At 38.0% G+C, this 140,045-nt stretch overlaps 2 protein-coding genes across 5 annotated transcripts; both read left to right on the top strand.

The window, feature by feature from the left end:
- Window positions 1-761: 761 nt before the first annotated feature.
- On the top strand, window positions 762-16,080 carry UTP25 (UTP25 small subunit processome component). The gene is made up of 12 exons (XM_014887420.2): window positions 762-972; window positions 2,128-2,167; window positions 3,344-3,593; window positions 4,338-4,544; window positions 6,669-6,757; window positions 8,107-8,517; window positions 9,591-9,810; window positions 11,771-11,973; window positions 13,212-13,394; window positions 14,032-14,144; window positions 14,508-14,753; window positions 15,537-16,080. Exons 1-12 carry the CDS (start codon window positions 872-874, stop codon window positions 15,781-15,783), a joined length of 2,310 nt encoding a protein of 769 aa, XP_014742906.1. The 5' UTR covers window positions 762-871; the 3' UTR covers window positions 15,784-16,080.
- A 33,137-nt stretch (window positions 16,081-49,217) lies between these two features.
- On the top strand, window positions 49,218-137,934 carry SYT14 (synaptotagmin 14). 4 transcript variants are annotated; one of them, XM_088161209.1, is made up of 9 exons: window positions 49,218-49,304; window positions 61,233-61,280; window positions 75,925-76,089; window positions 82,422-82,640; window positions 107,839-108,107; window positions 109,956-110,405; window positions 123,843-124,032; window positions 127,075-127,131; window positions 128,281-137,934. In XM_088161209.1, exons 1-9 carry the CDS (start codon window positions 49,292-49,294, stop codon window positions 128,592-128,594), a joined length of 1,725 nt encoding a protein of 574 aa, XP_088017335.1. In that variant the 5' UTR covers window positions 49,218-49,291; the 3' UTR covers window positions 128,595-137,934. The 4 variants fall into 4 exon arrangements, with proteins under 4 accessions (XP_088017335.1, XP_088017336.1, XP_014742900.1 ...); XM_088161210.1 differs by lacking the exon at window positions 82,422-82,640; XM_014887414.2 differs by lacking the exon at window positions 127,075-127,131.
- Window positions 137,935-140,045: the final 2,111 nt, after the last annotated feature.

Genomic DNA, 140,045 nt, shown 5'->3' with positions numbered 1-140,045 from the left:
AAACTGACATCTATTGTGTGTGGTTTGCACATTTCAACAAAACGTATAGCCCCTCATTATTAAAGATTAAAGGAGTTTCAGCCTAGGCCATACAGAAACACGGGGATATAAGGAATATAAACAACTGCGAATGAATTTATTTGGCACAATTTATAGTTTCTGAAAAACTGTTTGTCTCCATTAGCAGTGAAGCACGCTTAAGCAGCACTCAGTAAAATTCAGCAGTGACATGTCAGAAAAGCCAGAATTTAGTAGGGTTTAATTTGGAGCTTTTGATGGCACCTTTTAGAATAAGGCAGTCTGAACATTAAGGACTTGTGTTGGGTCTCTTCCTCTAGCCTGATTGTAGAGGTTTTCCCAGAAAATGCGTAGCGTTTAGCACAGCACTGCAGGTCATGGGTCAGTGGAGAAGGCTCTGTAGCTCCAGTAGTGTCTGGACATCCGAAGCCTGGAGAGCAGCGCCAGCTGGCGCACACGCTGCCCGCCGGCCTCACCGCGGCTCCGGCAGCGGAAACACGTCACGGCCCGCACCAAGCCGGGACGGCGGGCCGCAGCTTCGGGACGGCGTTGGATTTGGACACAGCCTGGGGCAGGTGCTCCCTGCCGGCACTTTGTGTTCCCCAGCGAGGTTCGCAGGCACAAACACGCGTGCTCCCGGCACGGCACGCTGGCCGCCGCCGGCGGGGCGAGGCCCGGCCCCTGAGCTCACCCCCCGCTCCGCCGCTCCTTCCAGCCGCCCGCGGCCCCGCCTTCCCAGGCTGCGACGGCCGCCCCGGCATCCCCGGGCGGCGCCGGGCTGCGAGCACCGCCCCGCCGTGCGACAGCGCAGCGCGCCGGGCACACACGTGGAGCGGAGCGGAGCGGGGCCGGCATGGGCAAGCGGCGGGCCGGGCGGGAGCTGCTGCGCAGCCTGAGCAAGAAGCAGAAGAAGCACCTGCGGGAGTTCGGCGAGGAGCACCCGTTCTATGACAAGTGAGTGCCGAGCTGGGCCAGCCCGCGCGGGGCCGCCCTTGGCCGCCGTTCGGTGCCGGGGCTGCAGGCCGAGGAGCCCCGCTCTGCCCGGGCCCGGCGGCCGCTCCCTGTCACGCTGCCCCTGGGATCCGAGGGAAGGAGGGGAGCTGCGGCTGCATGGCTTGTGAGCAGGAAATCTCAGCTCGGGTTTACTTACAACAAATGTAAACTCCTGTGACGCAGCCCGGAGGCTGCCGCGAGGAGCGGGGAAGCGGAGCGGTGCGAGGTGGGCACTCGTTTTGATAGCAGGCCAGTCTCTTGGCTTGTCAGGGTCCCTCTTTCCCGCTGTTTACTGATCTCGGAAGGGGTATGAAAATAGAGCAGCGAAGATCTGTGTGACAAGAGCGATTCCCTCCTGAGTGGGATGCCTGCCCGTCTGTCAAAATGACCACCTTCCTTTTGTACCTACATATAAACTTCTGAGGAAAGAGCTGCTTAGTCCAGATGCTGTGTGATCTGTGGTGCTGCTGTAAAAAGCCTTTAGAAGCAGGCACACAGTGTTAAGGTCTGTTGTCTGTGTCCCCTCCTGGCCTATGTGGATTGGGATGAAGGCCTGCTGGAGGGAATGTCTGTGTGTCACCGTGTACACTGATGTTGAGTCCCACACAAAACTCTGCATCTTTTTGAAGGAACCGAGGTTAGTTTAAGCCCAGCTTGTGCAGTGGCTTCTTTGGAAAATTGCAGTCCAAACAATGGTTAATTAATGCTGGTGTTCCTTTAGTTTGTATCTTTTTCCCACTTCACAGACCAATATTTAGTGCTAGTAGTCTCAGTCTCTGATTCACTTTTTTGCAAACTACCTTTGTAACTAGATTCTTTTAATTCCTTTTGAGATCTCATCTTCTAATTAACACTGGATTTTACTTCAAAATTTTTACTGATCATTGTGTTGCCTGAGTACCTAGGCTTCATGTACAGAGGGTTTCATCACCTAAGAGGGTAAGGGTAAAATGCCCAGTCTGTTTTCTTAGGGACACGTGTGTGATGGTTTGGTTTCAAGCTTTCTTTTAACTTCTTTAAATTTGCATAACTGATCAATTCACTCTTCCCCTCGTTTCTTCCATCTTGTGTGTAACATCATTGGCAGAGTAAGGTATTTTACTGCTTTCTTTTCAGGGTTTCTGGAAGACCAGAAGCAACTCAAATATGTGAACTGGTAATGTATTTTTATTCCTTCCTTACTTCTATCTTTGTGTAGTTCAGTGAAGTGAAAAACTTAGCATTTCATGTTCCCAGCTTATTCAGGCTGATTAAGCTGTTCCACTTAGAAAACCAGTATTTAAGAGAAAAAAATGAATGTGATTTTTGCGTGGCTCTGAATTCTTCTCTGTAGTGTCTAACTCAAAACTGTAATACCATGAGAGGGCAGAAGCAGCAGGAAATAACAGCAGTTCTCAACTTTGTTGTGTATTACTTAGTCACAGTGAAATTAGATCATGCTTTAAGTTGTTTTAGTAATGTTGATAAACTCAGTGTTGCATGAGTTAGGAGACTTTGTTCTCTGTTGAACAAAGAAAAGTGTTAATATTCATACTTCTTCTTTAGATTGCCAGTGCTTTACGTTTCTTTCAGTCAGGATTTGGTAGCCTCCTTTATCATCAGATTAATAAAAGACTTCAAAGTTTTAACTTGGAAAAAATAATTACTCTGTTTCATTTGTTTCCTTTAGCAATTTTGTGCATTAATATAGTATTTACTGATTTCTTTTCCTTTTTGGGCTAAAATAAACTAAGAATGGAGTAAATAATGTTGTGTTGACACTCATGGTTTCATTCTAGTTTTGGCTATAATCTGGACATTGCTTTGTGCAAGCCCAGGATGGAACTGGCTCAAGTCTGGCTTGCTGGAAGTGTAGAGCTGTACAGCTGAGCCAAACCTGACCAGCTCCCTGGGGAGCCATTGTGCACTTACAGCTATTTCACTTACCTTCTTGAAAGCCAGAAGCATTTCCAGCATGCTCTGTGCCTTTTATCGGTGCCTTTCTACAATTTTCAATCTGTGTGTGGTTTTCCTAGAAGAATCTGGTGCTGGTTCAGTAAATGTCTTGTTTGTGGAAATGAAATTCCTCACTCATCTGAGACTGAAAGCACTGGGTTTTGTGATTCTCCAAGTCAAATTGGTGCAGAAAGAGGCACTTCAGTCTGTCTCCCAAGGTGCTTTCAAAATCTAAATGGAGGTTTCATTTTATTGGCATAAAATGGTGAGGTTTCAAAAATTCCATTGCATCTATGAGAGGGGAAATATATTAGTGCAAGTAGAGGTAAGGGTATTTGCCTTCTGCTTTATAGGCTGTTACTGTTGATGCTGTTCACACTTGTGTTTTCCTTTGCAGCCTGAGGATTCTGATGAATCGAGTGCAGAAAGTGATTCAGAGACTGAAGTGGAACAGGTCTCTGGGTATCACAAGCTCCTGGCTACCCTGAAGACCTCGCCTGAGTCTGAGAGTGAGGAAGAGGAAGATGAAAGTGAATCAGAAGAAGCTGAGGAAAGTGAGGCAGAAATGGACAGCGAAGGGTCGCAGGGGGCTGGAGAAGCAGAGGGAGGTGAAGAAGATGGGAATGATATTCCAGAGGAGGAAGAAGGTAGTTTGTCTTTTCCCATGCTTCTTTGGTGAATGTTGTTTGACTAATGTATGTTTTTAGCCAGGATCCTGGTGTAGACTGGCTTGTTGGCTGGGTGCTCTTCTGCCTTGGAGACTCTGTTGCTCCATTGGCTCTGTGTGGGTGGGAGCAGCAGCTGCTGAAGGATTTAGCAGGGGAAAGGGTAGCTGTGCTCATTTTCCGCCAGACAGCCTGCTGCCGCTTCCTCAGATGTTGTTTGTGCGGCAGCACAGAGGAAATCCACATGGAGCAGCAGACCAGGGGTTCTCACCCGCTCATGGGAGATGCAAGCTGTTCTCTGAGCAGCATCTGGCTTGGCTGTGCCACGCCAGAGAGGAAGGAAAGGTTTGCCTCACAGCATGGGAGAGAATATGGAAATTGGAAGGAAACCTCCGCCTTTACTGTGAGGTATCCTCATTCATGAAGTCTGCAAAGAAATGCTGGGAGAGAAGAATCAACCTTTAATCATTTCCAGTTATTTGGGGTCTCTGGAAACTAAAAGTTACATTCCCCAAACAGGTTGCTTCTTTAATTTTGTCTGGGTGGGATCACATTTTTGTGTTACGTAACATTTTTCATACTAGCCAAAAGTCATCCTTATTGTAGAATACAAGCCTGCTTTTATCTTTTTTGATAGAGTTTTGAGAGAAAAAAATCGATAACTCGAAGGAAACAGCAGTAACTTTTCGAGGAGAAAATAACCTGTTTCTTTCTGACAATTGACAGCCACAGACACAGCAGAGCAGATGCTCAGCCAGGAGCAGGCTGATGGCACAGATACCTCTTGTGACCCACGTCATGGAGTAATTGAGGAGTTTACTGATGTGAAACACGAATCTGAATTTAGCTTGGAAACCAATTTCATGGAAGAGGAGAGTGGAGATTGCAATGCAGATAGGAGAGACAGCAGTTCTTCACAAGCTCTTCCAGAAGGTAAAAGACTGTGTGTGTGTGTGAGTGTGTGTTTAGGGATCTGCCTTTAGAGGAGTATCTGTAAAATTGTTTAAATTGTCCAACACCCTAGCGATGGGCTGTAAAGCTTTTAAGTTCTTCCACTGCATTATTCATGCTGCCCACATGTCAGCTGGTTACATAAGGGACCCTTAGCACTAATGCAGATGTGTAATTGGACCATTTGTTCTCTGTAGCCCCTGGGGACTGGGATTCACGTGGGGTTTCTGCTGTGACTGGTAAAGCCTGAAGTATCAAGAACTAGAGAAAGTGTGTGGAGTGTGTTATCTTGTTCTGCTGCTTTAAAAGTAGTTTTAAAAGCCACCATAATACAGAGAGCTCTGCAAGCCTGCACTTGACTATGGAAGATATTCTTGGCACAAACAGCACAGGAGATAATCACAAAGCTGACCTGTGAGGGCATCCTTCACATCTCAGTGGAGTTAGAGGTCAGATTCTGAGAAGCTTGGAGCGGCCACAGTACTTTAGACAAATGCTCAGCGTTCTCAGAAATTTGAAGGTTATGCAGAGGAGTCTGACTGCACCAGGGTCAGGAGAGAACGAAGCATCAGCAGAGCACATGTAGTGTCTTTTGAGGGTGTATCCCAGAATCTCAGTGCACTGGTGGATGCATGTGAAGCTCCGGTGTTGGAGTTGTCCCACCATATGTAACAAAGTGACTGTGTTGCACGGGTGTGCGATCCTTCAGCGACATGGCACGCAGTGGCACTTGCAAGCTTCTGCTCATATTTAATGTTCTGTGCCTTTAATATCAGATGGCATAGTTTGAGAGAGAGAAATATGTTTGTAGCATCCCTAGTGATGCTGGCTTGTCATCTTGGAGCAGCAGCTGACATTAGATCTGCGAGGCAGCCTGGGTGATACATGAAATGTGTGGAAGCATCAAAGGGCCATGTGATAGAAAAAACAGCTCGTTCTTGTTACCATGAGAATATGACTTAGGCTGCTGGCATTGCATTTTAATGAGAACAGTAGCTCTCCAACTGCATGCTAAGTATCCTAACATCTTTGTTCCACCTATAAATGATGCACTACTTCTCAGTGGGTTCTTGTATCTTGGAAGTGTCTTTATAATCTATTGCAGAAAATGAATCACCTAAGATAGCAGAAAGGGGATGAATTTCTACTCTGGTCCTGGGTCACTAAAATTCCTGAAAATGCATCCCATTACTCCCTCTACTTTATTGGGAAAATGCTGGAATCGGTAAAACTCAACTGAGGAGAGACCCTTCAGTACAATTAAATGATATCCAATTCATTTGCATTTCTGGAAAGATTTTCTCAGGTTTTTTTCAGTGTCATAATCAGTAAATGCCTTGATTTTCGCCTGGGTAACTTGTGTGTGGGCTGGATATTTGTTGGCAAGCACCAGTGTTCCCTAATTAGTTTTCTTTATGCAGCGAATGCTGCTGTGCTGCAAGCAGGATACAGGGCTTGGCTTTCAAAATTAACTTTGCATGTGACTTTGTACGTGCCAGTGTCTTTGAGTATAATGTGATTTAACAGTTCTTTGTCTCTCCTTTCCTTTCCAAAAAGAAATGCTGATTAGATAAATCAGACTTTTTCTCACTCCAGGCAATTTTCACCCCCCTTCTCCAAAACTCGTCTACTGTTTTTCTGCTTTATTACAAACTGTGTTCATATTACTGGCCAAAGCCCTGGGCAGAACTGTTTGTAAATTTGGAAGGTTAGCAAGTTCACTTGGGACGTTACTATTGACAGCCTTTTTCATATGCAAGCAATGGACATGTCAGAGCTTAAGGCAAAAAATTGCCACTATTTTCCACTACATATTGTTTTCCTGTCTAACATTTGATTAGTGCTTGAAAATTCTAGTAGTTCCATAAGTGCTTCTTTTTCTTTTTCAAAACCAATCTGTCAAATCTGTTCTCTCTGTTCTTTGCAGAGAGAATTTGACATCCTTTCTCTCATCTCCAAGTGCTTTGAAATAACTAGTTTTAATTGTGGTGTTGGCCAGCATGGAAACTGTTCATCTCATTTGCAAATCCATTCTGTAATTTGATTCTACTATTGGCTTCAATAGTTCTCAGGCTATTTTTTTGTTGTTGTTGTTACTGTAAATAGATCCATTTAAGCAGCACATGGACAAAGAACTTGAAGGAAAGGAAATAGAGAAAATGTCAACACTTCCTAAAACTTCAAGTCAAAGCCAGGTAATAATGTTCTGTAGCCATCCAGCATACCTAAAGATGCCTGGATTAAAATAATCCTTTTTTTTAATACGGGTGAAATAGATCACTATTGTTATTATTAGCTGCTGGCACTAGAATTATTGAGAGTTTGCCACTGTGTTGTTGTTGAACTTCACCTGCTGTTCGCCTGCTTCACCTCCTGTTGTTGTTTTCTTCACCTACTGCTGAGCAAGGGTTGAAATGTGAAGTCTGCTGCTCTGGAGGCATATGGTGACACATCTGAAACACGTAGCTTTAGAGTTTGAGCTGTAGTCCCAAAACCTTGACAAGGGGGGGAAACAGGGTTTGTTTCTGAGTGGTGACAGCACAATGCCAGGGATGTGCTCTGCAGCTGAACTTCTGAGGTGACCATGTACACTTTTAAAAGTACTTGTGATGCACAGAGCGCAGGATGGCTCTGTCCCTGTACACATTTACAAGCAAGTGAAGGGGAATTTATTATTTATACTACTTAATTCTGGCAATAATATGTGAATTACAGTACCACCTCGTTGCTTAACAGAGAATATTGGTTTTCAAAATACTCATTTTTAGACAAACCTTTGCTTCATAACTTTTCCACGTCTGATTTTGTTTTGGAGAATTGCCTCCCATTCTGGTCAGCCATATGCTGGGTGACATTCATTGGAAGATATCCAATGGTTAGTTAGTCAGAGAGAAAGCTGTGATTTTTTTTTTTGAAATTTTTTTCAAATTTAATTTACTTTTTTGGCACATGGTAGCCAAAATTACCAGTGCCACCTGAAGCAACACATGATGTATCTTTGCTTAAATTGGTGTAGCTACTTTATGGGGACAGTAGGGGATAACTTGCATGGCAGAAGGCCTAAAGTTTAGAGTTTTCCTCTACTACACTGATAGCTGTTCAAAATCAGACAGACACACAACAAGACTGCATTTAACAACTGAATCACAGCTTCTGGGATTAGCCCTTAATGGTTTTTCTCTTCTTTGATCAAAGTACATACCTCAGTGGGGCCAGTTGGTAAGCATAATTGGACTCCAAGGTTCTCATCTTGTCCCTGGTTTGAACCATTAATTTGCTGGGTTAGGCAGAAAATTCCTGTTTCCTCTGGCACGGGAACAGTTACAGACACATGCTGAAATTTACTGTTATTTATATTGGCAGACTCTAAACAGGATTGCATATTGAAGAAAAGGCTTCCACTTGTATTATGAAAAGATGATTTCCTTAATATTGTGAACTTGATTAAAGTTAGTATCACCAGCTGTGGTGATATGCTTTCAAATGTGCAAGGTTTGGTACATATGACTTCTCAGTGTTGTTGGTTTATTTTTTTTTTTTTCAGTGGCCAAGGCTGGGTCAAGTAATTTTTTCTTCCACTTTGGAGAAACAAAAACCTTTGAAAGCAGACAAAGAAGTTGATGTGAAACAGCTTCATCTCCACAAGCCTTTGGAATCCACTTGGCCAAAAGTGAATAAACAATTTCTGTCTGCAGTGGACAAACCAACTGATTCCTCTTTTACCCCTTTACAAAGAGAGCTCTTCTGTATCATGAATTCCTACCGGGACTTGTTCTATCCAGAAAGGAATGCTTTAACGAACGGAGAGGAGATCCGGCACGCTTACTGCCTGCATGCCCTGAACCATGTCCTCAAGGCCAATGCCCAGGTGCTCAGCAACAATGCCAAACGGAGGGATCGAAAGCCAGGGACTGACACCGATGATCACAGGGATCAGGGGCTCACCAGGCCTAAGGTAAGAGAGCTCTGATGCCTTGATCCCCACCCTGGCCACCTGCTCAGGCTGTACAAACATCCTGGTAGTTTATCCACAAGTATTTCTGTTGCTGCTCTCTCAGGTGATGTTCCTGGGCATATGCTTTTCTACATCCCTTTATCATGCCTGGAAGTTGTCCTCCATGGCCAGGGAAAATGCCATGTGAGAAGCAGTGAGCTCAGGGTTGTTAGTCAGCCTGGTTCTGTGCCAAGCCATGAGTTTGATTTACCTCTTTTTTTTGTCCCCCATCACATCAGACTGACAAGTTTTCCTGCTTCCATATTTAAATCTGCCAGTTCAGACAGGTGCCTCCACATCAATCTTCAGTATCAGTGCAGGTAGTGTAGGCTGTTGCTCAATGTGGCATGTGCCAGAAATTCTTTTGTCCTTAGGCAATTGCAGGGACTTGCCTGCATGGAAGGATCCCTTTTGTACCTGGGAGTACCTCAGGGAATCCCAGCCCCACTGTCAAGGCCACCTGTCATCGTTGGGGGAGTGGGCCCCAAACCAATCCTTCCTGGATTCACAGCATCCTGTAGTTGATAACCAGGTGGATTCAGCTATGGCAGCCTGTCACTAGTGTGCCAGCTGCCTATTGAACAGTTCCAGAGATGGCTTTCAGTGTTTGCTGCATGCCTGGCAAATCTTTGGTTTCTGTGTTGACTCTCCCATCAGCCATTTATATTTTGGAGTTCTGTGCAGAAATTATTGCCACCCATCCACGAGCCAGCCCTTGACCCTGTCTCTGTGTCACAGGAGCTCTTCCTTGCCTGGGGGTTAGGGAGAACAGGAGAGCGTGCTTAAGTTTTCACTTCCCCTATACTGGTACCCTGAGTGAGCTGGGGAACCAGGCTGAGCTGCTGGCCGCAACCAGTTCAAGAGCACTGCATCCCAGTGCATCTTCCCTCCCTGCTGCTTGTCAGAATGGCTTTGTTTTGGTTGTTGGGATGCTCCACCGGGGCAGATCCAAGCCAGAAGTTTAATTAACGTACCCTTAATGGTGAGTGTTCTTATCATATGGGTTATTCTCTTGTAACTGTTGATCTGCACAGGTACTGATGATAGTGCCCTTCAGGGAATGCGCTCTACGGATTGTGCATATTTTCATCAGTCTGCTTGAAGTGAATGACAAGAAAAAAATAGATGTAAGCAATAAAAAGCGCTTCAAAGGAGAGTTTGGCTCTGATCCAGAAGAGAAGCCCCCCAACCTGAAAAGACCTGAAGATTATGAAGCTGTCTTTGCTGGCAACATTGATGACCACTTCAGGATTGGTAATAACCTACTGAACAGATGATTTTTAGCTTGTACAGAACTGCTAAGTAACAAATTTTTCCAAATGTCTGCGAGCTGTCAGGGCTGAAAATTCTGGTGATACTCTAGGCTGTGTGGTATTCCTGCTGGTTTTGCCCTGGCAACCTGGATTTTTCTGAAAATCTTTCTTGCCTTGTCAGAACTTAAAAGGAAGAGAAAATAGAGAAGTAATTATTTTCACATCGAGTTCAGAATCATTTAAAATGCAATGACAGCTTCATTCTAGCAGGACTGCCCACACCTCATTTTGAAGATAGCCTTGATTATGCACCAAAATCTTTTCATGTTATAAAAAAAAAATCTTTTGGGTTTAATTAGCATCTTCACAATGTCTCGTGTAATGATTGGAACAAAATTAAAGCTTAATACTGAGCAACTGTAGAGTTTTCTGCTGTGCTTCCCATGGTTTTCATGGAAGCAAATGGGTAGCCAGCAAGTAGGAGTGTTGGACAAGCAGAAAATGTGAGACTGTTTCATATCATACTGTAAACTTACACTGTTTAGTAACTCAGTATGCAGAGAACTAGCTAGTGGCTTGGTTCCTGGAGCTGCTAAGATGAGAAGGCAGTTTTTCTAACTTGACTTGACAGATCAGAGGCTTTTGAAATATTGCACCTTGAAAGATAAATTGGCACCCCAAGAAATGTAATGATACAGTGGAAGATGTGAGCAGGTCACACTCAGTCTTTCTTCCTTCCCCAGTGAATATCTCTCAGGCAGAGAGCATTTTACTTTCAGTAGCATAATAATTTTCCTTTTAGTCCTCTCCCATACCACACTCTGCTTGTTCCACTTACCAAGTGTTAAGAAATGATTGAAGAAACTTTCAGTACTGTTAACTTGCAGAAGCAAATTATAGAAGCAGAATAATTTCTCTTTCTTACTGTGCTGCACACCCTGTTACTTCTGCACAAAGATCTAATTTAAAGCACATTTGTAATGCTTTACTGAAACCTTCACTCTTTCACATTTTTAAACAGAGAAAAGACTTGATGTTTTTAAACTGTATATATGCTGTGACAAGTGATATCTTCTTCTTGGAAATTCAACCAATTGAACCTTTCTTTTTTTCTTTCTTTTTCCATTTTTATCCTTGGGTTGAAATAGACAGCAGGAGGGGTCCCTACTGCTGTCTCTGAAATTTTTGGAAGGGCCTTCAGCTGTACTCGTGCTATCTGTCTTCACATGGACAGGGAGAGAAGTTGGAGAGACTTTGTTGGGCAGATTGAAGGGGGTGGCAGAAAAGTGTGGGTTCTAGAAATACTGCCAGGTAGTTATGACACAAACTCCTTTGATTCCTTCCCTTTCGTGTCTATAACATGAGAGGTGATGCATAAGCTAGTTCAGAATGTACCAAGCAACACGTGGTGTGAGAGGCAATGTAGGTGCAAGACTTCTGTCACTGTAACATGGAGAACCTTGTCCTTTGTGGTTTAGTAGCAAATCTTTCAGCCCTGTGAATAAAGGCAGTTCATAGTCAGATCCACCCCAAATCTTTCACAACAGATTAAAGTAACAGTTACTATAATACCCAAAGGCAGAGACCAAAGTTCAGGATTCAGGGAGAAAGGAGTAGTTAATCATTTCTTCATTTCTGCTTTTTTTTTTCCTTAAGTTACTCAGAAAATCAGAAACAATATGTTTCAGTTAAAAATTTTCGTTCAGATTATGAAAAATCTTTTAAAAAATAATACAGAAATGCTTTGCCAAACTACACGAAAATTTTCCAAATGTTTGTCAAATGGGGATAGGGTGGGTAAACACTTTCTGGTGAGAGTTTCGGATGGATTAGTTGTGTCCAGCTATATTCAGCAGTGTGGGGGAAGGAAATGGGGGAAATTACTTTTTCCAGAGCCTCCTGGAAGAATGTGTTTGATAATTGATGTTAACTGAAAAGTTGCTGTTGGTGTTGTTGGACAGGGGTTGCGATCCTGCAGAAGAGCATGAGACTCTATGCACCCTTCTACTCCTCAGACATCATCATTGCCTCTCCCCTGGGCATCAGGACTGTCATTGGTGCAGAGGGGGAGAAGAAGAGAGATTTTGATTTTCTGTCATCAATAGAAATTCTCATAATTGATCAAGCAGACATTTACCTGATGCAGAACTGGGAGCATGTTCTGGTGCGTTTTCCATATATGTCGTATATATCACTTTTGTGCTGTGCTGTGTCTTGCTGGTCTAATCTTACTCAGTTTTGGCAGTGAGCAGTATTGCTGTTTTTTACTGACTTGATTCTAGACATGGATGTTCATTTCTTTTTCCTCCCTCTACCCTGCTATTTTCCTTATACTAAGAATATTCTTTCTACAGATTTTGAGTAGTATTCAGGACATGTTCTCTCTAAAACTTAGTTTGGTGCTTCAGTAGTATATTTCATCAGAGGTGTTTTTTGGACAGTTTAATTATCTTGCAGCATGAGAATGATGATTCCTTTAATCACATCTGGGAGAAATTATGCTGGCTGTCTGACTGCCCACTGTCTCAGTCAGATTGCAGCCATGTGAGGAATCTGTGCAGCCTAATTCAGGTCCCCCAAAAAGCAAGAAGAACTGGTGCAAATCTTCACTGACTGCAGAGATACCAAGTCATGTCCGTGATTGTTTGGAACAATCACGTTCCAAACAGTATGAAGGGTTTCCTGTACATTTAGTGCAAATAGAGCTCTTGGATTGTGGCTGGTCTGCAGCAGTACCCCTACATTTTGCTTTAGGTTAATAGAAGTTTTCAGTATTGAAATGGTAGGGTTTTCTTTTCCATGTAAAAACACCTCCAAGGTACCTGGACTGGAAATTTTGACTGCTTGATGTCCCTATGCATTTTGGATGAGTCCAGGTCTTCTTTCCTCAGGAGTCTCAGACAGGACACGTGAGTCTACACAATATCCAAGGAATGAGTCTTGGAGCCTGCTTTCTGTTTTTCCCTTTAGGTGCAACTGCCTGCCAAGTGGTGGCAGGGATGCCAGTCCTAGGCATTGTTCCCCGAGGGCAAAATGCATTGAATTTCTTCGAGCACTCCCTGAATGTGATGAGAGCTGAGCTGTGCTTGGGCTTCTTTTAGCTCAGAAACCTTGGGCCTATTGACTTTAATACAAATAAATCCATTATACTTGTCCCAGGAGAAGATTAGAAGGTTACTGTTCCTGGTGACTAAAGAGATGGTAACTTTCAGTTCTGTGGCAGGAAATCAAGTAAATTGCTCTTGCTGTGGTCAATAAATTCCAGACAGTGGCGTCTTGGGAGATGCTGCTTGTTTATATTCTGTGCTGCCTTGCTGGTCCCTCTCCTCTTTCCCACTGCAGTCAAGGCTTTTGCAGGCAGTCAGGATGTCAGCAGTGACGTGTCTCCATCTGTCTGTGCAGCACCTGATGAAGCACATTAACCTGCTGCCTCTGGATTCCCACGGGGTGGACTTTTCCCGGGTGCGGATGCTGAATCTCAACAACTGGTCCAAGTACTACCGGCAGACGCTGCTGTTCAGTGCTCTCCAGGACCCCCAGATTAACTCTGTCTTCAACAAACACTGCTTCAATTACACTGGGCAGGTGAGTTCACACAGGAGCTGAAGTGCTGGTGTGGAAGGGAGGGGGAGAGGAAGAGAAAACCCAACATGCTAAAAAATTCTGTAACTCAGTTGCTGAAAGACTGTGTGTGCCTGTAATTTCCCTCACCCAAATGTTTCAGTCTGAATCTCCATGACATTACATACTGTGCCAGAGGCATGAGGAGCTGCTCCTCATGCAGTGATGCTTATTTGATACTTTTCTTTCATAGTAGCTGCTGTTTCATGTCAGAAATCGGATTTTGGTTCTTTTAATTTGACAGACTCAAGTTATTTTGTTTTACTTACTTTGTTGTTAAATAGAGAGTTCATCTGCTTTCCTTTTTTTTTTATCTCCTACTATGTAAAATGCACGAATTGTTCGTATTTTGAAAGAATCAGGAAAAGCAAAAACTTGAGGAGATCATCTCAAACATCTGGGATTCAGGGCCTAAGCAGTCACAGACCTGGTTTGTCTATCATGACTGTAATTTTGTATTGGAGCTTTCTTAAAAACAGCCTTGTGCATTGTTTTTCTTAAAAGCAGCCTTGTGCTGTCAGATGTGAGCTGCAGAAAGCTGGCTGCAGTGTGCTTGCCTTTGGAATGCTGCTTCCCTAACCACCCTACTTCCTTGTCTCAGGTGGCCATCCGCAACGTGCCGCTCACTGGCTCCATCAGCCACGTCGTGGTCCAGCTTCCTCATGTATTTCGGAGATTAGAAGCTGACAGTGTAACTTCTATGATAGATGCAAGGTACTGTGCGTCTCAGACTGTTTTGCTGTGCCCTGTGGGTTCACCACAGAAGTCCATCTTCATTAGTCCTCAGGTGTAGGCTGGGCTCTGCACAGGTGGAGGGGAATACTGACCTTCTCCTTGCCAAAGGCACTGGAGAGCACACTCTGGGGAAGGAATACCAATCTCCATCACCATTGTGTAGTGCTTGGCAAAGCCTTTTAACTTCTACACATGTAGGAATCCCGCAAAGTTAAGAGAAGGAAAAATGTAGTGAAAATCTTTGGCAGTCTGTTTTTTGATGATATTCCTGTCTGAGCTCATATCAGTATTAGAAAGGTGAAGTTTAACTCTGGTTAAAACGCATTTGTTCTTTTAATTGAGGTTTCAGTTTTTCATCGACAAAGTTCTGCCCGAGTACCGCGACGCCATCATGTCCCACACGCTCATTTACGTCCCGTCCTACTTCGACTACGTGCGCCTTCGAAACTACTTCAAGAAAGAGGACCTGAATTTCACTCACATCTGTGAATACACGAAAAAGGCTGCTGTGTGCAGAGCAAGGCGCTTCTTTCTCAAGGGAGAGAAGCAGTTTTTATTGTTCACTGAGCGTTTCCACTTCTACAAAAGGTGAATTGGGGACCGAGTTTGCCCTCTGAGTTGCGTCTGTGCTGAGTCTGACCTTAGTCATAGATGGGCTGTGCTGCTTTTTGAATCTGTTGGATCCTTCTTAAAACTTCTTTGACTGAAGTGAGAGTTGTTACGTTTATTTTCAAGTTTTTGCCTGTTGTCAGCAGTCCCTTTTAATATTTAGTTACGAGCAAAGCTTTATTCAGGAAGGTAAGTGCTACCAAGTTCCAGTGATGTCAGGACAGGATGATATAGCCTGCAAATGGAATTCATTGGGCCTTTCGTTTGTGTTCATCTGTGCCACAGTAATTTATAAAATTTTGGATGGGTATATAATTGGTTCAATAATGCAATACAGCATGCTGAGGCCACTTGGAAAATTTGCTATGTCCTGACTGGAACTGTTTACAAGTTCCTAATGGAGCAGGATTTTTTTTCTATTAGCAGATGTTTTGGCCAATATGTGAAGTTTCATAAGGCTTGGTCTGATCAGGCTTCACTGTATTAAAATCCAAGCTGAAGAGGCTGACTACTTCATTAATTGGTGGTGGTTGGTACTTCTGAGGAAGTCGTTGTGCCTGGCAGTGTGAGATTTTCCCCCTAATTTCCACTTCTCTGTTTAGTCTTCAGCCCGTGACACAGGGTTTGTAAAGTTGAGCTACAGCTGCTGTGCATTGAGGTTGATGGAAATTGGAAGACTTCATAGAAGATTGATGTTTTAACGTGCATATTTTGTAAAATTTGCCTAATTTTTTAATTTTTTTTTTGTTTTTTTTTCTACAGGTATACGATAAAAGGCATTAGGAACCTCATTTTCTATGAGTTACCAACATACTCCCACTTCTACAGTGAGATTTGTAACATGCTGAAGGCCACAGACAGTGGGGTGGATGCTACTTGGACTTGTACTGTGCTCTACTCCAAGTACGATGCTCAGAAATTGGCTGCAGTGGTTGGCATAGATCGCACAGCTCAAATGCTACAGTCCAAGAAAAATGTGCACCTCTTTGTTACAGGAGAAAATGATTAAGTGATTCTACAGACTGGATGATTGGATGGACCTGCATTTTACTCCTAATGCAGATTTTTATATTGCTTTTTAAAAAAGTGTTAAACTTTTTACTCCCTTTTGTTAAATATTTTGTTGAAATTGTTCGTATAGTACTAAATTTTGTATTTCAGTACTCTGCCCAACAAGAAAAAGAGGATGTCATTCAAAAAAGCTGGGCTTAGGAGGTGTTTTCTGTGAAACAAAATCAATCCAGAACTATTTTTCTTGTATATTAAAAAACTCATGGATCAGCAAAGATTCATGCAGTGATAAATAGCTTTTGATTGGACTGTTTCATTTCATTTTCAGGTGTAGCAAACTCACCTTCTTTTCTCAAAGGAAAGGGTTTTTTTTTCTGTCTAGGATAAGAAAAATGCCCAAGCATTTAATGAGTCACTATTCTGTAAGCTTACACAAGGGAGGTGCAGACAAGGCCTCTATAGCACAAGTGTATTGGTGAATGAGAGTTGGACTTGCTTCAAGTTGACACTTGTGAGAATCGTTAAATGTGCTTGGGTAGGAGCTATGAGTTTGTGTTTTTCCTGGAGTGACCTAAATATCTCTGCCTCCTATTTCCAACAGACCCTCTGGCTGGTCAGTTTTACCAGGGATAAGTACAAAACCAGGGGATGCAGTTGCAAATGCCCGTGGAATGGTATCTGGCACCACAGGTGGAGCTGAGGTGGTTGCTTTGTCTGGTTTTTCTCCTGATGATGACATATGGACAACATGGAAGCATTTTCTTTTCCTTTTCTTCTTCCAGGAAGCTAAGTCTAATTTAAAAGGAGCTAAAAGTAGAAGGATTAGTTTTTGTAAGCACGTGCTAGGACTGCAGGAAGGTTGTTCTCCAGAGGGGCAGGTGAGCCCTGCATCAGCCCAAATGCAATAAGGGAACATCCTGTAATAAGCTTTGAGGGAGTTCTTGTCTGGGAGGCTTAAATAAATACACCAAAGTGAAATATACTCCTTGAGTAAATGGGGCACATACTTTCTGCTAATTGTTACCATTGTTACCAACACTGATTCCTGTGTTCCTCAAAGGCTGTGAACTCGAGTAGTTATCATTTAGTAAATATGAAAATCCATGCAGTTTCTTGCTTTGCATTTTAAGTAATGTCTGTTAATTTTACATACCTTTGCTGTAGCACACAAGAATTAAGAGCCAAGCCTCAGCAAGTTTTTCCTTGTGGACATGTGTCTCCTGTACAGCACAGAGTAGTAGTGGCAATCAAGGATTTTTATTGTATGGCCCAGGCTGGATGTGGGAGAATTATGGCTATGCATAAATGCACAAAATAGGATTAAGGAATTTCCTTTCTACACCGGATGTACTTAGCAGAGATAATAGCTGACCTCTGAGGAAGCTAAAGTGGGATAGCTGCTTAGGGAGATAACATGATGTGGTGCAGCTCCTGTTTAAAGAAGCAGCAAGACTTTTGTGCCAGAGCCTTAACTCTGCAAGGATTTTTCTGCCCACAGTGAAATTACAAGCAAAGTGCCTTGATGGGAGTAGGGCCAGACTATAGACTGAGGCCCTCATGATTTTTTTATCAGCTACCTGGGTTTGTTCCTAAGACAAGCATACTTGGAAATTTGACATGTATATACCAGTGTCACATTTCTGATGTTGATTACTCATTATAACTCACTGATTGCCAAAGCAGTGTGTAAATGCCTCTTCACTGCCTTCAGTAGGTGCTTGGAGCTGCCAGCAGAGCCTTGGAGAGCTTGTGCATGAGGATTTTGTGCCCTGACAAATTCTTACTTGCCTTAGTTGGGAGCCTCCTCAGCCAGCACAGATCCTAGGCAGGAATTCTGTGTAGCAGCCTGTGGTAGTGGGTCAGACAGGCTTGTTGCTAAGGGGAGCTCTTCTCTGCACTGGTGTGAAGATCCCTTTTTTGTCATCTTCAGTCATTCCCTGGTGCAGGGTTTTGTTCAAGACTGGTTCCAGAGGCAGTGAGTTACTGGGAGATGGTGAGCACCAAGGTCAGAGTTTGGCCCATCCTGAGTTACTTTAGACCCCATCCTCCTTGTAGAAAATGTGGCTTTCAGAGAGGTGGCTGAAACTAATGCATTTGTGTGGGGACACTAAGTTTTAATAGAATTTAAAGGGTTAGGGGTTTTTAAACTGTTCAACCCTTGTTCAAATTCTGACACAAATGGAATAATAAAGGTGTTAGCAAATACGACATTTTACCCATTTTTACTTGACAGCATGCAGTCTATGCAGGGTGAGTATTTTGCCATTTTTTCACAAGAATCTGGACTCACTCATCTGGAATCACACTCATCTGGACAAAACAAATGTAAAACAATTTCTTGTTCATTTTGACCTCAGTACCATACATTTGTGAGGGTGGTGGTATTCTTAAGAATCCACTTTTTGGTTATTGTTTTAGGAGGATCTCAGAGTACTGACAGCTAATCCTGTATTCTCTGGGAAATGTGCTGTACCATGGTGTGAGAGCTGACTGCCTGTTCCAGGCCCTGGCTGCTAACACACAGTGGTGCCAGAGCATTAGCACCTAGCTTTAGGAAATTCAAACCCAAGGGTAAAAATAACTGGTGTTAACATGTTAAACAAGAATTTCTCGTTAGTATCTCCTGCCTCAGGAAATTCCTAAGGAAATCCTACTAATAGATGACCAAGAGAAAGACATACCTGTCTGTAGGAAAATTGTTCTTGCAGCTAATGAGTCCATGTTCTAATGGATATAATTTTTTCACTAGCAAAACCTAATCAGGATAAGAGGTCTATTACATTTTGTTGCTCCTTTCAAAGATGACAAAGAGGCAATTTTTTTTTCTCTGAAAATGTGTTTGCAGGATAGGAGCCAGCCTTCTGCTGCTGCCTGTATTAATGTGGAAGAGGGAGGGAAAGGTGACTTCGGGACAGTCTGTCTCCACACTGGAGAGCTGCCTCCTGGGAAGAGGCAGGTTGTTGGTTTTGCAGCAGTTATTGGGAAACATGGGACGAATCACGAGAGAGAAATTGGAGCATTCCTGTTAACAACAGCAGAATTAACAATTACTTTACAGCTGTGCTGTCACAGGCTGCCAGGATTTCTCAGCTCTGCATTAGTCATGCTCCATGGCCTCAGCCCCTGCAGTTACTCTCCAGGGTTTGGGGTTTTTTGGGGCTTGGTAACCAAGCGTGTCTGATGAAACAATTTGTGGCGGGGGCAGTTGAGAAACAATCATGGGGGGATGTAGGAGCACCCCGTGCAGAGAGGGAGAGGGGTGTGAGCAAGGACAGGATGCACTCCCTGCTCTCCCCCAGCTGGCTGGGCTGCCCCAACCAGCCTGGAGACAGCAGAGAGGGCTCCTCCCTTCACCACAGGGATCTGGTCAGAGAGCTCCCCCAGTTCTGCACTGGGAAAGGAGCAGGTGCCCTGGGGGAGGTCACTGGGCTGAGCCTGCATCTTCCCCTCCACAGAAGCCAGCTGACCCTTAATCCCATAGGGAAGGTGAAGGGCTGCTGGTGTGCTGGCTGAGCTTGGAGGGAGGCACAAAGCCAGAAGCCTGACTGGAAAACACCACAGAGGATTTAAGATACACGTGTATTACTGAAGCCAGAGCTCTTCCTGGCCAACAGGGTGCTTTTGCCCACACTTGATCCAACACATGAAACCCTGTGGTTTTAAATCTCATCTTCTGAGCTGAACTTGACAGTAAAGGGTAATTAAAAAGCCCAGGGCAGGCTGTATTTTAATTAACCATTAACTTCAGTGGTGCTTGAGGGTTGCTTGTTTTATCAGGTGGACTGGGAGTTGGGCTGAGACCACCAGCTCTGGGATGGATAAACAGCTAACAGGTGTGAGCTGGTAATGGGAATTGGTTCCCTGAAATGGAGATGAGGGAATGGCCATAACATTGGTGGTACTTAAGGAATAAATATTTGATTATTAGAGAGGTGCAGGAATTTCAGTAGAGGATATGAGAGAGATGAAGGTAAGGTACAGAAAAACAATGCATAGGGCAAAACCAGGATTGTAAACATGGAGCAGTTGACAATATAATTATGTAGCTGCAACTAAAAACAGAAATTTGGCCTTGTTCGTTCAGACAAAACAGGAAAATCATACTGAAGTCCTACATGCTGTACATGACATTACATTTTCAGGGTCAACCCCTTACCACTGACAGCAGCATAAATCTAAAGAGATGTTGCCAGAATTGCTAAAACAGAGGTTTATCAGGTTGCTGTAAGGTCTCTTCTTAGCCCCTCCTTTATGCTCTTACAGAAGGGGGACTTGGTAGCTGGGACCATAACTGAAAAACCATTACCAGTACCTTGTTATTACTAATAAAGAAGCAGAAATTTCCATTTTATTTACTTGCCCTGGGTGTCAGGTGTCAAAAACCCTCACTGACATTTAATTAATATGCCAGTAAACAATATTTAGTTTTTAAAATGTGTATTTTTAAAATCAAAGTAGGAAAAGCAGAACCAGTTTTGTACAAAGTTATGAGTCTAGATCTGACATGGATAAATGGGAACCAGTTAGGATAATTCATTTGTATTTTTACAAAGTTTTTGAGAAGTTCCTTGATAAGGAGGACTTCTAAATTAATTGGTGAGGCTGGAAGGGTCATAGCAGCTCATTGCAACCAAAACCTCTGAGTTACTCTGTGCTATGTTCTCTGCTGACTATCTCTGTAGCATGAGCTATCACATTTCCCTCTCCAACATTATTCTGTGTGCTGGTCTGCCCCCACTCATTAGCTTAATCACAGAATTAATGCTCCTTTAGCCTGGGGAAGAATTTGAAAGGAGGGCAGCATACCTGGCCTTGCAGCTGTTTGGAGCTGGGCTTAACAGGTAAGAGCTGTCCAGAAAAGCTCATTGGAGCATCAAGAAATGGATGATAAGTCAGGAGGTGTCTTTGTGAAATGAAGCCTTGTGGGTTCCTCTGGTGCAGCCAGTGCTGAGTAACTGGAGAATAAGCCAGATTTTCTGACAGCTCATGTTTCTTAGACATCACTGAACACAGCACTATGACTTAAATATTAAAATTACCTGCCCCTAAGCATGGTCTCACCCTTTCCCTGTTAAATTAAAGGGCATGTTTAACTTCAAAAATGACATTTGAGGTTGCAGGTCTGTAGCTTGGCTTACTTCTGCTCTGTTACTCTCTCCCAGAGCAGGGGAAGAACCAAGGGTAATTTGCATCACCTCTTCTGCCATTCCAGATCCTTCAGGCTGCTTTGTGCTTAATTTCTCCCTCCCCTTCTCCCACATGGGTATTGTCAGCAGAGTTGGGTGGAATGCAGTTAAATGCTGGTAAAATGCAGCTATCCCAGGAAAAGAGCCCCAAAGGAATAAATTAGTGTCTGAATTAATTCCTGCTACAAGCTGGAAGTTCTCCAGTAACTTCAGAAGCTGCTTGTTTGAGTCCAAAGGAAGATCATTCAGAGATGGAGGTGCAGAAGCTCTTGAAGTGCTTTGTGAAACTGCTCACCCAAACTGCAGACATGGGAATGTTTGGTGGAATTAGCTGTGGGCATAAAGAAGGCCACCTTGTCCACAGGAATGAGAACTGAAGCAGAAGTCAGAATCCCAGTAAGGTCCCGTTTCCAAAGAAGGAAGACCAAATGATAGTGCTCCAAATCTGAGCACCTAAATACACAACATGAGGTACTTTTGGGAGGTAAACCAGCAGGGCAAGTCTCTTTTACTGGGAGGAGTCACAGTGTGGGCAGGCTGCTTCTGGCAGTGCACAAGGAACTGTCAGCACCACCAAGACAAAGTGACAGAAGCAGCAAAGTGCAGAGCACCAGGTGCAAAGCTTCCTCCTGGGAGAAGACTGGACTCCAGGAATTTTGCTGCACTTCTTTCAGAGCTACAGAACAGACAGAGTATGAAAGACACTCAGATCCAGGGGTTTTCCCCCAAAGCTTTGCAAGAGGGAAGAAAATTAATGCAATAAGGAACTTTTTTTTTTTCCCATCAGTCAGATGTAATTAGGTATCCTTTCCCTACTGCTGACTTCTGCTTAAGGGAGGAAAACAGTGAAGAGCCTCTCTCCTCTGGAAACCTGTGAGGTCTGAGGCCAGCACAGAACAAGCAGTGAAGAAAGGTGCAGAGTCTCCACCAAGAGTCACCCTTCAGGTGTCACCTATTTACAACAAACAGCTCTGCTGCCAATTTAGGGAGGGTTACACCACAATAGGGCACTGTAGGTCTGGGTTTGCACATGTGTTGCTTTTTTTTTAATTTCCCCCTAGTCTTTCCATGTTTTTTTTTTCTTGGAGGAGGGGTTCCAGCAGAGCTAGCAATGCACATGGGTATGGTATAAATGTTTTGCCTGGGGTAGGGAAACAGTGGTTTTGCCCTTCTAAAGCAGAGAAAAGGAAAGAGCAGGATTTGCCTGGATGTTTTGTAGCAGAAACCTCAACAGACTCTTGGAGAGTAAGGTTAGTCTTTTCCTGGTCTTCTATTTTACTGAAGTTGTGGAAATAAAGAAAATATATTCAGTGGGTAACAGAGAAGCATCAGTGAGCCTAATCTGGGAACCTGTATCCTTAAACTTCTGGTCTTAAGTGGCAATTTGTAAATTTTTTTCCCTTGGTCAAAAAAAAAGTCTTCAGCAGCCAAAATGCTAACACATTTCACTTGCAAGTGGTGAGGAAGGGGCCAGGACTTTTCAGCAGCTTATAGAGCATTTAATAAATCATTTATTGGCAAGGTTTAGAGCAATTGAACCTAAAGAGGAGCTTTTTGCCGAGACTCACCTTCTGTATGAAATTTTTCAGGTGCTTCTGCTCATGTGTATTAGTAATTTAAACAGATACAAGGCTCCTAGCTTATAGAAACAAACAAAAGATATATTTGGAATAACTTGTTTCTGGCTTCATGTGTTTTTTCAGTTCGTGGATGCAGGGGCCATTCTCATGTTGTTAAGAAATGACACTTCAGCAAGTGGCATTTTGCTGAGGAACCCATTCCAAAGCCAAGTCAAAGGCTGTATCAGCCCTTGGGCATCTTCTGTTACCTGCAGAGTAACTCGGGCGTTTTCTTGTGCCGTGCTCCCTCTATTCCCACCTTTCCCAGTATGCAGATGAGTTCCTGACTGACCTGGCACATGGGGATGGTGATGAGGAGTCCCAGTCATTCACAGCGAGGACATGCAGAGTGCTGCATTCCCTGCTCGTACTGTGAGGCAATTAATGCAATTTGTGCTGTTTGGCTGAATGAACAGTTTGAAATGAACCATTGAGCCATCTGTTCCTCCAGCTGACATCAGGCGTGGCAGGAGTAGCAGTCAGCTTTTACTGGGAGAGAAACATCTCGCTGCCATTAAGGAAAGTTCAAGAAAGGGGGGCGTGGGTTTGCTTTTTTTCTTCCTCTTCTCCTGTCTTTAAAACAAACTCTTTCTTTCGTATTTTCTTGTGGCTCAGACTGTGTACCCCAGAGGCTTTTCTGACCTCTGGTCAGTGCCTTGGCAGCAGGGAGAGGCTACTGAGCACCTTCTTTTCTGACTTCTGGCATGCATTTTATGAGAGGGAGGTGCTCGGCAGCATCTGAGTTTTACAGGATTGTTTTGCTCTTCCCTTGTTCTGTCCACCCCCATATGCTGCTTTCTTGAGCTGAGGTGTTCTAGAAACAGCATCCCGTGAAACCAGGTCTCATGAAGGTTTTCAAAAGGTCTTCTGGAGGTCACATTTAATCCCCTGAAATTATTGAAGGCTACCTGATATAAGAAAAAAATCATTATCCTATTAGTTTTAGGAAGACCAGGAAAAATTTGACCTGTTCCTCATGGAAAAGAAGTGCTGTGTACAGATGACCCTCAGGAATTGGGTGTTCGATGTTTATTCTGTGTTCATGCTCACTGAAAGAGAGCTGCAGGGAACAGATGCTCATGGAGTTAATGCTGGTGGTAAAGGGATAAGATGAGCTTAGGGCAGGGAAAGTGTAAGCAGAGACTTAAGCAGAATATTTTAAGATTAAGTAGGCCTGATGGACTGCATGTCTGAATAATACACAGAGATGTGATGCAGGATTTCTCTTAACAGTTGTGGACAGGCAAGATACCAGCAAACTGGGGAAAAGCCAGGACAGTGCCTGTCTTTAAGAAGAGCATCTGTGGGGAGTAGAGCAAAATTAGGGAATTTGAAGCCATCTCAAAACTTTTGGGATGAATGCCCAAAATAGCCTGAAAGCAATTATCAGAAAACTGACAGATCTAAAAATGACAACAAAGGGGAAAAAAAAAAAAAGAAGAAGAAACTACATCGCACCAAGCTCATTTCGTTCTAGAAAAGAGTGGCCAGAGAAAAAGAAGCCAGGGATGTGCTTTATTTTGATTTTCAAGGCTCTGGCAGTGTGGTACAATATTCTGGTTAAGAAAGCTAGGAAAACACTAAAAGGCCTGGGGAGGGGCCTGAGCTGATGCCCAGCTGGATGAGAAGCATCTCTGGAAGGCAGCAGTGGCAGCAGACATTACATCACAAGCTTTCCATCACTGTCTGCTCTGAAGCATGTCTTTAAATGGGTTTGTTAATAGCCACTGCTGGGCAAAGGCCTGTGCTTATTACATCTGCAAATGATAAGAAGGTTCAGGATCTGTAAAAGGCAGGGTTTGGATGCCAGATGTTATCAACAAATAGGAAAAAATGGCCTGGGAAAGAAAAGCAAAAAAAAAAAAAATTCAACTAGGACAAGATCATGGTCTTGGTCTGGAATAAACAAATGCACAACACGAGGTAATAAAATATGATGCTTAACAAAAAGATCTGCAAAAATATAAGGTGGTATTTTCACATGCTAAGCAGGAGTCTGCACTCTAAGGATATGGATAAGAAAAAAATATTTTAGAATTCTTTGCCTTTATAGGAGTGTATTCGAAAACACCAGACACTGGAGTATCCATCTAATCTGGGACACTGCCTTCAGAGCAGGTATGGGCCAATTAGTCCAGGGAAGACTGAAAAACAAAAGAAACTGAGAAGTGAAATGCTTTGGTCCTCAAATGCACAAAAGCTTGTTCAAAAGCATCTGCTCTTTCTGGTGAATTGGGTAAAAAACAGGGAAAACTAGGGTTCAAAATTAGGAGAAACATTTTAATGGAGATGGTATAAAGGTATAGGAATTCATTGCTCAAGAAGGTGTTTTTTGTGTGACCTTTGCTGCCTTCTTGGCATAAACAGAAGCAAAAGTGCTGCTGCCATTGCTGCAGGAGGAAAAACTGCACATCATTGCCAGGGAGGGGGACAAATAGCGTTTTTCTGTGTGAAATGGGAATGTCAGGGCTCTGAGGGCAGCAGCAGGCTCTGCCTCCTCTGCCCCAGCCCAGCTCCCCATCCTGCTGCTCTCCCCCGTGGGACGGCACAGCCTGGCTGAGCTGTGGATGGCAAAGGGACCTGCAAGGCTTGGGAATTCAGGCAGGGAAAGTCCCAGGGAAGGCTGTGCTTTAAGGTAACCCTGCCACAATTCCCTCAGCTGTGCTTTCCCAGTTGATGCCATCTCATGTTGCTGGACCTCTCTGTTTCTAGGAAAGAAAAGACATTTTTAGCACAACAGTGTTTTCTTGGAAAATGAACCAGGATTCTTCCTTTACTGAAGAAAATGTTTGTGCTAAATGGACAAGAGTTTTGCCAATTTTATGGTCCATTATCCCTTATAGCAGAAGAAAGCAGAGAACTATCTTAAGCAAACAGATAACAAAATAATTTATTTTTTACTGCAGACTGAATGTTCACCAAGCCCTGTGCAGTCATTTTTTTTTTCATACAGCAGGAACTACAGCCAAACCAAGTTATGTGGCTCATCTCTGTTTTGTGATCATTTCATTTGTTCGTAATTAATGTCCTACATCCTGCAAAGCCAAGCAATAGCATCTGAGAGCTTCTTTTCTCTCTCAGTAGTCAGTAAACAGGCATCTGGCTGAGACATGCTTGGCATTGTTTAGCCAATAGACAGTTGTGTTTTATGGGAGTGTGGCACACTGGGCCAAATTCCAGTCCCACTGGAAATCCTTGGGCCTGCTCCAAGGAATTCAGGGTAAGGACAACAGAGACGTCTGGGCCCATTTTTTTTTTTTTATTCTGGTAGGTGGATCCATCCATGCTTATCAATGGCTCTTCACTGGAATAGGGAACATGGCTCTAAAGCTGTTGGCTGCCCTGGCAGGTGAGGTGTGGACTTAGGTGCTCCATGCCACTGTGAGACAGAAGGGGTGAGGAGTGACTCAGCATCAGCCTGCTAAGTCACCCATTAACTAAAGATGGTGGGATTGTTTCCAAAAACTGCATCTAAACAGCACCCAGAGACATTTTGGCTGCCTATGTGCTTGGTATTTGTCACAGCACGTGAAATCCTTGTACCTGTTTGTCTGGGATTCTTTAATAGGCAATGCTAGATTGGAAAAGAATGAAGAGGCCGACTGTGCTGCACTTCCAGCTGGAACAATTTAGGATGAAATGTCATGATTGTGTATCTATTTTAGTAGTTAAAAATTAAAATGCAAGTAATGCTGTCCTCCTTTGGAATAGATTTTATGTTATTCAATGCACTTTGCAATGTTTCACACTTAATTTTATCTGTTCAAGGTAAACATCCCTTTAGAATTCACACTTACTAAACAACCTTTCCAAAATCCTTTCCCTGTAGTATTTTACCAGGCTCTAATGGATAAAGCCTGTTGTTTCCCTGGTTGAGACAGGAGTTCTCTCTTTACCTTATAAAATGCACACCCTGATAGGATTTGCTGTCCAGGTGAAGGGTGAGGATTAGTAAAGTGAGAGGGTCCTTTTCCCAGAGTTAAGAAGCAGATCCCCAAAGAGTTCCTGATGAGGTCTGGGGGGGAGAGCACCGGGTTCCAGCCTGAGTCCATCCAGGGCTGAGTCCAGCCCAGTGTCCAGGCAGGAGACCCCAGAGGGAAACGCTGCTGGAGCAGAGAGGATGAGAGGAGCCAGAGCTGCCTCCCCTCCTTCTCTTTTCCTCTCTCTCTCCTCACTGTTGCTTCCCACGCTTCTCCAAGTGACAGAAATTCTTCATCAAAAGGAATGCTGGATTCCAATGTTTGGCTTCCTATCCATTAATGAAACTATTTTATTATTTGAAATTCAAATGGAAATCATCCATTTCTCCATAAGAAGGCTAAGAGGGAGCAGGAAATTTTTTGAATACCCAAAGTTCCTCAAGCTTTCTCAGGTTCAAGACATTCTAGTGTGAACATGGTGATAGTTTCTTGCCAGCTAAATATTCTTTATGTTGCAGGAACATTTTTCTGTGAGGGCAGATGGTGTTCGATTGGTAGTCAGAATAATACATGAACAGCAGAGGAGATGTGGGTTGATTAAATAATTAGCATACTGTGACATTCTATTGCTTCACTGTAACTTAAAGCTAGGTCAAAACGTTGGTCTATATTGCACCTCCTTCCCCCCTTTCTTTCTTCTGGTTGTTTTTATGCTTACTCCAAAGCAAAGTTTAACAGAAATCAAATAATTTCCTGGTCACACAGTGTTTGAATTTGTTACTCAGCCCCGTATGTTACAGAGTAAAAGTAATATATAGGAAATTAAATTTCGCTAAATGAATTTCAGTTGCCCAGCAACGTATCATACCCAATGTGGGATCCAGTCAAGCATCACTGTGGCTTAATATGTGGCACAGATCAGTGTTCAGGCCAACACGTGTGATCTTGGAAGCCAGGACTAGTGGGAGGGCTGAAGCCTGGTTTTCAGTCACCACGTCTGCCTGATCATCTCTTTGCCTTCAGAGTTTGTTTGCATGGCCACTAGAAGTCTAATTAGTTAATCTTATCAGCCCTACTGCTTCCTGTCCCCCTGCTCTCCAGTGGTACAATAACAATAATTACAGGCAGTTTGCCATCAGATGAGGAACAAACATAAGAAACACACTTCTAAGCAAGGATATCATTATTCACTTACTAAACACAACCCACTGAATTACTCATCCTCCTCTCTAAGTCCTGCTATCTATTCTGGGGTTTTGGAGATTTTCTGTGAATAAAATTGCCAGAAGTTGTCCCACTAAGAAATCACTCTCCTCTAAAATGTTAGTGCTGACTAAAAAGAGAGCAGTATCTTTGGCTGCTGTGTAACCACTAGCCAGGGTGTAGGGGAGAAGTTGCTGTAGTACCTTGCAGGTCTGGGGGTCTGAGGCTTTGGATGGTGGGGTACCTCCACTAGGAATAACAAGACAAGAAGTGAAAGAAGTTATCTGCTGTCTTCTAGGTGTTACTGCTGTCTCTAGAGTAGTCTTCTGGATGTCCCTTGTGCTGCAGGCCCTAGTGTCTTCAAACATCCAGGAAAAATCCCACAAAATGGGTAAATCTCCTTTTCCTGTCCTGCCATGAAATCAGTTTTAAGGTAAGGATAAAAATTTCATGTTTGAGAACCATTATGGTAAAATTGACCAGTTCATTACCTCTGCTCAGGTGGGCTGTGAAGGAAGAGCAGTCGTGCTCCTGGAGCAGCTGGAGGGGATGTACACTCTCACTCCATCTGAAGGAAAGAGTTGCATTATGTCTGTGTCAAAGGGCTGCAAACCCAAACTATGCAAGAAATGCTAATGTGAATATGTCCCCTCAGAGATTACACTTGGAAATCAAATTTCTTGATGTTCTTTTTCTTCTTTAGAGAACAAATGTTCAAGAGTGATGGTAAAACAATCCAGTCTATTTATATTAAGTTCTCTGGGAGACATTTTAATACAAATGCTATAATTGACTACTCTTATTTCTATGACCAAACACAAAAATATTTGTGTAGTGTAGAAGTAGACAACTGTGTCAACCAGAAGTAAAAAAAAAAAAAAGAGAGAAATCACATGCTTACAAATATTTATTGGGGAGGAGGAAACCACTGCCCTTAATGCAAAAGGATTGATGGCAATGGCACCTTCCACTCTGCAACTCAGCTTGAGGCTCCTTTGCCTCCTCCTAAAGTCTGCAAAGCCATTTGATGCTCAGGACTGAGGTGTAAAGATTGGGTGCTATTCCTGAAGACACTTTCTGCCTCCCAGATTTCTGGGTGAATGTTTCTTTGGAAGTTATGTTCATCGATTTCTGTCCTAAATGATTATATTCCACTGCTGTGAGAAATTATTCTAGTATACTCCTGTTCATCTTATGAAATACTACATAGCCTAATAAGTGCATGATTTTAGGATCTTTGATTAATTACTGCTATTATTATTTTTTAAGTAGCTTTTTAATACAACCAGGCCAGGAGGTTGGAGTCATTGATAATTTTTGCCCTCCTTGTGTTTGAACTTGAAGGAATGACATGATGAAGACACTGCCTTATTAAAGTGTTGAGACCCGCAGCTATATTTCAAGATGCAAGATAAATTGATTTAGATCACATTCATTTACTCTTTTAATTTATAAAATGCATCTTGACAAACATATTTGCTTAATGTAGAAGCTCAAAGTCAAATAAAGAAGACAGGACTGGACAAGAACAAACATTTCAAAGCTGGCATCCCTTTAGCTCAGCCACAAGCAGCAAACTCACAGTGTTCCTTAAGTTCTTTTTCCCCAGATGAATTATGGGGTTAATTTTCTCCCTAGCCTAATGGAAGGAAGAAATCCAATTATATTAGAACCCTCAACAAGAACAGGTATAGCTCTTCACCTAGTTATTAATATTTACAACTGTCATCACAGGGATTGTTTAGAAACACAGCAAATTCTCTTTCCTTCTTGACCTCTGAAAGGTTTGAAAATTTGCTGTCCCTAAAATGTGAACAGAAATGATCAGCTTTATACCAGGGTGCTTAGATGCAGATAGTGAAAAGGACAGGCTGTGAGGATGAAGCAGATGATTTTTGAATAAGACTACTTTTGGGAAAATATGTTTATGGTATTAAAGCTGTGATTTTGAAGGTCTGGGAGGGCACTGGATATGCAAATCTAGTTGAAAGTCAGAGGGAGTGCAGGATTAACACACTCAAAGTTGGCTGGTGATGCTCACCTCAATTTTTTAACTAAACCCCAACCAACCAGACAGAATCACACAGCAAAACATTCTTACCAAGCCCTAGATGTAAGTATCTCTGTATTCTCTTAATTTTGCTCTATCTAATAACCATGATCTTGTAATAAGAGAGGGACCATCATACTAGTGGGATGTGAAGGTGGTTCAGGGCTGAGCGTCATCACTTGGCTTGGAGGGTCCCAAAGACAAGCAATAACTGTTATTAAACATTATTGATAGGTGTGGATCATACTCCACACGGGTAAAATGGCAGCAGCAGGCCTAAAAACCATAAAAATTTGCTGTTTGAGTGTACAGAATAAAGAAGCATGATCATGCACCATATGACATTTAGCAAACTGTGTCAGCTATGCTCCTTTAATCTGAAGAATTTATCTAAAGAAAAGTTCAAAGGATGAGGTCGATAAAAAAGCTCACAAAGACACCAGTTACTGTGTACATTCATAATGATCCCTGGCTGCTTTCCTTTAGCTAAGTAAATCTGTTTTATTGGAAGCTTGGATTGGAGCTTTATTGGATGCTGAGATTATTTCTCAGTGGCAAAAATCCCCAACCAAACAAAATATTTACCCAGCCCCACACATTTGCCTTAAAACAAAGGCATCATCTTGAGGTTCCTGTGAGACTGGGACCCATGTGATGCTTTTATTCCTCTCCCATATTTCATACAAATTATAGTGAAGTTTTTTCTCCTTTATTGTTTCTGCATTTATTTTTTCCACATTACTTTAGAATATTACTGTAACTGCTGCAAGAGTTCCTTGTGTGATAACCTCTTTCTTATTTCCAGTTGCTTGTTTCTCTGAATTATAAGGGAGAAGTTGCATCTGCCATTACAAAATATGCTCAGCCATCAGTATCAGCAAAACCTGCTAAAAAACCAGGGGAATTTTAAAGGTTGCTTTGTGGATTTTAGCATCCATCTTCTGATTTACTGAGAAGGTAAATGATGTGCATGAAGCATATGGATGATGTACTGTTCTGAGAGATGCTGTGACTAGAAGTGCTGAAACACGAGATGCTGACTCAAAGGTGAATTTATATAAACCATTATATTTCTTTGGGTTTGTTCCAAATAACATTGGAATGGATTTTAAAAGCTGCTCTTTCTATCTGGAGGAAAGAACAAAAACATTCAAAACCATCTTCAACTTGTTGCCTTTCTTTGGCGTTGGCAAGTACTACTTTTTTTTTACAGTTAGAAATATGAAAGTTCATTGTAGTTTAGTTTGTGCTGTACAAAACTAATTCTGAAACTATTTCTATGCAGGAAAGAAGTATCCAGCTTCCACTCTGGATTGGCCCATGGACTGCACAAGAAGAGAAGCAGGTCCTGGTGATCCAGCCCTGCCAGCCTGCTGGAGAGCTATGGAAAGCCTCCAAAGGTAAACTTAATGCTCCCTGGCTGTTTGTCAGCTGCATGAAGGCCTAATCTCCCTGAATAATTTAGAGATGTTTTAAGTTACTCTCATTACAAATGGCCTTGAAAAGGAAAATAAGTAGCGATCTGGTGGGGCCCAAAAATATCCTGCCCGTGTCCTTTACGTGTCTCCATGCATTCCCTCTCTGCTAGGAGGGGAACAGAAGGCTCCCTTTGCATATTCATGCTCAACTTGTGCTCAGTAGCAAAGAGAGGTCCGGTTTAGTACATCAGAGTAGAAACACTGATGTCCAGAGAAGGATAGACTCTTTTCAGGCATTCATTGTATCAATCCTGTTTCCTTCTGGAAAATTTGTTTGATGAAAAGGTGGCAGGTCAGGTCCTACATCGTGGTGGTGCTTTGTGTTTGTTTTGCTCAGTACCGTTTTTACCCCTTCCATTTTCTGTTGTGCTTTAGTTATTCCTGTGGTCTTTATCCCTTTTTGGACATATAAGTTGAATCAAGATAACTAAAGACTAGATGTTAAGGTTTTTTTGTGGCTGTGGAAAATGAAGCAAGAAGTGTTTCATAATGATAAATAATACCAAAACTGATATTATATAGTTACTTTTTCAAGGTGTAATTATAGTTTATTGCAAATATCTTCAATGCTGTCTCAATCGATTGTATAAGTTGTGCCACAAACATGAAACCATTTTCTAATGTGAGTTTAAAGGAATTTTTTTTGGATCTGTGTATGAGACTCGATATGAATGCAGTGCCAGTGCCAAATGGATGGTTGAACTTGTAGAGTGTGATTGAAGGAGACAGGCTGAGGTTTGGGGGATTGGCACTATCTAAAATGAAATTTTAATTCAGTCATACATAGTACTTATAACATTACATGTCAGTAGCTTTAAAATTAAACATGTAACAATGAAAGCTTTCCATTAATGAAACTCCATCAATCAAAAAAGTTGCTTTTTCTGCATTTCTCATCAACATAATCAGTTTTAAAAATGATTAAAGACCTAACCTGCTGATTTTTAAAAAGCCACCAGGATAGCAAACATATTTATTGCATGAATAAATTGCCTGCAGCTTTTTGTGTTCTGCATGTTTGAAACAAATCAAGGCAGACTTTCTGTGTCAGGGTAAATTGATTTCCAGAGCATGTATTTCAGCCATTAGTACCTAAAGATGGCTGAAATGTAGAGACTAGTGCAATACAAGTCTCCAGGTGACTTTTGCAGGGTAAACTGGGATATTGAAAACTAATACAGATTTTTAAGACATCCCCCAAAATCAATACTGGAATATTATTTTAAGACTTATTTCCTTCTCTCTGTAAAGCATTTACTAGAGATCTGGTAATCCTGGGACAGTTCTATCATTAATATTACCATCCATGGTATGCTGTTGCAATGTAGTGATGTCAGCAGAGCAAAAGACAAAACAGCAAAGAGCCCATGGCCTATGCTGGAAAGCAGCCATCCATTAATGAATGCACACACACACACACACACACATATATATATATATATGTATATATGTGTACATACCTTCAATAACACTGGGAGAAGAAGCTCTGTTGGCTACCCAGGCAATGGGAGCTCAGGCACAAAAGCATATGTAACACAGATAATGCAGCTGTAAAGAAATAGGAAACTAAAAATCTCTCTCAGAAATTCTTTTATAGGGTCATTATCAGTTTACTGGAGCCAGCATCTCTGCAGGATCTTACTCCACTGATTCTTTAGTGGATTCATTGTTCCTGTGTTTTTAGCACGTAATTCGGATTAGAAAATGTAGGATAAGAGCAAAAGGGAGAAAGTTGCATGGAAAGAGAGGAATTAACCTGAAAATCTTTTATCTTGTAAAATAATATCTTTTAAATGGTATGATGCAGCTCTGGAGGAACACATTCTCTATTTTTCTGGTTTGTATTTTAGGCTTCGTGAACTGTATTGTGCTTGTAAGCAATGCATAATTGATAGGGTATAATACCGACCTGATAAATTCCTGGCAGTGTTTGTATACAGTTGGTGAGTGAGATGAATTGTTTAACCAAGAGCTGGGAGGTGACAAGAGAATTGGTGCCTGCCCCAGTCACCCTGAATCCCACAAAAGCTGGGAATTATATTTCCAAGTATTATTTCTGCATGTATAGGAATGATTCAGTCACTCACTCTGGCCAGCACACTAATGGAAGAGGTTTCTAAAGAAACCTGTACATGAATACATAAAACAATACTGTCAGGTCAAGTGGAAGATCGATTTCTAATTCAATACAAAGCTTTTATCTTAAATAAATACTTTAATTGCAATATTAGGTGGCCTGTGGGGCTCAGGTTGACAAATACGTTCCCCGTGTTACAAAGTGGCTTAAATCTGGGACAGTGCTTGCAACAAGTTAGGCACGTAAAAGAAAGCTTTTTGTAACAAAGTAAATGAAAGCAGGGTCAGATTGAGTTCTGAATAACTATATGATACCAGGAGAACTGAAATTATTCTTTTGGTTACTTGGTGTCCCTTAACTACAATAGGAACTGTATGGGGTAACATTGCCGGGCATAACTTTTGTTTTAATTTAAAAAAAGATTGAGTTCAGATATTTTCCATGGGCATAGTAATGCAAAGCCTTTACAAGAGACTTCAGCTTAAGCTAAGAGGGCCATATGTCTCCTGGAAGACAGAAGATAATGCTGTTTCTTCAGAGATTGTCCTTTAATTGCTAGAACAGTGATTTGGTGGTGGCATTCTTTCCCACCTAAGCTGCATCTTCTTCCTATGTTTTCCAGGGTGCAGGAGCTCCTTTCTGAGTTATGAAAATGCTGTAGTTAAAAATGTTACAGAAAATGTGAAGAGTGGAATACAGAGAAATGAGCAGGAGCAGGGCTGGAAGTGGACACCCAGGGGTTATAAGCAGAAAAAAGATTGCACGTGAAGGACAAGAAGTTGAGGGAAGGATTTTTTCCTGTCCCCAAAATAGTTTTCACCGGCCATAGGGATAGGGACAGGTTAACATTTCTGTCTGGGAGCTAGAGAGAGATTATTGAAAATTATTTCTGCTATATCTGGTGAACTGAATCATAATAGCATCAATTTAAGTGTGGTACAGCTTACTTGTGATGTATGGGTGTGTTTCTAACATCAACATTGCAAACACTATTACCTTGTGTAGCAGAGTTAGCAATCAGAATCTCATTATGGATGGCATTTTACAAACGCTTCATGTTTCTTGGGTTTGTAGCCTTTGAGCACATTAGTGTTTTACTGGAAGTTTTCCATTAGGAAAATATTTACCCTTCTAATTCTAATATAATTAAGTGCTTTGCTTGGGAATTTTCATGGTCACTAATTAGGTTAATACTGATCATTATAACAAAAACATAATTAATTTCCCATAGTAGTAAAATTAATTACACATTTAAAGCTAAATTGAATCAGTCAACAGTGAGAATGAACAATGGCTGTGCTTCTGATTTCACTGTCTCAAGGTTTCAGAAATAAAACCTTCACTTACATAATAGAGATAGACTATGTGTGTGTTTCCATAGCCATACAATAGCAATAAACTAATTAGAGGGTAAAGAAGAACAAGAGCTGACATTCCAGAAAATGTGAGGGAATCACTTAATCTTTTGGGTGGGTGAAGGGAGAATTTGAGGTTACTTAGATGCTTTTGTTTCTTCTTTGTTGAACAAAAATAAGCAAAGGGAGTCTGAAGAGTAAATCCCCCTGACCTGTGCTCAGCAAGGGAGATTCTCTGGGTTTGTTGGCTTCCTCATATTATCTAGGATATAACCTTCCTTGAGGTGTCTTCTGCACGTGTGGGTGTGGTATTGCCCTCTGCCTTTTTCCAGAGAAAAGAGATAGTGGTGTGCCCTCTCCTGCAGCCTTGCTAATTGCCTGCATCCAGTTTCTGTGGCAGAGTTTGGGCTGTTTTTATTGGCTGTGTCAGGTGGATACATCCAGTGGGTTCTCAGGCCAAAGAGGGTCAGCAAATCTAAATATTATTGCTCCAGGACAGTTCCTATCCTGATGTTTCTGATTCTTCAGCTTTTTTTCTCTCGAGATAAATAGGCAAGAACTCAAGGGCCAGAGCTTCCTTCACCAGGTCTTCCCCACCAGGAACTGGCATGAGAAAGCTTGAGAGACCCTTCTTTGCATGTAAGCCTCATCATGTTGTTCTTCCCACTGGAGGTGGGGAAATCACTGCCTGGATTTAATAGGAAATGTAATTAGGGTTAACCTCAATTTAAATAATTGTTAAGCTATTAAAATAGCTATTAGTATGCCCTATCATTTGCTATCAGAGAAATGCAAATATGTGTCACCGCATCAATTCACGAGAACACAGATTAGAAGCTGATAATTGTTACTATAGTTCCCACCCCAGAGATCCAGGAGGTTTTTGTTATTAGATGTCAAACCTCAGCATTTGCAATAGCCTCTCTATCAGCAGCAGTAAGCTTAGGTGGGTGTAAGCAGAAATATAAAGGTATTTTCATCCTCCTGCATTTGCAAAAAAGACTTGCCTTCAGTGATGCAAAATGGAATACATCCAGAATCAAACCTCTGTACAGTTTTACATAGTTTTATAGCAATGATCCCATCCTGTTTCTACTAAAGATTCAATGTTTTAATGAGCAATGGATGAACAAGATCTTTTGGCCTAGGCCCTAGAAGTGCACTACTGTCTATAAAATATGTGTTGTTAAGAGCCACTGCAGTCAAACAGAGCATTATGTAATTCCTTGGCAAATGGGCTCCCTGTGTAAGTACTTGGAAGTTATAAGTTTGTTAACTTTGTCTTTCCAAGCTGTAAAAGGGTCCCATAAGAGCAATTTCTCTTGGCTTGCCAGGCACAGAAATTAACTCTAGAAAACTATGTAACAGAAAATAAAAAAGAAAGCAGTACGTAAAGATGCATTATCCTGTCATGTTTGTTATTTACCTCCAAAAGAACTGAGTATCAGGTAAACAAAAACCAGAATATTTTTTTCCATTTTTAGATGAAAATAATATAAGTTATAGTAGCTCTAAAGAATATTGATCTTAAGATAAAATTCAGGAGGTAGGTAGGTAGGTAGGTCTAATCCATGACTATTTTTACATGAAGCAGTCCTTGTTTTTGAGAACACTGTCACCATGTATTGAGAATATGGTTTGATCTGTCTTTTTAAAAAATCATTTATTTGAAAGTAGATTAAATTTCTTTTCCTGGCATTTATTCTTGTCCCACCAATGTCAAAACAGCAATGGCAAGCATTGTGATAAAAGAAAAATTATTCCATTTCCCTGCAGTCTCTGTAATTGCCTTTGTGTCCTTTTTTGAACCACTGTTCTGCAAGTCCTCAGTCCCCTCCTTGAGCAGCAGCTCATTGTTCAGAACTTCTATGCCTACTATGGCAACAAGACCTTAAAACACAGTGGAAAAATATATTTTTCAGTGGAAAAAGATATCTCCAAATCGTGTGGTAGAAAAGAAACTGATTATTTCTCAGCTCATATTAATAGATTCAGTTCTCAGAGCTTAATTCTGATCACTGCCCCGAGCACAAATGAGAGTGTTCTGCAGAGTTATTCCGTGCCGGTGATGAAGCCACCCCCGATCTTTTCCCAGGTTGGGCAAAATTAGCATAAATACTCCATGTACACAGCTGCAGCCTCCAGCATGCAGGAGCTTCTGCAACAGCTTCCCTTCCCTAGGAGGTGGTTTTGCCAGTGGAATGGCACTGGCATGGATTCATAAACCATACGCCTCCTCTTGCTTCCCACGCACTCTTTTGTACTGGCACCACGGATCAGTGTAGAAGCACAGCTTCACAGGTCAGAGCCTGCTTAGACTCTGCTGAACATGCTTCCTGAGTGCTGCTCTCTCCCTGTCCCCAGAGAGCAGAATCTCTTTCTCTGGGCAAAATGTAAGCCAGATGGGATAATGCATCTGAAAGCTTGAAAGTCAGATCCTTCGAATTTTTTGCTTTATGATCTTAATTTATGCACATATAAAAGCGAAGCATTGCTTCTTTTCTCTCCCTGCATGTCTCTTTAGTACCAAAACATAAAAAAAAAATCTTTTCCAATAACATAAAAACATTGGTTTTAGAATAGAGAAAATTTGGAAAGATACCTCATGAAAAACTGTTCCAGCAAACAATTATAAAACAAACCATGAGCTTTATTTTTAATTTTCCCTTATCAGCTGCATAAGGAACACCTAAAAAAAGTGTTTTGCTGCGGCATCCAGGGGACCACAAAAGTGGGTTGGATTTATACTTTGTTACAAATCCCAGTACTGACTCAAGGAAATAATACAGCCAGTAGACATCAGAAATGTAAGCATTAATAAGTAAACTTAATTGAAATTATCTTTTACCCTAAGCATGGTCTCACAAACAGCAAAAGTTTTGTCTAAACTTTCCAAGCTGAGGCTAGAAATGGAAAACGTTGAGCAAATGTTTTAAATTTAACAACTGTATAGTCAATTGAAAACTAGAGGATAAAATTTGGCAACTGAAATAATGCCATGCTGAAAGGCTCACCCCATTAGATTTATTAGTAAAAAGGCTGTATGGTCATTCACAGGCAGCAATGGCAAATGTTTGTTTCCTTTTCAGAAGCACAAAGTTTTAGAGGGTTAGCAGTTAGCACTGAGTTACAGCTCAGTGTGTTTTTTAATACAAAGAGGCATTTATCACTGGAGTCACTCAGGACTATTCTCTGCCTACTGAACATCAGCATGTAATTGCATACTCTCTGTTTCAATCACACATTGCTGCTCATTTGGGACACAGAGCAGTATATTATCTTTAAATATAAATGTCTGATCATTAACTTGGAAGATAAATTATATCTATTTTTCTGATCTGACTCGACTGATACAGCTGTAATATGCTGGCTTGGAACAAATGCAGACTTTTAGAAGACCAGTATAGTTTGTGGCAAAGCCTGTGAGTGGGACATGGACAGCATGGATCTTATTCTGCATAAAGCTGGTTTATTTCAACTGTGACCATCATATCATGTGGGCATATATTTCTGCTAAAATTCCCCAGCATAAATACCTGCAGACAAGGTATAATGCAGTTAAAGACTTTCAGCTGTTGAAAGTGGAAACCTATCCTCATAATTCTGGAATCTTTTTCTATATAAACAGGATGTTTTATTCGCAGATCATAGTTGAAGCCTTGATCTCTAAGGTGTGCCCACGGATAGCTAATTACCAGCTCAAAGAAGGTGAGATAGAGACATCCAATGTCTTGCTCATGGTCAGACAGCAGATTAGTGGCAGCAGTGGGAACACCAATCTTATGACTCCAACCTTGTGCTCAGTGCACTAGTTCACAGATGACTTGTTTATATCACCATATTTCTGAAAGGATTTTAGGTGGTTTTTTTCCTTCTAATCAGATGCTTGCAAATTAAGTTGCTGACTGTAATCAGAATTGTATTTATCACTGGCTCACAACCAAGCACACTGTTATTTTTGAGGACAGCATGTTCCTCTCATTCCAAGGAAAAGTTAATTAAGAGTCGCAGGAGGCTATGTCGTGATTTTGTTGTGGCCATTTGTCCTCTATTGTGTCACTATTGCAAAAGACAATTAGTTTCCTAATTCTCATTTGGTGCAACAGCATTGCCTCCAGTGAGCTGAAGTTTTAGTATGCTGACAAAATGAAGCAGGTTAATTTTATAAAGCTGGTGACAATGGGAGGAAATAATCCTAATGGGCATGTTTTATAAGTGAGGGAGGATGAGAAAACAAAAATCTCTCACTGCTTTTATTTTATCAATAATCATCAGGTACCCTAGCTACATACTATTCTTTTCATCAACCGAGAATATTTTGTGGTTTGTTGCTCATCACGTTGTCAGAATGTAAGCTCCAAACTCTGTTGCCTGTGCTGTCATGGAAGCAAAAAACTTCCATGTAAATGCTGGCTGTCTAACCTTGAGCAGGTTTGCCTCACCTGAGAGAACTGTGCTCTGTGCCAAAGAAAAGGTCCAGCAGGAGTAGCCTTTTAGATGGATTAAATGATGGCACTGGTCTGCTAGATCAAATATGCTGGATTTCTGTTTGTCAGTGCCTGAGAGCAACGTTAGAGTTTAGTGGCAAAGGCTTTCCATGCAATGTCAGGCCCCATGTGCCATCACCTCTTACAGTCTGCATAGTAATTAATTTAATGTAAGTCTGTGAATTTAAGTTCATTAATTCACTTTGTTTATTAAGTGACAGCTCATGAATTGTGAATCTTACTGACTTTACCAGCTAAATGAGTAAGTACTTGCTTCAAACCATACTTTAGGCTAGAGATATGTAACAGAAATACCAGCATACTTTTAATAAAAAAATATTAACCCAAGGGAACTCAGCCACCAGAAACACATTGCTGATTATGACATCTGTTTGAAAATAAATTCCCTAATGGCTTATGGAAGCAACTTTTCCACAGAGAGAATGAGCAAAGGCAAATTGTTTTACAATGGTGTCAACTTCCATATTTTGAATTGCTTGGTATCAATGTCATTGTGTTATCTATACCTTGAAATATAACTTGAAATGTTATATAGTACATAGTACACCTAGCCCACCCAATAAGCACAGGGCCCTGCTTCAGGGAACACTGATCCTCAGCCTCATAAAATGCTTGTAAGACATTTGTCACACTCAAATTGCCACCAGGTGGTACAGGAAAACCCATACTGTGTCCCTGTAACCTGTATAGTTCTCCAACATGTTCCCAGTAGACTTGTCACCCTTAACTACCTCTTGTACCATCATAACCTGCCCAATGGCATGCAACACCTACCCATATATCAATAAATGCCATGAATACACACTCTGGTGGACTGCATGTAGCTCTTACCTTATTTGAGACATCTGAGTAGGAAAAAAATCGTGGCTACAGTGATGATGTCATAGGACCACAGAAGCAGTTCATGAGATAGAAGAAGAACCCAGGACCATACACAGTGTGGAGACATCCAGGCTGTGCCAACAGACCCCAGAGACGTGTCCCTGGTCCTGTTTTATCGAGCAATGTGGTTACAGCTTCTACATCACTGTAATTTGTCTTTAAAATAAGGGAAACTTTATTTTATTACCTTGCAATAGTATTGAGTGGGTTGATACAATGAAGATGTAATCAAGGGACTTGACTTCTCTTTGACTAAAATGTTCTATTATGCAACAAGTGATTAATCTCATTAAATAACTTAAAGGAGGGCCAGATCCTGTGCTAAACTGTAGTGATATAATTCCAGGGGAGTACTTTTCTCTTTTGGAGAGTCACATAGGCTGGAGTTGAAAGAATACTGGGAGCAGGTTCAAAAGAAACACAGAGCCAAAGAATGACCTACCAAGGGCAAAAATGTGTGTAGAGGAGAGGAAAAGGAGCACACAGATGATAACCAGCAAAAAGGAACCAATGACTTTGGGAGAACTGGCAAAGAAAATGGTGGTAGAGGATACTGCTTTCACTTGGACTGAAAACGTTTTTGGGAGCCAGCAAGAACTGCCAAGGCAAAGTAATTGTGTAGATTGGGATCAGCAGTGGAGGGGATCCAGACGCAGAGCTCCAGCTCTCCATGTAACTGGAAATAATGAAAAATAAGTTTAATATTGGAAAGGGACAAAGAAGGCAGAAAGTTAGACAGCTGCTGCCTCACAGTTTAAAAAAATATTATAGTGATAAATCCAGCTCAGTAATCTGGGATGTAAGATAAATATTTTTGAAGTTTCATGGTGGGTTTGTGAATATTTTTCACATATCCTTTGCATTTTCCATTACATTTTTTCCAAAGGTACTTGTGTATCTACCTCTCTTAGAAAAGCCGTGAATACTAGAAGGTCATTTAACACATGTGAAATGAAACAGTTTTATTTTAAGATGTCTGCATCAAGCTTTTTGAAAAGCAGAGAAGTTAACATAAATCTTTCTGGGAAAAACATTTAGATAGCTGAAGTAAGTTTATGACTAAGTCAAACTCACACCAAACAGAAATAGAGGTTTTAAAGCCATATGACTAATATCCTACTGCCCCTTCATATGGTTCCCTACTCTACAAACACAACTCATCCTTCCCCTACCAAACTAATCTTGCTCTAGTGCCATCATGCCCTGGAGGAATCGTGTTTACTTATCTACTCTTCTAGGATAGAAGATATTTCTCCATGGACAACCTCCCCATCTAAATGTAAGTTTTCAGTATTCAAATCCTTTATTACCATGGAGTATCAGTAGGATAATTAAGGAGGTCAGACTGGAATATACATCACTTTATTTTTTCTAATGGAAGAAGCTGGGTCTTAGAGAAGGAGAAAGCAGGTTGATCAGATTTAAAACACCTTGTTTTACGTACTTGAGTAGGAAATTAACTTCAGTTTAGTTTGTTACCAAGTCGGGTTTTTAAAAATAATTTCCGCCTCTGTGAAATTCTCCATTTATAAGTATTTGTATTTCAGAAATCTTTGTGAAAGTTTCTGCTAAATTAAAGCTAAATTCCAGACTGGAACTCGGGCAGTTTTTGAAAGCACGTGCTTAAGCTAACGAATACAAAATGGTTTTAATGAACTAATTCAGTAGCTTTTTATTAATTACCTTTAAAATGTAGATTAAGCCTGAGTCCTTCATATACATAATACTTTGTGATTCTACAGCTCTTCTGCAGAATTCTTAATCTTGATGTGGTTGTATAGAAGAGCAACCTTTAAAAAAATCAGCACTATACTTCCAGTTTACGTATAATTTGATTTTTTTCATGGAAGGAAGCCTTTTAATAAGGCAATAGAAATGTAAATCAAAAAATGCATTTAAATAGGTTCCTGCATTTAACAGTGACTTTAACAATTCTGCAAGTCTCATACATTTTTAGTAAAAAAATTTCCTTAGATTCAGAAATGTCATTAATGCATCAATAGAATATTTGTGGTGCCATCAGAATGAATGACATATTCTGGTAGTTATTTTAAATGTAAGAACAGAATGTATGTTCGGAAACAGCATTAAGAACAGCTCTACTAAGTCCAAAAATCAGAGATGATCATATGTTGCTGTATGACTTTGAAATATTTTAAATAATTAAAAGGCAGACTAAAGCTTTTGTCCGTAAAAAGAAACATTAAATTAGATGGATGCAGCCTTTTGAACCCTTATTTCTTTCAAAAATATTTTTACAATGCTGCTACTGGGGAGTAAGTTCAGTGGGAAAGGAAGTAACAAGTACTCCACAGGCTTGAGCTCTCAGCTGTGCAGGAACACATACAAAACAAGTTTCTGCAATTAGAGAGAAATGAAATGCGGATTATATACTTAGCACAAGCCACCCAGCAGGAATGGTTAAGGATACAATTTCGTTCCAGAGAGACCCTAAGAGGTCTGGCTGCAGCTACAGCTTTATCGTTGCTAAGGGGACAATGTTTGTCAAGCACTTTCTTTTGTTGCTAGACACTGTCGCCCTCCTCTACAGGGATCAGCTTCGCCTCCTTTACATGCAGAGCAGCTACACAAAAGTACTCGGTGCAATCCAGGAGCGGCGGCTTGAGCGAGCCAGGTTACAGGTGGGAGGGCAGAGAAGCAAAGCACGGAAGCAGAGAGAGCACTAAAGGCAATTAGAGGGAGATGAAGAGGGAGAGCGAAGGAAGCTGTTTCATGGCAACAGGAGTGACTTTGTCAAGGTTAGCCAAGTACAGCAACTGCGGGTAGGTTTGGCCAGGGCTAGTCAATAAACCGGGACTGGCATCCATGCTGTGGGTAACTAACACTGTAAACCACCTTGTGAATCTCTTATCACTTCCCCTTCCTTGGGAGCGTGATTAACTCCCTGTGCTGACACCACCACCTATGCATGCACCACTTTTCCGAGCTGCCTGGGCCACAAGGAAGAGAATCTCTCCCACTCTTGGATTCGCAGTGCCAGTTGGTGAGCAACCAGCTTGAAGAACACCCTGACAGGAAAACTTCTGTACTGTTCAAGAAATCTGAGATTTAAATGTTTTAATAACCAACACTGTGACAGCTTTAACTCTGCCTCTATGTATGCTGTGGTTTTACAGCTTGTCACAGCTGAGTCTCTGTTCACACCATTTGCAGCCTCTCCTCTCTATCAGATGAGGTTGTGACAGCAAGGTCATTCATTTTATGCTGGCATGAACCAGGCCAATAGGCTGTTAGCATCCAGGACCTTGTTCTTTCTAAAAATAGCCCTTCAGGAGAACTAGATCATATCTTTCAATTCCTTTTTAATATTTTAAGTATGAATAACGGAGATTGAATTTGATTTTGTTCCATGGTATTACCTTTGATGGCTTTTTGATGAAGAAGACCTTCTCCATCAAAAACCTAGGTGTGGCTTTCTGAATGGCTGGCAGTTCATACTATATATGTGACTGTTTGCATATGACCGTTTTATACTATGGCTTCCCTAATTAGATATTCATGTAACTCTTCTGTAGGAAAGTACAGTAATCCCCATCCGTTTGTGTGTTGGGATATTTGTATGCAATACCTGTCTTGGCAAAAATACAGGGTTTTTTTGTCGGAAATTTGCATTAAAATGTATGCTTTGTTTTTTAAGTGTAGCTCAATGGTTCATTTTTCATATTTTGCTGGAGTTACGGATGCCATTTGCTTGGCTTTGAGATTTCTAATGTTATTTCCCAAGCAGATTAGGCTTATGTGAACATGTTCTCTTTGTCAAATGCTTCTACCTGGGAAAGCTAAGGGAAGCCTCAGCTTAGGAGCAGTTGGTCAAGTTCATCAAGACCCCAGAAATATTTAGGTTCCTTCCAGTTTTGGGGAAACTAACTTCTGTGTAGAGGGAAGAGAATGAAACTAATGCCCTCATTGAAGAAAAAGTCAGGAGAATTGAGCAATTATGACAATTCATCATTTGTACCTTTCATTTGACAGCTTCTCAGCCATTCAAACAGCCTGTGCCAAGCTCTGGAATAATTGCAACATATCCTGTTAACACTGGGAACGTAGCAAAGGACAACATGGGGATAACCTAGAGGTGTCCCACCGGGAAGGGATGGAGACAAGTAGTACAGAACTACAACTGCAGGACACCCACTTCATTAGTTCAGCTTCTCATGGAAAAGTTGGCATGTCTGAATGGATTGTGCATGAATTTGGCACATGACTTTATTTTGCACACTTTTGGTTTACCACTGCTGTAGTTTGTGTGAGCACATGTGGTCAGTGATTGGCACATTTCTTTGGAATTGCATTTAATAGTCCTAGCTGTATCTTCATGAGGTTTTTGTTTTGGAGCAGTGCAAGGCAACACAGTGGAACAATATTAACTTTGGTTGCTTGAGCCAGTTAAGATTTTTACAAGAAGACCAGTAGGAGTCATTATGTTATTCATCCAGCTCTGAAGTTTGCATGTGACTTATGGCAAACTGGGCATCCACTATAATTGTTGTTTATGTTTTCAATTTTTATTTCTGTAGCAGATGCATTACCCATGGATTAACAACGTGAATCTGAACAAAAGTCTTTCCATTTTGATTTAGCTCATAGGATATTTTCCAACTGTATCCCAGTTGGAAATCTGACCCTGTGGAGTCCCAAATTTGGCAGAAGGAAGGTGCTGCTGGAAACACTATTTTCCAATTTCTCAATCATTTATTCTTGAATATGTAGTTACACATTGAGTATTATTTGGCCAAATTATTTGCTTCAAGAGTCAGGTTTATGTTTCTTTTCCAGTAAGTGGAGACTTGATGTATCTGGTGTCACTCTTACCACATGTAGCTCTGCAATTTCCAGAGGGTTGTCTTTCCTATCTTTCAAAAACTATGAGAAGCTAAATAAGAGTCACAGGTTATTTACTTAGTGCCAAAAAACTTGATAATGCAAACCTTAATATTGAAAGGTCAAGTATTTAATGTCCTAATAAAGAACATTGTGCATGCAAAACTAATCTGATTGCAAATCTGATTGGCAGCGTTCACAAAATTGCTGCCAAAAATCCTTACGGGAAGTTGTAAACTGATATTCCAAATCAATTAGGACATAGCACTGTATTATCATTTTTAGCCATCTTTTCATCTGCTGGAGTAATAATTTCTTTGGAGATCTTCCATGAAGATGTTTCAGAGGTCGTGTTTTAACTTCAACATTATGGGTTAGAGATTTTGTCTATTTCACTCTTCACTTCAACATTGCTGCACGAGGGTTTTTTGCATTCTATAAATAATCTGCAAGGAGAGAACACCCTGGAGCTGTGTATCATTGTGCTTCTTGCTGGGATTTTTTTAAGGCTCCTGGTCAAAAAACCAGAATTTCAGTTTTGTGGGAGTTTTGATCCCTTCTTTAAAAATCTATTTTCTTCCCAGATTGAAATAGAACCAGAGAGAAATACACAGGCAGGTGTGGCTGCATGTGCACAGTCTTGGAACCCCCTATTAAGGGAAATTTCAACACAAGACTGAGTTTTCTAACTGAAAGATTTTATATAGATAAGATCAAGATATTTCATTTTAATGTCATTATTATGTAAATATATAATATGAAGCTATTAAAAGTCTTGAGATTAAAAGGTTATGTCTGAAATGCAACACCTTGGATATTTTGCCCTCTTTCTCAATGGCATTTCAGTGAAATCACTGTATCTACAGCTGAATGAAATTGCAACATTCCACTGGAAAATTTACATCCAGCTCTTGGAAATTTTCTTCCACTGTTTGTTCAATCGTGAACTCATTTTGTTCTCATCGTGACAATTATAGATACCTTATCTGTCTGGCATCTTAATTAGCAGATTACTAATCTAGGGCTTCAACCTTTCTGGTTACTGATAGTCTGTGTTTTCTAACACTTCAGTTAGTCTTTCCATTCATACATGCCATGGTTTACATATATTCTATCTAAGTTTTCATGAAGCACAGACTCTTAAATGATATCTGGTTTAATACTATGATTATGGGTAAAATAGAAGAGAAAATCCAAAAAGGTCTGGCAAAGATCAGGCCTTAAATGGATCGTTAACGTATTTCTCCTCCTAGGGCACTCAGGACAAAGTTTCCAGTAGCTTTTGGCTTTAATTGCCAAAGTGGCTTCACATCAGCGCAGTGAGAGAAGTTTCTCCTGTGTAGGTAGTTTGTTGAAAAGTTTAGGGTTTATGGGATTGAATTTATCCTGTATCTGTCAGACAGTTGCATTGCTGTCAGCAAATCTGTTGTCACAATAGGTTCTTCCCTTTGACAGGGAACTCTCGATAACCTGTAAATCGCTTGTACATTAAGGATTTATCACCATTACTTAAGGTCTGGAGTTGAGCTGTAGCATGTTTGTGTGCAGCTGTGCTATTCTGCAAAGGGCATACTTGGGGGATCACATGTAAATGCTTCCAGCAGAATGAATTGCCCACTGGATTCAGTAGAAAACATCCAAACTGGCCAGCTGTGCTTCTTTTGTGCAGGGAATGGATGAAGCTATGGCTTACACAGTCTCAATTACACCATAGGAACAAAACTAAAATAGTTGAATTTTGGAAGTTTGTTCAAGATTTTTCCCTCCTGGTAACATTGAAAAAAAAAATGAGACTGTTATGGTGGTGGGCAGGAGTATCTGCTGTTTGAATAAAGCTTAGAAATTTTAAACATGTACTTGTGAAACTTAAGCACAAATAGAACAGATTTGATTCAGCATAGCTCCAAAAAGTCGTGTTTTGGTTCCTTACACATACATTTCACACCATCTCTTTGTTGATGTGGAATCATGTTTGTCCTGAAACTGTTTTTCCAAACTGAGCTCTTGTTGCTTTTGTGGAAATTATGTGTTTCTTTTATGTTTTGAAAACCAACCCCCTGAACCAAGAATTGCAGTCATTACTGTCATTAATTCACAAACACAGGTTCATTTCTCGTCCTCAAAAAGAGTTTGTCCAATGACATGAACTTCTGCCTCCTATTATGGTAATTGCATACATGAATCATGGAATCATGTAAGGCTCTCCAAAAATTTTGGATGACTTTTTAAACATCTCAAAAACTATATGCTGGATTCTGTATGAGTGGATGTCTGTGCTCTGGAAAGATTTGATGACATCTAACTGGTAGTTCCTTCATACCGGGGATGCTGCCAAAAGCACGGGCAGAAATAAAATCAGTGCAGAGAAGAACAATAACTCTATGTACTTGATCCCACAGGAATCTTCATTCCCTTACTCAGTACAGTAATATCATCAGAAAGATGGCCATCAACACAAATTGTACAGAAAGCTTAGGGGCTGGAACACTTTCTAGGAGCAGGAGAGCCGAGGAAAAGGCATGGAAGGAAGAGGAAGAACAGCAAATCATCAGGGTATTTGAGGTAAATGTCAGTGTTGGTACAGAGAAATATATTTGCCATTAAGCTCTGCTGACATTTTCTCTTTGAAGATCTTTTTTACAGTTGGTTCTGGTCTGGACATATGTCTGTCATTTGGGACTTGTGTTGTTCAAGACAGCCATTTTGCTCAGGCTGGCTGTGCTTTTAAATGCCTAGCTTTTAAGTTTCCTTTTTCTTGAGGTGAAAAACAAATTTGAGAAAACACATTGATTTTTCTATATGACAAAAGAATTCTGAAGGCTGTGAGGCTGAAGCGGATTAATGCTTCCAGGATTTGAACAGTGACTAAACATTTGGCAGAAAGATGACACTGGTACAAAAGGTATTCCTTCCTACCATCTTGTGAAACTTCTCCTATTTTTGGCCAGTTTACCCATGTATGAAAAACCTGTTTGCATGTAGTAACGTGTTTCTTTATAGCTCCAAATGCTACCAAGACTCTCTGTCACAGTAACAGAATTTTACGTACATCCTACATCCTGTAAAATATTACAATATAAAATCCATAATACAGGTCATTTGCTCTGCTGTTTTCTCTCTTAGTTGCAGGAGCCATGCACGGTTTGCCTCAGATGTCCTTCTGGCTCCTTGTGGTAAATGCTGTAGGGCCTTGCAAAACCCTGTCCTCCTTCTGCCATTTCTGGGAGGTGAGGAAGAGAGTTTAGAAGAAGGATGTCCTGGCTGGGACAACAGCTGCAGAACTCCAGGGAAAGAGAGGCTGGTACAAGTGCAAGAGAGCTGAGGAAAAGGCACGGAAGGGAGAGGAAGAAGCTGTGGCGGGTGGGGCAGAGGAAGGAGCGGCGACAGAGGCTCCAACACCTCTTGACCTGCTCCAACAGCTCCACAGCCTTCTTGGTATTCTTATGTGGTGTTCTAGGTGTGTTCTCATGACAGTGGAATAGAGGGGGAGAATCCACTCCCTTTAAGCTTACCTCCAAAAGACAGTTTCAGCATGCTATTTCAAAAGAAAGGGGAAAAAATCCTGGAAAAGACAATCTGTAGAGTCAGTACTTGAGCTGCCACAAGCAGTTTTGTGCAGTTATGGATGTGATTAGTTAATTCAATGAACCAAGCTGCTTTTATCACAACCTATGCGTGTTTGAGGTCACTTGGTCTGTTCAGCCCTGGAGGAGACTGACGGGAGATCTCATTGCAGTCTCCAGCTTCCTTACGATGGGAAGAGGAGGGGCAGGCACTGATCTCTGCTCTGTGGTGACAGTGACAGGACCCGAGGGAATGGCCTGAAGCTGTGTCAGGGCAGGTGGAATTAGGTTGGAAACCCAGAGGTTTCCAATTGGGCACTGGAACAGCTCCCCAGGGCAGTGGTCACAGCACCAGCCTGGCAGAACTCAGAAAGCTTTTGGACAATGCTTCAGGCACACGGTGTGACTCTTGGCGTGTCTTGTGCAGAGCCAGGACTTGGACTCGATGATCCTTTTGGGCCCCTTCCAACTCAGGGCATTCTGTGATTCTGTGAAGCACGGCTTTGCTGTCGCTTTGTTCCATCAGAGCATTGGGTCTTATTTCAGCCACTCGCTTTGGGAAGGAAACCCAGGGAGCAGCACGCTGGGAAGCGGCGGAGCATCCCTCGGCGTGCAGCCTCGGCCGCCGGGCCCGTGAGGGGCTGAGGGCGGGGCCGGGCGGGGCCGGGCGGCGGCGGAGGGAGGGGCGCGCCCCGGCCCCGCCCCGCTCACCTCGCGCCCCGCCCCGCCCCTCCCGCCGCTCCCGCCTGGCAGCCGCGGCGCCCGGCAGCGCCTCTGCTGCGTGCGCTCCCTCCGCTTGGTACGGCCCACCCCGCCGGGGATCATGGCGATTGATGGTAAGTAGGCCAATAACGGGCTCCTCTCTCTCGCCCCGAACCGCTCCCCTCCCCCAGCCCCCTCCTCTCCCTCTCCTCCCCCGGGCACGGGGAGAGGGGCGGCTCCGGGGGGAGGGAGGGCTCCCACCGCGGCGGGAGGTGGGGGCGCACCGAAGCCGAGCGGGACCCCAGCCGAGCAGGGCGGCGGGGGAGCGCCTCCTCTGCTCCCCGTCCCCCTCGGCCCGGCTGCGGGGGGTTACGGGTCAAGGGCTCTTTGGTGATGGGGGAGAGGTGAGTGTGGTGCTCCCTCTTCCCATCCCCGTGCCCAGGCGCCGGGCGGGGTAAATAAATCCCTGGCACGGTGGCCGGCATCCTTCCTTCTCCTCCTCCTCCTCCTCCGCCGCCGCCTGCCCCGGGGATGCCGGGCGTGCGCCCGTGGGCGTCGCGGAGGGGACCCGAGGAGGACGGAGCCATCCCTCCCCCGGTGCCGTGAGCCGCCCTGGCTCCGGCGGGGAGGCGGGGGCGGGCGGCGCAGCCCCCAGGGCCGGGCTCTGCCGCCCCCCGGGCCCGGCTCTGCCGCCCCTGCCCGCCGCCGGGTCCGGACCGCCGGGCCCCCGCACCCGGGCCGCGAAGGTCGGTGCCCGAGGTGCGCAGCCCTGTCCACCCTCCCCGCAGGGACTTTGCCAACTGCTCTAAAACTCGTTGTCACTCTCCTGGCCCCGGAGTCTCTGAAAACTGAGTCCCCAGGCGAGGGATGCTCCCTGCTCTCCGCTGGTTGCTGGGCGCTAACAGGCTGCACAGGAGCTGCTGTCCGCAGATCTTTCTAGTCATCACTTAGAAACAACAACAACAACAAAGGAGCGAGATGTACTAGACACTTGTTGGGTTTGTTTGGAGATGCTCATCTTCAAAGGCAGGGCTTCTGGGCTTTGCTTTGAAACCTCTCCTCTCGACTTGGACAGTAATTTTTATACCTCGTTAAAAATCCTTTAAAAAAACCAAAAACCAGAACTTTATTTCTAGCCAGACAAGGACCTAAGGTATACAGTTTCCTCTGCCGAGGTGTTTCTTTTTGAAAGCATCTGTTGTTATAACTTGAAGGGTTTAGGAAAACAGTGTGTATGTGGGGGAAACAAACTGTTCTGGTTTGTTTCGCATGTGGGATGCTTCTCTGCTGTCAGTTTCCCTGGATTAGTAATTCAGGCCTCTGTAGGGAGAAGTTGCACTGATCAAGCAAAGCTGCGTGTTCACCCTGTCTTGGAAGCTGCACACACCAGGAGTCTGAGCTGGCCAGCTTTGTGTTGGCTGGGTTCTTTCATGCTGAAAAGTCCTCTTAATATTATCAAGAAGATAGCAAAAAATTCTGCTGGATCTGGACGTTTTACATAACTTGAGCTCAGAAAAAAAAATTATCCTTCAAAATCTCTCTCTGTTTTCATTTTAGGCAGCATTATCCCAGAAATCTGTGAGGATCTGTTAGATCTGAAAATATTCACAATATGTGAAATTCGCGTGTAATATTTTTAGAGGATTTAGGGTATTATTTCTTTAAAGTTAAAGCAAATAGTCATGGATGAATAAAGCAATCTAGCCTTTGAAAAGAATGCAACACTTCTTATTATGGCCAGACTTCAGAAATAGCTCAACTATTTTGTAGATGCTTATTTGAAATATCCAAAATGAGACTTAAGCTCTTGAGAAAATTGGGTGCATAGTTTACATTTAAATGTGAAATGGGATTAAAAAAACATTCCAGTCATGAAAGTGGTCTGCTAGGTTTTGATTTAGGACTCTTCCCGAAGTCAGCAAATACAATATATTTTTCTACTGTAGCCTGTAACAGGCATGCCTCCTCCTCCTCTTTGTTTTCGACTGACTGGCTGACTGCTGTAGAGTTGTTGGTAGGTGTTACAATTTTTATTCCTTACCTTGGTAATCTCTCCCTCCTGTTTGTGCAACAGTACCTTGCCTTGACTGTACTTTTTTAGCAGTACTGTGTTCTGGCCAGCAGTGTTTAAAAATATGAGTTTGATTGGGTTGAATATTAGCTCTTGAAGGCAGCATCAAACTGTGGGATTTCTAGTCTGAACTGTCAAAATACAGAATTTGCATTGTGTTAAAGTAAATTTGTAAATGTATTTAAGTATACAGAGAAAATACTTTGCTCAGTTTTAAGGGCACTGAATTTAGCCAGATTTTTAATTTTTTTTTTTATTTTATTTTGGTAGAGACAAAGAAAATAAGCAAGACTGAAAACTTCTATTTGAAGAATAAATATAAAATAGTTCAAAACTCCTTCAAAGCAGGACATAGATGTGAAGAGTGCACAAAATTAAAAGAGCTCAAATTAATAAAGAATTTGTTGGCTGCTTTTGCCTGTTCTTAAAAATCTTTTTAAGTACCATTTCCAGTGTCACTTTTTCAGCAAGCCAGCTTCCAGTGGTTCTAACACTAAACCCTGAAGTTTTTTGTAAAAATGTGGCATTTTGAGTGAAGTGTTACAGAGAACTAGGGTGCCATTGGTCATGGCCAGTGACCCTTTTGGTCAATGTCGGTGCTTTGTTGCACTCACTGACAGACGTTTAAAACATGGGTGTTCTTCATGTGATTGAGTTCAAAGCCTTAATCTAGCGACTGCAGGAACTGTTACATCTTTTTCTTTAGGAAGTTCCTGTCATGTTAAAACACATTCCATTTGTATATCTTTATAAAGACATCCAGTTAGAGTTTGCATAGGTCAGGCAATCTCAGATTTTTGAGGAAACAACAGAGAGCAACTCTATTGGAAAAATTCCGGGTCAAATGAGTTTAAAGAATTGTATTTTCAGTTCTTATTTTCTGTATAGTTATCTTCCAAAACACAATTAGTATTTGTAGGAACTCTGTTTTATGATGCAGGTTATTGCTTAGTGTTTCCACTTTTTCATAGGGCAGGATTAGTATGGAGAGTATCAGAATGGGGAGCTGTTAAATATGGTAGAGAATAAGGCCAAAGTGAAAGCAGTATAAAACCAGACTGGTGGGCAGTCTGAGATTGAAATCCTCCCATCTACTGCTGCCCAAGCCTTGGGGTCTTGTGGCAGTTTGCTGGGAGTGGGGAAGAAAGTTGAGGAGTGACTTCAGCACCACTGTGGCAGTGATCCTCATGGCAGCATTAGCTTGATTGCTCTATGCTGCTTCTCCTCTTTTGAGCAGTAGCAAAACTTTGGTGCCCACCTTTAGAGAAGTCTGTTGAATTGAGGTCTGGGTGAGGAGCCAGCAATGGAAACCACTTTGTGTTGCATGTAGGTGAGGGGGGCAAAGAAATGTTAGAGGTCACGGGTGGCATGTTTTATAACCTAAGGAAGACTTGTGTGTCTTATATATCCTCATGAATCTACTTTTACCAGACTTCTGGGCTGCACTTGAATGTGCTGTAATTTAGCACAGGCTATACAAGTTTACATTTCTTAAGGAGCAGAATACATCTGGACATGAGCCTCCTCAGACTGAGCTAAACCTTTTTGATTTTAAACTCTTTCATATGGTCTCCATTGTGAGGAATTTAGTGCTAAGAAATGAGAAGTAATATTAAAGAGAATAATGAGCTGTACAGATAAAAGGAGTCTATTAGAGGAGAAAGAATTACAGTGTGGTGTTGATGTTGTCTTCTAATAAGTTATTGATAGAGTAATGAGACTAGTGAACATGGCTTACCATATTTTCCCTCCTGTGCTTCTATCAGTTTAGCACTTCTCCTCCTTGATACAGAGGTCAAGGTATTTACCAAGTACATACCTTTTTGATCATTTTGTTCCTGAATGTCTGTGAAGTGTCCTAATCTCTTTGAGGTTTCTGTGAAGATTGTCTCCTTTTCCCCTTCTTCCAGCTGCTTGGTTTGGAGCAGGCAGCTGCACCTGTGTGTGCTGTGCAGGGGTTTATTAGCTGGTAGGCTGTCCTTGTGTTGTATTTGACTGCTGATTTTTATGAGACATTAAATAAGGTTCTTAAAACTTTCTGACAATTTTGTCTTAAATTAGCCAGAGAATTTGTAAACAATACAAGGATGAGGCAGGAAGTGAACTGTTTAATTATGTAACCCTCATTTCCTTGGGAAACAAAGACAAAAAGTTTTAAATGAATCTACTTTTTGTTTATGGATACAAAAAGAGAGAGCATTTAGAGCACTACTTCATACAGGTCACATGAAAACTATGCCTAGTTGCAAATTTCCAGAATCTAGAAAAGGAAACAACAGAGCAATGAACTGCTTACAGAGCTTAAGTAGGAGTATCATGTGTAGCTTGTGGGTTGAATCTGGCCTGGGGAACAGTTTTATCTCGATTTCCCAGTTACCTGGGCTATGCAGGTGTCACTGCAGGTTCACTAGAAGGGTCTAAGGTGACATGGAGATCCTCAAGTTAGTGCTGATCTGAAATAACAATATTGCTTCTGAATCCAACTTGATGTGGCCAGGGCAGGGGTTGAGCAGCAACATCAGTATTTAATGAAACCTAAATATAAGAAGACGTATTTTATACTTAGGCCCACTTTTAAACACATTTGTTAACTTGTGTGGTGGATCACATGTCAAGGTATCATATTGGATCAGCCACACAGAATTGGTTTAATGCTGCCTTCTGCCTATTCACTGACTGTGGTGGAAACTATTCAGTGAGTGTTACCTGGTATTGTCATTGTAAGGATGATTTCCTGCATTATTTGCTGATGACAGTGAAACTTTGTGCCATAGGCAAAATCACCAGTTTCTTGGTTGGATTGTATTGAATCTATTGAAATAAAGAAAACTGGTAGGTCTCTTATCTTTTAGATAACAAAGGGGGATGCTTTTTAAAAAACCCCACCTAATCTCTAATGTTTTACAGACTTCTTTTTGACAAGTTCCCCGTGGGCTGAGATGAAGCTATCATATTTAATATAGGAACAGTTGATGTGTTCAGAGTGAAATTTTTCTTGAATTCTCTTAATTTTTAATGCCTAGCACTCTGCAGATTGGAATTCTTGGCTTTCAAGATGGGCATGCAGGAAAGTAAACATACGGTCACTGCCTGATTAAAAATATTTGCCTATGTTGCCATCCAAACACAGGGAACCTCTTAGAAAGTGAAGAGTTTTGCTGTCTTCCAGAGAACTTTCAACTGTTTTAACCATTAGGTCCTATTTTCTCTTCATCCTAATTCAGTTATACCTCTTCCAGCTTTTGTAGTGAATGATGCAAGGGATTCACAGCTGATACTCTCAAACTTTTCCTGAATATTGTCAGGTTTTGAACTGCATAAGGTTCTGTGTTGCATGTAAAAGTTGAAGTGAATTTCAAGTCAGCAATTAATCACTGAACCTCCTAATTTTTGTGCATTTTGCTCTTGGAGATGAGAGATGTTTCCTGATTTCTGTAGATTTCTTGTAGAATAAGAAGGGGAAATTCTGGGAGTATTTTGAAAGTTAATTCTAAGACAACAAATGAGTGTTGAGTTTGTGAACTAATAGATCCCATTCTGCAGAGGAGAATAATCTTGGATGTGAAAAGGGGTAAATTCAATATGACTGACACATCTTACAGGTCCTTTTGTTCTGTAGGCTAAAATAAGCAGTTTTCCTACCAAGTGGAATCTTTTGCAATACAAATTATTCGTAGTAATTTCCCTTTGTATCACAAACTTACTGCATTATCTGAAATATTTGAAACTATTTCTATATTTTTCTTCATAGATCATAGAGTCATTTTAAAAGAAGAAATGTTTCTCAATTTACTTTCTTTTGCGAGACTTTGCTCTAGAGTAGTGATTAGTGGTGTTAATTAAAAATTGTAGGAATTTGCTAAAAGTCATACTAATTATTCATCCTTTTTTTTTATGTCAGCTTTTGTTGTTGACATATTTTTTTTTATTTCCTGAACATTTGATAGCATTGTACATTGCTTGGCAATGTATGTTTAATCTTTTTGTCATTTTCAGTGAAGTTGTTTTCTTTCTATTTTTTAGTAAAAAAAATTATAGGTTTTAGGTCAGACTTGAACCATTTATACTGGATGTGTCTATTGCTAGTTATATTTACTGTATTTCTTCATTTCCACCAGTAAGACTTATTTGAAGAAGTACTTGACTGAGAACAAGGTGAAATAAAGAACTTACTAATATTTTTTTAGTGCTAATTATATTTCAGTTGTCAGAAGAGTAGGGAAAGAGAAGTTTGTGGTTATTCTGGATAGAAAGAAAGCAGAGATAATATTATTTTCATGATGAGGAGAGAAGTTCCCAAATAACCTCTCTACTTTATGACTTAGCTTAGCAAATCCATCTCTTTTTAGCTACTTTCAGTCCATATAGATGCTTCCATTTATTTCAGGGTAGATAAGATTGGATGCAAAATTTGTTTGAGAAATAAAAATGGCTGTGCTGTTATTGATCAGTTGTCACTGATTGTTAATTCATTGATCAGTGTATAATTAAAAAGGAAGTGTTTCTCATAAAAAAAAAATGTTTGTCGTTACTTTTATAGTTGGATAATAAAACCCAAAATATTCTTAGGACAGGTAGATAACCTATCCTTAGGCTAAGAAATTACTAGATAAGGATCTTTTTAAATGGTGCAAGCAAAGGAGACAGTCTTTACAGCAGGGGTTTGTATCATAAAATCAGAACATATATTTTTATTCTTCTGGTCTTGAGCATGTCTGCTGCTAATTTAGTCTGATAGTTATTTCTCTTATTAGTGGGTTAGACAGTGAGAAATTGTTCTGTATTCACCTGTTTATGTCCACCATCTGTTGTGTGTTTTTTTCAGGTCCAAGAGTCTTTGTTTATTAAGTCACTCCTCATATGGAAACCATATTTGTGTTTTAACCATTTTTGTTGACTTTTTCTTTGGTCTTTCTCTGTGTCGTCTGTGGTTCTATTTTATTCTTTGAGGTTGTGGGACCAAGAGGAGATCAAAACTGTACAAAATGTAAAAGATGTAAACGTATAAATAAGTATATAAAATAGAAAATTTTTTACTTTACCTTGCTGTCTCTCTCCTTATAAATTCAGATGTCGTTTGCTTTTAGACTAGTTCTCAGCATTGAACTTTAAACATTTCAATTTTTATGTATGCAGTATTATTTGTAGACTAAACTTGTGAAAAAGGATGCTAAAGGAATGCAGAGGTGATTTTACACCATGAGTGAGGATGGGCTAATGATTGTATGCAACCTTTTCAGGAAAAACACTGATAGCGGCTGTAGGATTGCTGTTGTGCAGGAGTCTTCAGCTTTGTTTATTTTCCATTACTGTTGGCTGTCTGTTCATCCAAACTCAGAGTCTTCCTTAAATTCAGTTCAAGGCGTGAGGCAGTTTTTCAAGTAGGTTTGTTGGTAATGGAGCCCAGAAGTCTTTCATTATAGTTGTCTTTTAAAATAAATTTGTACCATGTTGTATGAAAACTCTTAACATAAGAATGGTTTTCCTGGGTCTCCTGCATTCCTAGCAAAGCATTAGCGTTTCCACTTGCTTAGACGTGGCAACATTAACATTGTGTTAGGCTTTATCTCTTTTATCATGTTTTATGTTTCTACACCGTAGCACCCTGTTCCTGCTACTCCACCTGTTGTCGTTCTGTGCTGGAATGTCGTGGGCTTGCCAAGGGAAAAAATAGTTGTCTATTGTTGAATAAAATGTTAAGTAAACGTTTGTTGAATGTGATCCAAACTTATGAAAATGCTAATTAAAAAACAATTCTCAGCAGGAAAGTAATTTATCATGTAAAAAGTGCATCCGAAAAATTACACCTGCTGACAAATGGCTTTTGTGATACAGTGTAATGTTCTACTGCAGCTACCAACATGGATTTTTTTGCTGAACTGAAGAATAATGAATTTTATACGCAGCAGCCTAAGTTGCATCACAGTTTTGGTGCTGGAACTGGAACTGTGCGCTGTGTTTGTTGGTGGGATGGAATGTACCCTGGCTGAGTTTATGGATGATGCCAGGGAAGGAGTAGTTAATAAGCTGGAGGGCAGGGCTGCTACCTGACAAGCGCTCAGCAAGCTCAGAGTGGGCTGAAGGATCCTCAGAAAGTTCCAGAAAGACAGGTGAGGTCCAAGGCCCGCACTGCAGGCAGGCAGGCTGGGAGGAGCACCTCGGAACAAAAGACCCTGAGGATGCTGGCGAGCAGCGAGCTGAGCATGGACCAGCCACGTGGCCTGGATCCAACTGTGTTAATCCAGGCTGACAAAGCAGAGAGACCTCAGCAGAGGGCCACTAAGCTGGGAGGGAACTTAGAGTACCTGGCACGTGAGGAGAGGCTTAGGAAATAGATTTGTGCGGTCTGGGGAAATGTGACAGCCTTACAGTCTCTCACTGTGCAAGGGATGGAGATGGGTTCTTAAGCTGCCCGGTAAAAGCGTGTGGGGCAGTGGGTATGACTCAAGGAGAGTCCTGGCTGGCTGTAAGGGACAAGTGCTCTCAGTGACAGAGGTGACACCTTCTCCCTGAGAACCGCTGGTGCCTGGAGAGGTCTTGGAATTGTGGTCGTTGCAGAATGTGCTTGGTTCAGGCTCAGAGGAACTTTCTGTAACACTGCTCCTGGTCCTGCTCTGAAGTGTTTGAGAACACCAGATGTCATTCATTCCCAACCTAAATCAGTCTATGGTAATGCCCGTGCTAAATTTCCTTGACAATTATCAGCATCTAATGGTAAAGTTCCAGCTAAACTCTCAATGTAGAACTTCGAATTTTGAATTATGCTAGTTTGGAAAGACATAAAATTTTCAATTAATACAAAATTCAGTATTCATCTTCTTTGATGTACATCTTTTCATCTTGTTGCTGTCATAATCATCTTGGCAAATAGAAATTTGGTATACAAAAACCTTTGTCTTAAATTGAGAGAATTAAACTTCATCATGTATTTCAGCTGCCTCTGGAAAACATCTGGCCATTCTTTTTGTATTGAATGGTTGAATGATTTAGATTTTTAGGACCACTGGGTGGTTCTTCTTGCTCATGGAAATGAAAATGTTTTGTTGAATGTGCAGTTCTGAAATTATTTGATCTTTCATTATTTTTAATTTTACTTCCATTGTCTGACATTATAAAAGCTCTGTGTACCCAAGTGGGTTTGTTTCTATTCTCAGATTACATTTTGGACAGTGTATTATGTTTTATATGCAAAGTCACTTAGAACATCAAAATCTTAAATAGGAAATCATCTTCATAGTCAAGATGGAATGGAACTAATAATAATTTGTGTCTAAATCAAGCTTAAATTTTAACTAACCATAACATTATGGTGAACTAACACTATACTGTGATAAATTATCTAAAAATAATATTTAAAGGATAAAATTTAAGTGTGTCATGCCACTGAACCTTTGGGATTTGTGGGCTAACCGACACAAACCCACTATTTTCAAACTGAAAGGTAAATTAATGGTTGGCATCTTGCTGTCATGCAAAATGTTTCCATATTTTCAGTTTGGTTTCTTTCTGTAACTATTTTTTTAAAAGCTGAGAGAATTCTTGGGAGCTGTAAAGATGGAAAAACTTGGGTTTATTTGTTAATCCACAAATAAAAGCAAGGTGTGAATGATGTATTAGTTCCACAGTTTTGAGGACCATAGGAAAAAGAATCTGTCCAGGTCACTTGAGGATAAAATTTTCACGTCTTTAATACATTGGTTAATTTAAAATATAAAAGATACTTTTTAAAACTTTTATATCACTTGATGTATTTTTATTTAACAGTTGATTTCTATCCAAAAGCAGTTTGAAAAAAAATGTAATAAATGAATCACCCATTAAAAAAAAGAAATAACATTCTAGAATTTTCTAGGAAAATGTAAAGGAATAAAATCCTGACTGTATGCCCGTTAAGTAGTATAAATTTATTTTGTAGCCTCGTGGTCAATAAAAAGTAACATATTGATTAATATAAAGGCGTTTTTTGGTGGAACACCATCTTACATTAGAAGTTAAATGTTTGAGTAAAAATCTCTTGCTTTATAAAACAATAGGTAGCAATGCAGAATCCAAATCTAGAATTAGTATTTTGTGCTATGGTTTCAAACTGGTTGATTTCACTGAGAGCAGTGAATATAATTAAAATCTATTGCTCCTCTCTTCCCTCAGTCAGTTCTAGGTGAATCTTTATTTTTAACTGTCTGGCATCTGTGTAATGACAAATCCTTTTATTTTTTTGCCGTAATTTTTATTTTTTCTTCACTGCTGAATTTAAAACTAGCAGGGGAAAAATTTTAGGGAGAAGACTTTGGGTCACTCTTCTGGTTTATCTTTTGTACCATGGAGATGATTGGAATGACTTTAAAGAAGATGGTAATCTTCTCCCTCTGTCTGGTTTTGGGTTTTGTTTTATTCCTTAATGCCTTGTTATTATAAAAGCAGATTATATTTTTAATTTAGTTTTCCTTACGTTTTCCTTCCAAAATCCTTTCTGAATGAAAATTATGTTGCCCAGCTTCTAGAATGCACTGAAAAGAGGGAATTATATTGTTGTCACAACTGTCTTTTGTAAGGGTAATGACTCTACAAAACTCCTGGGGTCCTCAAACTCACTGATACTTGATTTCCCATTCAAGAGTATATTTGAAGCTTGTATTTCATATTTTTGAGTATGTTGAAATAAAATGAGGATTCTTTTTACTTTCACAAATATATAATTTTAGAAGAGTTATGTTTTATTCCATTTATTTGATCTCTTTTATCCTTTCTCACTCCAATATATGGATTTCCTACTGTTATTTCTTTAAAGTGTAAATTTAAGTCGAAATACAGGTATTTACTTAAAGCTTTACAATACCATGTGCTAGTGTTGCCAATTAAGACTTTGAAGTATTGGTTGATATCATCACATGCTGTATTATATGTCATAATTAATTTATTATGGAATGGAGGAGAGTAGTAACTGCTATATAATATATTTCCGTATTATTGAGATGGGGAGAATTTTGTTACCTAAAGCTTATTTTAGTACATTTTGCAATGTCTGGAGCCAGGGAGTCATTAATGCATATGAAATAGATGTTTTGTGAGGTTTTGGAACTCTGTTTTGTATTTTCATGAGATTGTAGAGAACTGGGTATGAAGACCCAAGTGCTGTACGAAATCCCCAGTTCTGTATTCATATCCATGCACTCTTTTGTTGTCGGTGAAAAAAGGCTGTGTGGGTTAGGGTGTATTTAAGAGAAGCCAAAGCTTGATGTAGTTTGGAATTTTAAGGTTTGATCGTGGGGCATATCACTCCAAAATATTTTTAGTTTAGATATTTAGTTGAGATATTTAGATATTTATTTCGATATTAGTGTTGGTGTTTTGTTTATGAGATGTAATTCCAATTAAAATGATTTTTATTAAAATGTAAAAAAAAAGCATAGTATTTCTAGCAATAATTTTATTATTCTCGAATAAATATCTCAAGTTTTATGCAGCTGTTTCTTAATTTGAAAAATATCTAAAGGAAAAATTCTAGGCAAACCAATTCTTTGTTAATAGGATTGGGTTTTGGTGGGGTTTTTTTACGATTGGATTTTTACCATGGAAGGTAATCATAATGTTATTTTGACATTCTGTTATATTGGATTTTTAAAAAATATTTTCACAATTCTTCTGTAAATGCCATTCTGTAGGGTAGTTTTCTCCAAACAGGAAATTTATGTTTATACTTGAGAAACATTAGTGTGGCTTCAGTTAAGGTGCTTGCTTTTGTAGTTGTATCTGTATAAATTCAGTGTAAAAGTCTTCAAACCGTGCCACCATTAGCAATATTAACCCAGAGGTACATTTATTGTTTTCTCCAAAACATTTAATGTATAATTTGAAAATTTCTTAAGTCAATTTTCTGCATTTTTATTAATTGACGGAGTCGTGAGCTTTCTTTTTCACTGTTGATAAGCATTATTAAGAAATGAAATACATTTTATTTGTTACTGTTTTCTAATAGTGTATTTCCACACAGGTGGAGAACGAACTTGTGGTGTACATGAACTGATCTGCATTAGAAAAGGTAAGCAATGATTTGTGAAAGTGAACTCCTAAGCTTGTGAATATTCCTGGTGAGAAATCTGCTGCCCAATGTTATGGTCTGACTTTTTGTGGATCTTACTGTTACATCTTTGTGTTGCAGAATATTGATGCTGACAGTATCAATAGGAAAAATAGTGAAATTGTAAAATTACATTTGAGTTTTTACAAGAGGGGAAAAAATTTAGTTACATGGAATTTATTAATGTTTAGCTGTGATGGGTAACCATGAAAACTTTGATCTTTGCTTTATCCAGTTATTTGTAGGACGATATGATTTTTAGTAGTAATAGAAAGTTGTGAAGATGTTTTTAAAGAAAACTGTTGTAATGAACTGGAAATCTCTGCCTGTGATTTCAGGTGAGATCCTAATGACTCAAACTTCTTTGAAAAGAGCTGCAAGAATAGTGAGACAGAGCAGAGCTGTGCTGCAGGGAGGGCTGTTACAGCTTAAAGCTGAGCTACAGTGACTGAAGTTGGAGCTCAGCAGAACAGCCCAGCTGATGTAAAGGCCAGATACTGTTCTGTTTTCTGTCCATTTTGGCAGCCCTATGCTCCTTCCTGTAGCATTGCTGTTGAATTTCTGTCTTCTCATCTGAAAGCTAATCCAAAAGGAAAAAAAAGAAGTTTCTTCAAGGCTTAGTTCCTTGAATTGTGTCTCGGTTAGGTCAGAAGAGTCTCAGTGCTTTCAAAAGGAAGGAGTAAGAAAACGTGGTGGGAGAGGAGTAAAGCTGCAAGAATCTTTGGACAACAACTTAGTGTTAGACTGGCTCAATAGAATTCTCAAACCACATCATACTCTGTGGGAAGAAATTTTGTTTGTTGTCTTAGTTTCCATTGCGTTCACTGAGACATTTTGGTAAAATTGTTTGGGTTTATTGAAACATTTATTTAACAATGCCTAACCTCAGAATTAGTTCTACCAGTTAAAGTCAAAACAGCTTTATGATCACAAATCATCTTTTCCAAGTATCTGTTGAAAGAATTTTTGAGTATGTATGTGTTATTAAAAACATTCCTCTGCTTCTCTAAACCGTGGATCTCACTTTTTTAAAGTTCTTTCTCGTTTTGGAAGGGAGGTGAATTTTCTCTTTTTATTGCTCTCTGTTTTTCCATTGATGGATAAGTTGGTACACACAGTGCTCTATATTCTTGCTGTAATAGTTCCTGTTTATCTTTCTGAATTGTGAAACTCATTGGAATTTCAGAAAGCCCTCTGATAAACTTTCAAGATCTGTAAATCTTGCTAATCCTTATTTATTTTAGGATGCTGTACTGGTTTTAAGAAAAACAAATTTTCCACATTCTTGGAGACAGTGCTGTACTGATTTTAATGTTGATTGCTGGGAAGTTAAATTGCAAAGATGTGGGGTTTTGTTTTTTAGGATTCTGTGTTATATTTGAACATTGAATTCTAAGCTCTGTTAGCCATTGATAGAATAAATTAAATAACAATAGCATGGAACTTGTATTTTAGCGTTGTTGGTTATAAATTAGCCTAGGGGAAAGTGTGATTAGAAGAGAAATATCTTCTTAGTGCCATTATACTTGCATTATGTTGGGTTCCTTTTTAGTTCATACGAGTTTCCATGTATATTTTAACCTCGTGTATCCCTATGTTACTGAGAAATTTCTCCTTGTGGTGCACGGATTTCGTGCATTCTTGTCTATCTTCACTCTCTACTGGACGTTTACCTTTAAAGCAGAAGGTCCTTGCCATTGTTCTGCAAATCTTCCAGTCACGTGGAGTTTTGGTTACTTTACCTAAGACTTTACATCTTCTGATGCACATTCAGATGCTTTTATTGCCTGACCAAGGCCAGGCTCCTAAGGATTACTTTATTTGCCAGTTGTCCAGCCCTGCTTGCTTGCCAGGATAAGAGTTCAGACTCAAGATCTCTACTGACATCCTCAGAATAGGAAGGCATTTTCAAGCTGGGAAATCCTGGCTGCCAGCAGTCTCAAGCTGGTCAAATCAGCTTTGTTCTTAATGTCACTGAGTGCTCATGTCAAGCTTATACAGGATGGAGTTTCCCATCTCTTGGCTGTGCCTGAAAGCCAAGGCATTTTTTCATCTGTAAGCTCACAGTGGAAGTTGAATGGACAGATTAAATGTTCACGTTGACACGTGGGTAATTCCCTGAAGTCTCGTCTGGTGCTGGGTAAGTTTGCAGTGTGCCCTTCTCCTTTTTCTCTGCTATCTCTGTGACTGTGGCACCAGGAGAGTACATTCCCATTCCAGCACTCCTGGCATTCATCCACTCCCTCATTTTCATCGAATACTATCTGTGAGGCTTTGAAAGCTGGTGGTGTTTGACAAAATGGTTCTCCCTTTGCTGTTTACCTGAAAGCCTCTCTTGCTTTCTGCCAGGGAATGGTGGGTAACTGTGACTGCCCTGTGTCTGGAGTTGGAATGCCCATGTGGAACCTCTGAAGGAAACATTAGTAGTAAATAGCCTGCATTAAATAACTGGGGTTCTTCCAGTGTACATTTGTGCTTTGCTTGTCTGTCCATCTTTCTTACAGTCCTTCCGAGCACATGGTTGTTGAGAAGCAACTAATTGGATAAATAGTGATGTTCCATCTTATTTTTCCTGCACTGAATAGGGAAAAGGGAAAAGTAAGCATGCAAGCAAGCATGTGTTTTCTATGAATAATGCATGGGAAAACTTTCCGGTTTCAAGTGATGGAATGTAATTACAATTTATATGGGGATTATGTGACTTGAAGAACACCTATTGCTGCTGGTTAATTTTTCTTTCTAGTCAGCAAAGTAACGCATTCCTAAATAGTATTTTTCTTGCCTGCCCTTTCATTTTTTGCTAGGAAAATAGGAACCTTGGTGAATCAGATGATGAAATGTGGAAGGGGACCAGAAAGCTCTTCAAAGCTATATGTGACTACACCATTTACTTCAAATAGCATAATGAAAACTTCTTAGGTGTAGTTGAAGGCATAGCTGTAAAAGGAAAGCCTAAGCCTTAAAAAGGAAAAGTCTGCTCTAAGATTATTCAGCTGTAAAAATGAAAATTACTTGAAACCTTACTTTTGCTGTTTTTTAGGTTTTGTATTTCTCAGACTAGTCAAAATGATAGACTCAAAGGTTTGCAAGTACCAGTTATAATGTTCATTGAATATCTGAGATTATGTCAGTTCTAGTGTAAATATGATCCCAATATGGTATTGATACAGGACTCAGATTTGCTACCCAAAGATGCAGCAGTCTTCTGGCACGGGCCTCCTCCTGAGTCATTAATATTGTTACAGTTTTGTAGCTGCCCAAGAGACTGTGGTGGGTCCCCTCTAAGCTGCACAAGAAGGATTGCAGTACTTTTATAGGGTTTTTTTTACATGGTTTCCTTTTAGCAGATTCATACATTTTTGAGAAGAATCTGCTAAGAGCTGATCAGGAGTAAGGATTCTAATAGGCTTTTCTGGAAAGCCTTAAAAACTAATTCTTATGTATTTTTAAAGAGGCTTCTTCTAAATGCATAAATATAGTGTGTGTCCTGAAAATGGGAGTAGTTTGTGGCTCTTATATAACATCTAATAGCTACAAAATACTGAACAAGTTACTTCCCAGCTTGTAAAAAGAACTTGAAAGATGTAGGATCAGCTATTAGGGAATCACTGAAATATGTGTCTCCTATGTTTAACACAGTTAAGTAGTTGGAGGGTTTGTGCTGTTTTGTATTTACACATTGTTGAAATCTGGCAATTGGAAAAAAGGAAAAATAGATTCTTGCTTTTATTATAAATTAATTTCTTGTTTACTTCTATTATTTAATGCAAGTTTGTGTTCACACATTTATATAGTGTCTGACAATACAAATTGAAGACTTGGCTGTGGAAAGAAGAGTCCTGCTTAGTTTCTGACAGCAGAAGGTGACAGTTTCTCTGAAACTACTCAGATAATAGTTTGTCTTTTTGCTGGATATTCCTACTATCCAACTGTTTTTGAGAGAGTCAGGGTATTTGTGTTAAGTTGTTCATTTGGTTATTTGCTATGGACATAAAGGAATTCAGGGAACCTGAGATTCAGACTTGGGAAAAAAAATATCTTTTTTAGCGGTATAGTGCAGTTGCAAGTCTAATTTGGAATTAGCTGTTGTTAGATTTAGTAATATTTTAATTAAGGCTGTTTCAGGTTCTGTTTGTACAAACAGGACAGATTTGTGATGAGTGTTTACGATATTGAGCTATAACTGAAGAAACTCCTCTTTAATATATTCTGCTATGTATTCACTGTGTGACATGGAAGTGACTGAAAAGGAGAAAATATATGGCCATATTATTTTTAGATTTATTTCACCCAACATTTTTTACTTGTTTATTTTTGAAGTAGTGCAAAGTGATACATTTAACTCAGCAGTGTGTTTTGTATTTAATTCATTGAGATGTAGATTGAGTATCCAAGTAAGGGCTGAGTTGCACAGAGGTTTAAAAATTATTTTTAAGCCCTTTTTTTCCTTTTGCAAGATGTTCTTTCTTTTCTATTGTTGTGGCAGTCTTGCAAACAAAGGAAATTATTCAGCAAACTGACTTTGTGACTAAGAATGGAACAGAAGTGCTCTCTTTAATATGCAAAAGAGAAGCTGCAAAAAGACAATGTCTTTGTCTGACAATGAAAAATGTCACTTGTAATAATAATTTTGAAAAGATAAGAAGATGTGAATTTTTGCTTTGTCAGAAGTATATTTTAAGTAGAACTATTCCTCTTTAAGGTTCTGGTCAACTATCCTTATCCATTTGCATGTGTCTGAATGTTAAGGTGCCAACTGCATTTAATCTAAATGGAAAAAAGCAACAGTTATTCATTAGTTTCATTTAACAGTAGAAATATTATTATGTTGAGAGTCAACTGCATCTGATACTGAGGTTATCTTACACTATTCGTGATAGTCTACACTAAGTGCCTCTGAAAAAGAAATAAAATAATTTTCCCCTTTTTTCCTGCTGTCATCAAGTTGATAGAACTACTTGTTCTTCATCAAGAGAAGGGTGATGCCACAGATGATGGCAAATTTCTTTAAATTAGATAACCTCACATCAATGTAAGATGTAAATATGTGTTGTTTCTATACTCATGTAGAGGTTCAGATTTTGACAGTACAAAGTACACTTTCTCTTTTTACAAAGAGGAATAAAAACTCTTCATTTAGAAAGTATAAAGCTACTTTTATAATATATGAAGAAAATAGTAATTAATACTTTCTTTCAAGGCTTGAAATAAATTTTTATCCCATGGATACTAAACTTCATAGACTTGGGAGATATTTAGACATATTGCTACATGTTAAAAAAAAGTCATAATGTTAAAATTAACACCACCAGAATATATATTCTGAATTTGCACTCTATTGGAAAAGTTATCTGTATGTACATATTTTGGATTAGAGAAAATTCAATACAAAGTAAATACTTTGAGCTTACTGATGCCCATACAGGAAGCAGAATATTATTTCTGTTTGTTCTCCTGTGTTTGGAGGCTTCTGGAAAACAGCAGCTACTGGGGTCACTTAATTGCAGCTATGGCAGTATCTTTTTTTCTGTGGCAAGTTTTATGTACAAATACTTTGCTATATCCAAACCCTGGCATTTCTTCACTCAAGTTCTCATGCTCATATAATAATTTTTACCATGCAGTACTTTTCTGTATATCCTGGTTAATTACTGTAGGATTACATGGATTGTCTCATGCTTTGTTGTTAATTATAGGGTCTGATAGGGAAAACTGAGGTTTTAAAATATTTTTATTACAGAGATTATTTTTCTTTCCCCGTCATGGAGAGCTACTTTGTGATGGGTATGAACTTTTAAACTGCAAGTCTCTAGACCCCTGTGGGTCTTTAATACTTTTGCTTTGGGAGGATTATTTGAGAATACCATTAAAAAATTGTAATCACTGCTGTTCTCTTACCCACTGCGTGGATAATAGTCATGTAATACTCTATGTAATTGCAACAGATTATTGGGATTTGGAGGTAATCAAGATGATTCCATGATCAGTGTCTATCCCAAGTGGCAAATGTGATGCTTCCTTCACTGTTCCTTTTCAGAGATTTCTGTTGTGAGATACTACTTAATCAGAGATGAATTCCATGTAAGAGAGAAAAGGCATTGAGGGAGTGATAAATCAGCAGGGATGGCAGGCTGACAACATTTTCAGCACATAAAGATTTAGGAATTAAAAGCTTTCTGTCAAAAGTTTAAATCTCCATCTCAGAGTATGGCTTCAGTTATTCCTAAATTCTTTCTTAGATCAGTGGTGTTTTGGAGCCAAGGGTCCTCTTTTTCCTGTAATTAAATTTATCAGCAAAAGACAGTTTCAGCATGATATTTGAAAAGAAAGGGGAAAGAAATGTGGAAAAGACAATCTGTAGAGGCAGTACTGGAGCTGCCACAAGCAGTTTTGTGCAGTTATGGATGTAGTTAATGTAATGAACCGAGCTGGTTTTATCACAACCTGTGAGTTGGAAGTGGCTGAGGTCACTTGGTCTGTTCAGCCCTGGAGGAGACTGAGGGGAGACCTCACTGCAGTTACAAATTCCTTGTGAGGGGAAGAGGAGGGGCAGGCACTGATCTCTGCTCTGTGGTGACAGTGACAGGACCCCAGGAATGGCCTGAAGCTGTGTCAGGGCAGGTTTAGGGTGGATATCAGGAAGAGACTCTTCACCCAGAGGATGGTTGGACACGGGCTCAGGGTCCCCAGAGCAGTGGTCACAGCACCAGCCTGGCAGAGCTCAAGGGGTGTAATGGGTTGGCACCACTCAATTAGTGGCTTATCTTCACTTTCTTCTGCCTTCACTCAGAGTCAGGATTAAAACACAAAGGAGGTGGATTTTTCGTTCGGACTTGGTTGTTTATGATATCTTATCTAAAGTACAGAGAGTTCTTCAGCACTTCTAGCTGCCAGCTAAGAGTGAGCAAAATGGAGGTGAATCTAGCTAGTTACAAGGTCTTTTAAAGCTAAACACTCCAATTAAAAGCTAACACCTATATTATTTATACTTTTAACCCAATAACCCTGTGACCCACAGTGTAGCAGTAACCTTCCAACCAAAAACTACTGCCTGAAAGCATGAAGAAGAAGGAACAAGAAGGAACAGAAAGGATAAAGAGACAATGCCCAAAAATCTCCATCTTGCCCCCTACCTGTTACTATATTCTAAAACCCCAAATTCCAAACCCTTCATCATGTGACATTACACACTTCTATTCTAACTACACACCAGTGATTCTAACTCCATCACTCAAATGTGGAAGCCTTACCCAAGCTCTCAAGTCAAAAGCAGTGTTCTCCTGGGGGTCAGTGTCAGAAAGCACAGAAAGTTCAAAACTCCCAGGCTTCTGGGTTCCAACATCGGAGCATTTGGACAATGCACTTCTTTGGGATGGTGCTGTGTGGGGCTGAGAATTAGACTTGGGTCCTTTTGAGTCCCTTCCAACTCAGGATATGCTATGGCTCTAGAATTGTATTTTATGAAGTAAATGAACTCCATTTGATGTAATTATTTAGTCAAGTAATTTAATTGATTGTAATAAAATCAAATAAACTGAGCTTAGTAATTAAAATACATTCCAGAATTTCTTCCTGTGTGTAAGAATTCCTGGAATCTAGGAATGTACTAGGAATGTTAAAATGTAATTTTCATATTAGTCCTTTTAATTAGATATTAAGGAAACAAAGGGGGAAGAAAGTTCTGCTTTGTCTCTGTAGCAGTGCATAATATCCCTCAGCCAGGGTGAAGTGACATAAACTGAATGTTTAAAAAATTGTTATTATTTCTGATAAATTTCCAGTAGAATAGGAGTGACAGTGGAGTTAAAACAGTGTAGCTTTCGTGGTACACTAATTCCAGTAGACTTTTCATGTAAACAGACGAATTTAGTTTTTTGCTGTTTTAGAAATTGACTGAAAAGTGGCATCATGTATCATTTCAGATAATGTAAGTTTTGTGTGTTGCTCAGTATTTCTTTGAAAGGTCTATTTAAAGGGCATTGTTAATCCAAATAGAACCGCTTTCATCCTCGTTTCATTCTTGCCAGACTTAAAAAACTTCTGTGAGGTTCCCGTTGCTAAAATTGTCCTAGTTTTCTTGTTTAGGAAATGCAGCATTCTTTTCAGTTTTATATTGAGATTGAATTGAATTGTCATTTCAAGTTCATGCTCGTTTGAACTCGTTGTCGCTCAGGGTTGTATCCTGGATGTTGCTACTTAAAGTGTTGAAGCACAGGTTGCTCATGTTGCAGGGGCTTGTAATTTGTCCTGGAGAGTGTGTAAACTTCCTGTACAACCAAGTGCAAGATGCAGGAGCAACAAACCCAAAGGAAGGAACATCATAAGACTGGCAGAATAAAATGTGTTTAGCATAGTGTGCTGAGAGATGTAGCCATCAGTAGTGGGCCAAGGTAAGAAGTCTGTGCTGCATAAGGAAAGGCAAAATATGAGTTTGAATGGAAGGGAGCAGCATCTTTATACAGAAAAGCTTCAGTTTTAACCTTACCTAAATGTAACTACAAAATTAAAAGCATTTATATATGAGATGTGATTGTGTGTTTTGAGCTAAAAGGCTTCCTGATGTTTGTTTTGGCAAAATATAGAAGAAATAGGTGAATTTTTAGAAGGAAATTACATAGTTCAGTGTTTTATATGGGAGATAGAGGGAAGAATAAAACAGTAATCAGAGAATATGTTTGGAATTTTGTCTTTTGATGTGTTCAATAAATTGTTTAGAGTTGATTGTCTATCACTGATTTTCAGCATCAGCTAGTCAATTTTTGTTGTCCACTTGCTTTTGTTTTTTCTTTGGTGGGAAAGCGTTCTAATAGTGATGCTGCCATATATAGTTAATGTTTGTGAAACAGTGCAGGTAGTCAGAAATTTAATGTTTTAAGTCAGAATTCTAAGGCAGTATTGGATGAATTATTACTCCCTGTCGGTGTAGTATTTTGTTTAGATAAAAAGGGTTCTATTCACTTCTTGCTTCTCCAACTACTCCAGCAAACAGAAAGATACTAATTATGTACTAATTCACAAATTGCTGTGAAACGTTGTGTATTGAGTTTCCATTGTCAAAGTAAAGCTGTTTAGAAAGAGCATGAAATCTTAGGTAGCCTTCAAGTTCAGTTACTTTTAAAGAAGAGACAATCCCATGTAGTCAGTAAATTAGTAAAAAGAAATTTACATGTAAATGGATGCATAGGAACATACAGTCCCTACTCCTGTTGAGTAATCAGATCAAAGTATTTCACTTGTGAGCAGACTCAGGAGTAGAGGGATTTGTTTGGTGTTTTCTGTTATAACATGGGTTGTCTGTGAGAAATAAATACATCCTGTTTGGAGATAAATAATTCAAGCATGGAGAAGAGGCAATGAATGCATAAATCTTGTTTTGTTCAGTAACCTGCTCAGCTTTATGTTGATTAACATAACAGAACTTAATATGTTAATTTTTTGTGCAAGTGGCAAAGTTAGAAAAAAGTGACAAGCAGCAGTGAATGGTATTTGGATGAAAATGTTTTGAACTGGACAGCACAGATTATTTTCGTGTCAAGATCAATGTCAAGATGTAACAGTGTAAAAAATGAATAACAGTAAATCATTCTTCTTCAGGACTAAATGCAAAACAATACAGTCCTGTATATTTAAAATAATTTAAAGGGCTAAAATATCTTAGATGGAGTTGTAAAAAAACTCCTCAAACCCAAGTTATAATTAAAAACAAGGTTGCATATTAAATTTCAATTTTTTTTGGTGCTAGGATACTAAAGGTAATTTGCATTTTTCAGATCATACCCCCTGGTTACTTGCTTTGTGTATAGAAGGGATAATATTGCATTTGTAAATGAATAATTGAAACATCACTAAGATAACTGTGTGGCTTTGTACATTACTAGCTAAGTGAGCAGTATGATGTAGAGTGTGAAAGCTCCAAAAATAATTAACTAGATATTAGATAAACTTTGGGGCTAGTTACATCTTAAAATATTAAATGCTTTTAAATTTCATAAAAAAATGTTTCATCTTTTTGAAATGTCTGAGGATTTTTGTTGTTTTGGTCGTATATATTTGAAGATATCATTGTTTTCTGAAGAGTTTGAAACATCTTTTGGCAAGGAAAAATTATGTTATAATGAGGAAGTTATTATTTGAGAAAGAGCTGCTAATTTGATATTTAAGATGAAGAGATGGTAAGTTTCTGTGTTCTAATACTTCTGATTCTAGTGATGATAACAAAAAAATGGGATTAAAGTGTTGTTAAGGTAATACTTCTGTAATGACTGACTTTCTATGCCACTTCCATAGCCAGCAATTTAATTAGTCTTGATAACTTTGTAGAAACACTTTTGATCTTTTGGTATTTCTAAAACTGCCTTATATTATAATGAATTTCAAACATAAATTCAGAATTCTGTTGTTTTTCTTAAGAACCAAAAATAATTATGAAGTGTATACAAGTAGGACCTTTGAATTTAAAGTATGACTTTGAGAAAATATTGCTTTTCTACTGGTTTCTGATAGTAGAAGGAAGCACTGGGAACCTCTGAGAGTTTTTAAAATGCTTTTCATGGTACAATTAATTCCCAGACAACTCAGAATTTATTACAATATGTTTTGAATCAAAATAATTCTGCTGTTGAATGCAGCATAGATGTATTTTTTAATGCAAAAAAGAACTTTACGTTTTTTTCTGTCTATGAAGTGTACCTGGTTGACACTTAAGCTAAGAAACTACCTGAAGGATTAATGTGGTGTACAAAACCTGTATTCATAGATGGGAATCTGTATACATGCATGTGGAAAATTGAAGTACATTCTTTTTTCCCTGGCTTTTTAATGGTAATACTTCGAAGGATTTCAGCTTGATAATTTACCTAATCTGTGAACAAGTATTCTAAGACTCTTTACATGAGTGCAAATTGATACAGAAATATAATTTTCAATCCTATGTTCACACTGAATTACATAAATAATTAATTAGTTTTTCTGCAGCTTAAGTTTCATTCTTTTTGTAAGGTATCAGCCAATGTTTCTTTTTTCACTCCAGAAAAATGTCATCAGATACTGTGTTTCCATAGAGAACTATAAGGCTTTCAGACTTTTTTAACTGCTTAGTATCCAGGAAGTACTGGAGAAAAAAACCCCAAAGTATTCAGCTTTCAGTTCTTTTTAGGTTGTGGTTGACTTCCTTAAGCACATATTTTGATGGATCAAAGCAGTTTGCTGAACAATGTAAGCACAAATAAAAATTTTAAAATTGCGCTTTAAACCTACAGTTTTAAAAGATCAAATGTGACATATGTGAGAGTGTTTTTCTTCCCTGAAGATGTTATGCAATTAATGTATCCTATTAAAAGAAGACTGTCACTGCCCTTTGTTGAGAATCATTTCATGACTGGAATTCAGTTAAATCTCCTCCTCAAAGCAGTGTGGACACTGAATTCAGGCAAGGTTGCTTAGAGCAGCCTTCTCCAATAATAAAGCAGTCATTCTCATAGTTCATCCAAAGCTCCCATGATCTTTATCTGCCTTCTGATCTGTCTTCTTTTTTGCTTTCTCATCACTTTCTGGCTTGTTCTGTGTACCCCAAATTGGTGTCACACCTTCTTTATATTTCACAGTGACTTCCTCCCTGAGCATCATTAACCTGTGCCACCTTCTACTGCTCTTTCACTTTTGCTGGTCCCTGTGTTCTGGTGAATTGCAGTTCCCTCCTGCTGCCTTTTCTGCCACTGCCTCTGTGTTTGATGGGTGTAATAGCTGGAAGTTATTGAAAATGAAGATTTTCTGTTCTGGGCCCAGTCTCTAGTCTCATTTAGGTCAGGATCAATAATTCAGAGAAAACTAGGTGTTGTTCCAGTAGCCTCAGATATTCTCAGTTATCCATATGCAGCCTTGGAAGGGGTGGGAGCATGCCTAGTGCCAGCAGAACTTTGGGAGATTTCATCTGTTAAGCTTTGAGGTCAAAAATTAATATATATGAACTGAGGCTGTTGTGAAATCTCAGAGTATTCCCATATGTGTCAAGTGTCTGTTTACTCATGAAAATGGTAAAATAGACACCTGATAAACAATAAATGAATGCCTGATACATGCCAAATTTCATGATAATTAGAAAAAAAATAGCTGCCTTTCCTCTCTGTTGCAGAATACAAATGCACTTTTCTCGCCTTGTTACCCCTCTTGATGCAGCAGGATATCTCATTTGAAGTTGCTGTCAAGTTCCTTTTCATGGGAAAAATTTCAGGGGTGGTTTAGGCAAAATGTTACATGATCTCTTCTGGTCAGAGGTAAGAAGTAAAGCAATTGTCAGTTTTAGATAGGTCTGGATGTCCAGCTCAAAACACAGGTGCAAGTCTGTCCAATTTGTTGTTCATGGCGGAAGGCACATTTCTTTGGATTTTTCTTTCTTTGTCAGATTTAAAAGACACCTGTATAATAATTTAGGAACAGCATCACAGTCACAAATGTTCCCTGTCATCCTGCAAAACGAACTGAGGAGTTTGTGGAACTGCATGTGTTTCTCAGTCAGTACTTTTACATAGATGTATGAGCCCAGATTTACAAAGGGCATATGTCGAATCTGAGAATGATTTCATTTGGAAGGCTCCTGGGAAAGTAATTTGCAGTTCAGTCCCCTGCACAAAGCAGGGATAACATTGAAATTGGATTCTATAACTGATCTAGGCAATCTGTTCCAGTGATAAATTTCTCTCATTCTGGATTTTTCCCGCCTCATCTCCAATTGGAACTTTTCTTGTAGTTATTTTGGATTCTTGGGTCTTGTCCTTTTGTATTGCAGCTCTGAGGATGCTGAGTCTGTTGCCAACTTTTCTTTAATCCCACTCCTTTTTAAATAGTGAAAGATGTACCATGCAGCATTATAGTCCTAAAGTGAAGTACCAAGATCTTGGCAAACAGGATTTGTAAATCTGATAAAGCTTTGTAAATCTTCATTAAATAGAAAAAAAAAATCAACCCCAAGAACAGAATTTATGGAGTTGAGTGCAGAGTCTTGCAAAGTCAGGAGGAAGAAAAGAGATATGTGATATCCCAGCTTTCATCCAGATTAATGCAGTTGTGTTCAGCTCTGAAAGATGTGCTGTCTGTGTGTAGTGGCCACAAAATCCACTCTCAAGAATTACTCTTCCTGTTTAGAATGCAGGTTTAAGACATAACTGAACCTATAATGTTTCTTAATTATCAGTACGCTACTGACAAACCAGTTAACAGATTAATTAATCTGTTACATATCACTAGGAATCACAGTTCTGTGATGCTTTATATGGTTGTTAATTGAATGCAGTTATTGAGTTCTACACATTTTTCCTATAAATTGCACCCAAATATTATTGAATTGCAGAGTTATAAAACTGCAAACTTTAACCTCTCACCCTACTTCATAATAAATTCGCAATCCTGTCACCATTTTAACTTCTTGCTTCAAGTGTTTTGGATTTAGACCTTGTGGAAAATCCACTGGATTTTCTAAGGGAACCTTAGGAATCCTTTCCTCTAACATCCTGGTAGCCTTTATTAATGAAGCAGCTCAGTTTCATTATAGTCTGTGGGCATCTTCACTCCTTCCAAAAGATCTGCCCACTCTTGGTCTTGAACTGCCTTTATAAGTTTTACTTATTTCTCACATTTCTAGACTTTTATTTTTGCCGCTGTTCTATGTCCCTTTCTCTGCCCACTCTCCTTTCAAATAAACAAGCTGCCCTTTAAATACTATTTCCCCATTGCTTCAATTTGCCACATCCATTTGCAGATTTCATATTTCTAAAACTTGCTGCTTGATAATCTTGGTCTTAAATGGTGTAATTGATGTTGTTAGATGCTCGTGGATGTCAAAGATGCTACACCTTTCAAAGATCCGCAATACTGCTTTGCAGTTATCTGTTTAATAGCAATTGCATATTCTTTATTTTACATCTTCTCTAAGACATGTCAGTCCACTTTGGACTTTTTCCCCCTCTACCTGGTTTTAAGTGTGCTGTATCTCTATTCCACTTTCTATTAGCTCTTTCTTGGTCCATATGCAAGTGGACATACATGTTTTTTCTCACTCTGTTTTTTGCTCATTAAATATCCTGCCTACCAGGGAGCAGGGTGGGCCAGCTGGTCCCTGAAGGAAGAGGAGCCAGGTGCTGAATATAGCAAGGTGGACAGGGCAAGGGCTCAGTCCCTCCTCAGCAGCACTGTCCCAGAGCTGGCCCTGAGCAGAGGCAGCCAGGCCTCCAGAAGATGGGGTGCTCTTAGCTCCTTTCCTGTGCTGTCTCTCAGGTGTTCCATCAGAAATCATTGATTTTGGCAACTTCTGATGATCTCCCCATTCTCCTGCAGAGATTGTCTCCATTCTCTCTGCAGAGAACCTCTTGCTTGAAGTGTCAATCCCTCTCAGATTAGGACCAGATACTTTTCTGTTCTTTGAAAAGATGATTAAATATTAACTCAGATTTAAATGGTGGGGGTTTAGTTATTTAAATGGTGAAGGTTTAATTACATTTTGCAAATATGTTTGCATCTTTCAAGGTGTTTTTAAGTGATCATTTCTGATAATATTACAACTCTGCAAACTTTACAAGGTATTTGAAAATGTGTTTCTTTCTGTTTCTTTTAGTATCTCCAGAAGCAATTGGATTCCTGTCTGCAGTTGGGGTGTTCATTATTCTCATGTTGCTACTTTTCCTATATATTAATAAGAAGATGTGTATTGAAAATGTTAGTGGTTTCCCAGATCTCGATTCAGGATACACTACAAGAAGGAATTCACAAGATAAACTTTGTAAGTATCCAACATACAGTGTACTAAATTTAATTATAAGAATGCACATTTTTACAAGGATGTGGCAACACAACGACGTTGACTTTTCCTGTGACTGCAGTACTTGAAAGGAGCAAACCTTTGTATGCACAAGCCACAGAAATTCAACAGCTGTATAACCAAAGAGTTTGCATTTACTTATGGGGAAATACGTCTCTTGCACTCTGACAATACTTTAAAACGTATTTTAAACATTCCATAATTTTGTATAATTAAATCTTTTCAGGTAAATTTGTGAATGGGATTATTGGATTTTCACTCAGCCTGTTAAAACCCTTTGCCATACTTTCGGACAAAGTCTTGCTTTTAATCACCTGGAAAATAATTTTAAAGAATAATTTTAGTTATATCTGAGTAACACATTAATGAATATCTTTTAATACAACAAGATCTTTAAGGATCATGTGTAATGAAAGAAATTGTCTTGAAAAAGATCTTGAGGGTTGGTAAAACAATCTCTTTCTAGTTTTGTACTGTGAAAATTGAACAGGCTTTGTCAGCTGACTTGAAAGAGACAGGCACCAGAGAACAGAATGTGAAATCGAAGAGGCCTTCTTCCCCTCTACCTCTCTAAAAGATGGAGCTAAATTTTTATTTTCAGTTTCCAGGAAACAAAAAAAAAAATTCTCCCCAGAAATTGTCTGTCATACTATCTTTCAATTTTGCTACAAAACCAGTCTTGATATTCCAAAAAATCTTATCTTATGTAAAAGACAACAAATATTTTGGGGTGAAGAAGTCTCCACGATGTGTGTTGTGTTATGTTAAAGCTTGTTTTAGTCTGACATTGGTAAAAATTTAAATGTCTCACAACTTCTTCTTCACAGGTTAGAATAAAAAAAAAATCACCTCACACAGTTGTCTTGTTTTTGAAAATAATGAATTTTGTTATAGCTAGTTGATGCTACAGTTCATGAAAGACTATGGTTTTGCTGGTTGATTGTGGCTTCATTTCAAGATATTTATTTAGCTGTTTTCTTGTTATTTTCAATGATTATCGAATGAAAAGAGAAAAGCTGCAACTTCCCCTGGTAAATATATTGATTTTTGAGGTAGCAGGCAAATAGCTCTGAAATTGAAGCTGGAGAAACAGATGCTCAGTTTGTGAAACACAGGACCTCTCAGTGTTAAGAGCTGTTGCTGAATAGGCTGGACAAATGGCGTTTTTTAGAAACCTTCACCAAAATCTGAGCCTTCCCTCTGTGTCTTCCCTGGTGGACACGCTCAGCAGTGCTGTGGATGACCTGGCCAGTGTTGTTGGCGAGGTTGGCTACTCTGTGGCTGACTCAGTGACAGAGCAAGTAACGAGCATGATCAATGGCCTGCGGGCAGAAGATGAGAGCTCCAAAACACAGAGTGATAAACCTGTGGAGGGCAGAGAGGAGCACACACCATCATTAGCTCATTCTCAGGAAATGAATATGAAAACAAAGAGAGGTGCTGCAGAACATAAAGAGACTCACAATTCTGATTCGTTAGATTTTGTAAAAAAAGGTACAAGTGAAGCTGGAGTATCTGACCATGTCTTGAACAAAAACCAGTTGAGAGGCACAGATCATAATAATCCTCTCAGTGATACAGAAGTACCTCAGGATTTGAAGATTGTAGGAGGACCTTTTAAAAGGGAAGTGGTAGGGGGAAATGAATGTTTTGTAAATGATAAGTTCTTAAAGGATAGTAACCTGAAAAATAAAAAACTTACAGTGGAGCAATCCATTGAGGAGCAAGATAATTGTCTATATGCAGTATCAGGTAATTTGAAGAATCATGAGCATAAAAAAATCAAACCACAGTCACCTGGAGTTGATTTTAAAGATTCTGATAAAGTGCACAGTATGAATGTTCCCCAAGACTTGGAAACAAAACAGAAGGAGAAATTATCAGACTCCAGCATGAAGAAGATGCACAATGACCATCCCAATTGCCTTAATGAAATCAAAGAAAAGAAATCTGAAGCCTTCTTAGAGAGAAAAAGAAGACCCATCTCAAAAGATGAAGACAGTGTGTCAGCTGCAATTGCAAATGAAGGTAAAAGAAAAAATTCCAAGAAATTAGAAAGAGAGCTATGTAATAAGAAGACAGCAGGAAAAGGTGAGGAGTCTGTCAGCAAACTGCATTCTTCAGCCTTTCCTGAAACTTACGATATTTCCTACTTTTTTCACCTAATTTACACATTTAATAATAGGGTTTCCTGTGAGTGAAAGTAGGTTTGTTTCAGTGCTTCATTTTCTAATTATGTTGATATTTCTTGGAAGTTAATTACTTTCCAAAGTATTACTTAAAGGAACTGATTAATAAATGCCTTTTCTATGTTCTAACTTTATTCTTTCTCTATACAGTTTTTCTTGCCTTCTAAGCCTTGTGTGGTTTCTGCTGAAAACTATGAATTAATTAATACTGGAAATGAATACTTGTTCTGTGAAAATGATTTTTTAATTTTCTTTTTAAAGCAATGCATAAGATGTGCTATGATGATAAAAATAACTTCTTTTGCATTTACATTACAGTAGATCTTCAGAATATTTCTGGGATACTTGAGATAGTGATTTCAAGACACAATGAGAAATGAGAAACTCAATAAGAAATGGCAATTAAGTCATTTTAAGTATAGAAAGAAGTGAATGAGGCTTGTCTTAAAGTTGAAGTCTTAAAAGAAAACCTGTGTTGTTGTTATGGATGCTTTGTGTGCTGTCTTCAACATCCAATCTTAGTGTGATAAGGGAATTGCAATAATAATTTGTAAGAAGTAAAACCTTGCAATTTTACATACTTTTACAGGCTGCACAGTAAATTTTTAGAAAACAATACATGCTTTTCCAGAGGTGCTAACTCTGTAAAGAAATGAATTATTTCCTAATAGAAACCCATTTCTTTTTCTTCAGTTGTGTGTGTTTTCCTTATCTGAAAATTTCAGTTATCTGCTTTGTTGAGTTTTGGTTTGGTTTTGTTTGGTTGGTTTTTTTTTTTTTTTAGTTTGAATTAGGAGTGTTTTCCATGTTTCTATGATTAACTATGATCTTATCTATTTCTTGACATAATAATATATTTGTAAGGTGTATTCTCTCAAAAATGGCATTTAGGTCCCATAATAAGCAGATCAATAGCTTTCAATAGGTTAATAATTGCTCATGACTCATAAAATAAAGGAAAAGTTTTGCTAAGAACATAAATTCTCCTAGTCAAATTTCCAAATAAGGTATAAAAATCAAATGAGAGGTGGCAAGAAAAGGCATAATACTCTGAGTTGTTGTTTTGTTTTTTTTTTTTAATGTACAGGAAGCTATTCCCAAGAAAACTGATCTGCTTTGTAATTTAAAAAAATTGCATGGATAGCTTATGTTTAAACTTTGAGGAGGTTTTTAAGTCCTCTGAGGAGGTCTTGCTTCATGACTTATAATAATGGTATACATTCTCATTTTTTATGATAGGAACTGGAGAAAAATTAAAAAACTGCTACCATTGAGAACTTCTGGGTGTTTACAAAAGTCAGTGTATTATTAGAGACATAACTTTAAACTCTTCTTTCAAACACATTGCTGCCGTGTTTTATACTATTCCAATCTTTATGAAGGCTGATTAATGAAGCTGATTTCGTATTTGTGAATATATTTCTTGTAACATTAAAGGATGCACCTAATACTATTGTCTAGCACTGTATTTTAGGCCTGGTATGCTCTGCTTTAATTATAGCTGTGGAAATCTGTAGAAGTTTCAACCCCTGGAGGGCTGTATGATATATAAAATTTTACTCTGTGTTCCTTTTTCTGTGCAGCCTCTTGCAATGAACATTTTAGCCAGAATATATCCTACTTGGTGTGATATTTTCAGTAAATGATCACTGAAATTGAACTTGCTTTATAGCCATTCATAAATGAGAAGAACCATATCTGCTAGACTTGAATTAATAGTCTAGAGTTGAAGGATCTAGTTGCTCCTTAGAAGTCTTTTAGGGCACCATTTTTCCTACAAAAAGTAAATTAAATTGATGTGCACATTGTGTGTAGAGCTGGTAGCCCCACATCCAGTTAAGGTTTTCTGACAATTTCCATTTCAAGACCTTATTATGAGTTTCCTAAATGGTGTGCCAAATTTGAAAGACTTTTGAAGATACTAGGCATTCTTTCTGTCTGAGATCCTGTTGTTTGGGGTTTTTTTCTAAGTTATAGTTTAAAATCTTTAACTGTTTCCAAAAATAGGTTATGGAAAAAACATGCTGGGTATTTGTGCAAAAAAAAAAAAAATTTAGATTTCACCTCAGCTTAACAAAGATGCTATGGCACTTTTGTGTATTGGAATATGTGCTTGAAATGTGGGAGAACACTTCTCCCATGTCACAGGTGCCCATGTTCTATGAAGAAACACCTAGGTTTGACAAAGTTGTAAATTTTTGAGAAGTTTTCTTTTTGAAAAGACATGGTAAACACTTCTTATACTTTGCTTGTTAAATTCACTGACCATCCCATTTGCACTCATATGCTTCATTGGGGGGATTGAAGAATGGAGCAGGTCTTACCCTGCCTTTGATACTTATGGTTACTGAGGGACACTGGGAGTTTGAACAATAGAATTGAGAATAAACATATTCTATGTGAGGACAGACACTTCCTGAGCAAATAGGAGCTGATGCACATCGTAGATTGGGATTTGAACTAGGAAGTGACAGCTGTGGAGAGAACTGGTAACTTCATATGAAGGTGGAGAGACTAAAGGTGAAAGACCAAGGTTGCATAAGTAGTTGGCTAGGTGCAAGTAAAGTGAATTTGGGATTGAATAGCCCAAGAGAATAGAGGAAATCACCATAAGAAACCAAAAGTGGGGCTTGGAGCAAGAACTTGGAGTATGGGACTGGGAGGCAGGAACTTGGCATAGGATTCTACTTGTATAAATGTAACTTTCCAAAAGATTTCTTACCTAACTTGCAGTGGAGGCTTTTCTGTATGAGTACCAGGGAGAAAAAGACCTCTATGGGAAGTGATTCCTAAAAGTAGGAAGGATGGACCTCTGTAGTACTAAGGGGCAAACACTTGACTGTAAAACAGGCCTAGATGGCTGGCATACATTGAGTTAATTTAATTTTAACTGACTGAATTTCAAATAAGCTGAATCTCTCTTTTATCAGGAATACCCAACCAGAGGAGTGAGACTGACTGGGCATGAAGACAGACACTATTGGGAGTGGAAATGCAGATCTGGAGCTGAGGGCCTAAAAGCAGGGAGGGGAAAAGCAGCTGTGTGTGGCTGGATAGCATGTTAGACAACATTCCCTCAGATTCAGGAGCTGAGAAACAGCATGACAGGCTCAAAGCTCTGCTGGTATTGGAAATGCACTGACAAATCATATACCATAGGTTTGCTCTCAGAGTAGAGGTAATGCTGACTTCTGAGTTTACATGAACTCTTAACTCCTGTTGGAGTCTGAGATCTACAGAATCTCTGCAAGGCGTGTTAAATTTGGGCAGAATTCATTTGAACTTTGGAAAAAGGGAGGAGGAAATTTTCCTTTTACAGAAATAAAATATCAGCTAATCTTTGATTTGTGGGAGGAAGTCACGCTTCAGATGTAGTTGGAAAACGTTGGCCACAGGAGTGAACACTACAGAACTGCTATAAAATAATTAACTAGATAATTTTTTTTCCCATGTTATTTTTGCTTTTGCCAGATGTTTGCAGTAAAAATCTGCATTAATTTCAGTTATTGAACAAGGAGTTGTTTATTGTAAGTTAAATAAAATTGTGCATGCAAACATCTTCCACTAGCATTTTCCCATTTGTTACTGTGAGTTTAAGCACTACTGTCATAACTATCTAAAGATGATTTTGTTGTAGGCTTCTTTTTGTAAATCAGTTTCATTTCAATGCTATGCTACATACTCACAGCAAAAATCAGCTGGGAATGCAGCATCAAGAGCTGCTTGCTTGATATGTTAGGTATCCAAATGTAATATTGCAGCGGTGTTGGATTTACTTCACATAAATTATTTTAAGCATTTGCCTACTTAATGAAGGGTTTCAAGAATGTCTATGTGCCCCCTTACATGAATTGATCTGTTTTCTGTTGAATAAGTGTCAGTATGGTTTTTTGGGGCTTAATGATCTTTCAGGTCTTCTAGAAAATGAGAACAGCTCTCAGCAATTACAAAATCACAATGCTTGTAATTACAACAAGATATTTTTAAAATACTACAGAAATTTTAATTGAAATGGCTGAAATATCTTCAATGATAACCTCTTATGGTTATTTTCTTGTCTTCTATTTTGAGCTGTAGTCGATTTGCTTTATTTTATTCAAACAGACAATTCTTATATGAGTAAAGACCAGCATGGTTCATCATCTGAGAGTGAAGATGAAGCACTGGGTAAATATCATGAGGCCTTGTCTAGAACCCAGAGTTCCAGGCTGCCAGTGGTGGATGGCAGACAGCAAAAAAACTATATATGGGAAACCAGACAAAAATATAGTCCCCTGTCTGCAGAATATGATGGATACAGTAGTGAAGCCTCAATAGATGAAGGTAAGAGCGATTTAAAAGCCTTCCTTTTATTCCAAATTTCAGAATTGTGTTCTGGATAAGTAATTCCAAGACAAGAGCAGCTTGGCTAGCAAATAGTCAATGTCTGCAAGAAACATCCAGACACCTCTTATATTAGTGCATGCTCAAAAAAAAAAAAAAAAAAGCACACACTTGTATACATTCTTCCAGAAATACTACAAGTGATACAATATCTTGTTATATTAAGTTTCATTTAATTTTATCATTATTCATTTCATTTTGGGGGCAATTTAAGCTGTTTTGATTTAGAAAGGAAACATGGCAACTCTTGTTGAATTTGTGGTATAAATACGAAGAAGACATGCTTTTCCAGTGTTGATAAACTCTTCTAACAGCAAACTAAATGGAATTGGTTATTGGCTACAGTGCATATGGTCATTGCAGTGTGCATTTCTGGAATGTTCTGTATCTTTTCTTCTCTTGAAATGACAGAAAGAAATTACTACAAAGATTAGATTAATGCATTTTTCCATGGTACTAAAAGTTGGATTTAAACAGTGGATGTTTTCTTACATGCTATACATGTCTTGATTTTAAGTTGGGGTGACAGCTTGATGTAGAGGCTGAGAATTCTGCTGTCAATATTTTGTCAATATGCTTTTTGTATTTGAAAATAGTTGTGTGAGAACTGTGGCTGTAGCCAGTTTCAAGCATGAAAAGTGAACTTTTCTGAGAGTTAGATAAAACTCAGATTCTGGTACAGGTGCTGGATTACAATAAGGTATTTTTGGTCTTCCTTTAAGTTAAAAGTCAAAAGTCTTTTAGCTGTTTGATATTTTCTAATAAAAAGTGGATACATGTAATTAAAAGATATTTCACCTTAAATGTTGTATACAGTCCAGAGGGGCTTGAAAAAATTTAGAATTTCTACAATTTGATATAATTAAATTATATAAAAGTCTATTTCCTGTTCAAATTTGAAATTAGTATATGGTCATTCATGATTCCAAGCTAAGACATGAAGGACATGAAAGCCATATTTCAAGTAAGTTGCAGAGTTAAAGGATTCTCTTTTGATCATCAGAAAATTAGTTTCTTTCCTTTGCTGTTAAATTGTAGGAAGGCAGGTAGTCTGAGTTCTAGCAAATAGTGAAGGAGATGCAGAAGTGAGGTCAGGTGGTAAAAACTGATCCTTGAACACTATGATGGAGAAGGAATAGGGACAGTAAAAGCATATTTGGTTTTGATGTCTACTGAGATCTCTCAAGTGTTGGTGGGGTAATATGAAAGATAAGATACTCAGAGTTTTTTATGGCATCTTCACTGTTGGGAAAGAATGATGATGCAGATTAAAAGGAGATGGAAAAATTATTAGCAAATAATATGAATTATACAAGAATTACACAGGAAGACTCCTTTCAGATATCTAGAATAAGATATTTCTCTCTCTACAGACTACTGGGGCTACTTGTTGAAATAGCCATAGTTATACATTATTCCTCTTCTTACTTTGTAATTGCTCAGATTTTTTTATCCAATCTAGTTAATCTTCTCAGTGAAATGTCCCAAAGTTTTTAACTTTGGCCCTGTAGGATTTAAGCTTCAAAGGCATTGTGCTAGCCTGTATCCAATTTTTTTTTGCTTTTAAATTTTTATGATTGTGTTCCTTATCCTCTTTTTAATTCATCAGAATTCTTAGTTACTGATTTTTATCTGGGGAATGATAGTTTCCAGTCTGGAAATTTGTATCAGGATTACAGTCTAAGACAAAAGAACCTTTTCTGGCAAGTCCAAACATTGCATCCGGAAAGTTACAGTTGTTACCCCCTCCTTGATTTTTGTTATTCTTCTATTGCTAAATATATCTGTCACCAGGTGCTATTCCTTTTCAATGCTTTCTCCATTCTGGAAGCAGGCTGGATATAAATGTCATTTTTAAGTTTATTGTAATGAAAGAACATTCAGGATTTAGAAGCAAAAAAACTTCTGAAACAAAAGCTATCAAAACATTCTAACTTAAAAACTTAAATTTTTTAACCACATACTTTTACTTGCACAAAAACTTTAATAATGTCAGTATTTTACTTCTGCTGCTGCTTATGAGAGCATTCTCTTCCCACATTTTACAAGGAATGGAGAATAAACCATTATTTTTTTGAGAGCCTGCAAGCATTGTATGCTGTATGCTTGGTAAAATGCTTGCAAATTAGGCTGAGGAGTTTGTCTCATTTTATTAATCCATTATTCTCAACAAAATTATGTTCAATACTATTAAAAAAAAGTTTTGGACATGGTAGCAGATTAACAACCTAACATTTTTCACTTTTCAGTGACCTGAAGGTGGCATACTGGAATAATTAGTGTTAGTGCTTTTTATGTTCTTGCTAAATTACTTCAAAGAATCTTTGCACAATGATAAGAACGTTTTAGAATAGAGGAAGAGACAGTATATGCCTTATGTGATGATCATTACAGAGGGAAAGCTACCCAACATAGAACTTTGATGAAAAGAGGTGAAAACCTCATGAAGAAGACCTGCAATCAGAAATAAAGGAGAGATTATTACTACCAAGCTGTTCATATGTGTTCAGAGAAGCAGATCACTTAACAGATGATGTTAAAAAGCTATGATTCTGAGGGGGAAGCATCAGCATTCCAGATGTTTCAGTGTGATTTTTAAAAAGAAAACTTGACTGTTTCTTAAACTTGGAAAAATATCTATAGAAGACTTGATGCCATAGCAATGCTGAATATTTTTATTAAATACTTGGCTTTTGTGGACATTGAATTACTTGTTATAAAAAGTGTAAAGACAGATAATAGAACCATTTCTTGACTCTTTTGTGGAACAAGCAGTGTGTTCCTGTGTGCTTTGTTTAATATGATAAAAAATTGTCAGTGCATTTGACTTTGTGTGCTTCTGTTTTCTCACATGTGGTTTATCATTTCTACTTCTAAGTCTTTAACATTTTGGCTGTGTTTCCGTTGTAAGGCACTGATCAGTCCATATGTTGTGCATGTAACACTTGATAGTGTTAAAGTGAAGTGATGAGAGGACAGAATTAATTTAATTTTTGTCTCACCACTGTTTTTCTCCTGCTCCTTGCCAGTAAAGCAGCCCCTGATCATTAAGAATAAGGGCAAGGGGGAGTGGTTTTAAGGAGATCTGGAAGAGCTACTGAAAGAGACTAGGTTTAGATTAGGTATTAGGAAAAAAAATTCTTTTCTGTGAGGGTAGCAAGACGCTGGAATGGGTTGTCCAGAGAAGCTGTGGATGCCTCATCTCTAGCAGTGTTCCAGGCCAGCTTGGGTGGATTTCTGAGCAACTGGGTCTAGTGGAAAATGTCTCTGTCCAGGGCAGAGAGGTTGGAATCAGGTTGTCTGTAAGGCCCCCTTCCAACACAAACCATTTCATGATTCCATGACTCTGTGCATTCCATCAGAGATTGAGTAGTACGAGTAATGAAAATGATATTTAACTCTCAGTAAATTTTGAATTTCTCTGCTGAATTTTCTCTTCAGCAGCTAGTCTCTCTCACGTGTTCTATTTTGCAATGGTGAGCTGTGTGTTTTCAAAGGAGTCAAGAAACAGTTTTGCTGATAACTGTTTACTCTGAACTTCTCTTTTCAAATTCATTTGTTTAGATGTGTGTGTATTTAACTCTGCGTACACAAATTTAACAAAGAGACAAAAATATAATCTTGTTTTTATTAATACACCCTGTATGTTTTGCTTGCCTTGCTAAAAATGTGTTAAGTAGGAATATGTTTGCATAATTCAGACCACCAAAATGTCTGAACGTATTATTTTAAGGTGTGCTTATTATCAATTCTGTACTTAGTTTATTACATCCATTTTCTGGCTGCATGCCTCTAAAAGCATCATATTCTGAAGCCTGTAAAATTGTGTTGTATATTTTCATAGCATTCTTTTCTCCTCTAGATGGCCATATTAATCTTTCTTTTCAGCATATTTGTATAGAACTCACATGGAATTTTGTATAATGTTTTTAATACTGAAATGAAGAAAGCTGTATGATCTGCAGGCTTTGTTGGTGTATTTTCATGATGGAATGTTCTAGTACTTCTGTGCAATTCAGGGATTCAAATTTTCGTTCACAAATACCTGCTTGTGGCCAGTGTCTGATGTACTTTATACATTTGTATGGCACATTTGATGCGTTTAGATTTTTGCATGTTTTCCATATAGATACACAAAATGAAACATAAATTACTACTGTGTGTGGATGCAAGTATTTCTATAGACTGTAAGCCATTGTAAATATAAAACTTTCACAGTGAACTCCTCATGGACAGGCCTAATTCCAGAGTATCACTAAAGGAAAACCTAATTCAATAGAAAATCAAGTTAATGACAAATGTCAACATTAAAAGTAAAGTGATACAAAGGTTTACACCTGAAATTTTCAACTCTTGCAAAAAAGACCAAAAGTTTTTAACCTAAGAAAAGAGAAACATGTAACTACAGGATGTGTGGCTCAATCTCTGTGCTTAGGTCCAGAGTTCCAGGGTCAGCTTGAAATATGAAATCTTAATTTTGTCAATAATATTATTTTTGTACTTTGTAATATTATCCAGAAAAGTATGGATACTTACTGAAGTGACCTCTTTTTCCGTTTTTCCTGTTTTCCAGACAAAACTTGGTTTTAGGTTTTTATAATGTATATCCTACTTCTTACATTATTTCAGTGTTGAATATGTAGTACTGTCTTTATGTCCTCCAACTATTTGTGATATTTTGGAAGAAGGAATTAATATAGATTGTAATAGTACACATTTGTTTCAGAAAATAAATAATAAAAAAATAAGGGAGGGGGAAGCAAGCAAAACCAGTGCCATAAGTTATTTGTGCTAACAAGGAATTTATGGATTGAAATAGACATCTAAATAAGGAAGTGCAAAAATTTTATATTTAAAATTGACATTAAATTAAAATTGGAAATCTTTGTATTTCATAGTAGAAGTAGTTTTTAATATCTATATTAGGATCTTATATGGACCATGCCTTCTTAATAACTTGAATTTCTAAAAAACATACAGTATTATATTGGATTGGCCTCTCTGTCTCCAGTAGTGGCTGCTTCCTCAGCTTTGAAAAGTCAAGCATTATACTGTCGTTGTGTTTTTAGTATCTCCATAAGCTTCACAGGCAATGTGTTTTCTCTAAGGAAATGGTCACCTAAATTCCTAAAAGCTGAAGTTTTTAAACTTTGAAATGTTAGGATAAATATATTGAAATTACAATTTTGCGGGCAGATGTCAAAAACTATAGATGGTTCTTTTCTTCTGAAATCAAGATTCTCTGAGTCCCCTGTGATGAGATAGGTAGAAGAGGAGAAGAAAACAGTTCGGGTTTTTTCATTGTTAATTTCTTATTAATTTCTTAATGCTTAAAGCATTACCTCTTTAACAGCTGTGCAAAATTCCTGATTAGGAACAAGCAAGGAGAATTGATCTCATTTTGAGGCAAAGTAAGTCACATCATGAAGTAAAAAGGAGTAGGTTCACTTGCTTATTTAGCATACTTAGATGTACTTTATTTAACTATAGTTTACCAGTTCAGTACAACCACAGGTTCCATCTCCAGCCTGTTTTAAAATCCTTTTCTAACTTCTCAGTTGTAAAGCCCCTTGGCTGAAGACATGTTATTTCTGAGATTGGCCCAAGTGCCTTACATTTCACAAGGTTTTTTTGAAACATATGGAAGCACTAAAAGACTGCAGTGAGAAAACATAAGTTCTCTTAAATGAGAATCTGCTGCTCTTGCAGGCATATGCTACTGGATTTTATCCATCTTTTCCATATTGTGAAGGTAGAATATGGTTATTTTTGAAGTTTATCTTCTCCCCTTCTATTCTTCTCTAGGCTTTTGGCACTTTATGTTGATGTGTCTGTGGACATATGTTTGCCTTGTTCCTCAGTGTCAATCTTTGCACGTGAAGGCGACTGTTCTTCTGGAATCTCTTGGATCTAATTCTTTATGCGGCTTTTTGTCTTTTCTTTCTCTCTTGTTAGTTTTCATGTCTCAGGAAAAGTCTCCTCACTGAATTACTTAAAGTATATATAGAGATTTCCTCTCTGTATCTTTCCAATGTAAACACTAAAAGCTCTTTCACGCATCTTTCAAGCATCTCAGAAGTGGTATAGAGGTGAATCTCCCCAGTCTGTTTAAGCAACTTGGCAAGTTTTCATTAGTAAATACATTCTGTGAAGGAGGATCCTACTTCTTCAGACTTACCAAAGTGAGGTGAAAGCCTTTGGACAGGCTGAGAGAGGAACAATGGATCACTCAGTGAATTCCATGAGAACCATATTTTTTGCAGTTTAGTTTCTGTCACTATTCCTTGCATGTAAGTAGATCTATTTTCAAGCCAAGTGTGAATGAAAAATTACTGTTTTCTGGGTGTCTGCATGGCTGTATTATGTTCAGCAAAATAAGTCCACAAAGTTCCCTCAGAATTAGTCTCCCTGTAAATTTCAGATACTAAGAATTACAGGCAAAAAAGATGTCTGACATGGAAAAGAACTGTGTACTGGTATTCACACTGGAGGACTGAAAGCTCAGTTGAATACTCAATCATAGTTATTTCTCTTTTTCCTTTAATGGGCCTTAAAAATATAAATAAATTCAATGAAAAGAGTATTTAGAAAGAAGGTGGCCACCCACTTTTTTCTGATGTATCTTTATCAGATTACCTGTGAGATTTCTCTGGTGTAACACCTATTGGAATACTCTAAATACTAAATTCTCTTTTTGTCCTGCAACTTTGAATAGACTTAGAGCTTCAAATAATACATTCAAGGTACTTTGAAAGTGTCTTTATTGAAGAGATTTATGACAAGTTTTAAGACACCTTCAGACCAGTATTTCTAAATGCTTCAGAGAGTATTTTGATGTCTGAGTTATGTTGCAGCTCTGAATTCTCCAGATATTCATACTCGTGTATTTTATCTGGTAGTACTTGTGTACCGTCAATTGATGTTATTGATGTACTTCTTGGAGATTTTGGGGGATTTTTTAGTTGCAGTATTTCTTCAATTGGTCTAGCTTACTTATTCTTGTTTTTCTATTATGTGGGCATCTACCCCTGACATTTTTTTATTCTAGGAGTAATTAAAAATCTTCCTGTAGTACAGGAGAGTGCAGTGATGCAATACTAATGATACAAAGTTCTGGTTCCTGATCATGTGTGTCTGCCTCCTCTAGTTAATTGAAAAGAGTCTTCATTGGCTCCAAGCCCTTAACAATTGAAGAATGACGGTATCTTGTGATTTTGAAGCTTCTGGGGAGTGTGGCTGTCAAATCCATTGCTATATCAAGGGAATATTTAGGGATAGTTGTGTAAAAAAGATACTTTGCAATTCAAGGACCTGCAGAATAGTGTCTAGGACTAACTTGATTTGCAATGCTTTCTACTTATGTCTGTGATGCTGTGGGTTTGGGTTTTCTTCTGGTTTTTCTTTAGTCAGATTTTTGCTTGGGGTTTAGTGGATTTTTTTTTGAGTTCCAAAGTAGCTTCCTAGTGCATTGTGACAGACCTCTATTGTTCTTCTGTAATAGTGGAAGACAGTTCTCTTAAGTGCTTGAAATTATGATGTGTGTTTCCACAAAATATACTCAACTGAGATTGCAGAGACTAAGGTGATTTAAAGATTAACTCTTGCTCTGTCTTTATTCAATTTTGCAGAATTCATATTTTTTTTCCTTTCCAAGGAAGTGTAATGCTTTGTCTTGTGAGAAGTTCCTGATAGAAAGGAACTTTTCTTCTAAGTAATTGGGCTATGATCATGTTAGGTTAGCTTCTTTATGTGTATGAATAGCAGACATGCATAATGTTTACAAATTCTTGAGTCCTAGAATAGACTGAATTCACAGATGGGGGTAGAAAGTACATGTGCAGTATTACTCATGTAATTTTCTTGAGGAATATTATGGAGGAGGCAAGACATAAACAAGGGATTTAAATGCAAAGGAGATCCGTGCCTGAGTTGAAACACAGTTTGGAAGAGAATGGATTTGTATTGAGGACACTTGTGAGTTTGAAAGCCAGATAGATGGTATCAAAGTTGTGCACAGTCTTTTCAACCAAAGGAAGCATATGAAAGTGCTTGATAGAATGAATTTGGGTGATTCTGAAATCATGGGTTTACCCTGTGATGAGCAGCAGAGATGCTGGGAAAAAAAAAGATGCCGTTAAAGTGTGTACATCATCTACTGCTGAGAGAAGAAACCTAGTAACAAAACTCAGTTAGGGATGATGACAAGATTTTCCACAGAAAAATTCCTTTTCCAGCTAGACCAACTCCAAAGAGGAGGAAAAACTGTCTTCCAATGGGAAAGGGCTTTTTTTCAAGATCTGCAATAGTGAGCAATCACTCAAATTATGTGCCTTCTGCCAGCATCTTGAAGTCTTTGAAGAAATACCCTTTGCATTGATGTGAAGGCTTTGAAGAAAGTCACCCTTAGCAATGTGATATCTCTGAAGTGATGTAAATCATACATTAATGATAACAGGGAAGTTTCCATTTTATTGTAAACTTACTCTTTTAATAGCTGTCTTATCAATTTGAATCTGGAATTTATGGGAAGATCATTAACTTGGGAAAGTTCAGACTGAAATAGTGACTGAAATAGTTTGTATTTAAAATAGAAGTCTACATTCATAGAACGTAGAACTGCTTTATGATGTAGACACAAGAGATAGTACTGTATCAGCAGTAAAGATAATTTCCTTGATGAACCAAGTGCTTTTGCTGATTCTGGGGGTTCATGCCTCTATCATGGAAGGAGTGACTAAGAAAAAATATTGAACAGTAGACTGGAAATCTCTGTGTAGACATTATTAGGTACATTGGAAAAAGGGATTTTACCCAGTACTCTACTTACCTCCTGAGAATAGTCATGCTACTTGATGAGCACAATGGAGCAGTTTAGGTAAATATGAGAACTGAAAACTAGGACAACTTTCATAGAATGGAATCATAGAATGTTTTGGGTTGGAAGGGACCTTAAAGATCACCTTGGTCCAAACCCCTGCCATGGGCAGGGATTCCACCCACTAGATAAGGTTGCCCAAGGCCCCATCCAACCTGACCTTGAACTTTACATAAGAATATCACAAAAGAATGGCTTACCAATTCTTCTTCCATAGCAGCTGTGGATAAATGTGGATAAAATTTTCTTACCTTTAAAGGTTAAAACCAAAGGATTTTTAACTCTAGTCTGAAACTAAAGTTTGCCTCCCAGTTGTGCCTTTTCCCTGTAGGTTAAGGACTGGTTGCCATTTGGACTGTTTGTTTATATTCTGAGCACATTGCATTTTAACCTTCTCCTTCGTAAGAGAAGAACATTAGGGGGTTTTGTAACTGAACTCCTTTTCTGTTTTGTTGCCTAATGTAGATTATTTTCCTTATGCATATGTATCAGTTTCATAGACATGCTATAGCTATCTTGTAAGTATTCTCTTGGAATGGTTTAATGAATATTTTGTCCTTACACAAGTTGAACAATGTTACTGTTTTAATCTGATAATAGGTATTTTATTGTTAAGAGAAGTATTTTCATAGCTACTTTGCTTATATTATTGGAGACTATATTGTATCCAATAATATAAACAACAACAATATAAAATTGTGTCTGTAGCTTCTGTGAAGGCAAGGATCTGTAATTTGTTTTCTTGCAAAATGAGTTCTTATTTGCTATTTGGAACGCTTCTGTCTTATAAAGTTATCCTAAATTTTAGGAATTATTGGAATGTTTTCCTAGGGGAAAGGGGTAAGCATGATATGTTATCCAACTTGAAGTAATTTTTTCGGTTTGTGTCTTTTTAGTTTGGGGCGAGCTTTTGGTTTTGGTTTTTTTGGGGATGGGGTTGTTTTTTTGCAATTACCTTTCCTCCACTGTATTTACAAGCTGGAAATAGATCTTTAGCTAATGTCATTGCCATGCTTCTGGTCATTTTGGTGCAGCTGAAGATTATCTGCTATGAAGGAATCATGATCTCATGAAAGCACATAGGAAAACTTAAAGGGAAAATTATTTTATTACGGAAATTCTGATTCTGGTCCTTTGAGAGAAGTTAGTAGACATGCTTAACAGGATATAAGATTTTCTGCGTGGTCACCTATGCCCAATTCAATTAAACTTGATCTTTAAATTTGTAAATAGGAAATCTTGCTGCATTCACCTTCTCACCACTTAGTAGTTAAGCAGTATGTGTTCTTATGTATATACCTGTACAATTTGCTTGAAAAAAAAATACTAATGTCTCAGCTCTCTATTTTGACCTTTGGTTTCAGTCTTGTTGAACCATTCTAAATTTTGTCCTTAAAAGTATTTTGTAAAAGATTTTCAATTATCATTATTTCCTAATTGTTTTAATTTTTAAAGAAGTTTTATTACATTCCTTTGCAAATATATCAATTTGTCAGATAAAGGTTAAAAATTAGATAGATTTTATTCATGTTAAAGTCACACCCAGCTTATTTAAAGGCAGCTTTGACTTAGAGTTGCAAGCCTGAGGATATTGATTTGAATTATGCATGACTGTCTGGTATGCAGTTCCATTAGCCTGCTGGATGGATAATGTAAACATGTTCAGAATTTTAAGTATCCTATATGAGCGGCAGGTTAAAAATAGAGCTGATAAGAGCATGTGTATCTGAAAAATCCAAATCTTGGAGAATGAAACTACAAAAGGTTCATGTCTTTAAGAGGCTAACTTCAGGTGTGAATTTCTTTCCTTTGAAACTGCCCAGCCCGAGCAGGTACAGCTGATGTGTGTGATTTGAACAGGTGACATGGTTGCTGTTGGCTGCTGCAATGCACTGACATCTGTACCAGAAAACACACTCTCAACTCTGCAACTTTTGGTGAAAAAAGAAGGGTTATATCTGTTCTGGTTTAAATTGGTCAAGATTTACTCTAGGGATCTTCATATCTTCAAGGAAGATATGATTTGTGATGGTATTTGATTTTGCTCAAACTTTCTGTGGCTTTCTGTTGGTGGTTATCTCTGGTCAGTTGTTTGGTTATCCCTGTGTTTTGCTCAGTCAGTAGTTTGGTAGTAGAAATAATGACTTCTGAAACTTGGTTTTTGAATCCTCAGCACTGTGCTAGTAGGATTTAAAAATAGTATCTTTTTAGAATTTTGCCCAAGTTCCTGTGAATTTCAATAGAAAAAGATCCACTACTCTGGAGTGAAAAGTACATCATCTATGTTACATTTTATAAAGTTTTATTGCATTTTCAAGTGTTTCTGTTGCATCTGTAGCATTTGCTGCAATTTGATGAATTAAATGAAAAAAATGCTATTGCACTTAATACAACGTCTGAAGGATACAAACCAGAAAACTAGTCTAATTTGGCATTAATTTTTTCCCACCTTCTCAAAGCTCTTTTGCTTGGAATCCTTTGTATTTGGCTTTGTTAAAAGCTATACATAATGCCAGAATGAAACTATTTTTAGACTATAAAAATGAGAGAGAATAATGATGTCTTTTCCTTGGACTTTACAATTTTCGTTTACTTACAGTTTAATATAGCAATAATCCCATGAAAATTTGCAAGTATACGTATGACTTAAAAACTGTTCTTGATGATGAAGTTGATTATACTGCTCTGATAATTTTTTTCTTTTTCTCTAAACTCTTGGTTGATGAATTGTATATCCATACAAAAATTTGTCCAGGGGGTAATTCTTGGGTAGTACTGATAAAATTTGAAAAGGTGCTTTGTGTCGATGGTCACTTTCCCTCTTAATTGAGGAATAGTTAATCTGTTAAGAGACAGGCATCTAATGCTCTCCTTCAGAGAAACTCATCATCCTGCTATTTGATAATAGCTGTTATCTTAAGTGTTTTCAGAGTGAAATTCCTTTCACTGGCAATAAGAAGCACTCCTCTCCACCAGCTGCTTGTCCTGGTACCATTTCCTTCCTGTTAAGAGAAGGCACTTTAGAAGAAGAAAATATTTTGAAAAATAGCAACAGTATTTGTCATAAGGATTAAAGGCAATCTGTTGGCCACAGAAGTCTAGGGAACTACAGTGGCAATTTCCAGAGAACTTCAATATCTTAAAAAGGAAGAACTTTAGAGGGATGGTAACAATGGTAGTGATTTCTTAAAAGAAAACTACTTTGCACTTTAACTCCTCTCACAGGGGACTGGGGGGAATCTCTTGTGTGTTTTTGTGCCCAGTGAAGATAATCCAGGAGAATATTATACAGAGGAGAAACAATAGCATGTGTAACAGTGAATTTAATAGCCTGAGTACTGAGCCATTCTGTAAATATCTCCACTGTTCCAGGTGCTCTTTTTTTTGTAAGTGGTTCTAACAGAAAACTGCAGAACTGTAATATTTTGGTAGCACAGACGACTTAGCATAAATGCCACAATGTAGCAGTCAATTTTGAGTTCCTTTTCCTTGTTCTCTAGCTTTCAGTCGTTTTTAAAAGAAATTTTCAGGGGACAAAAGAAAAGAAGTGAGATTTAATTCTAGTTAAAAGTTCACAGTAAAAATATTATGTGGCTTTTTTTGTCCCCAAAAGGAACTATGAGACAGTTAGAAGTTAAATTTAAAGGTTAAAAGAAATCCAGGGAAATATAAGTCTAGCCTACAATGACGCTGACAAAAATGAAAATATTTAATATTTCTTTACTTCATAAAGTAAAGAACTTTGTGGAAAACTTGCAGAATGATGCAGTTATTCCATAACACAAGCAAGGGTAAGAGTCTGGGGTTTATGCATCAGTGTCTCTGGCTCAGATATTGTACTTCAAATTCTCTGTGTTTTAAAGCAGGGTTGAGCCTACGGATATGAAGAAACCAAATACTTTTTTTTGTTGAATGTTTTCTTGTAATACTTAGAGCAGCTTAGATAACTAAGGGAAAGAGGCAAGAGTGGCATTTGTCTACTCAATTTTCACTTTCTTGCTCTTAGTTGCCATCATGACACTCATTTATGCAGTTGATGTCTTTCCAATGATTTAATGCATTGGAAGTTGGGAGACAGTTCTGGGTCTCTATCAAGTTCGTGTTGCAATAATTTGTTTTTCCTTCTGGTTATTCCCCTTTACTTTTCACACATAAATTCAGATTATGCTATCAGCACTTGGTTTTTGAATACTGTGTAATTTTGCTGTCTCAGTGAGAGTCTTTTGTTTTTAAAAAGAGGTCAGAATACAAAAAGCATAATGGGAAAAATCTGTTTAACTGCCCTCTTCTACACTGAATAAGTACAAATTATTCCCAGCTTGTTGGAAAGCAATCTGCACTTGAAAATGTCCATAAGAAATTGGTATAAAGAGGGAGTTTAGGGGAGTTCTATTTACTCTAGTTTATGCATAATCTCAGAGTTGCATGCAATGTTTCTGTGACTCCTTTCAGAAATGCTCATCGAGATTTGCCGTGTTTTACATCTTCTGTGGATATATTGATGTAGAAACACTTAAACTCTGCCAGCTCAAAATAAGCAGCAAACTCAGAATGATTGTGTGCTCCCATTTTCATTTCAACACTGTTTCAGTGTTGGTCAGATCAAATTAATTTATGTCTGTACCTTTTTTTCCTTTTGTTTTCCTTGAACAAAATTCCTGGATTTCAGACAGAAAAGAACCTGCTTGTTTATTTCATTACAAATGGTAGTATATGGCATACTTGAATTTTTTTTTTTGGGGGGGGGGGAGGGATGGGGGGAGAGAGGAAGACAAACACTTGAAGGGGTTAGATATTCATCCTGTATAGATGGCTTAGATTCCTACTGTGCCAGTTTTCTGGTGTTCGATAAGGCACACAAAGCAGTTGTGGGAGAAAGCATATCACTTGTATCCATGGTAACTCGAAAGATACTTTGGAACTCAAAAGGATGGAATAAGCCAGAGTAATAGGTCTCATTATAAGGGCAAAATACATAAAACGTTCAGGCATATGCTTTTAATTAGTTGCCAAAAATAGCTGGAATCAGGGATGATGCAATGAAACAATAATTCATGGTGTTAGAAATGAGCAACACTTGAAATCTAAAAGATGTGCTCAAATGAAAAGCTTTATCTTACCATCTTATGGGTATTCAGTCTGTGAATACTAATAGATTTGCAATGGTTTCTTAATCATGCTTAGGACATGAGAGTGCACACTGATAAAAGCTCCTGCAAGTCTCATATCACTGTAAGTTTTTGAAGTTCCACAGTGATGTTAATTCTCGTGGCTGCGATGCATCTTATGAATAGTATGTGCAGAGCATTCTCTCCTGTCTCACAAGGGCACTGCTGGAAAAGTGAATGTAATGTGTGCTTCTATGTAGGGACAACAAACAAGTAGTTGAAAATGAAGATTGAGGTTAAAGATCCCATATTTTTCAGAATAAGTCATTTTAATTAATTTTAAAATAGGAAGGTAAGCAATGGAGAAAAGTGTAAAAACTTGAATGGGTGGACTAGAATTGAATACCAGAGAACAAAAGTAGTGCAATATATGATGTACAAGATATAGGATATTTGAATAGCCATTTTAATAAAAATATTTTAATACGGTGAATAATTTTGAAGTTTTCTATTTGAACATTAGTGTTTGTAAGGAATCCATCTTGTATTGCAGTGCAATTCTCCACATTATTTCCTCTGTTGCTATAGAAACTAATTCTAGTGCAGCTGTGATCGCTTATCAAAATTCTAATGTTTCAATAACCATTTCTTATTTTGAGTTATTTAAATAGCCTTGTCTTACTTTGAATCAAACTGCACATTTCATCACTGCTGAATCGTTGACTGGTCAAAATGTTAATGCAAAGTGATGGCAAATGCTGTAGGGTTGTGGTTTGGGGTTTTTTTCTTCTTTTTGCTATCTAAGCTATCATACTTATTGTTAAAGTTTGAATAACAAGCAAATTAAGGCTCTTTTCACTTGTTAAATTTTAAAGGTCAATATTTGCTGTCTAAATCAGCATTTTGTAATGCACATTACTTCCCCACTGTAGTCTTAATTATATTTAATGTTTCATAAACCTTAAATGATATGTGGCCATGGGGGCACGTGCGTGTGCATGTATGTTTGTGTGTTTACATATATGTGTGTGTAAACTACTTTTAGGCTGCTTTGAACCTAAAAGTATATGTCTTGACATTTTCATTTTGTTGAAATAAAATATTCAACGATACTACAGTAGAATGGAATCAGTTAGCAAAGTATTCTGGATCTCTTTTACTCCTTGTATTAGTATCTGTTTCTTTGGGATTGGGGTTGTTTTTTAGTGTTGGTAGTGGTGGGTTTGTGGGGTTTTTTTGGCCAGTTGGTGGTTTTGTTTGTCTGTTTGTTTCTAACAGTGGAAGTGCTATGCTGGTAGGTCATATGTATTTTATGCAGGAGGCAACAATATTCTAATTGTGACCATGTTAAACATCACTCTGCTGATTAGGTTTTCAGCTGTAGGGCTAAGATCTAAAAGCTTCACTGACACCAAATTACGAGGAAGAGTGTGATGGTAATTGGCCTGGAGATGTGTTGTATACTTTCCCTGCTGTAGCACAGCTACTGAAATGTTCCTGTAGTACTTTTCAGGATAATCACTGACTTTCTAATGAGCGTACACTAATTTCATGTAGAGTGAAATAAATAATTTTCAATTTTGAAATTATCATACAAACATTTTGCAGCTGTAGCTGTCAGACTTTGATTACTAATTAACTGCTGTGCACCACCTTTAAGTCTCTTACTCTGCAAGCAGCATCAAACAGTAATTTCAAATTAAGTATATAAATTTTTTCTAGTATAAGAAAAGTCAATGAGAAAAAAAGTTTGGTGGATTGGCATATTTTCACTCTGCCAATGGCTAGTAGGTTTATTACTGTGAGTACAAGACCAGGACAACATCATTGTACAGGTATTGTTTTGGGAAGTTCAGTGTGTTCAAAAATGACTGTTCCTCGATTGTTCAGTGCTGTTGTTGGTTTGGGTGGATGACATGGAAGAGCAGCTCCTCTCCTGTTTGCTGTGGGCTGAAACATCATGCTCTAGGTCTTAGGATCTCTTCTGCAGCTTGACCACTATTTTCTTATCCTCATGAGCTCTTGCTTAGCTCTTATGGATGGTGCAATGGCAGATTGAAAATATCTTTACCAGCCAGACTCATATTCATTTAGTCCTGTCGAAATGCAGAAAATTACCTATTTTGTGAATTGTATGACAACTGTGGAAACATAGCAACACCTACATCATACATTATATGTAAGCCTAGTAAAGCAGCTCATCTGTGACAGTGGGAGGTCTCAGAAGCGCCGCAAAGAAATGCAAGAAATTTAGTTTTGAATAATTGTGTTTCTTTATGCCTGGAGAAACTTGTTTGAGGCCTTGCTGGAGTGAGCAGAACTGACTTACATGCTCCCTGCTGCTTAATCTGTGCCTTTTCTGTGAATTCTGTGCCCACTTACTGGGTGTGTGAAGGGAAGATACCTCAGTTTCGAAGCATATCCATTTCCTGTGATTTCACAGTGTCTAATTTGCCTTTCTTTTTCTGGAGAGTTAGCTCTGTAAATGATACCAGAACCATTCTTAAGTATGCTTTCTACAGATATTAGTATCCAAAAGGTTTTAGAGGAATTCTTGACCACTCAAAGACAATTTTCTTCTATTGTTGACCTGTTAGGTGCTCCTGCAGACTGAGATCCTAGTACATTTTTTTCTGGTTTCTAGCTTCTAGCTGCTTTTTATTTGGTAAGGTTACGAGACTTGTTCAAAACAAAGCCAAAAAAATTTCTGATTTTTCTGGAATGCTTTTTCCAGATATACTTTAATGTACTGCAGGATAGGCAGTCCATTTTACTAGAACAAGTCATTAGAATTTTGTGTCAAGGAGAGGAAAGTGCCTGAATAGATCAGAGAAATCAAGGTCCTTTGGAATTGTAGGATCTGAATAAATAATTACCGCTTTCTTTCCACCTAAAGAAAAAATAACAATAAATCTAAATTATAAATGCAAAAATAAATGCTTATAGTGGGAAGTGTCTTGCCTCTCCTGGAATGTAAGTATCTGTGTTCTCTAGGTAGTGCAGATTTTCACCTACAAATATGGATATTTCCACCCATCAGACATCACTGATTTCTCTTTTATCTTTTTGCTCTGTTGACATTGTTTTTTTTCTCAGATCTGAACTACTTTTTTGCATGTCATATGTTGTTTTATTTTCCTGTTCCTCCACCTTTCTTCCCCTGTCACTTTTGCTTTGTTATTTTACCTGTTTGTAATTTTTCATTCCTGCTTGCATCTTCTGTTCTTTATTTCTCTCTTTGCACTTTTTCTCATTTTATACAGATCTACTAAACTTCTCTCCCTTTATTTCTTTTCTTTGACAACAAACAACTTTTTTTTTCTAATCATTGCACTACTTTCTCCTTTTGCCTTTTTTTTCCTTATTCCCTGTACTTTTCGTTTTCCATCCGCATGATTTATTTTTTATTTTCTGTTCCTTCTCTTCCACTGCAAAGCTGATGATATTGGAAAGTTATGCAGGGGTGTATATATATGGGACTTTTTCGTGCTGGTGATGGTATTAATTTCCAGTGAATTTTAGATTAATAATAATTTAAAAGCCTGTATAAATAAATAAATAAAAACTAAAAAGCAAACAAACAAAACCAAACCTTCAAAAACCAACAGAAGAAATGGCTAGAGTATTAGCTGTAAAATACTTGGTTTCTGTTTTTTCTATTCCACAGTTCTGAAAGCTTTCTGAGATGAGGAGCACTTCTGAGCCAGATTCACAGCAATCTTTATTATCTCGTTTTCACTCTGTACTTCAGTTCTCCATCTCTAAAATGCCAAATATGTTAACTTCTACTATTATAATACTACCATTATCCACCATAATATATATTTTACTTATATCTATATTAACAGCTGTGAGATAGCCAAATTGTGATCATATAGCTAGCTGAAGTAGATGGGCAGAAAATTTAACTCATGCCCTACTGAAATGGTTCATGCATAATCCTTACAGTGGTGCTTTGTTAGTGACTCACACCAACAGAGCATCCTTTGCTGTCAAAATTGCTGTGAAAACGAGGCAGAGGAATCAAGCTTTGTGTTCCTATTCTGTAAGCAATTCTTGATGGAAAGTATCTTTTATGGTTCATTTTCACCTGTTAGGGATAATAAATAGAAAGCTTAAATGGTGGGGAACTTGATGCTTTTTTTTGTTTTTAATTGCAAAATGCAGCTACCATGGTAAAGGCATTTTTAAGAAACCATGAAATGACTGCGTTTAAGTTGCAGGAGGAGTTCTAAATAAGAGAGTAGTTTTATTTTACTTAGAAGTGTGTAAAAAGAATGATGGAATTCTGATAGGTAAGTACTGTAAGTAGTGTATATAGTGCTGAATCGATCTTGTTTGTATCAGTAAATGAATTAAGATCTTGAAAGGGGAGTTTTGTATCGCTTAGAAAACTTTTATATTATTTACTTTTGTTAAATATAAACCAAGTGTGCCTGAAATGAGCTACAGAAACATTAAAATGCTCAAGAAAATTATTCACACAATATATTAATCTTACTTTCTAATCATTCTTTGTTTCCTCATTTGAGACTGAACAAAGTGAGAGCAGGAATATTACAGGAATATTAGCTGTGTGTTACAGTACTTCACTGGGAATTAATTTTAGACCACTGTGGGATTTTTTTTACCTTTTCAACACTTCATTGCTGCTCAACTTCTGTGCTTAATACCACAGCAGTAGTAGAATTAAACTGGACTGGAATTTGAGCTTTAATATAAGGTGATAACTGTGCTCTAAAGAAGTATAGCAATGACAGGAAAATATTTCCTTAGCCCACATGCTGTTTAGAGGTATGAGGGAGATGCTGCTGTGCACACAATGGTGAGAAATTGGGGTTCTCAGGGGCCTGGGATGCTTTACAGTGGGGGGAGTTTTCAAAGCTTTTAGCTGTTAAGCTCTGAATTTCCCTTAAGCATCCATAAATGCTGGTGAGAGAGCTGAATTTGGGAGAATTTTTGCAGAGATGATGAAAGGCATTTCCTTGTCACAAAGATACTCCTAAGATTTCAAAGCTGGTTGTCAATCACCCTCAGCAAACAGGATTTCTATTTTAAAAGAGAGAAGGATTTTAAAAGAGGGAAGGATAAATAAAAGGAAGATTCTATGAATTCATTTAAATTATTACCTTTCTGGAAGTGATATTTTTCTAACAATTTTGAAAACTTGAAAAAACAAACAATGAGCAGAGGTGTATAGGAATACCTGTTCATTTATTAAGTTAGCCAACATAGTGACCTGAAAAGCAATGTAAAGGAAAGTTGTGTGCTTATAGAAATAGTAAAAGTGTATCCAGCATCTAAATAGAACAGAAAATACATTTTTCTACCTGAATGGGCATACTTAGTACATATGCTTTACCTAAGGAAATATAATAATGGAAGAGAAAGCAAACAAACAATTTCACTTCTTAAAGATCACAGCTTTCAAAAAGCTTTAGAGCTGGATGGAGTCTCAGAAAACCAGAGGTTTTAAAAGCAAGAAGAAAGAAAAAATATTCTGGAGCTTGATATATGGATATTCACATCAATAAAAGATTAAAAATATTGAACCATTGCATTTAAGCATTATTTAGATGTACTGAAAAGTATAAATACAGAACCAGGTGGCAGAACTTCTTCCCATTCCGATTAATATCAATGCTGTAAAATGAACCAGAGAACGATACTTAAATTAAAAACACATTAATTCAATAGATGGCAATGTATAATTTTCATTGAAAGGCGACAAAAATATTTGGGAAGGAAACAAAAGAATGTCTTTGACAGCTAGTTTACGATAATGCTTTTAATAATGTATTTGTAGTTTAAATGTTATAAATGGGGCTAATTTTGTAAAGAGATTTTTTTCACTAGTTCTAGGCTTTTCTGTATTGCTCTGTAAAACAGATCATAAATTCTTACAAATAAGAAGTGCTCTAGTAAGTACAGAGAGCAAGGAGCAAAAGAAAAAGTTTCTTTTTTAGGGAAACAAAACCAAGCTGTAGTTCTACAGACTCAGTATGTAAACAGACACAGAAAAATATATACTATGTGTGTTTCAAATATTTCGGTTGTCTTAGACCTTTCCTGTGGAAGGAAATTGAAGTTTTAAGGACTGGACATGAAGATAATTCTATCATTTTGAATTACTTTTATTTAAAAAGCAAAAGAGAACCTTTTTATTACATTAATAACCAGGAGCATTAGCTTGAGAGAGTGAGGGAAATGTAGTGCTAAGAGCATCATGTGACATCAGATGTAAATAATTGCAATGCTGTTTTGATTTCCATCAGTCTTGGATTAAGCTCCTAGTGTATGGAATTTCTAAATATTAGGAAACAAAGTTATCTATTATTGGGAAAAAAACCCTAATCAAACAGATATAATACTTTTTCCTGTTTGCTGTGAATTGCCTAATGTAGAAGATCAGCTGTGAATAGAAGTGTAAAATGTGGCAAATGCAAGAAGAAAGCAAATGCAAAAAGAGAAATTTTTTTTTTCAGTTGTCCATAAGGATATCATACCACTCCTATATTCCCCTTTTTTCACTAAGAATGACTCATGCCATAATTCTTTTGGGAAAGACATAGAATAATGCCAAGATAATTTGTTGTACTGTAAAATAATTGGGTTTTGTCCTCACAAAAATACATGTAAGCTTTTAATTTTAAAGGAAAGAGAGGCCTGAGGTTTCATTCAATATTTAATGTTTATATTTTATACTCCCTGTAATGTGGGGTAATTCAGTCAACATAATATTTTTGGATGGTAGAAAAGTTCAAACATGAAAATTCCATTTGGGCTGTCTGTGCTGCCTATCAGAAATCGCTATGGGTATTTAATCATTCAGAATAAGAAAGGTTTCTTTAATTTTTAAACATGTGTTTCATTTTATGTTTTATTTAAATTGTCTTAACATTTACATAGAACCCCTTGAAGGCTTGAAAACTTGAAATTTACGTTTGATTAAAAAATAAATGATTATATAGCAGAGTGTGAGCAGAGATGTATTAGAGAAAGGAATGGTACTATCTGAGTATGAAGATATTCTGACAATTACAAAATATGACTTGCAAAAATTACTGATTTATGAAGTGATTATTTATTTTAAAGGAACTGGAAGCCAGATTCCAGTAGGGGTGTTGTGGTACTGTTGCCTTCCAAAACAATATGAATTTTTAAAGAAGTACTGTACATGAGAAACTCTAAACTGCAGCAGTGTAGTTAATGATGGCTTATGAGACAAGGGAATTAAAGACACAAGGTTAGTTTCTTTTTCCTGGTTAAGAGATGTGTGTTCTTGGAATTGCTCAGGAAATATGGCAGGCTGGGTTGGTGCTGCTGCTGTGAGCTTCTGGGAAAAGTAATTATGATAGAAAAGTCTAAATGCTGTAAACGTGGGAAAAGGACATCAGCAGCTGCATGGTGAAAAGTGCAGCCTAGCATGGTCCATGAGGGAGCAGAAATGAGCAGCATTGGAAGAAGCCATTTCAAGTAGTAACTGAAAACCTAAAGCATTTCTTATGATAAACTTCTGCATCTTTAAACTTTGATTTAAAGTTTAAAAAAACTTTTAAAATGGCTGAAAATTTTCTGTATTTTCTCATAGTTATCAATTGTATGTTCCAGGAATGCTCAGTTTGGTCTAGGTTGCTGTGCCAGGTTTAACTTGTGAGTCTCTTGAGGTTGATGGCAAGGTATGTGTCACCCCCCTTTGGCTAGAAGTCTGTCCTACAGGGGCTTATGACAGCAGATGAACTTTCACTGCTTAACAAACAGCACCAAAAAGAAGATATTTATTTACTTCTGACTTAAATGTGCTAATGACAGTTTACATGCTGTAATTTCTGAGTGTACCAGCAAAATGCTAATCTGCTTAGGTTTGTCAGGTATTTCATTTATAGTTCTGGTTTCTTCAGCTATTAAGCAAAGTCCTTACTATCAACACTAAGTAAGTGTTTTCTCAGCTGACTAAGGGAGGATGAAAACTTTTATTAAAGCAGTTAACCCTTTAAAAAACATTTATTCAAATCTTTCGATACACCAACACACTGTATTCTGAATTTAGAATTTACCAAATACTCATAACTAAATAAATTTAATTTCACTCATATCATGAGAATGTCAAGTATTTTCTCGTACTTTGGATGGAGAACTGAATGTGAGGTCTTTCTTTCTATTTGTCTTTTCTCTGTTAGGCCATTTTCTGGCTGGTAGGAACTTCAGACTAAGCCTGATTTGATTTTTCCATTATTGTATCTTATTTCCACTTTTGGAACATACGTTGGCTTGTTTTTTACCCTATCTAGTCCAAGGTGATGAGGTTATTTAATATGATTAATTTCATTTACAAATGAATTTACAAAAAGTATTTTCTATATGATTTGAAACTTGCATAGAAGCAATGTGATGATTAATTTTAGATTTTCAGTGTAACCGTTTGCTTGTAACTCTTTAGCAGATGTTATTAACCAAGTTCAGTGGTCTTTGGGAGGTATTCTTTGGCTTTTTCACAGTACAGAAATATACATAGCTGTGTCTGAAGTTTACACCTTAAAAGGTACAAGGTATGTAACACACAGGGATTTCATGTGTAAATATGCACATACTTCAGATCATGCTTGCTTTTCAGCTCCAAATGTTTTTCTCCAATACAATTAGTGGTAAGCCAGCAAGCACTAGCAGTGGTTTTGTATTTTAAACTTTGATACATATGCAAAATTTTATTAGATTGTCGAAGTTAGTTGCTACTTCTGAGTAGTTTTTAAGGAAAATACCCAGGATCAGATATTTAGTATTGTTGTATTCACTACTGTCTGTGATATCATTTGGCTTTGATATCATCAGTCACTAGAGTATCTCAATGGAATTCAAATCTTCGTGGTTATCAAAGAACTGTAACAAAAAAAAATCATTTTGTTGCATCATTTAATGTGGGAAGGGGAAAATTAAAATGATACATTTTCACCTTGAGAATTAATTTGAAAACTTAGATTTCCTTTTACGTAGAGAAAGCTGTTGTTCAAAAGCAGTTTATACCTCTCTAGACAGAGTTATCCCTAGATTTTAATCCCAAATATTAGTTTTAAGAATTTACATGCTATTTCACTTTATTAAGCTGCAGTTTGAAAAATATAAGTAGTTAAAACCTGCTCTGGTGTTTTAGCTTTTTCTGGGATTTTTGAACCACAGCTGGTTAATAAAATTTTGTCTTCACTTCTTCCACGCCTACATTAAAAGCATCTTTTCTGTCACACAGCTTGTACAGTTTTCCCATAGGGACATATAATAGAGTTGATCAAAGTGAAAAAAGTGAGTCACACAGTCATTTATTTACTCATGTAAGATAATAATGGTGTTGATAGTTACCTGGACACGCTTGCATTTTATTAGACTATGGGAAAGCTGGGTGTTAAAAATTCTTAGCAGACTTGGTGACAAGTGAACAGAAACTCAGGGCTGCCAGGTGGTTACTGTGCTGTTTGTTGTCTTTTGGCAACAATGAGCAGAAATGCTGTTTTTCTGAATTTTCTAGAATATTTAATTCTATAGATTATGACAAAGAAGTCTAGTTTTCATGGTATAGCCAGTCAAATTGTACATACTATTATTTTATTATTATTGAAATATCAGTTTAGATTCTAAAATTATGTCTATCTAGTTTCATGGGCACAAGTTGTCTATTGTTCATAGGTAAGGTTTTATGTTTATCTGCTAGGCAGATGACTACAATTCAAGTATAAGATTCCCTGCTGTCTGTATTTTTTTCCAGCCTTTGGGACTGGATTTTCAAGATTTAGTAGAACTGGCTCACTAACAGCAGAAGACTTTTTGCAGGAGGGCTGGAACAGTATTTGGGAATCACTCTGAATGGCAGACTGGCTCTGATGAGTTTATCAGAAACGAGAGGGTTCCTGACAGTGGTTTCAGTGGTTTCGTCTTGTAGGAGTGTTTTAATTACTTGTTTGCCATGGTTCTTTTAGGAGCTGTTGAAATAGAGAAGAGCCCTGCATTCCCCAGTTAATACTTCCTTTAACTTGCTTGTTTGGTAGGTTTTTCTGTGAGTGAAATGGTATGTCTGACACCAGAAAACATTTTTGCTTTGAAATTTTTATGTATAAGATAATTCTTTATGTCTGGTGCTTTGAAATCTTCATTGAAACCTCTGCAGAAAATGTAAACGAAATATGAGACAGTTCTTTACCTGTCCTTGATATTCCTTTCATTTCAGCTGCTGCACACCTTGCTGTCTTTTCCCAATACTATTCAACTGTGTAATGCTGCATAGTAAAATATGAGATAAAGATTGAAGTGTAGTTATTTTGAATTAACTTTCTCTCTTGGTAGCATCAGGTTTAATTTCTGAGATGTATAACCACATTTCTTTCTATCTATCTATCTATCTATCTATCTATCTGTCTATCTATCTATCTATCTGTCTATCTATCTAGTGTGAAAAGCAAAGATGGTCAGCATCAAGTATTCATCCCAAGCACAAGGTTGCTCATGATCCTTTTTCCACTGTCTTTATTGACTAGAGGTAGTGTGTAACTTCCAGACACTGGATACATACCCTTTAGTTGTCTTTAACAAGTTATAAAGAATCTGAGACACTGCTTCACTTTTTAAATTCTCTAGTGAGCGGAGTTCGCTTGTGTGAAAGGTTGTCTTTTTTAGTACCTTACTTGTCTTCAGAGTTTGAATTAGTATCTCCCTGGTGGGCAACTGCATGGGAGGTAATCAGCTTGATATCATGGCTTTAGGGAGTGCATTTTGTTTCCATAATTGGCCTACATTCCATCTGCACAGAATCTGACTTAAGATATCCAAAGGTTTTTGCAAGGTAAGCATCCCTGAAATTCAAGCTTAGAATTTTTGTCATGTCATATCCGTGCTATATTTATTTACATGTGGTTTGCACAATCCATTCTGACTATACACTTAAAACTTTGCTTTTATCTAAATTTCTTTCATCTGCGAGATCACTCATTTCCGTTTTTAACAATTTTTTTTTCAGTAGTATTTTTCATCTGATTTGAAATTTAAAGTTAAAAAAAAAGACTTACATAGATTTTTAAATTCTCTGTCTGGGCATTTAGATTTACATTTTCCATAGAACTGTTTGAACAGAGAATAATCAGAAAGTAAATAAAGCATTTTCACTTATTCTCAGCAAACTGCATTCAGAGGATGAGAAGAACCCCTCCGCTGGATGAACTGCAGCCGCCTCCATACCAGGATGACAGTGGCTCTCCTCATCTTTCCTGCACGCCTTCCGAAGTAGGAGACAGCAAATGTGAATATTCCCAGTGTAGCAACAGCCCAAGGTGCTCATATAAGTGCCCAAGTGAGGGAAGCACGGGACACGAAATAGAAAGCTTTCATAACAAAGGATATGAAGAGGATGTTCCGAGTGATAGCACAGCAGTTCTTAGTCCAGAGGTAAATGAAAACACTTGAGTGTGGTGAAGCACTTTTTTAATCTAAAGATCAATGCACAGTTACACAGGCACTCATACTGCAGCTCATTTAGTTAAAAAAAAAAAAAAAAATCTTGTCAGCAAATATGACAATAGGATTTCAGATTGCTCATATTGCTGTAGTTATCTTTATGGCACCTTAACTTTCAAACCAGGTCCTAGTATGAGTGAATTATTTTTTAAACCATTTTAAGCCAGTCAGAAAATTTTGTCACACTGTAAGGACTGTAGTCAAAATTCTTCCACATGATTTTTCAGACAACCCAAATAAAAGTTCTGCTAATGCTCTGTCAAACTGAATACCCCAGAATGTAAAGAGTTTTATGAGGGGGAAAAAAATTATAAAGGTTGTTTTTTTTCCAATTGTTGATGTAGTTTTTTTGGGTCACTTAATGTTCCTATTTTTCTGCTATAAATTATAATGACATACATGTATTTTTTTCTGTGAAGAAACCATCTTTTTTGACATGTATTTCATTGAAATGCCTTTAACAACCAGTTACTGCACTGACATCTATGGGTAGGTCTAATTAGTGATGCCATGTGCAGAAGAAGCTCTTCTGGTACAAATTTGTCTTTTGTTGCTACGGGATGTTTTGAAGTGCATGTTAGAGCTGATGTTTCTGTCTAAGTAGCCCTGTTGGTAAGCTGATGTTGTGTACCTGGGATGTTGGTGCAAGGTCTGGAAGGCCCAGCTGCAAGCCCTTCCCATCTTCCCATTTTGTGTCACTTCAGCTGTTAATGTAAGCATATTCAGTAAGAACTGAGAATGCTACCAGCTTTTTTTATAGCCACTCAAAGCTTCAGGAGTGAAGCCTTTAGAGGAATGCATTCCCACAGCTATGTGGCAGCCAGGTTAAAATAAGAACATTTCTTAGCACAGAAGGCTTTGTTTTGGCATCTGTTTGTTCATATGGACTAGCTTATCTTTTGTAATATGAAGACTCTCTTGAAATACCTTTGTTTTACACACTTGGAATAATTTATTTTATGTGCAGTAGGCCGACCTGTACTTGTAAATATTTTCTGTTTCAGTATCCCTATCAAACTGGCTGTTGTAACTTTATAGAGGATCAGTATTTTATTCAAAACTTGAAGTGACAATAAGCCTGAATTTTAAGTTTACAATACAGTTTTAGGACTAATGTGGTTTACAGAAAGTTCAGAAGATGAGTCCAAAACAGATGCATCTTCTACAGTTCCAGTAAAATTATTTTAATAAAGCCACAATAGTGACATCCTTGGCCATAGCAGAAGGGTTGGAATTAAAAGATCCTTAAGGTTCCTTCCACCCCAAAATCTTCTGTGTTTCTACAATAATTTTTGGCATAGCTCTTGTGGACTTCAACAGGAGCTGTGTGTGCAAGTAGGTTTGTAATTCCTGTATTCTTTGCTGGCATCTCACTGTGCTCTCAATCATTGGCTGTCTCTTCAGGCAATATAATAGGTGAACTTTAAAATACGTGTGTAAAATACGTGAAATAAGGTGGTTTTATCTTGTAACAAATATATATACTTACGAACATTAAAAGGACACAGAAGAGATCATTACAGCTTAATTAAATCTGAATTCAGACTGATTGGCTCCTGGCTTTTGGTGGTATTGGCCATGTAAAGTCTTGATTTCATCTTGACTGCCAATCAGCCATCTCCTTGGGTTTTCAGTGCTTAATAGCCTTGTTTATGAAATGAACAAAAAGATCATAGTGCCTTCATATTGTCTAGATTAAACCATATATTCCCATGCTAGATTTAATAATAGAGTACAAGAAATAAATAAATAATTGTCTTTTTTTCCCTTCTTCTTCAGGATATGTCAGCTCGAGGATCATCTTCACAGCTTCCTAAACCTTTTGATCCTGAGCCAGTAGCTAAATATGGCACACTGGATGTGACTTTTGACTATGACTCACAGGAACAGAAGCTTTTGGTGACAGTGACAGCTGTCACAGACATTCCAACATACAGCAGGACAGGTGGAAGCTCGTGGCAAGTACACCTAGTTCTTCTCCCTATAAAGAAGCAGAGAGCAAAAACCAGCATCCAGCGGGGACCGTGCCCTGTCTTCACAGAGACATTCAAATTTAATCACGTCGAGTCGGAGATGATTGGGAATTATGCGGTTCGCTTTCGACTGTACAGCGTACGGCGCATGAAAAAGGAGAGGATTGTGGGAGAAAAGATTTTTTACTTGACAAAATTGAATCTTCAAGGGAAGATGTCAGTGCCAGTGATACTGGAACCTTCATACAGTCTGCCTGTGAGTATTAAATGAGGCAGAATAAGAATGCAGTGAGATACAGTGTCCTGAATTCTGAATAAGAATAGTGTGTATATTTATAGAGTCATCACATCCACTCAGTTTTTTGAACAGTCATAGCACTGCTTTTTAGCACAATGAAAATTTCCTTAGAGCTTCTGTAAGTACATTCACTTTCCACCTGCAAAAGCTGGACGTAGTTTTCCTTTTAATTATTTAGAAGTTTCCAGTCCATAAATAGGGATATAGTGGCAAATGTATATATCCATGCATATAAATATGTATATGTATGTAATAGTATTATCTTTACCACCTGCAGCACTTCAATTTAAAGACCAGAGTGGAAGAAAAAAGAAGCTATACTAGCAAATGTCCTCCATCTGTTGCAATTAAGTCTTGGTTGCAAATAGGTATTTTCCTTGAAAGAAAGAAAGACAGGAAAGAGGGATTTTGAGAGTATAAAGCCATTTTGAATAACTTCACATCTAGAACCTAGAATTGATTGATTTCTGGTTCAGTCTGAAGTGAAAAGTAGTTGAAACTGAAAAGGATTTTTTGTGAAAAAACAATTACCTATCTGATGAATAAAATTATTTGTCCCTCAAATAATATTTCTAAGCAAAACAACAGTAATTAAGGATAAACATGGGTATCATTATCAATAAACACAAAAGATCACTAAACTGGCAGTGATCACCATCTGCTTCTTCTTCTTGTTTTTTTGGTAAGAATTTCAGTATGCTTTTGTCCAGAAAGAGAATGTTTGTCATGTGGTCTAGGCATTCCAGACTAGGAGTGCTTGAGTATTTCTTACTTAAGAGTTGCATATGTGCTACATTACAGATATATTTTTGGGGAAAAAATTATGTTTATCAAGGACATCCATATTTGGTCCATGTATGTATTTTGTGGGATTTTTTTTTAATAGTCAATTAAAGAAAAAGAGGGGGAGAAGGGAAAAAAAGAAAAATTTTTATTTTTAGGTGAAGTGAAGTAATTAATTTGTTCTGCATTTTGAAAAAAAGAGTTTGGATCATTCAAAATGGTGTTTCTGGTGAATATGAGTATTGCCAAAGACTCAAAATAAAAGGCTGTTGTATTTAAGGATTGAAAATATGTTTATTAGTAAAAGCTGAGGTTAAATCATGGATCTGGTAGAGAATCAACTGACAGTAGAGCAGATTTCTCATGGTTCCTTAAGAAGCACAAATCAGTCTAATCTAAGGTTGAAATGGTTCACCTCTCTAGAGCAAATTTCCTTAGTGAAAAGTTTGCTAGTTTCACAGCTTGGCAAAAAGCACCCCATGACCCAAAACATTGAATATTCTCAAGGTACTTGCTTAATTTGTGTGTTTTCAATAGGTTTGTGTATAAAATTTACTCAAGTCGGTGAAAAAGGGCGGTGAATAGGCCAGGTTTGTGATTGATTGGTGTATCCCATATGTACACTGGTTATTCTTCAGTATTATTTTCTTGAGGTTTTGTGATAGGGGGAATAAAAACAATTTCTATGAGGCATGAAAGATGATAAGGTTGTTCCTTATTACCTGTTATGATAAGGCATGGGTGTGTCAGCATTTTTGGCTCCTCAGTTTTTGGGGGTTGGAACTAGAATAAGGAATATTGGTAGAAAGTGAAGGGATCTTCCAGAGTTGTTTGATGTAACAGGATTTAAGCAGCTCTACCTGTTGCTGGAAAGGATCCTTTGGAGTCTGATAGCTTGAATGAGGATCTGTGGTCCTCTGGAACTATGTGAATCAATTTTTAAACCTTTGGGAATTCATTCACTTCTGAGTTTATCATTTATAACCAATAAAACATTTTTTCAGTGAGCAGATTTATTGCAGGATTTAACATCTATTTGTTTTGCGAGAGTGTTAAAAATTCATTGTGTTTTTAGGATGTGTGACTGGAAGTGAGGGGCATCCTTGGGCTCTTGAGCTCAAGCCCTGGTTACTCAAAACATCCAGGTCATCTTGATCACAAAATTGTGAATTTTCATCTGAAAACATCAGATTTTTTTGTTTGCATCCTGAATTTCTTCGTGGCCAAGTTATTACCATTTGTTCTTCTTCCAGCATTGGCCTTGATCTTGATTAGTTCCTACCCTTCTCAGGTGTTTGCCTCTGGGTATATTTATAAACATCAATTGTATTCCTTTTGAACTGTCCTTTTGCTAGAATAAACCACCAGTCTTTATGTACAACTAATCATAAATGTCAGGCAAGAGTTATTTAACAGGAAAAGGTAAATGCTCTTCGAATTTGGAGATATCCAGTTGCTCAAGGATATTCATAATTATAAGATCCATGATGAGCCACATTGTACATTCAGAATTAAATTTGCCTTGTTCAGTTGCAGAGGGTTTTGTTGCTGAGAAGTGTTTATATGTGACAGCTTTTTTATGAAGATATTTCTTGGACACATGACAGTTGTCTTATTTTTTCAACTGTTTCTCATTATATGGATTTTATATATTAAATATACCTTCTGTCACTGAAACTTCCTAATCCATTGGAATATCTATGCTAATCTCTTCTGCAGAAATGTATTTTATTTCCTTCTGTCTGTGCCTGATATTATATTAATGTCTTTTATTAGCTAATCATATGCCTTCTGGTTGTATAAGAACAGTTTGTATCCTGTGAAGTTCAGTATTTTTTCAGTGATACCTTAAAGCTGTACACAAGGGAACCTGGCTAAAGGTAGAACAGCAAATTCAGTGCCTTTCAAATGTTGATGTGAGTGGGGCCTGCAAGTCTCTGGTTATTGTTAAAATGTGAACAAGTGCATATCGTGGTGAGGACATGATACTTGTATGTTCCTTAAATAGGTTTCAAAGCTACACATGGCTTCCAATTTACAACTATATTCCCAAAATATCATTTTCACCCAAGATTTCACCCCATTTCTCTCCTTCCCACATGGTGTATAATGTTTTGCATTAGCAGCTATTATCCCCAGCCCCGTTGCCATTTGTCTTTAACAGCCCTGAGTTGCTGCAGTTCTCCCACGTAACAGGGAATTCCTCCTCAGCCCCCTTATTTATCACACATTTTCTCCCAAGTTCAGTGCATGTTTAAATGAGGAGGAAGCAGTGAAACTAATATGAGTTGGGCAGAATGCAGTTGTCACTGTTATCTGAGACTGTGTCCTTTCAGATTTAATATAAATTGTCCATTGCATCTGATGTTTAATAGCAAGGGTGTACATTGTGGTTTTGTCAGAGTATAGTTTGTGTAGGAAGATATTTGTTGAAACGTTCAGAGAAATTTTCCCTTTAGTACAGCAGAAGACAAATTTTTCTTCACCCATCTTGGAATTTAGAAAAGCTGTTTATTCCTCTTCAGGAAATCCCTGTGGACCTGTTTTTAGTTACTCTTCGTTCTCACTCAGAGAAATTTTCCTGACAGTGAAAAACAGCCTCTAGTATGATGTGATTATAAAAACATATAAGCAGTTTATTGAGTGAAATCTGTTTGGAAAAGATCAAAGAAACATGCATAATCCCCTTCACCATCCCATAGGTTGCTTTTTGGTGTAAAATAACAACAATCAATCATGGTTTTTATTTTGTGATTGATTTGGGAAATACTGTTTGGGTGACCAAAACAAACCTCTTGCTGTTAGGCAAATCTAGTAATCATTCATTAGGTATCATCAAATTACAAGGTGTTTACTGGGAAGAATAAAATTTATTTTTCTTTCTTTCTGTAGCATTCTCCATTTCTGACATTTTGAAGTCCCAGTGGGATCCCCATAACAAAGAACTGACGGTGTAGGGAATCACAGGTGTATAAAAGATTATTTTGTACATCTTTACTCTAAAGATACAGAATGTCTGGATAATTATTTTAATTAGTTCTTTTGAGTGAAGGCTTTTATGCATGCAGTGTATATAGATGCTTACCCTTCCACACACACACATGCACTCTCCACTATGAGTACAGTGGTTAATCATTTAGTATGCTCTGGTTTATGCACTGTGCTTAAGGTCTTTATTTCATGTTGCCCTTTATGTGTGGTGTGTCTTCAGTATTCCTTGCAATGTTTATCAGCTCATAAACTTTGCAGAAATAAAGGCCTTCAGAGTGGCATTTCTTTTATGGGAATTCTTGTCCATTATGGAGTGAAACTGTCAGGTTTTGTGCAAACAAAGTAGAAGAGTCACTACTAGTGGCTTTACTACTGTGTTCTTATGGCATCATCTATCCAAGATTGTATTTGGAAGGCTAAATGCTAAAATTCATATGTATAAACAAAGCTTTATTAAATACCAGTATGATACTTTAAGCTGCTAATAAGAAAAATGACTAAGACTTGTCTAGGGAAGAAACAAAAAGAATATTTTGTTCTTAGTATTGTAACTGGAATTCTACCTAAAACAATGACTTCCTGTGTGATAATACATAAATGCTGTTCGTTGGCTTGTATAAATTATGTCTATCAAAGTAAAGGGGCAATTATGCTTAAACCCTGGGCACATTTTATCTCAGGAATAACTTAATTCATCTGAGTTAGTGGTAGTAATATACAGAAAATCAGAATTGATCCTTTGATACAATAACAAAGATGACTCCTGTCGATTTCTTTGAAGAAAGTTATTAAAGTGAAGTGAAGATTGGAACATGGTGATCGTGTTAGTGAGGCTGCAGGAGAACTTGACAGTACTTGGCAAAGCAAACGTTCTCCCTGTGTTTGGCTGCTCATGTAACATTTTGTGGCAGTATCAGCAAGCAGCCATTGTCTTCTCAGTGTTGTGGCTGGGATAAAAAAGCTGACTTTCAACTCCCTTGCCGATACACAGGTGGGAAGCAAGTTCCTACATGGGCAGCCAGATCTATTACCATAACCATGGATGTAGGATACTGATTTTTTGAAGTCAGCAATGTAAAGAATTGATGGTCAAAATCATCGCTTGGTCACAAGTAAAATAACAATATATAAACAGGCATGCTTTGCCTTCAGTTAATGAGTTACTTCAAAAGAAGTTACTTACTCAACTTGGTCCCTACAATCTTTGATATTTGCAAATAATGGAAGCTATGTTTCAGACATAATATTACTATTTAGAGTGCACAATTATGCTTTTCAGTCTCTTAAATGCCTCCAGTCAAATGACAGGCTTTGAATGACTGTTCTGGACCAACTCAAAACAATCCTCTTGAGCAATACTCTTAGTCAGAAAAGCTAGTCCATCAGTGGCAAACACATTGTGTAGGATTCTATATCTCTTTTTTATCATCCTTAAAAAAAATAAAATAGAGAAACTTTATCAATACATATAGCTAAAACTCACTTGAGATTCTATCGCTCTCTGTAGTAAAAGTCTGGTCTCCCAACCTGGGTTGTGATTTCTAAGAGCAGTAAGGAAAATAATCATACAAACAATCATAATTTCCCAGAAGTGACTTTTTAGAAGTTAAAAGTTAAGATTATCAAGGTTGTCCCTCATATGAAATTTCCACTTTGGAGGACTATGAGCTGCTGCTTAAACCTTCCTCAAGCAACTCTTTCAGTGGAGGCACATTCTTTAACTTATCAATCCAAGTGAAATTTCTGGTTCCCTTAGAGATGCTGAATTTCCCAAATATTTTATTTTCCTCTAATTTTGACTCTTCTTGTTTGCATATATATGTACACACAAATATCTTCTCACATATGTTTCTGTCTTTCCAGAAAACTAGGAAAGGTCAAAACACAGAATTAGTTCTATTTGCAGTTTTGAGCACCCTTCAGCAAAAGCATGTGCATCATTTTCCTTTGATTTATTTCCATTTAGAAAAGTCCTAATCAGAGATTTTGCACAAACAGATGAAATCACCTAATCTGCAAATTCATAACGTACGTGGTTGTGGAACTTTTGAATTAGTTTTTGATTTATTTACTGGATGATTCTTCATATTACTCTAGTGGGCTTTGTAGTATAACATAAATCTTCTTCATTAGCTTTCTTCATTTCAGACTTGAGGATCTTCAGGTAATCTTTTGTATATTCAAGCAGCCTGTATTTGGTATCAGATAAGCATTTCTGTTCACAGAGTGCCTTTAGCAAGGGATCCTTTTAGTTGTAGTGTGTCAGCCTCTTGTCAGGTTTGCCCTTGATATCATTTGACCTTGAGCTGAATCTTTCACAGGTCCTGTCTTTCTGTTGGGCTTAATCAGCTGTCAGCTGGCCCCAGGAGAATCCAGTTTCTCTTTTCCCTTTCTTTTTTTTTGTGTAGGACAGCTCTAAGAACTGAAGCAGATCCCTTCTGACTGGAAACACCTGGTGGTCCTCTAATCATGAGATTAAACGTGACCTGAGGAAATCAAAAGGGCACCAGTAGCAATTGTTAATCACAAAGAGTTTACCTGACAAATACATTCTAAATGTACAGTTAATGATATGGGTTTGTTCATTGTGAAAAATAATTGCATGTATGTTTATGCAATCAAATACTAACCCATAGATTGACTACTCATAAATTGTGCTTACTGTTTGATTGCTGAATAGTTCTCTTTTCCCAGACTGAAAGGGTGTAATCAAGAGAAAAATGAAATTATTTGCCATTGATCTCCCCAATGAGCATAGACTCAATCCAGCTGGACAGAGCATTGTCATTTAAAGAAGTCTGTGGTCTTGGAAGCTGTCCCACAGTAACATCTCCATGCTCTTATGCATTTGACAGGGAGTAAAGAGAGGGGAATGTATGAGTGGATCTGTTAGCATAGATTGATCAGGAATGCAAGTAAAATGTCTGCATTTTGTGTCAGATGTTCTTACCTAAATTGCTAACAAGAATATATAACAGCTTTTAGTGCTTGAATGTTTCTTTATGTACCTGTCTTATCACAGAAAACAGAATTTGATAATAAAAGGCCTCTTGCCTCTTTTCTTCCCCTGGCCCATGGCTGTATAAAAAGCAGCTAGACTTATGCAGTGTAAAAACAGCACTTTTGCAAATGCTGTAAATTCCATTGTAAGTTCATTTCCAATTGCTTTCCAACTGCTGCTTGAGTTTGCTCTGCAAATTTCAAGCCCTTTATGTCTATGGAACAACCAGGTCACCTTTTGTCATCTGCCAAGGGTGTAATTTCTGTACTGACTAATAGAAGTTACAGAAAACATAAAATGTTTCCCTTTCAGTAGAAAATTAATGTTTTGTTCTGTAGAGCTGATAATTTAAAAAAAATGTAGACACAAAGTATTGGTAGCAAATTCTCATGAAACAGGAAAAACAATACAGAAATCTCTCTGTGAACTTGTTCAAAATCTTTCAGAAAAGTTAAGTGTTGATTTGCCATTATTAAGAATATGTACGTTTTATTTTGTTATTTTCATATTACTGCTAAATTATAGTATCTTGAACCCAAGCCTTTCTTTATCAATACAGTATTCTTATTAGAAATACCACGAATATTTTGATTTTTTAAAAATCTAATTATTTTAAATTATTTTGAAATGGAAATTTGTGTATTATCACTTAGGAAGTTTGTTGTAGTATCTATGGTAAATTAAAGCTGTGCATAGAATTGTTAAGGTTTTAGTGTTTTGAATGTAGCCAATCAAAGAATTTTAATTGGATCTCAGTTTTTCAGTGTTCCATCTGTGTGAAAACAATGTGTTTTTTAGAATTCTGCATCTAGAAGTTTTTCTCTCTTGGGAGTAAAAAAATAGGTTAGAGCAGAAGCTTTTGATGACAAATGGACATATTATCACTTCAGATAATCTGATTTTCAACTACATTAATAGTATTTAATAATCAAAACAATCCATATTTGATGTGAATACCGTTGATGTTGAGTGGATTTATTTGCTAAAATTGGAATTTTTGACTAGGAAGTCCTGGTAGTATTTAAAGCATGCCATTTTATCCAAAATAAATGTGGCTTTTTCCCCTAAGATCAAGTTGCATAATGGAAAGATTATTAGACTATTTAGTTTCATGTTTGTGATTTAAGTTGACTTAGTAATGCTGTAAAGTGTTAAGTACATGAATAAAAATGCACATTATACTTAATTGGAACATGCTTCAAGGAAGCTATTAAGCAAAAACCCAAATAATTACCTGTCATAGATAATGACACTTTCCTAAACTTGAATCTTTGTGAGAGTCTTAAAATTATATGTTTCAATGTTTGCAAGTTCAGGTTACAAATTTAAAGCAAAATACTGATAACTGTGTGTTCTCCTAATTTTACACTACAGGTCAGCTGGCTTTAAGCTTTGATATTCCTAATTATTTTGCATCACTCTGTTTTCAGCACTAAGTTCTTCAGGTGGTTTAAATTATCTTTCCCCAGAATGATCTCGATATTTTTTCAACAGCATTTTAGCTTTGAAACATTTTTTTATAAAGTATCTGCTGCTGAAGCCACTAATGAAGGATGTGGAGTCCTTAGGTTTGATTTTCTCCTCTTGAGAACTGGTGTGGAGCCCGTGTGGGGCTTGGGTGCCCTCCTCACTTCAGCAAGCTCAGAAGGGAACAGGAGCTTCTGGGTTCAAACCTGGGGTGATAGTTGAGAGATGAATGCTTTCATCTGAAATCTGTTGGAGACCTGGATTGAGGGCCCTCCTTTGCCTGCTAGGATTCACATTTTCTTCCCTAACCTCTCAGTTGTATTGATCTAGAAGTAGAAAAAGTAATGTGCAGAAAAGTTCTTTAAGAGATTAGTGGTATAACATTAACATTTAAAATTGGAGAGAGACATTTTGACAAGTAACATGCTGTGAATCAGATTTTTGTTGCTGAAGGATTGTCAGCAAGGTTTCATCTTTTCTGTGTATATTTTGAAAAGCCAAGAGAATCAGATGCTCTTCTTTCGTAAGCCTACAGAGACTTGATTTTTACCTGTGCATTGAGGAAAATGAACTTTTAACTGCCTTCAGAGAATGGCCATGTTATTCCTTGTCATTAACTCTGGTTGGCTTAAGAGCAGAATTTATAAGCAGAACTTCAGGGTATAGAAAAATAACAGTAGGAGATGAATATGTAAGTAACAAATACTGTGTTTCCATGGAATTGTGGGGAAGGAAGACAAATAAATACATTTTACATATATTATCAGGGATGCAAATAGACGATTCTCTATGTTGTAAGAGAGGAGAGAAAAACACTATTGAAAATGCTTCTCAGGGGTTGATGTCTGCCATCATGAGTTCTATGTGTTCATGAGGGGGAAAAAAGTGTGGGTTTTTTTCATTGCTAACTTTTGTACAATGGGAACATACAAAATACAAATCCTGCTTAATGGGAATGTTATTATATATTTATTGAGAAGTAATGTCTCTTCCCCAGATAATTTATACAAAGAAGTCATCAAGGACAATAGTTTGGAGAATTAGTAATTAAGTTTTTTTAGAATATTATGCATACTTCTATTAGAATCCAGTGGAAAGCAGAAATTCTTCTATGTGTTGATCAAATAAAATCAGACTAACATTATTACAAAGTACTATCCTGTGGTGGGAAAGGTTTAGGTCCTTTGCACACAGCTTTGTGTTAGACAACTCAAAAGCTGAACATTTTTTATTTACTGCAGTAAGACAGATATATGAACCAAATATTTGGAATAGACGTCACTATTTTTTTTGCAGTGCTTACGGTTAATAATGTATTTATGGCTAGATTGACAAAAAAAGGTTCAGGATTTAGTGTTAATATAGTGGAGACAACCTCAAGAGATAGTTTCTTGCACTGTGAGCAGATCAGTGACAAGGTTTTGTGACAGTTCTCACTAGGCTCTTCTGGTGCTTCATTGACCTCAAAAAGCCTTTGCTCTTATGGAACCATAGTCCTTTTCCTTGCTTGGTGAATTACACACAGTGTTTATAGAGGGTGAGAGGGAGGGTATATGAAAATAAACTTACATAGACATGATTTCAAACAAATAGTAACTTTTGGTCTGAATCTTAAGTTTCCCACAGGGAAGCAGCAGTATCAAAGTGGGCAGAGATACCTTTACAGACAGATTGAATTCAGACCTGCATGGAGATGAAAAGCATCTGGTTGCACCATAATATTGTCCTTGGAGGTCCATCTATATTCATTTTGTACCAATGAGCAATTTCAAGTCTTAATATTTTACAGTTTGGCACTTGGTTTTGAAGGATATACTTTGAGCAGTTAAAAGCATAACTTCTTATCTGGCTTTTTTCTTGATGAGTTTGTTAGTACTCTTCTGGAATTCTTGTGTAAATAGGAAAAAACTCTCTAAACAGAAACTTTAATAAAGCTGTTATTTCCAGTTCTAGTGCAGTGTATGACAGCACAAAGTCAGGTGACTTACCCACAGATGTCATTGTCATGCAATACGTTCCTTAAAACAATGGATTTCCACAGTGTGAACAATAAACTCTGTGCTGGAGAAAATACTTCTGAGAAGACATCCAGTAATACTCAGTATCTCTGGTTCTAACTTTGTCCTATAATGGAAAGTTTTTGTGAAGTTGTTGATCTGAGCACAGTTGATCTCAGCTGTCTCTTACAATTCCTGATTCTGATTTCTTCTCTTCCTCATAAAATTTTTCTTTTCTTTTAAAAGTAAACTGACAAAATGCAACCTTGCTGTCCCCTTTTCCTCAGGTCTTTCACATACTTGTCCCTAAATCCTCTATTTTCTTCCATGTTATAGCCACAGAAAATATACTTTGGTTTATGTTGTGTAATCTTTTTCTACCCAGTAACATCATTGTGTCTTCTAATCCGCTTCACTTTCCTTCTTAACATTTCACTTTGTCTTATGTTAGGATTTTTCAGTTCGTAACTAAAAAGCAGAGTGGTTTTTTTAATCCATTTGGGTCAGCAGGAAACAAAATGAATTGAAGTTGAGGTTCTTTTAGAGTGAAAGGGAAAACATAGTACTAGTTACATTTTTCCTTCAGTGAATTTGATAGCTTTATTTTAATGTCTTTTCTATGTCCCCACAGTTTTGTAGCAAGGAGATCTATAAATTTATTGTAAAATAAGGGTTATACAACATTCATTCGTTTTACTCAAACCTGCAAAAATATTTTGGTTAAGAAAATATTGTAGCAGAATATTTAATTAGAAACTCTCTCCAGATTTTCATCTAGCTTACATCTACCAGTTCTTTCTGTGCAACACGTCTAAGGAACAGTCATTTAGTTGCATTTCCATCCCCTTAGAGTTCTGAAGCATCACCTTGGTCTTCTCATTCCACCTTTCAGCTGGTGAGATCCTTTTGCCTGGCCTTGAGAAAGGCAGTCTTGTCCTTCTCTTATCCACTCAGAATTCTGCTGTAAAGGAATGGTATTTCTAGTCTGTGCTTATGTAACTTTGTAGAACCACACATTGAATTTTTCAGTTGTTTTCCTCCTTCTCTATTATATTACACAGAAGCTACTTGTCTTCTCTTTCCTGGTACTTCAGGAATCATTTACACTCAGTAGTCACTCATTTACTATTGAGTATTTCTAACAGGTTAAACCTTACTCTGATACCCATTGTAGCGAATTTGACTCTGTCATGAACTGGTTTCTAGGTCCCTCTTAGGACATCAGTAAACTGTACAAATAAATCCCAATTAGGCAAAGACACTATCATCATCTTCTCTCAGCATGTCAAAGCCCTTTGAGGATTTGGGGACAGTGTTACTCAGCTGCCTGCTTTGTGTTATATCTTTTATTTTTTTGTGGGCTTGCAGCATGATCGCAATCAAATTTGAGACCTAAGCGTTGAACAGTGTCAGGTGGACTGTGCTAAAATTCCTGGCTCGAGAAAATAATAAGGTGAATAAGCACCACAGGGATAATGGGTTGCAATTTTAAAATGCCAGAAAGCTTAAGTAATAGCTGCAGTTGTGACAGGCTGAGCCTTCCAAGTGTGCGATGTATCCTGTGACTGCTGAATCAAGTCATCTTTCTTTTAAACTTTCCATTTTGTTCCTTCTGTTAAGTTAGGAATCAAAAGTTTCCTGTTCTATGAATGACAAGAATCAGAGAATGAATGTATACTTATAATTAGTTTTCAGCAATTAACAATTTGCAAGCAGTTTGAAATTTATTCTTGGCGTTGAATAAAGAGCTTTTGGAGAAATAACCAAAGATTTAAAATTCTGAATCTGCAGCTTGGGAGGGGGAAGTCAGAGAAACTTGTTGAGGTCCTTCTTCAGTAGTAAGAATACATTTGCTAACAACAGTGAATGTTTATTAATGAGGAACTGGATTGCTACTTGAAACTTCTGCTAGACTTTTGGGAAATGTTCTGTTGAAAAGAACTAGTTAAAATGTCAATAAGAGGGATATTATTGTAGAATCATGTCTTTTATAATTTGAGATTCTATAATGCATGTGGGCATTACATGTCAGCTGAAGTTACTTGCTTATAAAGTTAACATTTGTCTTGATGAGGATTTGTGCTATTTAGGTTTTAGGTCTGATCTTATGCCCATGTCAGCTGGAAATCATAGACACATTTGGAATCTGGAAGAATCAGCGTCACAATATCATCATGACTCCTTGAAAGAGTGATGCTAGGTTCCCAAATGAGTCAGGCCATATTTGAAAAATCTGTGGACCCAATTTACATTTTTTTTCTGAGAGACTCAGAGGGATGTGCTGATAATTCAGAAGTCTCTCCTCAGATCCCAAGTACTTTGCCATTCCATTGGCTACTTGCCATCCAGTTTTAATAGGAATATCCATGGTGTGATTAGCATGGCAGCATAAAGAAAATGTATTTTTTCCTTTTTTTAAGGCCAATAATGAGGAGTTAAAATGATAAAAATTAGTAATAGAAATTCCCATTAAAGATGTGATGTAGTGAAAATGCGTGAAAGATCTAAATTTTTGGAGGCTTTCAGGGTGGAAATGAAAGTTTTGCTTCCTGAGCTTTGGATGGCATTCTTCCTTTCCCACCCAAGACAAAGGGACTATTGCTGTTCGATATCCCTGGATCAATTAAATTCCTTGTAAGCTAATTTATGTTAGACAGAGTGCATTTTTCTAATTGCTTTTGTTCTGTTATTTTACTACTCAAATTCTCAGTCTAGAGAATAACCTTTACAAAGGATGAATAAGAATTTTCTGCATTTTATTGTCTTCAAGGTTCCACTGATGTTTTCCATTTTTGAAATATACAAGATCCAAGGTTCAGTGTTTTCCAGGATGCTGACAAATTATGTTGCAGGTATTACCTCAGAAGTTGAAGTAAATAGGGACCATAAAGGCTGTTCTTCATCTTCTGCTGTTATTTCTCCTTAATCATGAAGCAGTGGAAGCGCCTCAGATTTGTTTTAATTTCAGACCACTTTATTTTTACCTCTAACAAGTGCAAATGAAGTATGTATTAAGAATATACATTTCTTACTGTGTGATTGAATGGAATTCGTTATTGTCACTAAGTTGCTGTCAGAATTTTCTTTGCATTATTCTAAAAACCGACTTCCCAGTAACATCATTCCATAACACACAGAACTTTTTATGTTTTATAGGGTTGTGACTCTCAAATGAGCATGTCAGAAGTGTCCTGCAGTGAAAGTACCTCCTCTTGTCAGTCTCTGGTACATGGCTCAGCTCCAGAAATCCTCATTGGCCTCCTTTATAATGCTACAACTGGAAGATTATCAGCAGAAGTGATAAAAGGCAGCCACTTCAAAAACTTGGCAGCGAACAGACCACCCAGTGAGTGAAAATCTTTTTTCATCCTAATGCTTCTGTACTGGTGGGGCTCTCAGTAGCAAGGACTTCAATCCTACCACTTAGTCTTACCCAATCAAAATGAAATAGAGCAATCATCAACTAATCTGTTTCATGTTTTATATTTCTAGTCAGTTGGGAAATAGCAAAAATCTAAAATTCAAAATATTAATTGTAAGTTGACAAGCCTGTTTTAATTTTTCATGATGACTGACTAATAAATTACCTTTATCATAATGATTAATTGCTAAATTACTAATGCCTCACATCACAGTCCAAGAATAAAAAAGTCAGTGTTTAAAGAGAAAGTACATGCCAGTTAATATTAATATAAACATTCTGAACAGTTATTGCCGCTCCTAGAGGGGTTGATACTGCAGTCTTTAATTATTTGTGTGCCGGTATATGTGTGGTAATATATGTAATTTGGGAATGTCAGTAAAGACAAGGAGCAACTACTTGAGGCCTTTGCATATTTACTGTACAGGAGGAATGTTCACCATCAGAAAGGACTTGAATTATGTCTTCAAGCATTTGTTCAAAAATACATGCCTGAAATATCTGTGAACTTTATATACTTCCTAAGTGGAGCCAGATGGAATGTCACAGGGAGAGAATGTTATTGCTGTCTCTAGCTCTTTGACATAGCTTGAGAAAGTTCGGTAACAAACTCTTAAAAATATATTTTTTATTGTTTTTTAAGATGGTGTGTCTGATTTATGTAAGCGTTAATAAGAAATACCTACCTGTTCCTTTTGATTTTGTCTGGAGGATCAGGTTTTAGCTACTCTTTCTGGTTTTTAAACCCCAGATTAATGTGGCACGAGCAGATTATCTGCTACTGGATTATGTATTAGGCTGCCAACATTTTGTAAGTGGTTTGCATGTTTCACTTCATCTTCAGAGTTTAGGAAGTAAGCCAGACTTGATGCTGACATTCTCTCCTCTTTCTCATTTTCTTGACCCATGTTTATTCTATTCATAATTGGCTCACCTTACTCTGCTTTGCTTTATCTATACCTTTCACACTGATGGAGCCAGACTTTGTTAACATGGCCAGAGAAGGAAGGTGATAGATGAATCTCTAACGCTTTTGTATATTTGGGTGGCTGCCCCAGAGTCACCTATTTGGAGACAAAGTGTAGAAAGTGTTGGGGAAAGCCAAAGAGGTCCAAGGACACTGAGGTGTAGGAAAAAATGAAAGGGACAGGAAGACCATGTGTTCCCTTAAAGTAAAACCAGATGCTTGTCTGTCTGGAATCTCAGAGATGGCCAGTTTTTATTTAATATTTAGAATATGCAAGTTAGGAGGGGTTCAGCACTTGCTTTGAAAACAGAGATGCTCGTTCCCTAGTATGTTAATTCCCAAAATGTGCTCAGTGGGCCCATGCTGTGTAGCTAGCAGTTGTGAGTGTCAGTGGGGTCAAAAATCTGTTTCAGATTGTAAGAAAGGAACATAAAACATGGTACATAGTTCTGTAAAACCATGTTCTGTCTAACCTTTTTGGAGGGAAGAGCTTCCATGCTGCCTTTTGTCCCTGTGAAGGATAGGGGGGAAGATTTAATATTTGTTAATAACGATAGGCCAGTTCTGTTTAGGCGAATGTGGGTTCGGAGTTCTGTTATTCCTAAAAAGCTGGAAACTAAGGAATTTTCTGGGTCTGGTAAAACCATGCACAGAATATTGTGGAATCCACACTTCTCCTTTGGGCTGTTTTGTGCCATCACCCTCCCCTCCCCCCCCAGCAGTGGTGGCACCTTTTAAGCTCCTGGACTCAGGTCCCTGCCACCGCCATACCCAACTCCCTGCTGAATACATCGTGGACATCTGCCAGCCTCAGTCTGTGCCATCATATCCACAAAATGAAAACCAAGGCCTGTAGGGATGATGATGATGAAGAAGAAGAAGAAGAAATGTCCTGGTCACATGTGTTGTTTAGACTATCAATGGTCCAAAATCCTGAGAAGGACTGCAAAGTGTATGAGCAGCTCAGTTTTCATTCACGTATTGAGGAGCTGTGATGGAAATGGAAGCAATTACTCTCTCCCCCATTTCTGTAGTCTAGGGCTTGGCAACTTAGGAATTTTTGTCAAGTGCTTCTGCAGCAAATATGAACTGAACACTAAATTTCTACTTCTGGTTAGTACATGCACCTCTGCTGCATATTTATGTTACATAGTAACTCATTTATCAATTGAGTACAGGCAAATAGGCCAAGTCCTGCAGGCAGTAACAGTGGATGTGTCTTCTTTGTTTCTCTGTGTGACAGTTAATATTTTGTCTGACAAAAAGATGCTTCTCAGTTTTCTTTAAAGTTTAGTTGAAGCAGGGTATGAGCTTTTGCATATTAAATGCATGCAAACACACATTAAATCTATAAATATGTGGATTTTAATAAGCAAGATCTTTACATCTGCTGAATTTCAGATATAAGTGTCCCTCAGCTCTTTTTAGAGATTACATCAGAGTCATTCTTGTGCCCAAGTTCATCACTACTCAAGAGCTGAAGTACTACAATGAATTATCAGTAACTAGAAAAGCTAAGGGCAAAACCAGCTTGGTTTTCAGTTAAATGATTTTTCATTTTATTGCTTTTAATATATGAGGTTTAATTACTTAAATGTGCAGTTTTTCTAAATATGCTGGAGTTTGCATGAAAAAGCATAAGGTTTGATAATCATATAATGATTTTACCCAATCTGCTATAACTTAATCATTTGTATGATTCTTGCAATGGTAAGTGTGGCTTAGAATCCAGTGTCTATTAGTCCTAAGATAATCCATTATGTAAGCAATGTAATTTTTGTTAAAGATTACACAAAAACTGCACAAAATTTTCATTTCATTAAATTTTACCTAACGATCCTTTTGTTCAATCCTTTTTCTGATCTGTGCTGCTAAGGTTTCATGTTCTTCCATTCCAGTGAATAGTGTTTCCTCTTAAACTTTAACCTTTGATCCTCTCTCACCCAACTATTGACATCTGGTCATTATTTCTTTTACTGCTTTCCACCCCCTGTTGTCAGACGGACTGTTCTGTTGTCTAAAACACTTGATAGGTGGACAGGTTTATATAATCCGAGGTGAGTTCCTGTAGAAATTAATTGGATGTTGTCTTTTTCATGCAAAAGAAACCTGCCAGCAGTAAGATATCCACAGCTGCCTACCATACCAGTTTATAAAAATATATGTTTGGTTTTTTGTGGCACTCTTTAATTCAAAAGTTGCATTTATCTCTGATTATGGATGTTGGGGTTTCAGTGTACCTGCAAAGTGAAAATACTCAATATGGTTTTTTTAACATAAACTCTAACCTTTAATTGATATTATCCATTAATATGAAAAGGAGTAAAAATTAAATACAAGATTGTTTAAAACAATCTTATATTTTCTATAATTAGTTAACTTTATGAAATGTACATCTGTCTGCAGGATCATGGTTTGGTGCTTTTGGTCCAATGAAAATAGACATTTAAAAATAAGGGCTTATACCCAAATGCTAAGACATAATATGTGCTAACTACCTTACTTGCATCAGCTTCTTAAGTGTATGCTTAAAAGCACCATACAAGCTTCTCTTTGAACAATCATCTCAAATTATGCAAAAACTTGCTTTTCTCTAAACTTGCAGTAAATGTATTCCTTCATGGATCTAGGAAATGATAGGGTTTTTTGTATTGTGTAAACTGACATTCTTGAATGTACTTTGCTACGTTTTGCTTTTCAAAATAAATATAACTGAAAAGCCCAAAACGACAACCACATCCATGCAGAGATTATTCTTAAGCATTTTTTCCTGGCTGTTTTGCTATCATTGCTGCATATTGACATAATTTTTTTTTCTCTTCATTAATTGACTTTATTAATTGCATTCATTTATCCATATTCTTTGGAATTTCAGTGGTATGCTTTACAGTGTTGTGGCTAGTTGGAGCTTGCTAAGTGTTAATGCAATTAAAGTTTTTTTAGACTAAATTGGGTGGGGGGTCAATGGGAAGAGGATTATGAGGTATACCTTTAACATAACCCGTGTACATAGTACTGGAGCTAGTTCATTTGTTAGTGTGTTTGTAATATTTTATTTACTTGTCATCTCTCCATGTGTCCAAACTAAGCTGTGTTCAGCCATCCTGGTATACACCATATCCTTGTTCTTTGTAAATGCCTTTAAAGATTCTCCCAATCTTTCGTTCCGAGGTATCTGACACTCCACAACGTGACTTCTTTTGCAGACACGTATGTGAAGTTAACACTGCTCAACTCGATGGGGCAGGAGATGTCCAAGTGCAAGACTTCCATCCGCCGAGGGCAGCCGAACCCCGTGTACAAGGAGACCTTTGTGTTCCAGGTGGCCCTGTTCCAGCTCTCGGACGTGACGCTCATCCTCTCCGTGTACAATAAGCGCAGCATGAAGCGGAAAGAGATGATAGGCTGGATTTCCTTAGGTCTCAACAGCTCAGGAGAGGACGAGCTCAATCACTGGACTGAAATGAAGGAATCAAAAGGACAGCAAGTCTGTAGATGGCATACTTTACTGGAATCCTAATGGGTGGTAGAAGGTGCAGCCCGTGGTTCTAAGGGAGCTTGTTCTCCCGGCAAGATGATCGTCCCCGGTCGCAATCAGCAGATGCGTTGTGGGAGTGAAAAATGGAGATTGCGGTCGACATTCCATCACAAAGGATGCACAACCTGCAAAATGGTGGGATTTAACACAGAATCTTCACTTGGTGTCATGAACTCCCTTGGTGTCAGAGGAGCCTTGCTGTACACAGATACAATAGCGGTCCCTTCCCCACCCACCTGATGCTGTATTTGTTTGGGTTTGTTTTTGTGGTTTTCAATTCAGAAACATTCTGTGCGAGGTTCTCCAAATTAATGTAAGCTCCTCCTTGTGTACCTTTTGTATTGCTTTAATACTGTAGCTTCTGACCTGCCTGCATTCAGATTAAAGGTCAATATTTTGCACTTTGAGAAAAAGTTAATGGTCTGTAAAGCAAAAGCAAAAAAAGAAAAACCACTGGTGAAAGAACACTTAATAATATAGCAAATAGAAATATGCTGTTGTTTTGCACTGAGTTTCTTTCCAGGAGCTTGGTAAAGTAAGTTTTCGTTTTTTGATATGCAGTTGGTTTGAAAAATACTAGCATTTGGGCATCAGGTGAACTTTGACATCAAACTAATGTTTCTTCAATCTGTGACAGGAACGAGCTCTATATATGGCAAAAATTGGGTTTTTCCCTCTTGCCTGTACTTCTGCCTAATCCAAAGAGACCAGATCATTAGTTTGGTCCCTTCCAAAACTCCTTAGACAGGTTGTACTGTAAAACTATGTAACTTTCTGTTGAAAGCACTTCCTCTATTCATGTATTCCAATGTAGGAAGCTCATAGAGCACGACTTTACTAAAATATATTTTCATTAAACGAATTGATACAGGTTTCTTTAAAATATCAGCAGTTAGAAGTTAAGTTGAAAGACTGTGAAGGAAGTGGCAGCAGTTGAACTACTCTGAATAAATGCAAAATACTATGGCCTTGCTTGAAACAGGTATCCATTCAGGTCTCTTGTGAGTTGTTTTAGGCATTACCATATGCTGTTTGTTGGAAGTAGAGAGCAGACCAGGAGTTTTTACCTTTCTTCTTGAAGAAGAGAACATCAGTAGGTTTTTTTTTCCTAGTGATTTGCCAGCAATTGAACGAATGTTCACACAAAAAATAGAAGTTTGCTTTGCTTGTGTTCAGGTTGGGAAACATAGCTTTCTAATGATGCAGTTGAGAAGCTGCAGTATCACCAGATAAACACTTGTGGCATCCACCAAAATTGAGAAAATATCAGTGCTTCTGAGGTTCCTATTTGTCCCAAAGCCTTTAGCTGGACTCACAATAATTGACTGACTGCTGAATCTAAATCATATTGCTAAACTTATGCATTACTGAGTAAAAGTATTTTTAAAAAGCTTCCCAATTTAAATAATTTTTTTTGTCTGTTATTGCAAGTTTTGTTTATTTTTAATTGTTCCTGTAAAGAAAGTAATTTTTTCTTATAAATGATGTCGATGTCTTACTAATATGAGACCTCACTGACTGTTGTAGCACTTGGTGGGTTGTTGAGGCAATTGGTGTTAGTCTAAAGTGTTCTCATTAGGACAGATGTGTTCCTCTTGAATTCCTTTTAATACCTTTGAACAATCCTGGCTTTGGGGTATACAGACAGTCAGGTACAGTGAGACTGCTGATGGTATGTATGCTGTAATAAAAATATTTCACATGGTTCTCAAATTCTCACACTATTTAACAATTTCATTAAGTCCTTTTTAAAGGATTTTGTAATTCCACGTCTTGGTTTATTTGGTGTCTTTTGAGGGATTTATTTGCAGAGCCGCACTTTCAGTTTTTGTTGATTTAAAGATTTAAACATTATTACAGGCCTGTGGTTTTGTTTTTCTCCTCCTGAATATTGTGCTGCTGCTTCATCTACAGAAGCTTTATTTACTAAATACAAATAATGCAAAAAACGTTCTTTAAACAGGAATGGTCTTGCAGTAATACAATGCAGGTTTGTCTCTCTCAGTCGTTTTTGTTAGTCCAGTTTGAGAAATTTAATGTTGAGTGTAGAATTTAATACAAAATCAGCATTAATTTTATATGCATAAGGAAAATGCTCAGATTTTCACAATCTTTTCAGCTTTCCATATAATATAAGCAATGACGTAGAAGCTGTTGTAAAGCAGTTTTTCACTGGGTGTGGAAGTGGTTTTATCTATTCTGTTTGTGGATATTTAGATGCTCTTTTCTAAAACTTAAAATTGTGTCTTGATGGTTGTCTCTTTGTACAGTTTTACTATTTAAAATAATGTACAATATTGAACTGGGTCAGGCAATTCCAGTGGAGAACATACTTAACATCATCACTGAACAAATGAAGAAGTCAGTTTGGCAGGTGCAGCAAATGACCTCTTACAGAACCAAACTAAACTAAATTAAACTGTGTCATGATTTGGGTTTCTGTTTGTAGGTTGCATTGCTGCAGCTTTGCATTTCAGCATTTAGATTTCTAAGGCACTGAAATCTTAATTTAGACACAACAGAGATTTATGGTACTCTGTGTTGGGCTCGTTTGGGAGGAAAAATCTCTCTCTAGGACTTTAGGTAAAGTATCTGGGACCAGTCTGTGCTTCACAGAAGAAGGATTGGTTTGCTTGGATTTATACTGTAAAAAGGCTAGGAACTGAATGTGTAAGGATTGGAAATGAATGTTTAATTTTGACTGCAGTAGGATATGGATTTGCCATGCAAAACCAGTCACACCAATAACTGGATTCATCTTGGGATTTTTGTGAGTTAATTGTAGTACCACTAGCTGTCATACTGTTTTTCTTTCTTCTATTCTTACTATTTGATTTGTTTGTAATTTTGTTTTTCATTGCTTATGCAAACCTACACCTTTGTATTTGAAATCTGCCTTCAGCTATCGTGGGTTTTTTAAACCCTACATAAGGGCTTGCACACACAGTTTTGTGCATTCAGTTAGGTCTTAAGCACGGAACAGAATTGCTGAAGAACAAAGTATCAGTGACAAATTAGAGGCACTTGTATTTTCCCCAGAGTTGGCTGTGGGTTTTTTTTTCATAGCTTTTTGTTGTTTGCCTTTGTTCAAAAGTACAGTAAGTACTTGAAAAAATGTATCAAATTAATTACTTTTCTGTGTGCCAGCAAACCATGTAGAAGTTGCAGATCTTGAATTGAATCTGTTTCTTGTCAGTGTAGCCTTAAATAATTGTAGAACAGTGATGTTCCTGCAGATTCTATTCTTGGAAGTATTGCATCCTTTCTTTATATGATCTGTTTTAGTGCTTAGAATATTTCCTATAGGTCGTCCTAAAGTATTATAAATGTGAAAAAGTTCCTTTCTGTTAAGGGCAAGGTTGTGAAGGGCAGGACAGCCAAGCATGAAATCACTGCACCGAAGGAGGAGAGGCTGTGCAGCAGCTGCAGGCCATCGCTGTCCCCCACATCCACATTCCAGCCATGGGAGGCTGGAGGGCAGCAGAGCCATCCCGCTGCTCCCGTACTGCCAGGGGACACGGGGAACGAGGGGAGCTCTGCTAAGATGCAAAGTTTGATGCCCGTGCTGCTGCCTCATGCTCAGGATGTGAGGTGTCCACGTTGCAGCTGCACTGGGAGGTCTGACTGCAAAGGCAGAAGCAAGGCAAGGTGTAAGGTCTACAATGGGAGAAATATGACACAATTTCTAAATGAAATGAAAGTCCACTAAACTCAGTAATAATTAGATTTGGACATCTGGGGAGCCCTTGGAATGAAGGTATGTGCTTTTGTGGGAGCTAAACATTGTTACCAATTTAGAAAAAGCTTGAGCTGAAAACAAGATTTTATGGCATTTACTGTTGGAAATATTTTTACCTGTAAATTTTTGCCATGACTTTTGATGGCAGATGCAGTACCATCAGTACTTTCCCGTTTTCACACCTTTGGAGCAATTCTTTTGTTGTCTAAAATTTGTGTTTGTGTTCTTGATTGATTTGCTCTCTCTTCTCCCCAGTGGCTCACTCCTGCATACCCTCCCCATGGCTCTGAAAAGCTGCCAGTGGCAGTCACTGGACCTTAGAGGTCAGGGATACTCTGTACATTAAGGTACTGGTGCAAAGTTTATTTGACCTCTCCAACTCCCCAAAATTTCTGAAATACAAACCATCAGTTTTAATATAGCGACCCAGAAGAAGAAAATCTCTTTGAGGGAGACATTTTCATGTAGGAATTGGGTACAGATCACTCTTACACATCCAAATTTTAACAAAAAGTCTGGGGTAAGATCAGGGAGTGAGGTTTGAGGGGAGGCCTTTTGGCCTGAGGTGTTCCAGCCTGAAACTAATAACAGAATGCCCTTTCATGGAACTCAGAGTAGTATTGACACCTCTACTTATGACACTTTTCTGGAGGAAAAAAAGCTGTCCTGTTTTCAGCAGTCTTTAAAATCAATCTGGTCACTTGTTTGTGACTTCCTTCTGAAGCTAAATTCTCAATAACAGTTAAACATCCTTTTAATTTTCCCACTGATGTGCGTGCTTGCCTGCCATTAATGTTAGTGGGAGGAGCCCACAGGCTTCAGGAGGAGAGCAGACCTCACCCTGAAGGTGTGAAGAGCAATAGGATTGGTGGGTTAGAGGGGTGGTACAGCCTGGCACCTGCAACACAGTCAAATATGATTTCAGTTATGAATGGAGGCAAAAAAACCCAAACATCCAGATATTGTCACAAACCTGTTATTTGTTCATTATCTCTCTTTTTTCTTCTTTCCCTCAGCTTTTGAAATATTTTTAGAACTTATTATTAAAAATGTTAAAGCAGACCCTAAACATCTTGATTGTTTTAACTGGAACATTCAGCAATGTTTATGGTTAGAAGGAGCCATCAAGAATGTTCTGGTTTTTTGGTCTTTGACTGAACTGCTGGATTGTGTAGTACATCACAGCTGGATTTCAGTCTACTTTGTTCTGATGGTAGTTCTTGAGGGAAAATTCACAGAAGCATTTAGGTTTTGGTGAAATCACTGACACCCATTGAAGAGATGTCATGTGAGAGCAAGAGCATCAAAATAAGAGATGGCTTCTTACAGTAGCAGTGATTCATATTTCTCTCTTGGAACCTTGTGGCCCTCGGAGGGCCCAGCTCAGACAAACTGTGACATGTTAGTTGTGGAGTTCATGCATTCAGAGCAGTGTTGGTCTCTGTGGACATTGTGTGGCTTCTAAACCAGTGTATTTTACAGAGGGTAGATGTTTTTTTATTTGCCTTGGGTGAGTGGGGCAAGCGCCAACTGGCCTACAGTGACATGGATTAGTTTAGCCTTAAGAACTTATCACTGCCCCTCCTTAAATTCAAGCAGGGTTTCTTCCTTTCTGCAGGCTATGCAGAAATCTTATGCACCAGTGTCTGCTTATATTATGTCTACCTGAATATGGCACAATTATTAGTGCTGGCAAGCTTAGTTCCTATGTGATGTGACTGAAGTAATGGATGGGCCTGGTACATGCAGGATCAGGTTTTGCTGGATCAAGTTTTGCTGTTCAGGCTTATGCTGGATCAATATAGAAACATAGTCCTTATGCAGAGGAATGTGCCAGGAGTCAGGAACGTGGGTGGTACTGCTCCTGTAGGAATGAAGATCAGGAGACAGCTCTGCCCAGAAAAAGGGCAAAGCTGTCTTACAGCAAGAAGGATTAATTCATATCCTTGGAAGCATCTTCTGGTTGAGCTGGCATAAAGGCCCTACTCAGGAGAGCAGAAGCAGTAATACCATACACTGAAGGAATACCTCATGGACATTCAGGGATGTAATTAATGTCATCCTTTTCTCTCTTGTATCTGAGGATAAGAGTCTTGCCCATTGTATCAATATAATTTTTTTTCTATGTTTTGCAAACCCCGTGGGCACTGACTGCATACTGAGGGTCTAAAGTGGATTGCTTTTTAACTTTTGGTTCATTTCCAGAGTGTGAATTTGAATGAATTTGCAGAATTAACTGGAAGCATCATCAGAGCTTTGAGATGCAATCTCTAGGCCATGGTACATAGCAAGGAGTAGGGCTTTGAACCAGTTTTGATTATCAATTTTGCAAATGGCTTATTATGACATTTCAAGAAAATTTCTAAGCAGTTGAATGTGTTAGGGAATATTTACAAAAAAGGAGATAGAGCAATGATCTTTTTTTACTATACAGCTAGTTTGCTGTCCTTTCCAGTAAACCACAAGGTTCATTAGTGCTCAGTACTGTTTCGTTTACGATAAATGTTTTTAATGTGATTTTCATAACAAAGTGTAATTAGTGAAACCTTTTATTCAATTTTTCCCTTTATTTGCTTTTTTTAAGGAGAGATTTCTCCTTATATAGTATATATACTTTCTTACAGAGCTTTCTTACCTATTTTTATATAAGATGATTTAACAATGTAAAATGAAATGCTCTATGAGCAAGCTATATCACTGTTAACACAATCAAAAGTGCTAATATAATGACTAAGGGCCTGAACCTTCTGCCTTTTACTCAGGTCCTGGTTTAACCAGATGTCTTTCATGCTGTGTAGGACCTTTCCCTGTAAGCACTTCCATCTATTCCTGGGGATGTCTCAGAGAAAGGCACTATTAACATGAATAACAGTGGTAAAACTGAGCCTCCTCTCCATTCTTAGTGGGACATCTGTCATGAGTAAAGGCTGCTGGCTCTGTCCCAAAGTATAGTTTTAGATTATAGTTCCCTTGATCTTCAGTGATTTTGAACTTGTTTTTTCTGGTGACTATAAGCTAATAACTGATCTTAGTGAATACAAATATTGAATTGTGCTGTTACCAGCAAGATTATTAAAATGTGTTTCACATTTTAATTCATTCTTTCATTGGGATATAAGGAGTTGGATTTGTGAAGCATTATATTGCATAGAGATAGCACACATTCACCACATTTCTGAAAGGTATGAAATATACAGTATGTAGCATTTTCTTGCATACTTTTATACTGCCTGTACATCACCGATGCACTCGGTGCCTTCCTTCTTTTGTATAAAATTTAATATGTAGAGAAACTGAAGTTATGGTGTGTAAGCAATGTCACTGCAACTGAAGAGATGTCTTAAACTGATTATTCCTAGTCTAGGAGGTTTCAAAGGGCAGTTCAGTTTAACACAATGCATTTCTTTGAATTTGAAGTTTTCCCCTTTCCTTCCTCACCCCCACCCCCGTCCAAAAACCTTCCTCATATGGCTGTTTATTCTTAATTGATTCCTGTGTCTGATGTAAGTCACATGGTGTTAACCAAAGAACCAAGCCTGTTTCTAATTATTTGGACAAATAATGTTTGGACTTGCAATTACTTAAAGACAAAAATGATATGATGGATCTCTGTTAACAAATATAGAATAGGCTTCTGTAAATGTGACTCCCAGCTGAGAATTCCAAATACCTCTTTTCTGACTGGATGTGCATTGTTGTATCAGTAGCAAGTGTTTGAATTGTGTTTCTTGGTGCAATTTAATCAAAATCCTATCACAAACAAAAATATCAGTCAGTAAGTGCTGTCAGATTAGCTTGGTTTACCATGTTATACCTATATCTGAAGTGTGCTACTTTGAGAACAGATTTGGTTTTCCTGTGTCTGAAGTCCTGATGTTGTACAATAATTATCTGGTGTATGCTGGTCTCACAGGAACAGACTGATGCTGCATCATTTGTACCAGTGTCCCTTCATTGTACAACTTCTGTAATATAACACAGTTTTCAACTACTGTTTCAACCTGAAATTCCTTAAATTTCAATGCATGTATAGCCTTAAACATCTAAGACACCAAGCACAGTTTTAATGGGAATAGGTTATATTTGCAAGTCCTGTTTGTCTCAGAAGTCATAGAATTATTTTTATATATCAGTCAAAGATTGTAGAAAATGGGTACACTGCAGTTGATTTATCAACCATGCTCCTAATTATATGCACTAAAAAATAAAAAAAAGTCATTTTTGCTAAATGTTTTGGAGATGAAGTATCAGTGTTCATTTCCTTTCTTGAGTTTGTTTTTGTTTTCATACTTTCATTTCTGTACAGAACCTTGGTGCCCTTAACTAATACCTGTGACTGAATTCACGTAGATTTTCAGTATTTCTTGAGCTGCTTTTCTTTTTTGTTCCATTTTTAAATTGAATCAGCAGTAATTAAAGTTCCCCTAAAAAAATTCCTTTTTTTTTTTTTTTTTACATTTTGACAGTAACATAATTAGAGCAAATGACTGTTTGCAGTTGTTTATGCAGCTTATTAAAGCCTGAGAACTTCGTTTGAAACTGTCATTATAATCCAGATGAAGACATACGTTTCATGGCATTTCAGTCCACATCAGGTGAAAGCGGGAGCTCTGGCAATGAATGTGCAGATCTGCACATGGGGTGTCAGACTCTGAATCCCCAGAGGGATTTATAATTAAATGTCACCTTGTATCTACAGTGTCTCCAGTTGTGTGTTGTCAGATACTTGTTGTTTTGTTTTCTTTATTATTACCTAGCAAAAAACTACTTTTATCATTTTTGTGCTACTGTATATTAATCTTGAGGGTTCCCAGTGTGCAAGATCAGTTTAATGTTGTCAGTTCTCTTTCTGTAAAAAACCCCTGGACTTTCAGCATACACATCCCATTCCTATTCTGGAGAGAGCCAGAATGCCACCAGCTGGTTTTAGTTATATTTACCTGTACAGCACAGGTAACTTCAGTCCCATGTTAGTTTGACTGAAACATGCTATAGTATATTTTCAAACCTTGGATGTGTCACAACATTAAAATAGTCATTTTGCATATCTGAAACTTTGCAGCTGTGGATTTGTATTTTGTTTATCTCTGTGAAATGTATTTTTGTCAGTTCGAGGACTTTGGATATTTCAAAGTATTTTCTGTACGTGAAAACAGCTTTTTGCATGTGAATTTAATTGCTGGAAAGTATTTGAAAAAAAAAGGAAAAATCACTTCTAAAATCTGTTATTGTCACTTTCCTTTGGAATTCATTACCTTGTAAACAAAAACAGACTTCACTGTTCAGAAAATAGTAATGCTTGGTCAACCATTGGAACTGCTGTCTGCATTAAAGAAAAAATAATTTTTAATGATTTAATAATTTTATCAAGGTAATCCTAGCCCTTACACACATTTTGGTTCTGTTTACAAATTTCCTAAGTTTCCTTCCCCAACTCCCTTTCTGTTCCCCACACTCTTTGTTGATGTCATGAACCTTCTGCTTAGAGAACTTTAAATTAACCAGTGTGACAATGTTCTAACAAATATGATGTGTATACTGGCAAATAAAGACACACTCAGGTGATCATCCTGTTTGACTTTATACAGTTTCCTTCTGGGGTCATCTGTGGTTCTTTGCTTCTTTGTCCCAAATGCATTTCTCAGAAGAGATCTCATCTAACATATTTATGCTTAACTTCTGCTTTCCAAAGAATAAGAAGGATGAAATAATTGAGGTTTGATTTAAACATGAAAGAAGACTTGCAAGTAAGTAACAATGATAATTTTACTCTGAGCCAACTTAGATCTTCTGTGCTATCCTCTGATGATTTTTATGATACCTGTTAGAAAAAAAGCTTTCTGGGCTTTCATGGCAGCTCAGCTTTAGGAGGTGTCTGAATATATGTATGCTTTAATACCTACTAGCATGCATGAAAAAATAATTGTTAGACCAATTAAAGCATTTTTCCCTATCCTAAATGTGGGAACACTTGGTATAAAAAGCTTTTATCATTTCTTCCCATTTCTGCAGATGAAGGGAGCATATCCCAGTGACTTAGATGCATTTCTTTGCCATATGATCCTGACTCTCTGGACCATCACCATCTGTGCAAATCCTAGAACTCCTGCAAATAAGATAAAATGGTACTTTCTGCTGTTAAGGCTAGCATTTTCCAAAGACTGTACACTAAAAATAATGTGGCATTCCATGTGCAGATGGCTACATATTTGATGTTTGAAAAGCTTTGAATGGAGCACTTGTGACCATATTCTCCAGAAGATGTCTCAGGACCTTTGGTATCCTTGTCTGTCAGAAAAAAATATCAACCCAGGGGTGTCTAGATTATATAAGATCTGTTAACAGGTGATAATATGAAAAATATTCACTTTAAAATTAGGATTTGTGAAGCTATGAAAACATGGCAGAATAAATGAAATAGAATCTGTTGATTGATAGTTGGTCACTAATTATGAACAGCCATTTTCTACTCAAAGATCACAGAAAAAAGAGTAACTACACAGCTCCAGCTGCATATAGGGTGCCTTGCAGTCACCTATGTTTCAAGTAACTGAGCAGAATTACATGGAATGCTCATAGCTGGTAATTAGTTTGTTATGAAACAGTAATTGCTTCAGACAGGTAGAGCCAAGTTACATTGCTTTTAGGCAGATACTCCTTTACCTGTCAAAGATTTTCTCTGAGTAATTGTCTTCATGTGGCAAATTCCACATTGGGTAGTATTTAAAATCTTTTGGAAGTCATTACTTGGTTCTGAAGGTTCCTGTGGGCAAAGGCTATTTAGCATTTTTCCATATGACATTTAAATTTTTTTTTCTCTAGTATTTTTATTTTTACAGTCCAACAATGCAGTTCTGATTTAGTGTTCTATTCATATTAGACATTTCATTTTACTTGGAAATTAGCCCTCCCAAATGAATGAGACTCTTGCTAAGGCATTTTGTTACTTGGTAATTGTATTGAGTAGCTGCAGTTCAGCATAGGGATTCAAAACCTAAACTTACTGTTGGTTTGGAATAAGAATAGTAAGGATAGAAGGAAGAAAAATTGCAGAAATGAAATAAACCCTCATCAAGTAACATCATGCAACAAATCAGCTGGGCTTTAGATAAATGATTTATTATTAAATTTAAAACCTAATAGGTTTGTGTGTTCTGAATGTAGTTTACACTGATTTGTTTTCTGCTTAATTAGAAGCCTTACATTTCATCTTATTAATAATGAAAATCCTCTTGTCAAATTGTGTAAGATCATGTTGAACTAGTATGTATATTTTAGAGGCAGCATAAAATTTCCCTTCATAGCCTTTCATATTATTTCATTGCATTATGGAAAAATTATATTCTGCTTTTAATTTTGCAAGTGTGAAGAAAGAAAACTTCATCTTCCATTCCTGTCTGAGAAAGTCCTGGTTTCAGGAGCTGTGAGAAGAGAGTCCAATCACTGTGGCTCACTGTTTGCAATTAAAGGCTAACTGCAAACAGAAATTCAGAATACCAGGCCAACTGAGCTTTACAAATGTAATTAATGTATATATAAGAGATAACAGTAATCAAATCTAAAGTTATATCCTATGATATCAGTTCTTGTTGCAGTGGTTCAGCAGTCCAGAAAAGGAACAGGCTTAAACATGCCAAAGGAGACCAGAGTTGTACCCCATTTGCTGTTAGAGTTAAGTACAAATTTCCCCTGGT

Source organism: Sturnus vulgaris, chromosome 3, assembly GCF_052056855.1.
Source record: "Sturnus vulgaris isolate bStuVul1 chromosome 3, bStuVul1.hap1, whole genome shotgun sequence".
Classification (NCBI taxonomy): Eukaryota; Metazoa; Chordata; class Aves; order Passeriformes; family Sturnidae; genus Sturnus; species Sturnus vulgaris.
This window is presented reverse-complemented; position numbering and strand designations above follow the sequence as displayed.

Coding starts and splice junctions, on each gene's coding strand:
- SYT14 (XM_088161211.1), top strand. CDS start 77,286: ATGGCGTTTTTTAGAAACCTTCACCAAAATCTGAGCCTTCCCTCTGTG. Junction 108,108..109,955: donor CAGCAGTTCTTAGTCCAGAG/GTAAATGAAAAC, acceptor CTTCTTCTTCAG/GATATGTCAGCTCGAGGATC. Junction 110,406..123,842: donor AACCTTCATACAGTCTGCCT/GTGAGTATTAAA, acceptor TATGTTTTATAG/GGTTGTGACTCTCAAATGAG.
- UTP25 (XM_014887420.2), top strand. CDS start 872: ATGGGCAAGCGGCGGGCCGGGCGGGAGCTGCTGCGCAGCCTGAGCAAG. Junction 3,594..4,337: donor TATTCCAGAGGAGGAAGAAG/GTAGTTTGTCTT, acceptor GACAATTGACAG/CCACAGACACAGCAGAGCAG. Junction 11,974..13,211: donor AGAACTGGGAGCATGTTCTG/GTGCGTTTTCCA, acceptor CTGTCTGTGCAG/CACCTGATGAAGCACATTAA.